Consider the following 106,208-nt stretch of genomic DNA (forward strand, 5'->3'; position numbering starts at 1 on the left):
TACAATACACACTAAAGGGAAAGGCAGAGGCCCAAACTGGTAGAAAATAATTTTATGTTTAAATTTTTCTTGTCTTGCCATAAAATATAAATTTTATTTCATCCAGGTAATCCAATGGAGACCCAGTGATCTAGGTCTAGAGATTTTGGCAGTGCTCTTGCATCCACAGAGCATGAACTCCAAGCTCCCTATGAACCCAGAAATTCTTTTTTTTTTGTAATCACTTTTTAGTAATTAAGCTTTGTAATTAAATGATTAATTATTTGAGAGACTGGAGAAAATGGAGGATGCTATGTGGTAGCCATTAAAGAGCTATTTTTAAAACTTTTTACTGTAGAAATTTTCAAACACACACAAGCGTACAGAGAATAGCATACCCACCACCCAGACTCAACAATTGTTAACATATCTACTAATCCTATGTTATTCTTACCCCCTTTGGTGCTCTTAAGGGCATTGAATTGGATGCCTTCATTATTTTCTCAAAATATTAATTTTCCTTAAAACACCATTTAAAAGTTGGTGATTTTCAAAGTGTAACTTTGGCTTATGTTCTAAGATGCAATCTTTAGGAACGTAACGTACAATTTCTAAAAGGGTGTTTGCCCACTACCTCGAGTTGAATTCTTAGTCCTATGATGTTACCAAATCAACTTTCTCTTTGCATATTGAATAGTTTCAAATTTATTTGCGATACATGTATTTTCAATATATTCCAACATTTATTAGAAGCTGAAGAGTAGTTGTAGAGTGCTTGAATGATATTTTAAAATTCAGTGGTATAGAAATTTTTGCCGCATTATTCACTATCCAGTTTAAAGGATGGGCAGCACAAGGATTTGCTCCTCCAAGAAGAGAGAAAGGAGGCAGATCGGGGGTGTTACCTAGAGTCTCTGCCCAGCCCCAACCACCTACAGGAGCATCCGTGTGGATGTCCTCAACTGCCTGGTGTTTGAGCATCTACATGGGTCAGTCCAATTGTTACCAAGTCCAAGCTTGTACTGCTTGCCGCAGGACAGACCAATAAATGGAGAGACAAGTTGTTGGGGCCAGGAATAGCGCCTTTTTTCAGAAAGCCAGCAGACTGAGTAGGTGGTGGACTAGCGTCCTAAAGAACCATCTTGCCCAGGTTTGGATGCTAGTTTCTTTTATAGAACAAAGATGGGGAGGTGAGGAGGTAAAGTAAAAAAGGTGATAAGGTGTTGCAAATAGTTCCTGGTTCTTCTTTCCTGCAGCCATTCACAGGTCAGGGCCTGGTCAGGATGTTTCCTGTGAGCTTAAACAAAGGTATTTTAGCTTAACACTCAGACGTGGGAGGCAGGGTTCCCGGAGATGGGCCATTATGTCCACTTTAAGCTATAGGCAACATCTCTTTAGTGATTACTTTGAAGCAAAAGCAATAGAATACAAAGGTTAAAGGAAAAGAAACACATCCAATATGGAGTCAGATTTGTTCTTCCCTATTACAGAATGCCTTGGACGTCTTTCAAGGCTCTTTTGTTGTATTCTGTAAGCTTCCATGCACTTTTCCATTTCCATGCACATTTACAAATACCTGGCCTCTTAAATAATTTTTCCCCCAGATTCGGTTTGTTTAAGCAGTTTACTAAATGTGTGCATCCCCTGTCTTAGTATACATCATCTACTGGACAAAATTCCCCGAAGTGCTCACATGTAAGAATCAGTGCAGTCTGGGACTCTGTCCATCCAGCAATCATTGTTTTCTTTTTAATTAATTAATTTATTTAAATTTTATTTATTTTTGGCTGCATTGGGTCTTCGTTGCTGCATGTGGGCTTTCTCTAGTTGCGGCGAGCGGGGGCTACTCTTCGTTGCGGTGCGTGGGCTTCTCACTGCGGTGGCTTCTCTTGTTGCGGAGCACAGGCTCTAGGCATGCGAGCTTCAGTAGTTGTGGCACGTGGGCTCAGTAGTTGTGGCACACGGGCTTAGTTGCTTTGCAGCATGTGGGATCCTCCCGGACCAGGGATAGAACCTGTGTCCCCTGCATTGGCAGGTGGATTTTAAACCACTGCACCACCAGGGAAGTCCCTGTGTAGTTTCTAAAATATGTTCATAACAAATTATTAAATATTCTCTTTTATGAGGAACAAAGCTCTAAATTAGAGGCAAGAGGTAAATATTTTGAATCAACTTAATATAAGCAATGCTTAGTTGATTAGCTTTGAAATAAAAGATGATATGAAATGGTAGAGAATCATAATATCATGAAAATAAAGAGTATTTTCCTAAATTTTATTGTGAGAAATTTAAGGTGCAAAAGTGTTGAAAATTAGTTCAAAGATGATGCATATACCTATCATCTAGATCAAAAGTACAGTTGACCCTTGAACAACATGGATTTGAACTGTGCAGGTCCACTTATACTTGGATTTTTTTCAAAATTTATTGGAAAAAATTTTGGAGATTTGCAACAGTTTGAAAAAACTCACAGATGAACTATGTAGCCTAGAAATATTGAAAAAAAATTAAAGTTAGGTATGTCATGGATGCACAAGTATATGTAGATACTAGTCTATCCTTACATAGGCATAAGGTGAGTGATATTATAAAATCAATAATGTGTTAGTTTTCTCACTGTTTTATAACTTTGCTTTCAAAGAATTACAGTATTGTACAGTATGCCTCTCTCTCTTATAACTGGGGAAATTGTGTATCAGCCTATCATCATAGGTAAGTGTTTTTTTTTTAAAGTAACAATGTTCTCAATACTGTATTATGAATATGACTATAACACTATATGCCATAAAAATTTTATAATGATTCATTCATTAGCACATAGGCTAGGCTACCATAAAGCAATTGTATCAATTACTATAGGCTACCATAAAGCAATAATATTGCTGCTTCTTTGTGGTCAATGCGTGATAATGTTATACCTGTAAATAAATATGAATTTCTTTTTCACATTATCTTTTTATTTTTGATGTCTAGTGTAATACATATAACATCTACAGTGCTTTGTATCATATAAGACAATATTGATGTAGGTACTGACAGACAGACTACTCATCTTGTAAACTGACAAGTAAACTTATGGTACCGATAAATATAGTACCATACTGTAAATGTATTTTCTCTTCCTTATGATTTTCTTAATAACATTTTCTTTTCTCCAGCGTACTTTATTGTAAGAATACAGTATAATACATATAACGTACAAAATACCTGTTAATTGAATGTTTGTTATTGGTAAGGCATCTGGTCAACAGTAGGTTATTAGTAGTTAAGTTTGGGGGGAGTCAAAAGTTATACGTGGATTTTCGACTGTGTGTGGGGTTGGCATCCCAACCCCTGCATCGTTCAAGGGTCAACTATATTAACATTTGCCATATTTGCTTATTCTGTCTATGTTTCTGCATCAGTTAGCTTCTGCTGCGTAACAAACAACAAACAAAAAGGGTTAACAACAAGCCCTTTATTTATCTCCTGATTCTCTGTGTCTCCTGGGTTGTTCTTCTGGTATGGGCTGACTTGACCAATCTCTCTTGGGCTCTCTTATGTTTCTATGGTCAGCTGATGGGTTGGATGATCTAGGATGGTCTCACTCACAAGACTGGTAGTTGGCTGGTTATCAGTCAGGCCTCAGTTCTCCTCCATATGGCCTCTCATCTTCCAGCAGGCTAGACTGGACATTTTTCACATGGAAATGACATGTTTCCAAAGGGCAGAGAGAAAGGGCAACCTCCAATAAGGAAGTGCTTTTCATGCCTCTGCTCAAGTTATGTTTGCTGATGTCACTGGCCAGCAAGTCACAAGGCTTGCCCAGAATCAGTGTGGAAGGGCATTAACCGTGTGGATAGGAGGGGAATAATTTGTGGTTACTTTTGTTCTATTTAACTATCACTGTTGAACCAATAAAAGCAAGTGGAAGATATCATTTTGCTTCACTTCTAAATATAAATCATGTAGTAAGCAAAGGATCTTTCCCTAATGTGACTCTCCTCTTCCCTCTCGGCAGGCTAATTTTTAAAAAATTGAAGTAGAGTTGATTTACAATGTTGTGTTAGTTTCGGGTATACATTAAAGTGATTCAAATATATATAATCTTTTATGGATTCTTTTCCATTATAGGTTATTACAAGATATTGAATATAGTTCCCCATGCTATACAGTAAGTCCTTGCTGTCTATCTGTTTTATGCATAGTAGTGTACATCTGTTAATCCCAATCTCCTAATTTATCCCTCCCTCCCCCTGCCTTTTCCCCTTTGGTAACCATAAGTTTGTTTTCTATGTGAGTCTATTTCTGTTTTGTAAATAAGTTAATTTGCATCATTTTTTTAGATTCCACATGTAAGTGATGTCATATGATATTTGTCTTCCTCTGTCTGACTTATTTCATTTAGTATGATAATCTCTAGGTCCATCCATATTGCTACAAATGGCATTATTTCATTCTTTTTTATGACTGAGTAATATTCCATTGTATATATACCACATCTTTATCCGTCTTCATCTGTTGATGGACACTTAGGTTCTGCAGGCTATTTTTAAAGGGCTAAATGATTTGAAACTTGGTCATTCATCTCCCATTCACAAAATAACTGCAACAATAACGAAGAACATAGGAAGACCCACAGGGCCAACTAAGAGAAATATTTACAAACATGAACTTTTACCCACAAAGAAGTTACAGGTTTGAGCCACAGCATCTATTAAAACCCTTTGGAGAATCTATTTTATTTGTGTGATCAAGATAAAAGCACAACCAGACGGGCCTAGGTGGCTTGAGGCAAGAAGTGCCCAGTGCCGGCATGAGGTCAGGCATGAGGTCAGGCACGGGGTTGTGCCCATGTGGAATTGGCCAGAGTTCATGCAGGGATGGTTGCCGTACCAGTGAATCAAGAGAAACAAGTTTCCCAAGGCCCCAGGCACAGGTGAGGCTGAGAGGATATGAATGAGATAGCAGGTAAGATGTGTCTGAACCCTTCCCTAATTAAATTCTTCTACACAATTATCTGAGCCTAGTTATGATTAGAGTTTAGAGCCTAAACTACTGATACTATATCATTAATGGTTAATTGCCTATTAAAAGTTTCTATTTCTTCTTCTTTTTAAAAATATTTATTTATTTATTTGGCTGCGCCAGGTCTTAGTTGCGGCATGCATGCGGGATCTAGTTCCTTGACCAGGGATCGAACCTGGCCCCCTGCATTGGGAGCGCGGAGTCTTAGCCACTGGACCACCAGGGAAATCCCTCTATTTCTTCTTGTCAATTCTAAGTTGTATCTTTCTAGGAAATTGGTTATGTCATCTATTTTGTTGTTGTTGTTGGCCATGCTGTGCAGCTTGAGGGATCTTAGTTCCTGATCAGGGATGGAACCCTGGCCCCTAGCAGTGAGAGTGCTGAGTCCTAACCAATGGACCACCAGGGAATTACCATCTGTTTTCAAATTTATTCTAATTAAAAAGTCTTCTACTTTGTGTAGTCTTTTCCCTTCTTAGTATTATTTATTTGTGCCTTTTCTCTGTTTTATTAATTAATCATCTCAGAAGTGCATCACTTCAAATACTCACTTTAAATAAGCAGTGATTGGTGTTTAGCCTCTCTGTTCCATCAATGTTTTCTACTTCATTAATTTATGCTTATCATTTGCTTTGACCCATTTTCTGTTATTCATTCTGTTATTGTTTTCTAACTTCCCAAGTTAGACAAAGCCTATAATTTTCATCCTTTTTAGTTTCCTCTTCCTTTGAACTTATGTCGTAAGTACCCAATAAATTTCATACCTTTATCTGTACCCAATAAATTTCATACCTTAATTTCTTGGTGTTCTATTTATGTTGTTCGTTGTTTTTGCTACTGTAATACATGGTGGCTTGTTTCCTTATGTTAACTTTGGGTTTATCTGTAAAAACTCTTCAAGGCATGAATGGAAGTTACAATCCTCCAGAGAATTTCCTTGATTTCTCCAAGCACCCTGGTACTCCAAGCCCAGGATCAATTTTATACTAATTTCTCAGCCTGAGTTTCCCAGAACATGCTGGCAGTATAAATCAAGGTACTAACAAAATATTAAAAGAGGTAGACAGCAACTTACAAAAAAGATCTTACGTCACGCCCTAGTTGGTTTCTTCCAAAAATGTAAGGTTGGTTTAACATTTTAAAAAATCTATGTATTCTACCATGTACCAAAAACATGTATTCTACCGTGTTATCAAAATAAAGAGGAAAAATTTTATGGTCATATTCGTAGATACAGAAAAGACATTTGATAAAAAATCAACAGAAATTCATAATAATAATGAAAACTCAGCAAACTAATAATTGAAATGAACTTATTTCTTTGGATTAAGAGTGTGTGTGTTTTTGTTTTCTTTCTTTCTTTCTTTTTTAATAAATTTATTCATTTATTTATTTGTTTTTGGCTGCGTTGGGTCTTTGTTGCTGCGCGCAGGCTTTCTCTAGTTGCGGCGAGCGGGGGCTACTCTTCGTTGTGGTGCACGGGCTTCTCATTGCGGTGGCTTCTCTTGTTGCAGAGCACAGGCTCCAGGCGTGCGGGCTTCACTAGTTGTGGCACGTGGGCTCAGTAGTTGTGGCTCGCGGGCTCTAGAGCGCAGGCTCAGTAGTTGTGGCACACAGGCTTAGTTGCTCCGCGGCATGTGGGATCTTCCTGGACCAGGGCTCGAACCCGTGTCCCCTGCATTGGCAGGCGGATTCTTAACCACTGCGCCACCAAGGAAGTCCCAGAGTGTGTGTTTTTTTAAAAAGAAAGAGCAAACATCATACTAAAGAACCCACTCAAAAAACAACCCACCCAACAAACATACACAATGCTTGTCACACATAGTGACAGAAATATATGCTGACGTGTCACACGCATAGATGGTCATACATACAGACGTATCACACAATCACTGATACACCCCAGACCTGTCACAACCACACAACACATTCACACCCTCGCCCTATCATGATACACGCAAAAACACACTTCCACCACAGTCACAGATTCATCCTGATCCTGTCATACACAAACTGCAATCTCTCTTCTCTCTGGTGTCCACACACGTATGGTCTGTCACACGGCCGCGGAGAAACGCTCCGGCTCCGTCATGGTCACCAGATAAACTCATACAACGTATTTTACATGCAGTCACAGACACACACTGGCCATTTCGAGTGCACAGATGCCCACTTACACACACACACACACACCATTCCATCTGTCACAGGATATCTCAGCCCCGTCATGTGCACAGTCATGCAAATGCAATATCACCTTTCACACAGCGTGACGTATCCTTGGCTCTACCACGCGCACAATGTTCACACGCCACCCCTACACCACGTCTGTCCCTCACCGTCACTGAAGCACACTCCAGCCCTGTCGCATACTTGACTGTCCATCACACGCAGCCTGGAGACACCCTCACCTGTTTTAACGACCCCTCCCCTCTTGTCTGTCACACCATCACCTCCGTCACCGCTCGCGTTCACCTGGAGCGTTTCCCTCCGTCCATCCCCACCGCCGGCTGGGGTCGGAGTTCGCAAAACCCTCCCCTCCACGCTGCGCAACGATTTCTCTTTCCACCGAACCTGCTCACACGCGCAGCCCAAGAACCACGAGGAAGCTCTAGGGGGACTTCCGAGACCCACGGTTATTGGGGCCCAGTGGCCTGTGGGAAATGTAGTCCAGAGCCAGAAAAGCAGGAGACATCGGAAACCCAAGGGCCCTGGGGCGTCCCCGCCCCCGGAGGTTTCTGGGAGTTGTAGTCTGTGCTCGCAGTGCGCAGGCGCCGGCTCGCGCCAGCCTTGTGTGAGTGACGTCTTGGGCGTGGGATTCTAGAGTGAGTCCCCAGGGGTAGTACGTGCCTGAACATCTTTGCGCTCCGGAAGGCCCAGTGTAAGCTGATGGTCACTGAGGTGCGTCAGCTCCTGGAGCCGCACTGGGGACACAGCAGGTGGGGGGGTGTGTGAGTGTGTGTGTGACTCTGTGTTACTGTGACAGTCGTGGGACAGACTGAATGGCTGTAGATGGATGTAGCAGTGTTCCGGAGCCGGTCCCTACGGTCAGATTCTCAGAAAAATTGAGACGTGTTAACACAACCATTACAGTAGTCCCCCAGTATCTGCTGCTGTTTGCTTCCAGGACTCACTGTGGATAGTGCTGAGGATGCCGGAGTCCCTTTTATAAAATGCCATAGTATTTGCATGTGACCTATGCATTTCCTTCTCTATATATTAAGTCATCTGTAGATTACTTGTATTAGGTATTACGTACCTAATACCTAATACTATGTAAATAGTTGCTGTCATGCAGCAAATTCAAGTTTTGCTTTTTGGAACTTCTTGGGTTTTTTTTTTTTTTAGTATTTTTGATTAACGGTTGAATCCACGGATGCTGAACCCATGATATGGAGGGCTGATTGTATTTAAAAGTTATGTAGACTTACGATAAATGCATTTAGAAAACTAAGGTAATAAATACCCAACACATCACTTCCTATTATCTGTGCTATTGAGATTATGTCAATTGTGTCTGTAGGGCGGAAATAATTATATCGTGGTGTATCACTTCACATCTCTTCCCAACTCCACCTTCAGTGATACCACATTGGCAGCTAGAAACAGGACTGTTTACACCATGGGAATTGGCAGTTACTACAAATGAGGGCCTGATTTATTGTTTTGTTGATCTGGGGATGGGGAAGCTTCCCAAAGTCCTACCTCCTCCTCCTGCAATGTCCCTCCAGCGCCGTCTTTTGGTTAAGCTTATCATTGTGAGCTGAGGCAATTAATTGATAATGGAAACTTATGACTTACCATGTTTTCACTTAACAAATATCAAAAACAAATGTTGATAGTATACAATATTGTTGAGAACGTGGGGGAATGAGAACGCTCATAGGTAGCTGTTGGTAATGACTACAGTCTTTTTACAATTGAGTTGGGTAGTATCTATCACAATGTCTGAAAGGAAACCCTTAATCGACCAGCATTTTTACATATAAGATTCTAGCTTACAAAAATGCTGACTTGAAAGAAAAAGATGCGGATACAGTAATGCTTACTGAAGCCATGTCTGTAATACTGAAGAACTGAAATTAACCTCAGTGTTTATCCTTTGAGGAATTGTTAGTCTATGCTGAACAACATGGTAGCTATTTGTGGCTATTTAAAATCATTACAATTAAATAAAATTTTAATATGTAGTTCCTTAGTCAAACTAGTCACATTTCAAATGCTTGTTAGCCAATGTGACTAGTGGACAGTTAGATAATAATTCAACATTAAAAAGAAGGAGTTAAATCTCTATAGCTGACAGAAAATGAAGTAGAGGAATTGTGTTCAAGTGAAAAGGGGAAATAGCAGAACAATATGTATAGCATGATCTCATTTCTATACAAAATAGATGATCTTGGGGCTTCCCTGGTGGCACAGTGGTTGAGAATCCACATGCCAATGCAGGAGACACGGGTTCGATCCCTGGTCCGGGAAGATCCCACATGCCATGGAGCAACTAAGCCCGTGCGCCACAACTACTGAGCCTGTGCGCTGCAACTACTGAAGCCCATGCACCTAGAGCCCTGCTCTGCAACAAGAGAAACCACTGCAATGAGAAGCCCACGCACCGCAATGAAGAGTAGCCCCCACTCACCACAACTGGAGAAAGCCCAAGTGCAGCAACGAAGACTCAACACAGCCAAAAATAAATAAATTAAATAAATAAATTTATTTTAAGAAGTCAAAAAAATAGATGATCTTTATACATACATTCAGTGTACAGAAAAATCTGGAAGAACACCTAAAAATGGCAACTTTGGTCACTTCAGTAGAGAAGGAATGAGTAGGGAAAGTCTCTTTTCTGATTTATATACTTTCTGTTGTTTGAATATTTAAAAACTACAACAATTAACTCAATATTGCTAAATCCAAATAAATATTTTTATTACTTATTTTGAAAGATTTTCTGCTGCTTTCTACTCTCTCATAAACTTACTCTTTCTTGAAATACTCAACCACTTTTAACTAAAAGACTTCACTCCTTACTGTTTTATCTCCTCACTGAAAAGCATTAGAAAAAGGAATTGACTAAAAAGCCAGTGAGGAATTGTGACATCAGAAAATGTGAAGTCAGTTGGATCAATTTAAAATTCCAACATAAGTATTTTTGTAAAATGTATTTCTTTTTATTTTGTAGTTACAAAAACAATGTCTGTTTATTACACAAAAAGAGATAATAAAACAAGTAAAATTACAGAAAAAATACCCGTTATTCCACTGAGCCAGGCACCAACAATGTCATCACTTTGCAGTACAGATTCCCAGATCATATGTGATGCACACTGGACAGGCTTGACCCCATCATTCAAACATTTCGTACTGCAGTACTTTATTAGGCAACATATCATTGTTCGGGTGCTAAAATTGTACCAACGAATTCCTTAATGTCGGACATTTAAGTTGTTCCTGCTTTGCCTCATAACCACTTCCAGAGGACAGAGATGAAGACTACATTGAAATAAAGAAATAAAAGACCTGAAAAATGGTGCTCTGAATTACCACTTCTTAAAAACCTGGACCAAATCCATTATTTTTTAAAATCATTCAAAGCAAGTTTATTTAGAGATAACCAAGCAAACTTTTCTTTCTGCTTAAGAGAACATGTTAATGGCATAGAAATCAAAAAGCCTGATAGCAAAAAATACTCTAGTGAACAAACCAACAATTAAAATGACTTAGAATTTGATCAAGTAAAAGAGTATTGGTTAAAACCTTAACTGAACTAAAAGCACAATTATCCATTTACCTAAGAACAATTTATTAATCTAAAGATGACACAAAGCTGTCTGACAAGATGCTTGGATGGCAATTCAGCATCATCTAATAAATGGAGATTGCCAAGTCCCAAAGGAAGAAAAAACTGGTTGGAAACTGCCGTGTATGTAGGGAACAGGTTGAACACTATTAGATACAAAGTCCAGGGGTCTGAAGCTGCTGGACTCATAACCTAGAGGTTGACGGTCATAGGAGAGATATTTCAAAGGGTGGCAGGTGATGGACGCAAAGTTCAGTGGTCGATACCCACAAGAGATGACGTTCTGCAGCTTGCAGCCGTAAGTCAGGTGTTTCTGGGGGAGGCAACCACTGGACATAAAGTTCTGAGGTCTATTATAGATTGACGGTTGACAGAACTGGAGGGATGAGAACTGATGGGGAAACAACCAGTTGCTCTTCAGGGCCTGGAGACACAGTAAGTAGTGGAAGGGTAGCCCGAAATTTCATAGGTTTTGGGCACACAGCTGGATGGTTGGTAGCTGGAAGGTTTACCACATGTCTCTGGGAAGTTGACCAGAAGCCAAGTTCTGTTTTGGCTGGGCAAAGAAGAGCATCACCACAGTTCACACCAGTAGAGTAGAGAGTAGTGGATAAGGTCAAATAAATTATTTTGACAAGACTATGTTATGGAATGATTTCCCCAGAGATAGCTCCAGGATTCACCCAGCGGTGCCCATCTTTAGAAGCAGTCCCAGAGGGCTTCCCTGGTGGCTCAGTGGTTAAGAATCCGCCTGCCAATACAGGGGACACGGGTTCAAGCCCTGGTCTGCGAAGATCCCACATGCCGTGGAGCAACTAAGCGCGTGCGCCACAACTACTGAGCCTGTGCTCTAGAGCCCACGAGCCACAACTACTGTGCCCGGGTACCACAACTACTGAAGCCCGCGCACCTAGAGCCCGTGCTTTGCAACAAGAGAAGCCACCGCAATGAGAAGACGACGCACCGCAACGAAGAGTAGCCCCCGCTCGCTGCAACTAGAGAAAGCCTGTGCACAGCAATGAAGACCCAATGCAGCCAAAAATAAATAAATAAAATAAAATAAAAATAAATTAGAAGCAGACCCAGAGGAACCAGTGCACGAGGAGTGATGGGTGGGTACAGTAGCTCCAGGGAACATCAATCCATCCAGCCCTCCTGCAACACAAGGATCCCAGTCCAAACTTCTATCCAATATGGCAGCTTCCTCAGTCTTTTTTTCTGGGTCGGGAATGCTAGCATACAGAGGGGATGTACGGACAATCGTATACCTGAGAGAAAGTGTTTTTGATATATAGAAAACCACCCCAAAACTTAATGACTTAAAACAACAAGTCTGGGGAATTCCCTGGCAGTCCAGTGGTTAGGACTCTGTGCTTTCACTGCTGAGGGTGCGGGTTCAATCCCTGGTTGGGGAACTAAGATCCTGCAAGCCATGGGGCATGGCCAATAACAACAACAAAACAAGTCTTCATGACTTCTCATGATTTTGTAAGTTGGCTGATGGTTCTTCTGGTCTGGACCAGCTTGGCTGGGTTTGGATGATCTAGGATGGCTTCTCTCACCTCCCCAGCAGTTGTTAGAATGATTGGTGTAGAGAAGTGCCTTAGCTGATATCACTCATCTCTACTCAATGAGATACCACTTCACATCCACTAGGATAGCTATAATAATAATAATAAAAAGACACAGTAATAACTGTTAAAATGTGGAGAACTTGAAACCTTCATACACTGCTTATAGGAATGTAAAATGGTGCAGTCACTGTGGAAAACAGTCTGGTAGTTCCTCAAAAGAGTTACTATGTGATCCAACAATCCCACTCCTAAGTATATACCCAAAAGAAATGAAAACATATGTCCACATAAAAACTTGTACACGAATTTCATAGCAGTATTATTAATAATAGCCAAAAAGTGGAAACATCAAAATGTCCACCAACCAAAGAATGAATTAAAAATATGATACATCTGTACAATGGAATATTATTTGTCAGTAAAAAGGAACAAAATGGGCTTCCCTGGTGGCGCAGTGGTTGAGAGTCTGCCTGCCAATGCAGGGCATGCGGGTTCGAGCCCTGGTCTGGGAAGATCCCACATGCCGCGGAGCGGCTGGGCCCGTGAGCCACAACTACTGAGCCTGCGCGTCTGGAGCCTGTGCTCTGCAACAAGAGAGGCCGCGATAGTGAGAGGCCCGCGCACCGCGATGAAGAGTGGCCCCCGCTCGCCGCAACTAGAGAAAGCCCTCGCACAGAAACGAAGACCCAACACAGCCATAAATGAATAAATAAATAAATAAATAAAATTAAAAAAGAAAAAAAAGACATGACTTGAAACACTAAAAAGAGTATGTCTTTAAAAAAAAAAAAAGGAACAAAATACTGATGCATATTGTAACATGAACAAACCTGGAAAACATTATGCTAAGTAAAAGAAGCCAGTTGCAAAAAGCCACATGTTGTATGATTTTATTTATATGACATGTTCAGAGTAGGCAAATCTATAGAGACAGAACATAAATTAGTGGTTGCCTAGGACTTAAGGTGGGTGGGGTGTGGCCGGAAATGGGGAGTGACCGCTAATGGGTGCAGGGTTTCTTTTTTTTTTTTTAATATTTATTTATTTACTTGGCTGCGCCAGGTCTTAGTTGCGGCAGACGGGATCTTCGTTGCAGCGTGCGGGCTCTTTAGTTGCTTTAGTTGTGGCATGTGGGATCTAGTTCCCTGACCAGGGATGGAACCTGGGCCCCTTGCATTGGAAGCGTGGAGTCTTAACCACTGGACCACCAGGGAAGTCCCAGGGTTTCTTTTTGAGGTGATGAAACTGTTACCAAATTGATTGTGGTGATGACTGCACGACGCTGCAGGTAGTCTAAAAACTATTGAATTGTACACTTGATGGGTGAATTGTATGTGAATGATATCTCGATAGTTACAGAAAAATCATCGTGTGTGTTAACCAGTTAACCTTCTGGATAAATAAGGTAACATCCATTCCTCACATGAAACAAATAGTTCACAATATTTATAACTTAAAAATAGGTGATTAGAGTACTTATCTAAATACACATTTTTTTTAAATTAATTAACTTATTTATTTTTGGCTGCGTTGGGTCTTTGTTGCTGCGCGGGCCTTCTCTAGCTGTGGCGAGCGGGGTCTACTCTTCGTTGCAGTGTGCGGGCTTCTCATTGCGGTGGTTTCTCCTGTTGCGGAACACAGGCTCTAGGCACGCGGTTTTAGTAGTTGTGGCACGTGGGCTCTAGAGTGCAGGCTCAGTAGTTGTGGTGCACAGGCTTAGTTGCTCTGCAGCATGTGGGATCTTCCCGGACCAGGGCTTGAACCCATGTCCTCTGCATTGGCAGGTGGATTCTTAGCCACTGTGTCACCAGGGAAGTACCTATACCAACATTTAAGACAAGCATCTCTTTTATCCAGTAATCTATTTCTAGAAATATTTTTCATGAAAATTACTGAAACAGTGAAAAATGCATAAAATATTCTCTATAGGAATATTTACATTAGTTAAAATTGCAAAAAATCTAAAGATAAAGCAAAAATTTACAGATAAATTAAGTGTGATAGTCCATAAAATAAATAACCATTAAACTGATAATGTAGAATTACCCTGCCCAATATGGAAGGATATGCATAAGATATTAAGAAATGAAAAATACAGGGTACATGAGAGTATGCAAGGTATGACTATAAGTTTTGAAAAAAAAGATACACAGGATAATCATTGAAGATTTAAGTATTTTAAAAGTTATATTCTAATACTAAACTCTGGCTAATTTTAGCACATCAATAATCATCTTTCAACTCAGTTTCCTCACTGTTAAATAGAATAATAACTACTATAATCAAGAGTTTTTAATAGAATAGTGATCAAGCCCTGAGACACTGAAACACAATCATCTCAGGTCAAATCCTTGTCTCACCATTTTAATAGCTGGGAGACCATGGGCAAGTTTTTAAAAATTTGTGTATGCTTCCTTTATTTTCATTGGTATAATCCTGTAGAATAATATTATCACATGCAGGTTTTTTTTTTGCTTGAATTAAATAATTCATACTAATTATGTGTCAATAGATCTGACACACGGTAAGCACTCATCTAAATTTCTTAACTACCTACTGTATAGCACAGAGAACTATATTCAATATTCTATGATAAACCATAATGGAAAAGAATATTGAAAAAAGAATGTGTATATGTATAACTGAATCTCTTTGCTGTACAGCAGAAATTAACACATTAGAAATCAACTGTACTTCATTTTTAAAAAATCTAAATAAATAAAAATAGAGCAAAAAAAAAAGTTCAAAACTCAATGAAAAGGGAGTTCCCTGATGGTCCAGTGGTTAGGACTCTGTGCTTTCACTGCTGAGGACCCAGGTTTGATCCCTGGTCAGGGAACTAAGATCCCACAAGTCGCGTGACGTGGCCAAAAAAACCCAAAACAAAACAAAACAAAACAAAAAACTGAATGAAAAAAAATTTCTTAGACTAGTCATGATTCACCCCCCAGACTGTTGGATCAAAACTGCAATTCTGTCATCAAAGAAGGAGATGGCTGCTGGGGGGGACACCACCAGTGACTGCCACATTGGGCAAAATATCCTTCACGTGTAAAGGAAAAAGAAAGATAATCTTAGACATGCAGGAGCTCTGCAATCGTGCCAACCGCCTAAACTGTCTGAGGGAACTCTTCAGGGAGGGGATCCAGCCAAATGACACTTACATCAGAACTAAGCTTTCATGGAAGGGGAGATGAGGTGCCCACCCAGCAGTGGTGTCCCCCACACCTCCGACCTTTCAGTTCCTCTCAAAATCTCGAAACCCTTCCCCTGTCAAAGACTTTGCAATGCCAGCAATTCTCTTCTCCCCGTCGTTGCCTGAAACACTCATTCTCATCTTTCAAAGGGCAGCTTAATTATTAATTTCTCTTAACAGGCCTTCCCTACACTCATATATAAATCATGATCACCCATCACTGGTTCTCAAAAATCCTTTCCTTTTTGTTCTTACAGATCATCACAATGTGTAATTTTATGTTTTTTATATTCTGATTATTCTATGTCTGTGTTCTTTGGTCAAATAAAATGTCCATTAGGGCAAGCATTTTGATCCTTTGATTATTCGTTGATAGCAGGGGTCAAACAACTATGGTGCCAGGCCAAATCTGGCCCACCACCTGTTTTGTACAACTAATGAGCTAAGAATAAAAGTGGTTATCCCATTTTTAAATGCTTGAAAAAAAGAGAGATAAACAGTGTTTATGGACAGCTGAAAATTATAAGATTCGAACTCACTGTCCATAGATAAAGTGTGATGGAAACACAGCTCCTCTGGATTGTTTAGACCTTGTCATGGCTGCTGTCCCACTGCAAGGGCAGAGATGAGTAGTTGCAACAGAGACCCTGTCTAGAATACTTACTATCTGGCCTTTTACAGGAAAAGTGTGCCAACTTCTGCTCTATGGTCAGTACAGAGACAAATGCCTTGCAGATCGTGGAACCTGTTGGTCCAAATTCAGTGTATTGCTTGGACATCAGGCATTAACCTCAACAGCTGGATTTTTATTTTTAGTAAAAAAAAAATTTTATTGGCATATAGTTGATTTACAATTGGACTTTTATAATTTTTTAAAATTTAATTAATTAATTAATTTATTTGGTTGCACCAGGTCTTAGTTGCGGCACACGGGCTCCTCAGTTGTGGCATGCAAACTCTTAGTTGTGGCATGCATGTCGGATCTAGTTCCCCAACCAGGGATTGAACCCGGGCCCCCTGCATTGGGAGCATGGAATCCCAACCACTGCACCACCAGGGAAGTCCCACAACTGGACTTGTAAAAGCAATCACTTTCTCCCAACAATGGGCAAACAAGAGGCTCCAATAGGCAAAGGGGATTCCTGGCTGCTAAAAAGTCAAGTTAGCCTCACTGACTGCTCAGGCAGTGAACCTAGACCAGCTCAGTTGGAGGGCTGAGGGGAGTAGATTGTGGAGTCAGATGCGGAGACAAGCAATGGTAGATGAAAATGTCAGCATGGGGACTTCCCTGGTGGCGCAGTGGTTGGGAATCGGCCTGCCAATGCAGGGGACACGGGTTCAAGCCCTGGTCCGGGAAGATCCCACATGCTGTGGAGCAACTAAGCCCGTGCACCACAACTACTGAGCCTGCGCTCTAAAGCCTGCGAGCCACAACTACTGAGCCTGCGTGCCACAACTACTGAAGCCCGCGTGCCTAGAGCCTGTGCTCTGCAACAAAGAGAAGCCACCGCAGTGAGAAGCCCGCCCACCACAACAAAGAGTAGCCCCCGCTCACCGCAGCTAGAGAAAGCCCGTGCACAGCAACGAACACCCAACGCAGCCAAAAAATAAATTAATTAATTAATTTAAAAAAAAAAAAAGAAAATATCAGCATGGGGACCTGGGAGTTTGTCGTTGATTCCGTCCCTGCACAGATTCTGCACTCAAGTCATGCAAGTTCCCTCTGCTCCACCCTCAGGACATGTCTGTTTCCTCATATCATGGGAAAGTTTCTCTGCAAGTTACGCTGGTCTCTCTGGATTTTTCTCATCAAGTGTTAGTGATTGATCATGTCATTATTATTAGTTTTTTAACCGAGGCCAACAGTTTCTCAGAGATATTATCATTCCCCTGGCAGACAATGTCATTGCCACGAGTGACATTCTCAAGGTTGCACTGGTGGGAAATGAGATCATGGCTTCTCTAACCTGTAACTCGGGGTCAGGTGCTTTCTCACACCCTCAGACATGACCCCTGGCGGTGGCAGGCTCGCCATGCAGGTATCAGAGGTCTGCTCGGTGAGTATGTTTTTCTTGTTTCTCCTTTTTGAAGATGTCCCCAAAAGTGACTTTCGGTGTTGGAACTTGATCTTGGCATCCTAACGTGCTTTCTTACTTGGGAAGAGGTGGTGTGCCATATTAAATCTGAAGATTACAGAGAAATCTATGACCCTCATGAGGGCTCTAATGGCTCTTGCATTTTTACTGTATTTAGCGTTATCCTCTTTCTCTTCCTTTCTTTTTTGTTTTTGGCTTCCTGAGACCTCTTATCCATCCTTCCTTGCTATTAGACTTTCCAGAATTCTCCTTTCCTTCCAACCTTTTAAAAATTTTCTTTAAAACTGGGGACCATAGTACCTCCATTGTAGGAATATTATGAGGAATAAATACAATTATATAGATGTCTGGCTTTGACATAGAAAATGTGGGTTCATTTTTTCTAGTTTTCTCTGGGGTCAAGATCGGCTTTAGAAAAATATCCATAAAGAGCTATCCCTTTGGGCGGTGTGAGGAAAGGCATAAACCCTATTCTTTTCAGGTTCTTCTTAGACCACAGGAAAGAGATGTAGTTGTTGACTCTGAGTCTTTTAAGGAGAGATGGATTCCTGAATTTATTTCCCAGAACCAATCATGGATATAAAGCCACCCATGGACCACATCATCAGCACTGAGCCTGAGTCATAAAATGGCCCACGGCATTAGGACAGGAAACCCCGAATTTGGGGCTCTAATGACCCCGCCCTGCCCTTGGTGCTGGAGAGGAAATGAAACACGCCAGGGCAGGGCACAGCAAAGAGCCCATTGAATGTGGGGTTATTATTATTATTATTTTTTTGGCTTAAACAAAGTGGATCTATTATCACACAAAACAAGTCCAGAAGGTAGGGAGGCTACATGCCTCGTTAATTCAGTGGGTCCATGATGTTATCAGGCAGGACCCAGATTTTTTGAATCTTTGTGTTCTGTCATTCTCAATATATGGATCTTGTTCTTCACCTGGTTTCCATGCAGTACCTCAAACTCTCACAATATCAAGGTGAAATAAAAAAGAAAAACAAAAACCAAACAGACTTCTTTTTTTAAGGTTTTTATAACACTTTATTTATTTTCCTGCATTTGACTTACTTTTTATTGGAGTATAGTTGATTTATAATGTGGTAGTTTCAGGTGTACAGCAAAGTGAATCAGTTACACATACACATATATCCACTCTTTTTAAGATTCAAACGTGAGGTTATGTTTAACATTAGTTATTGGTACATGCAGGGACCACATGAAGATTACCACCTTGCTTCTCCCCAGCTGGCTGAAGGCCAATGCCTAAAGAAGGGAAAACTTAAATTGATTACCTGCCTTACCTCAGGGTTGCCTTTTCTGTCTGAGTATCTGATTTCCTGCTTGAACTCGCTTCTCCTTTCTTGCCCTTATATGTAGTGCTGTTGTTTGACAAAGGAAAGCTGGCTCCAAAATATCTGGATGTCTGTATTCTTATTCCACATTTTTAGTTCTCGTTCTCTCATACCTAGTTTTCTCTCTCCACACTGTACTTGTTTCTAATGACTTGTGTTTATTCACCATAACACATGGGACTCTGTGGGTTTATCACAGAGTCTGCCCTGGTGTTCATGACTGCACTTCTCGAAGGCGGACTGAAGTGGGGGAATCCCTTAAACCTGGCTGGTGCACCCATCCCCCAGCTGCTGTGCGTGTTGGCTACTAAAGCCTCCCACCTGTACATCTCTCAGAAGCTCTGCCCTTCGTTAAAGGGCAGCCTGACCTACAAGGCTATCACCTGAATGGCTAGAGGTCTATGACTGATACCCAGCCTATGGTCTCAGCGAGGGACTAACTCTGTGCTGCAGTCTGTGCACCAGGGCCCCCTGTGGGATCGGGCTTCCTTAGCCCCCCTCCCTCCCTCCTCTCTCCTGAGAGTTCTCCCTCAATAAAGCACCTTGACAGTTTCCCCATCACAGGCTCTGCTCCAGGGAACCTGACCAAAAAGCCGATTGTCCTATTTCATAATGAACATGAGGCTCAGCTTAAGGCCATAAGACCCCAAATCGGAGCGGTTAAGAATTGATATTCCTGTTATCAAAGACGTCTCTGAGATAAGAGTGTGGGGTCCCTTCAGCATCATGTGCTTGGAGCTGGAAACAGGAAATGGGGTGGAGGCCTTCCCATGTGCCATTATTCCTGGACATTTGGAAATTCATAAATGTGATCCCCATTGAAAATGACACCAGGCCTCCCTCCCTCCCAACCTCCCTCCCTCCCCTCCTTCCTCCCTTCCTTCCTCTCTTCCTTCCTTCTTCTCTCTCTCCCTGCCTCCCTTCCTTCCTTTTTTTTTTTTTACCATAACGTAGTAAAAATGGACTTTAAGGTGATATTGCTAATCTATGATCCCCTCTCCCTTCAAATATCACAGCTCCTTCCTCAGAATTACAAAGGGCATGTATATACACACCCACAAAGAAAAGTAAGGTGTCTGCTGACTTCTGAGATTCTGGAGTGAGAATTTGTAGATAAGTTGCTGTTTAATTCTTCCTTTTCTGAGAAGGCTTTGTGCTTAGCTGTAACGTAGAGGTTGAGAGTAGGAGATATGGAGACACCATGCTTGGATTCAAAGGTTCCTACATTACTGTCATGTAATTTTAGGTAATTTATTAAATTTTTCTCATCTGTAATGGGTGATGATAATAACGTATTTTTATTTTTATTTTTATTTATTTTGGCCCCAACGCACAGCTTGTGGGATCTTAGTTCCCTGGCCAGGGATCAAACCCAGGCCCCCTGGGCTTCCCTGGTGGTGCAGTGGTTAAGAATCCACCTGCCAATTCAGGGGACACGGGTTCGAGCCCTGGTCTGGAAAGATCCCACATGCCGCGGAGCAACTAAGTCCATGAGCCACAACTACTGAGCTTGCGTTCTAGAGCCCATGAGCCAGAACTACTGAGCTCACGCACCTAGAGCCCATGCTCTGCAACAAGAGAAGCCACCACAGTGAGAAGCCCGTGCACCGCAATGAAGAGTAGCCCCTGCTCGCTGCAACTAGAGAAAGCCCGCGTGCAGCAATGAAGACCCAATGCAGCCAAAAATAATAATAATAATTAATTTAATTAATTAAAAAACCAAAACAAACACACAAAAAAACCAGGCCCTCTGCAGTGGAAGCAAGCACGGAGTCTTAACCACTGGACCACCAGGGAAGTCCCAACATCTCTTATTTTGAAAGACAAATTAGTAAGTTAAAATATGTAAAGTACTATACTTAGAACATTGCTTTCCTCCCTGATTTTATGTATTTGACACACATGGTTGAGCCAGTGATACCTCCCCCACCCCCTGACTGCCAGAGTTTATGCTTAGCATGAACAAATAATTTATTTTCCAAACCAGGACCTTTAGAGTGAAAAGGTGTTCTAAATCAAACTCCATGGCGTACATTTTTGCCTTTCTTCATTCAATATTTCTATTGAGTTTCTACTGAATATGTCTTTTCCTCCTCAGTGAGAACACTGGCTCCCAACATCCACACATTTATTCATTTTTCTCAGTGCAGCAAAACATAGTTTCAGAAGTGCTTCACCCACACTACCACAGAAAACAAACCTACTAGAAAGAGTTCTGGATTTGTTTGCAGTTAGTTCGCTGTTCTATTCCACCATCTACCTCACCCAAGACTGAGGGTATATATTCAAATATTGTCTTCTTAGTTTTCTTTTCTTTTTGTTCTTTCTTCATTGCGGTTATGGCAGTCATTGAAGTACAATTGGGTTCATCTGTTTCAGTTTTATTTTTTAACCCTTCCCATCCTTGTTGATTTTATTTTATTCTTGGAAAATGTAGAACATTAACATGGTTCAAAAAAATCAAAAGTATATAAAATTTTATTATTACAGAAGTGTCACTCCCTCCTTTAACTCTTTTAGCCTGTGAGCATCTGTTTTCCATTCCTGATTGGGAAGCTCTCTTGTGGAAAGGTCATAACAAGGCTCTAGTTTGTGCCCTTGTTGAGTGTAAGCAGAGGAGAGGGGAAGGGCTATAAACTGGAAAGCCCCAAGTTCCACGGAACCATTATGGATCATCCTATTTATTGCTAATTCCCTGGCCAGGGACTCCACTTTATTTTTTTATTTTTTATTTTATTTATTTATTTATTTATTTTTTAGGGACTCCACTTTAAATACTAAAGAAGCAGAACTTGGTGGGGAGATTTCTTCTATCATCTGCCACCCTGGGGTTTGGTGGAGAAAAAGAGGAGTGAGTATCTGGGGAGAGTTGGTAATCCTACATCTGTTTTCATCATTTTCTCAACTCAGCAAGGCTTTTAATTTTCCTGGATCACTCCCTCCAAAGTCATGTCACCTGGGATATTATTATCTAATGCTGTGGATATTGGGCCAATAAATATCCTCTAAATACAGCACGGGAGAGCAACAAGTGTAGAATATCAAAGGTCTCACTCCAAAATTATCATCTTTCTTCTGCACCCATCAACACATTTCTTTTTTTAAAAAAGATTTATTTATTTATTTATATTTATTTTTGGCTGCGTTGGGTCTTTGTTGCTGTGTGCGGGTTTTCTCTAGTTGTGGCGAGTGGGGGCTACTCTTCATTGCGGTGCGCGGGCTTCTCATCGCCGCGGCTTTTCTTGTTGCGGAGCACGGGCTCTAGGCGTGCGGGCTTCAGTAGTTGCGGCTTGCGGGCTCTAGAGCACAGGCTCAGTAGTTGTGGCGCACGGGCTCAGTTGCTCCGCGGCATGTGGGATCTTCCTGGACCAGGGCTTGAACCCGTGTTCCCTGCACTGGCAGGCGGATTCTTAACCACGGCGCCACCAGGGAAGTCACAACACATGTTTCTTAAGCTTGTGAACATAATGTCCTCTTATAATGTTTCAAGTCAATTTATGTCTATAGTAGTATTCTTTTGCCATTATAAAGTTGTTCATTTTTTCCCTTTTGTCGTGACCATATTTACCAATATGTCTCATTTACATCTTTTCTGTTTTTATTAAGTATAGTTACTTTTATTACTATTTCATTAATTTATTCTTTTATCTTCAATGCTATGTTCCTTCTTTTCTTTTTTTAATTAATTAAGTAATTTTTGGCTGCGTTGGGTCTTCGTTGCTGCGCGCGGGCTTTCTCTAGTTGCGGCGAGCGGGTTTACTCTTCTTTGCAGTGGCGGGCTTCTCATTGCGGAGGCTTCTCTTGTTGCAGAGTGCGGGCTCTAGGCGCACGGGCTTCAGTAGTTGTGGCACGTGGGCTCAGTAGTTGTGGCTCACGGGCTCTAGAGCACAGGCTTAGTAGTTGTGGCGCCCACACTTAGTTGCTCCGTGGCATGTGGGATCTTCCCGGACCAGGGCTCGAACCCGTGTCCCCTGCATTGGCAGGCGGATTCTTAACCACTGCACCACCAGGGAAGTTCAATGCTATGTTCCTTCTATTGTCCTAAGCAAAATCTAGCAAAATGCATAGGTTAATTATAAAATGTTTTTTTTCACAGTTTAAAATTATTCCCTCAAACTTATCAAATCAGGCAGGCTGATTATGTTATTCAAATTCTCTATATTTTATTTATTTTTGGAACTGAGTGACATTTTCAGGTAGGTATCTGTTAAATTCCATCTTGTGCCCTTCTATTTTCTAAAGCTTTTTATTATAGAGAGGAAATTGTCGATTCAAAATCCTACAGGGTTAAATTAAGCCATTAACGTGAATAAATAAAGCTGGTTTCATGGAGACTACGATGAATTAGAGGATGCCTGCCCAGTCAATAGAGTTGACATTACCTAGCTCCATTAACCATTTTTCATGGGAAAACACTGGCCATGACCATAGCATTTTCTAATTTTAATTATTTTTACTTTTTAAAATTTATTTATTTATTAAAAAAAAAATTTCTTGACCGTGCCGCACGGCATGTGGTGGATCTTAGTTCCCCGACCGGGGATCGAACCCACGCCCCTTGCATTGGAAGTGCAGAGTCTTAACCACTGGGCAGCCAGGGAAGTCTGCATTTTCTAATTTTTAAAGAGAAACAAAAAATCTAGATTGTTTAAAAGTTGGCATTTAAAATTTTTATACAACAGAGTGGGAAAAAGAAGAGAAATATTGGGGCCATAACTGCCCATTTTCTGCCATTGTGTAGCTTATGTTTAGACAAACATCACATCCACATACCCTACATAAAATGCTAGCAATCATATACAACTTGGAAAAGAACTAGTTTATTCTTTCAAGATAGTTTGAATCAATATGTGTGTCCCAATAACCTGAAGTAGGATTTTACAAATATGAATCAAGGTGAAATTTGTTAATACCACATTTGCCACACTGAGGAAAATAATACATATCTTCTTTTTCCCTCTAGATCATCTGGCTTTGAATAAAATAAACTGCTGGGTGTTGACATTATGGCTTCTGATGAGTTGGTAATGAGGATTCTCTTCCTCTTCCAGACTGGAGTTGGGCTCCTGAGGAATTCCTCACTCCTTTATCTTTATATGCTGACTTCGTTCACTAAACACACTCAGAGGCCCACAGATCTAATTCTGAACAAATTGAACTTAGCCAACTTCCTGGTCCTTTTCTCTAGGGGAATCCCTCAGACACTGGATGCTTTTGGTTTGAAATATTTCCTGGGAGAAGTTGAGAGTAAGGTTAGCTTTTATACTCACAGAGTGGCCCGGGGGTTTCCCTCTGCACCACCTGCCTCTTGAGTGGCTTCCAGGCTATCACAATCAGCCCTAGTAATTCCAGGTGTAATTCCAGGTGTAATTCCAGTAATTCCAAAACTCAAACTTAAAGCGCCTACATTTGTTCAACCTGCCTGTTCCCTCTGTTGGATTCTTCATCTCCTGATAAATATTGTTGTGCCGATGAAATTGACTCACCCAGGGAATGCTATAAACATGACAGAAAAGTATTTTGGATTGTGTTCTTCAAAAAGACCTGATTCGTTTTTGACCTCACTCTATGCATTCCTGTTATCCTTCCTCGATATTTTGTGTTTGGTACCCATAGGTTGGGCCAGTGGTTCCATAGTGCTCTTCCTGCAAAGCCATAAGCAGAGAGTCCGGTATATTTACCACACCAGCCTCTCTCCCAGAGCCTCCCCAGAGACTTCTGCCACTCATACTGTCCTACTTCAGGTGGGCTCATTTGTTTCCTTTTATTCTTTCTCCTCCATCTTATCACTTTATATGATGTGCTTTGTCAACCCAAGCTTGCAGCTAGTGAACATCAGTGCATTCCTGGTTGCTTGTTTTCCAGCTTTCAATCCCTTTGTGCTCATCAGCCGTGATACTCAAATCCTCAGAACCTACTTTTGTTACTTGTGGTAAAACAAAAATCTCCACATAGTCCTTTTACAAATATCTACCGTTCATTCAACAATTTTTCAGCACTCAATATTTGACAAATGAGTTTAACTGTAGACTCATCTAAAATGTATTATTTTTCAATGTGAGATTTGTGATTTAATTTTCTATATGCATTTGTTATTTTCTCTTTGAATATTGTCTTTCAGTGCAGCAAATATGAGTTTTCCTCTCTGCAGATAAAGGGCCTACTTATATCAACACTTGGCATTACCCTAATGAAATGGCAGGGGGCTATTAATAACCCTAGTGGAAGACCCACTTGATACTATTCCTGCCCTACCACGCATGATTTGATTTAGCTTTTTAAGGCCTCATCCTAAAAATGGATCAGCTAAGGTCCAGCAGGCAGCTGAAGAAACATTCTACCCTGAAACAAAAATACAAACAGATAGGAAAAAAAAGTAACATGGAGGGAAAAGCATATTAAAGAAGTAGAATAAAATTTTACAATTTGTAAGTAATATTGTTGGTGAGATATGAAACTCTATTGCATGCATAAGGCAAGGGTAGGATGCTATCAAAATGAATGACAGAAGACTAAAAAGACCTATTGGGAATTAGAAACATGACAGAAGAGATAAAGTATTCAGTAGAGCAGTTGGAAAATAATATGGAGGAACCTATAGGAATTTGGAAGAAGGGATAAGAACATTAGAAACATTAGAAAAGTAGCAAAACTTTCCTGGAGGTGAATATCTTAATAATAGATATCCCAAGAAGAAAGAAATATAAACATGGAGAGGACAACATAGCAAAGAAATTATACAAGATAATTGGTCAGAGCTGAAACACATCTATTTACAGACTGAAAGGGCCCATTTGTCTAATGGGAAATGAATTAAAATAAGCCCATGTCTAAATTTTGGAATACTGGGGAGAAAGAACAGATTCCTGATGATTCCAGAAAGCAAACAAGGGGTAATATCCAAAGGGAGAAAAATCAAAATGTTTTCAAATTTCTAAAAAGCACTATGGAACACTGTAAGGCAAATGGAGTGATACCACCAAACTTCTGATACAATGTTTTCCAGAATAAAAAAATGACCCCCCTCAGAATGAGCATGGGTACATGAAGGAAAACCTGTGCGTGAATCCTAATATTTATGTAGCAGTTCCACATTACACGTTGTAAAGGAATATCAGGCCACAACATAATGAGGGAAATGCAAACATGTTTATTATGACTCATTATAATTTCTATCTAAGTCATCATTCTTTCACATAGCATAAACTTATTCCCTGACACTTTGAGGGTAAGCTCATCTCACTCAGTGTTTCATCAGGCACTTTGGTGCCTCTGTTTGCAGGGTGGAGTTTAAGTCCAATCTGTCGTGTATATTCCCATTGCTTTGTAGAGAGGAAGTTTCACATTATAAAATCCCCTCTTCCCTCTGCAAAACTAGGCAATCTGAACTAGTCTGGAGGAGCACAAAATCCTTCAAAAACGTTTGCTAACTTGCATCTAAAATCTGATTTTGAATCTCCAAAATAGAGAGTTTTGGTTTTGTTTCCTTCTTTCTCCTTTCTTGATCACAGGGTGATAGATGCCTCTTGGCCTAATGTTGGAATGGGGGAGGATCACTGAATAACAGAAAAAGCAGGAGGGAAAACCTACATTGATTAATATATCAAAACATAAGCCTAAGGGACTTCCCTGGTGGTCCAGTGGCTAAGACTTCACGCTCCCAATTCAGGGGGCCCTGGTTCGATCCCTGGTCAAGGAACTAGATCCCACATGCCGCAACTAAGAGTTCACATGCTGTAACTAAAAAAGATCCCACATGCCGCAACTAAGACCAGCACAGCCAAATAAATAACTATTTTAAAAAAACAAAACAAAACAACATAAGCCTAAGATACATGGGAGTAATCAATCATTGTTATGAAGAAAGTGGAGATATCTATGCAAAGTGTAAAGAAATATGGCGGGGGGGGGAGTGTCTTCATTGAGGAGGAAGAGGCAAGAGTATTGTGAAAGTAGAGAGAGTGCTAGGATTATTGAGGAGCAATGAATCCAAAAATTATTTTAAGGAAGTAATGAGTGATCGAAAAGTTCATAGGTTGCACATTACAGAAGGCAGGATGAAATCCCAAAACACAAAGTGACTGACTTCTTTTCCTCTTTGGGTATGGACTATTAACAATACTGAGTGAAGCAGGCACATTGTGTTAAAATTATCATCTGTTTATCAATCATATACATTAAACTTTCTGTCCCAATTCAATTTTTAAAAATATAACTATTACCATTCAGGCATTTTTTTTTTTTTTTTTGGATATTTACAAATAATTATCAAGTCAAACCTCTCAGTATTTTAGTGTTTTTATCTTTGGTGTTATGCTTAGAAAATCCATGCCTATATCAGAATTTAAGTATATATTTACCTGATTTTCACTGAGTCATTTAATTATTCCATGCATCGTAAATGTGTGCACACGTGTGTGTATATATATATAAAATAAAATTGGTATATAATTACTCCCACACACATACTGTTAGTCCATTTACCTAACTCTGTTTATTGAATAAACCATCTTTCTCCTACTATATTAAATAATGTACTTCCCAGATATTAGTTTTCCATTATATTTGGGCCTTTCACTTAACGATTTATTTTGATCCTTTGATAGATCTATTAATTTGTTAACCTCTTCAGCTCTATTTTGTTTACCTTTTGTATGGTATATCTTTTTCTGTCCTCTTAATTTCAACCTATTTGTGTCTTCTTTGCAGCAGTGTTGAATGATAAAGAAGTAGACTGGCCTTTGTGCCTGGTTCCTGGGAGGGAGACTCCAAATCCTTGGAATTTCCTGAGTAATAAGAATGTCTTTGTTATTCATAAGCCCCTTAGATCACACTGGAGTTTATGCTAATAAGGTGATTCACAGGGAACCCCTCAATAGCTTCAGAATAGGGGCTGGTCATGCTGGAAAGACCAACTGTGTGATTACAGGGTTGGGGATTTGAACCATGCAATATCGATTCTACCTTGGCGGGGGTGGGGAGGCTACAGATCAAATTCAATCACATGGCCAATAATTAAAGCTAATACAACTCAACAACAAAAAAACCCCTAAACAATCCAATTTAAAAATGGGCAGAGGAGCTGAATAGACATTTTTCCAAAGAAGACATACAGATGGCCAACAGGCACATGAAAAGATGTTCAACATCACTAATTATTAGGGAAATGCAAATGAAAACCACAATGAGACATCATCTCACACCTGTTAGAAAGGCTATTATCAAAAAGACAAGAAATAACAAGTGTTGGAGAAAAGGGAACCCTCCTACACTGCTGGTGAGAATGTAAATTGGTGCAGCCACTTGGGAAAAAAGGATGGAGATTCCTCAAAAAATTAAGAATAGAGCTACCATATGATCCAGCTATTCCACTTCTGGGTATTTATCCAAAGAACATAAAAACACTAATTGAAGATGATATATGCACCCCTATGTTCATCTTAGTATTATTATTAATAGCCAAGATATGGAAACAACCTAAGTGCCCATCAACAGATGAATGGATAAAGAATATGTGGGAGATACACAAACACACAGGAATATTATTCAGCCATAAAAGGTGAAATCCTGCCATTTGCAACAACATGGATGGACCTTGAGGGTATTATGCTAAATGAAATAAATCAGACAGAGAAAAACAAATAATATATGGTTTCGCTCATATGTGGGATATAGAAAAAGAAACAAAAAACAAAATGAATGAACAAACCAAATCAAACCAAATGTGTAGATATAGAGAATAGAGTGGTGGTTGCCAGAGGGGAAGGAGTAGGGGGTGGATGCGGGAAGGTGAAATGGTTAAAGGGAGTGTGTGGCTTCACCACACTGACTCCATTTTGTCAACTCCATCTCAGGCCCACAGTCCTACCCTCTCCCTTTTCTGAGTGACTGAACTTTAGCCTACTCACAAGGAATGCACCCAAGCCAGATAAGTTCCCTATCAGTTTTTACCCTTGCCTTCATCTGATATGAAAACTGGAAGAATGCCTTTGCTGGTGCAGATGGTCAATGGTAATGAGACCCCCAGAGAGAGGAAAAATCCCCAGTTCTTGTCAGTGTGGGTAGGCTTCTCACTTGGTAGTCAGATTCTATTTTTAGCTTCGGCCCCTTTAAACTCCCCTGTACCCTTTTCGATGACATGGAGTGCAGCTGCGAATGCTTCTGGATCATCCATCCACCAGCTCTTTCCCGCCTGTATGTAAGTTACCCATAATAAACGTCATAATTGCACTTTGTGGAGTGGCCTGCTTCATATTTCAGTCTCAAAGTTCCTTCTCAGTTCAGAGGATATTACTCGATATCTTGGCTTCCCAAGAGGGGGGTCAACTGTAGAGTCATGGATGGAAGCTAAATTTTTGGTGGCAGGCATGCCTTAGTATATACAGAAGTAGAAATATAATGTTGTACACATGAAACATATAATGTTATAAACCAATGTTACCTCGATTTAAAAAAAAAGAAAGAAAAGAAATAATGGCCCCAAACTTCCCTAATCTGGGAAAATGTATGACATCCAGATTCATGGTGGGGCAGTGGTTAAGAATCTGCCTGCCAATGCAGGGGACACGGGTTGAGCCCTGGTCCGGGAGGATCCCACATGCTGCAGAGCACCTAAGCCCCTGTGCCACAACTACTGAAGCCCGCATGCCTAGAGCCCGTGCTCCACAACAAGAGAAACCACTGCAATCAGAAGTCTGCACACCGCAATGAAGACCCAACACAGCCAAAAATAAATAAATAAATTTATATTAAAAAATGAAGCCATATAGAGTCAAAATAGGATGAATCCAAAGTAATCCACAGTGAGACACATCGTAATCCAATTGTCAAAAGTCAAAGACAAAGAGAGAATTTTGAAAGCAACAAGAGAAAAGCAATTCGTCATGTACAAGGGGACCCCTATAAGACTCTCAGCAGATTTCTCAGCAGACGTCTTGCAGGCCAGAGGGAGTGGGATAATACGCTGAGGGAGTTCATCACCACTAGACCTGCCCTACAAGAAATGCTAAAGGAAGTTCTTCAAGTGGAAATGATGCTAAACAGCAACATGAAAGAATATGAAAGTAAAAAGCTCACTAGAAAAGGTAAATGTATAGACAAATACAGAATTCTGTGATATTATAATGGTGGTGCATAAATCACATTTAATTCTGGAATAGAGATTAAAATACAGAAGTAAAAATAATTATAACTACAAAAATATGTTAGTAGATACACAATATGAAGACATAATTTGTGACATCAATAACATAAAATATGTGTGAGGGGAGAAATAAAAGTGTTGAGCATTTGTATATGATTGAAGTTAAGTTGTTATCAGCTTAATATAGCTTCTTTTAAGATGTTTTGTTTAAGTCCCATGTTAACCACAAAGAAAATGCCTATAGAAGGTACACAAAAGAAAATGAGAAAGGAATTAAAGCACATCACCACACACACACACACAGAAAAAAAATCAATGAAACAGAAAGGAAGACAGCAAGAAGGGAAAAGAGTGACAAAAAAGCTATAAGACAAACAGAAAACAATTAACAAATGACAATAGTAAGTCCTTCCCTGTTAATTATTACTTTAGATGTAAATGGATTAAACTTCTCCATCAAAAGACAGAATGGCTGAATGAATAAAAAAAAACAAGATCCAACTACATTTTGTCTACAAGAGACTCACTTCAGATTTAAAGACACACAGAGGCTGAAAGTGAAAGTGTGGAAAAAGACATACCATGCAAATTGTAAATGAAAACAAGGGTGGCCATACTTATATTATACAAAATAGACTTTGTCAAAAGTTCAAGCAAGGCATAAAAATACCAAGTGAAAACACCTAAAAAAAAGTTTACTACCTTGTTATAATGATTCTTAGTATTTCTTAGTATCTTCTAACACATATACATGTAAATAACAGAGATGTATGTATGTATTTTACACTTTTAACAGGCATTTTTTTTCACATCACTTACCTGTAAGTTTCTCCTCTGCACATACCTTCACAAGCTCCCACACTCCCCTTGTGTAGAGCATTGTTTAAAATCTGGCATACATATCCCATAACTTTCTCCATGTTCATACGGTCATACATACACAAATACACACAGTTGCCTTCAATTTCTATATAAAAAACTTTAAAATTTCATCACAGATAAATTCTTTATAACTAATAAATATATTTTTAAAGTATACAGTTGTGTAAATACAATCCAGCTTAAGAAACAGAATACACAAAAAACTTTGAATCTTTTTGCCAACTTATCTCTTCATCTTCCTGCCTTCCTGTAGCTACCACATTCCTGAATTTCATCATATCCTTTTTTTTTAAATTAAATAATTTATTTATTTTTGGCTGCATTGGGTCTTCGTTGCTGCACACGGGCTTTCTCTAGTTGCGGCGAGCGGGGGCTACTCTTCGTTACAGTGCGCAGGCTTCTCATTGTGGTGGCTTCTCTTGTTGCAGAGCATGGGCTCTAGGCACACAGGCTTCAGTAGTTGTGGCTCGTGGGCTCTATAGCGCAGGCTCAGTAGTTGTGGTGCACAGGCTTAGTTGCTCCGCAGCATGAAGGATCTTCCTGAACCAGGGCTCGAACCTGTGTCCCCTGCATTGGCAGGCAGATTCTTAACCACTGAGCCACCAGGGAAGTCCCTTGTTTTTTATTATGTACCACTTACACACAAAATATCATTTGTTTTGCCTCTTTTTAAAGTTTTATGAATGGAATTATACTGTATGTATATATCTATAACTCTTTATCATATTTGTTAAATTCAGTCATTTTCACTGCTGTGCACTATCCCACTGTATAGGTACTCCACACCTAATTAAACATCCTACTTCTGATGGGCATGTTTCATTTCCAGATTTGTTACTGCAATGATATTAGTGAAAGCAATGCTACTGATTTTTTTTCTCATGTGTCAGTACTTCTAATGTTGTGCACGTCAAACTATAGGAAAAAGACAACTCTAAACAAGATGCAACCCATCTATTTCCATGAACATCACACTATATTACAGTAAACCGAGTTTATATTCAACCATCAAATGTGGTTCTCCCATTAGTTCACTTTGTGATGGGTTATTAAGAATACCTTCAAATCCAGTAGTTTCATCATTACCCCTCAAAATATCCAATGAAAGGTTTGAGCTTGGAAGAAATGGAAGACGCTGAACCTGCTGCACTGCCTTGAATTCCATTTGTAGTTTTAGTGGAGCAAATAGACCCTGGATGTTTCTCAGTGTGGAAAAGTTCATTTTATCTTGGTCGAGCTGGAATTTTTTTCCTGATAATTCAAGAGGATGACTGGGCAAAAGTTCATTTTTCACACAAGAAAAAACTTTTTGAAGAAGATCATGACTTTCAAAAGGTCCACTTGCTGAAAGTTCAGCAACTGGAATACTGTCCTTTAGCTGAGATCCAAGTCCTCTGGTATTCATCTTCAACTAGCTCTGCAAACAGCCTCTCAGCCTGTTACCAATGCTATTGATTTTGACGACAGAGAAATTGTTTTAAGGATTTTTAGCTGTGATGAAGCCAATTAGGGTGAAGCAAAAGAGAGACTTTTGGAAAAAAGGTTAGAAAAGAAAATCCTTTTTTGACACATATATACAATGGAATATTACTCAGCCATAAAAAGAAACAAGATTGAGTTATTTGTAGTGAGATGGATGGACCTAGAGTCTGTCATACAGAGTGAAGTAAGTCAGAAAGAGAAAAACAAATACCGTATGCTAATGCACATATATGGAATCTAAAAAAGCGGTACTGATGAACCTAGTGGCAGGGCAGGGATAAAGACACAGACGTAGAGAATGGACTTGAGGACACAGTGGGGGGAAGGGGAAGCTGGGATGAAGTAAGAGAGTAGCATTGACATATATACACTACCAAATGTAAAATGGATGGCTAGTGGGAAGCTGCTGCATAGCACAGGGAGATCAGCTCAGTGCTTTGTGACAACCTAGAGGGGTGGGATAGGGAGGATGGGAGGGAGGCTCGAGAGGGAGGGGTTATGGGGATATATGTATTCTTATAGCTGATTCACTTTGTTGTACAACAGAAACTAACACAACATTGTAAAGCAATTATACTCCAATAAAGATATTTTAAAAATCCTTTTTTTTCAGGAACACTTGGGACTTTATTCTGAACTTGTAATAGGAAAGGAATTTTATCTTCTTCCCTAATACTATATCCATTAACTGTTCATCTATTTTTACCTACCATTTCAGATCAGAAAAAAAGTCTGTCAGAAGAAACTACAGATATTTGGGTTCGAAACTGCCAACTGTAACAGGCCCTGCCTAGGAAATGGAAACCTGGTTTTGTATATTTAGAATATTTTAAAACACAATGATCACTCTTAAAAATAAAACAAGTAGTTTTCTGATTGACTATAATTATGTAGTCTCAAACAGGTTCCTTGCCTTGTCTGACCTATAAGCTAGGACAGCTGATTACCTAATTCTGGGCTCTGCTCTAATCTATCTGCCTCTACCCGTGGGAAGTTATTTCTTTAATCCAGGGTTTTCAAAGTTATTTGCTCAAGTTCTCTTAACATCATGAAGATTGGAAGCCTACCTCAGCCACTCCAAGACTGGCTGTTACTTTGATTTATTCTTTCTTTTTCAAAGTTATGCTGATTTTCAGTCTTTCCCAGAAAACATCTTTGATTCATCATAAAACGTCCAAATCTTTTGGCAGATAAATTGCAAGTCTTTTTCTGCATATTAAATTTGATTCTCCAAGAAGATGTAATAACACTATTCTATTTTATAGGTAATGAAACTGGATTATTGTCACTCACTATCAAAACACACAGTCACAATTTCCAGGCACATATAGTGGTTGGTAGTCAGATAATCAAACTAACATGCCAAGCTAGATAACACTGTACTGTTTTTCAATCCCAGCTGGACAGTGTTCCACTTTCACAATTACCATGGTATGCACACAAAAGAAATGCCTATCAGAAAAAACATCTTACAAATATTGTCATCTTCGGTTACTGACATTAACAGAAATACACAAAGACACAGACCTCCTCAAGTCTCTCAGTCTTACAGAGACCTTCTCACAAGTCTCCATGGTCACAATATCCATTCACGACCACTTATTGTTGCTTTCCAACAGTAGCATATAACCTCTGACACAAACCGCCTTACACCTAAGGAAACAAAGGTTCACATTTGCAGAAACTATCCCATGAAAATAAACAAGTCTACACAGGGTTCCAGACACCGAATCGGACCCACAAGCGCACCCAAAGCAAGACACATTCATCTTTTCAACTGCCAGACCCTGCTCCAGTCTCTCGTGCCCAGGTAAGCTCGTGACCCCGCTCAGGGTCATTCTCACGGACTTTACCCAGGATGCCCCCACTCACTGAGGCCTAAGTCCCTGGTCACGCGCCCCTCCCTCTCCCCCCCTCCCCCCGCTCTGGACTCCAGAATGCGTTCCTCAGCCTTCGCTGTGAACCTCTTAATTCGCCTACAGCCATGCTAAAGACTACTGAGCCACTAGGCTCGACCAAGACTTGAACTACTCCGTCCAGCTAAGACCAGAGATTCGGGTGGGCTTTGGAAAAGGCGCCTCTGATAGGCGGAGCCGAGTTGCATGCTGGGAGCATTCTGAAGGTCCACGGTCCCAGCTTCTGGGGATTCGCTTGCCGCGGACTACATTTCCCAGAAGTCTCAGGGCACAGGACCTCTCGGGGCAGGGCGAGATTGCCTGCGGAGAGTGCCTGGAAGCGCCTGGCTCCGAGCAACAGAGGATGTTCCGGCTCTTATTTCCCATGAGCCTCTGGGTCCAAACTAATCTCCGTTTCTGGGTCCCTTTCCGGTGTCTTCGAGATTTTTGGACTCTGCGCGGTGAGTTGGTCGCGTCCGAGGAAGTGATCAGCGCCGGGTGAGGGTGGGAGGGCTCAGCGGACTTCGCCAGAGCCTTGTCGGAACCGGCAGTGCGTGTGGGGGTGACGCTGGGAGGCGCTCGAGGTGAGAAGGCCCGGGCAGCGGATAGGGCGAGTCGTGTCCGGAGCTTCAAGCCTGTGTGTGAACGAGAGGCTGAGAAGGATGGTGTGTGACAGACGGCGTGACAGGGCCGGGGTGTGTCTCCCTAACGGTGTGTGCGATTGGGAATGTGTGACGGGGTCATGAAGTGCGTGGCCTTGTTTGTAGGTGTGGTTTGCTTGGGCGGGATGCTCTAGTTTTCTTCTAGACTCTCTTAGGGGCTGCCAGAGTTAAGTGACCGCAAGAAAAGAATTCTAGGACTAAGCCCTAGAATGTACGTTTCCAGTAAGAAGGTACAGATCTAGTCTTGGGATGAAAATTTGACATTTGGACGTGTCCTCGTTACAGGCTCCTGGAAAGACACGATTGGGGAGGTCCCACAGGTAGGATTCCTAGAAAAGTCATCTCCTTGGGGGACCAGCTACCTGTTTCAGCTCCACTACAAACAGACCTCTGTCCCCAAGAATTGCTGTCAACTCAAGTCCAGTTTCCCTTTGAATTCCGTTTGTGTATGTGTGGATGAAGGCAGATGTGGCCCTGGAGCGTGTTTTGTTTTGTTTTTAGTTAGGTTTGTCTGTGTTCCAAGAAATACTGGTGTCTCGTGATTTCTCCCCACCCACTCCTGCTGCCCCTAACGCCCACCCCCCCCCAACCCTAGTTGCTGCTGGGTTTCTAAGAAGGACCCTGAGAAGGACAGAATTGTTGCATATTTAGAAATCAAGGTTCAGGTGAATTTGTGTTTCTTTTTTATTCATAGTTACTTTTGTTTTTAGATCATGACACTATTTGCTTTCCTTGACCAGAAATATCTTGACTATTTGTCAAGATACTTGACTAGTAGTGTCTATCTTGGGTCTTCCTTCTGGTGAATGACCCATCATGCTGGTGTCTCCCTCTTCCCAGAGGCCCCCTATTGTCCTTTTCCTCAGTCAGTAGCCATCTGTTCATATGGCAGATTGTTCAAATCCTCCAGTACATTTTACCTTTCTAAGAAATTTTTTTTTTTTTTTTTTTTGGCCCTACCGCGTGGCACGCAGGATCCTAGTTCGCCGACCAGGGATGGAACCCGCCCCTCCCCCGTGCAGTGGAAGGGCGGAGCCTTAACACTGGACCGCCAGGGAAGTCCCTAAGCATTCTGATGGTATAGAAGCACACCTCCTCCAGGAGGTGGGCTGGAGGTGGGATGTTAGGCCTTTATTTTAGACTATGATTACTTGAGGAGATTAGCATTTAGGTGGTATCGAATACAAATTATTTTTTATCTGCTCCACAGTCATGGTTTTCAAAGCAAGGCAAGGTAGGAGGGGATTGGTTATCTCAGGTAGTAAGTTACAATGTTGTGAGGCTTTCAGGGGTGGGAATGTGACTGAGCTTTGAGCATGGTGTTGCCGAGTCCAAGCTCAAACTGCTTGCCCCAGGACAGGCCGATAAATCGAGAGACGAGTTGTTGGGGCAAGGAATAGCAACTTTATTCAGAAAGCCAGCAGACGGAGAAGACGGTGGGCTCATGTCCCAAAGAAGCATCTGGCCTGAATTAGAGTTCAGGCGTCTTTTATACTGAAAGGGGAGGGAGTGAAGCCAGACATTTCCTGGTTCCTGTCAGCCTCTGGAGGGGATGTGTTAATTTTTTCCTCCCTGTAGGCATTCATAGGTGGATCTGGTCAGGATGTTTCCTGTGAGCTAAACAAAGGTATTTTAGCTTAATGCTCATTACCTGGGGGGTTTAGGCAGGGTTCCCAGAGATGGGCCATTATGTATAATTTAAGCTTATAGGCAACATCCCTTTAGTGATTAACTTGTAATAGAACATAAAGGTTCTTCCCTATTACAGTAGTGGTTTGCAGTTTGTACCCACAAGGGCAGAGACTTTCAGATAATATTTAGGTAGAAATCTGTAGCATTGCTAAACATGAGTTATTTCAGGTCCAGTTCTGTGCGGGTTGTGAGAGGTAGTACTGTGCTGTGGTTAAGAGTAAGGCTCTGGACCTAGAGCATCTGGATCCAGCTCTACCTGTTACTTGCTGTGTGAGTGTAGATAAACGACTCAGGGTCTCTGTGCCATGTCTACACAATTGGAACAAAGTAATACCTACCTAATGGAGTTATAATGATGTAAGTTGAGTTGATATGTGTAAAGCTCCATAGAACAGTGCCTGCCCCATGATACAGGCTTAGTAAATATTAAGATTTGCTGTTATGTAGTGATTCTGGATCATTCCACATCAACTTTTTATAGATCAAAATATGAAGAGAAATAAAATGATTGTGGTGGGTGCTTGCAAGTTTGAAAAAGTTACCAGGGGCTCGAATGGTCTAGAACAGGAAATCTTAACCTGAGGTCTTCTTATTCCATTTATAAGCATCCAGGTGATCACAGATCCCTTGAAATAGAGACAGAATTTTTGTAAATATTTGGAAATTAATTTTCTAAGTGGGCAGAGTGTCTCTAATTTCATGAGATTACCGAGTACGCGTGACCCCAAAAAGATCTAGCTCCATTTGTCTGGAATAAAATTATAATAGCTTGGAAGGAGCGTTTACAAATTTAGCATCCAAGGACATGGAAACAGTTAAGTAAATGCAGTATACCATTTGATGGAATAATATGCACCTAATAAACATTATGTTTATAAAGAATCAAAAGAAGGGAAAATGTAAATGATAAAATATCAAGCAATAGTTATAGTTATGAACAAAAGTACTTAAGAATATTATGAGTTATATATGGATCCCATCCAATAAGAGAGAGTTTTGAAAGACATTTTTCAAGGATTGTATCCAAATGTTTTAAATTGACCATTCAGTGAAGAATTAGAGAGGTGTAGCCACACTTGTTAAGTATCTACTCTGTACCAAATATTGTTCTGTTTATATGCATATATTTCCTTGCTGCGACTTTGAAGGGGACTTACATAATTTGTGTTCATTCACAGGAGGATCTTGACAGTGAAAGTGTCTCGCTGTAGTGAGGAGCTACAGCTACAAGATGTTGAAGACCTGGTAGGTGTCATTTGTTTCAGACCCACCGATTTTCAGTGTTGGGCCTGTTTGTTCAGTTTTCCTAATGACTGAATTCCCTGTCACTCAGTTTTTTACATTTGGAAATATCTTTATTTTTCTGATTATGGAGTTAATGCAGGTTTGTTGCAAAAAATTCAGCAATCCAGGGAATGTATAGAGAAGGAAGTTAAAATTATATCCTGTAGAGTTAATCATCCCTAATATTTTCATGTATTTTTATTCAGTTGCTTAAGGCAGGACAGGATCACTTAAGCACACCTGATCTAAAGCTGCTTTTTCCTTCTGCAGCTCTGGCTTTTCTGGACTCTGTGCTTCACCAGTAGAGGAACCCTATGGAACATTAATTAGTTCCTGCAATTCTAGAACCATGACTGATGTAAGTTGGTATTTCTCTCTCCTTGAAGTGTTGTGATTTTTAGGTCACTTGAATCTTTTCCTGAATTACCCTAAAGCTTTCTACTTAACAGAACCCCATCCCTGAACCTGCTTCTCAGTTCCTTCTGTTCCAGTAAAGGATGATGCCAAATAGCCCAGCGTCCTCCCTCTGTGCCTTTTCCAATCAGTGCCATCATATTCATTGAGCACATTACTCAACATCTCCTGTGGTTCAGTCTTCCATCAAGAGCAGTGAAAGAATGGAGTCCTTTAAGGGAAATATTTGAGTGTCTGTCAAAGAGTAATGTAAAGAAATACAGAGAACAATCAGCTCGCTTTTATTTGTGTACAAGGAAAACCAACAGATTGAGTTCATCTTTCAAAGGCACAAAGAGGATTCATAGAAGAAGGAAAGAGAGAATGAAAGACTGCAGACATTTGGAAAGCAACAGTTTCCCTCATTCAAGCTAAGATGCTGATTAGCTCATGTGCTGTCTAGAAAAAGATGGCTGAAGTTCCCCCAATAGTCTTTCTTTTTCAGGCTAAGATACAGCTAGCAAAGAAGTCAGTCAGGATACTCTGCCCTTAGCCAACTGGATGGCCACCCACGAGAACAGTTTCAGTAGTCTGTGTATTCTCTGGAAGAGCTTTGGTGCTTAACTGGGACATATCCATGGCAGGCTGTCTTGGGTCTTGCCTTTTGTTATCACTTCCATGTTTGTTCGGCCAGGGCTGCCCCATTTCCCTTATCAGAATTTCTCATTCCCAAGACAGGTCTGCAGTGTGATGAGTTAGTGATGAGGGTCCCTTTGGACCACACAGGAAAACGTGGAACTTCTTCACAGACCTGAGTTTTCCAGAAAGACAAGATGGAATTTGGGATTTCTTCGTCTTAGCCTCAGTTTGTATGAGATCACATGCTTTGCAAGCTTTTAGGATTAGAGCGGGGAGTGAGTGGTTCTTTCCAGGGACTCCCTTATCAGTAAACACCAGTGTCAAAGTCTGTTGAGTTATTGACCAGGATGTGACATCTGTGTTGTGTCTGATATCCTCTATCAATATCCTCCAACTCAGGAACAAGGAATGTGTTAAGCAACAGGTGGTTGATGTTACCATGTAAAAAGATGATCCAGATTCTTAAGTACTGGCTGATAATAGACTCCTAGAATTAAGAAAATCTTGGAAGTTTTGTTCAACCTAAATGTATAATAGTTATTAATCCCATATATCCATATGATGAACTGAATTGCAGCTAATAAAAACATTTTACATATTCGACTCATCATTATAAGAAAAAATGCTGATGATATAATCTCACAGCATGGTTCACTTGAGGCTTAATGATAATCCTTAATTTAATTGAAATCATTTTTCTAAAATAAGAGATTTTATAGTACATTTGGAAAAAAGGTTTTCATGTTTTTTTGGTATTTCTTAAAGGGAAGAGATGGTGTAGCAGTTCACATTTATAAAGAATTTATGAGACTTCCCTGGTGACGCACTGGTTAAGAATCCGCCTGCCAATGCAGGGGACATGGGTTCGGGCCCTGGTCCAGGAAGATCCCACATGCCGTGGAGCAACTAAGCCCGTGTGCCACAACTACTGAGCCTGCACTCTAGAGCCCACGAGCCACAACTGCTGAAGCCCGCACGCCTAGAGCCCTTGCTCCGCAACAGGAGAAGTCACTGCAATGAGAAGCCCATGCACCACAACGAAGAGTAGCCCCCGCTTGCCACAACTAGAGAAAGCCCGCGCAGCAACGAAGACCCAACGCAGCCATAAATAAATAAATAAATAAATAAATAAGAATTTATGAAGCAGGCACTTAGCAGGTTGTATGTATGTATACACACCCGTAAACGCCCCCATCCCCTTCCCCCAACACTATTTTTATTTAATAGAAGAGAAACATTATTTTATGCATTATCAGACAGGTCTGGATAGCTGAGTTACCTCACAGTATCCAGGAAGTTCTTTCTGCTGTAATAGGTTTCTTCTAGAACATGTAGACACTGCTTTAGTCATACTAATTTCTTTACTTTTCCCTACCCATACGTCTCATAGGCTTCCAGCCGACTTGATTGTTATATTTTCCTCTTCTTATAGTTTATGCTTCATACTCCTCTTTTTTCCTCTTGGAAATAGTTTCTAAATTTCTTTAATTTCACAAGTAATGTGTGGGTTTTTGGTTTTAGGGCTTGGTGACATTCAGGGATGTGGCCGTCGACTTCTCTCAGGAGGAGTGGGAATTCCTGGATCCTGCTCAGAGGGACTTGTACGTGGATGTGATGTTGGAGAACTATAGCAACTTGGTCTCACTGGGTAAGTTCATCTGCCTGAAATAGTTTAGAATCTCCTCTCTGGAACATCAGCTTTCTGCACTAGGAATTACAGGGCTGTCTTTGAAGAAACCAGGTGAATTTCTCCTCTGTGTTCTCAAAGGAATGTTTTGGTATTTGTTGGCTTAGAAATGGGTTCATTGAGCACCTCGATCGTCCCATCCCTCAGTGAGCTTCAACCTTCCTCTGGCCCTTCCTGTAATGGCCTCTCTTCTTTAATGACCAAGGAGCTGGATTTGCATTATGGAGTGTTCATTTCATAACCACTGTCAAAGAAACCAGATTTCATACTGTGTTTAGCTTCAACATTTCTATAGGTGATCTGTGTCCTTGCTACTCAAAGTGTGGTTCTTTTGTATTAGGAACCATAGAAAGGCCAGAGCAGAGTTAGTGAAGGAGAGAATACCAAGAAGTGAGTCAGGGAGACAGGCAGGGCCCAGGTGACAGGCAGCATTGTTGGTTTTGGGGAAGAATGTGGAATGTTCTCTTAGTGGTTAGAAGCCATGATTTGCTTTATGTGGGGTTTTAATTTTTTTATTGTTAAGTATTGCACAAATACCTATCATCAGCTTCTTCCAGGGCTTGTTAGAGGAACTTTTTTTTTTTAAATTAATTAATTAATTAATTTATTTTTGACTGCATTGGGTCTTCGTTGCTATGTGTGGGCTTTCTCTAGTTGCATCAAGAGGAGGCTACTCTTCGTTGCGGTGCGCGGGCTTCTCCTTGCAGTGGCTTCTCTTGTTGCAGAGCCCGGGCTCTAGGCGCGCGGGCTTCAGTAGTTGTGGCATGTGGGCTCGGTAGTTGTGGCTTGCGGGCTCTAGAGCGCAGGCTCAGTAGTTGTGGCGCACGGGCTTAGTTGCTCCGCAGCATGTGGGATCTTCCTGAACCAGAGATCGAACCTGTGTCCCCTGCACTGGCAGGCCGATTCTTTTTTTTTTTTTCATATCTTTATTGGAGTATGATTGCTTTACAATGTTGCATTAGTTTCTGTTATACAACAAAGTGAATCAGCTATAAGTATACATATCCCCTCCCTCTTGAGCCTCCCTCCCATCCTCCCTGTCCCACCCCTCTAGGTGGTCACAAAGCACGGAGCTGATCTCCCTGTGCTGTGCAGCAGCTTCCCACTAGCCATCCATTTTACATTTGGTAGTGTGTATATGTCAGTGCTACTCTCTCACTTCATCCCAGCCCCCACCCCCCTACCCCCTCCCCGGCCCCGTGTCCTCAAGTCTGTTCTCTAAGTCTGCGTCTTTATTCAGCAGGTCGATTCTTAACCACTGCACCACCAGGGAAGTCCCCGGGGCTTGTTAGAAATGCAGCTCGTCGAGTCCTACCCCAGAGCTGCAGAACAGAATCTACATTTACACAAGATCCCCAGGTGATTTTTATGCATACTAAAGAATCGCTGCCCTTTGTATATTCTGACCCATGTATGGGGAGTACAGCTAGAAACAGGATCCTGACATACTCTGGCTTTCAAAAGAGCCTCTCCACTTTATGTAGCAGTGGACTGAATGAACAGAAATTCATACTAAGTGAATACGTTCCTTTACTTCCAGCATATTTGAAGTTGAAAGTTACAATCCGTGAACTTTTCACTTTACAAAGTTAAATCCTACACTAAGTTAAATCCTAGAAGTGTCTCACAAAACTTGTTTCCTCTTAAGCAAAATAACAACAGTAACAATAATAATGGTAATAGTTAACATTGTGCTTACTATAAACCAGGCCCTGTTCTAAGCAGAGCAAATACATGAACTTATTTAACTTTTACAACATCCCCATGAGGTAGGTACTATTTTTAACCCTTTTTATAGATGAGATTACTGAGGCACATACAGTTTAAGTGCCCTCCCAAGGTCACACTGCTGGTGGGGATGCAGTGGCAACAACTGAACCTAGGAAGTCTGGCTCCAGAATCAGTGTTCTTAACCACTGTGTTCTGTTTGCTCTAAAGAGATAGAACCTGAATGAGTCTAAAACAAGATTATTTTCCTACTTATATGATCTCATGTTCTTCATTCCCACCATCCTTCTCTTCTCTGAAGTCTTCATCAATATTATTTTCACCTTCACTTTATTGCAAATTTAACCAAATGTTTTGCCCTTATAATTAAAAAAAAAACACAACAAAACCCTTACACCATTTGGCATTTCTTTTCTTGCAAGCAGACACTCCATTTCTAAGCCAGATATGATGACATTATTGGAGCAAGGAGAAGAGCCCTGGGTAGTTGAGGGGTGGGTGGGGTACAAGAAGTCGGATCCCAGGAAGGCAAAGGCAGAAGGGAACCATCAGTGCAGGAACAACCTCACAGGTCACAGAGGAGGAGAAGGGGGAACAGCTGGGATGGTGTTTGGAAACTCCTTATGAAGGACCAAGACCTGTGGAGTGAAGGCCCAACACCTGGGAGGAGATAGAGATCTCAGTTTGAGCTACAAAAGGAACTTCATCTTCATCTCATTTCCCAGGCTCCTTGTTTTTCTTCTTATAATTCCCTCCCATTTCAGTGAGGAAAGTGTTCTTTTTTGTTCCCAATGGAACCATTTTACTTACATGTTGGATGCAGCTGCTTTCCAGCTCTTTTGCATTTGTGTGTGTATGTGAATGAATATACATATTCATTCATCAATTCTTCAAACATTTGGAGTGCCTACTCCTAGCCAGGCATTGTACTGGGCACTATTAATACAATCAGGAACAAGATTGATAACTTGCTCATTCTCATGCACTTTATGTAGTTGAGGAGAAACATAAAATAAGTAAACAAGTAGATAAATAGTATCATGTAATGAAACATGTTGTTCAGGAGAGGCAAACAGCATAAGAGAATAGAAAATGATGAGAATTGATAGGGCCAATTCAGATAAGATGGTCAGGGAAGGCTTTCTTGAATAGAGACATGAAACCTGGGATCAAGTTATATGAATACCTGGGGGAGGAATATATCAATCACAGTGAACGGCAAAGGCCCTAAGGTTGGTAAGGAACTTTACTGGAAGAACTCTAAGAAGGCCAGGGTAGAGTTAGTAAAGGAGCATGTGCTAAGAATTTGGGTCACAGAGATAGGCAAGGGCTAGATAGTATACAGTTTTGGGGTTTTTGTCTTAAGAATATATATATTTTTAGATTATATTCCATTATAGGTTATTACAAGATACTGAATATAGTTCCCTATGCTGTACAGTAAATCCTTATTGTTTATTCTGTGTATAGTAGTTTGTATCTGTTAATCCAATACTCCTAATTTATCCTCCCCCCCCCACTTTCCCCTTTGGTAACCATAAGTTTGTTTTCTATGTCTGTGAGTCTGCTTCTGTTTTGTATATAGATGCATTTGTACTATTTCTTAGATTCCACATATAAGTGATATCATATAATATTTGTCTTCCTCTGACTTACTTCACTTAGTATGATATTCTCTAGGTCCATCCATGTTGCTGCAAATGGCAATATTTCATTCTTTTTTATGGCTGAGTAATATTCCATTGTGTATATACAGCACATCTTTTAAAATGAATTGTCTATTGATGGGCACTTGGGTTGTTTCCATGCCTTGGCTATTGTAAATAGTGCCACTATAAACACTGGGGTGCATGTATCTTTCCGAATTGGAGTTTTCATCTTTTTGGAATATATGCCCAGGAATGAGATTGCTGGATCATATGGTAGCTCTATTTTTAGTTTCTTAAGAAACCTCCATACTGTTTTCCATAGTGAGTGCACCAATTTATATTCCTACCAACACTGTATGAGGGTTCCCTTTTCGCCACACCCTCTCCAGCATTTATTATTTGTAGACTTTTTGTTGGTGGCCATTCTGACCGGTGTGAGGTGATACCTCATTGCAGTTTTGATTTGCATTTCTCTAGTACTTACCGATGTTGAGCATCCTTTCATGTGCCTGTTGGCCATCTGTATGTCTTCTTTGGAAAAATGTCTATTTAGGTCTTCTGCCTATTTTTTGATTGGGTTGTTTGTTTTTTTGATACTGATTTGTATGAGCTGTTTGTGTATTTTGGAAATTAACCCCTGTTGGTCGCATCATTTGCAAATATTTTCTCCCACTCTGTATGTTGTCTTTTCATTTTGTTGATGATTTCTTTTGTTATGCAAAAGCTTTTAAGTTTGATTAGGTCCCATTTGTTTATTTTTGCTTTTATTTCTCTTGCCTTGGGAGACTGGTCTAAGAAAATACTTCCACGATTTATGTCCAAGAATGTTTTGCCTGTTTCTCTTCTAGGAATTTTATGGTGTCATGTCTTAATATTTACGTCTTTAAACCATTTTGTATATGGTGTGAGGGAGTGTTCTGATTTCATTGATTTACATGTAGCTGTTCTGCTTTCCCAACACCACTTGTTGAAGAGACTGTCTTTTTTTCATTGTATGTCTTGCCTCCTTTGTCATAGATTAATTGACCATAGATGTATGGGTTTATTTCTGGGCTCTCTATTCTGTTGCATTGATCAATATGTCTGTTTTTGTGCTAATACCGTGCTGTTTTGATTATTGTAGCTTTGTAATATTGTCTGAAGTCTGGAAGAGTTATGCCTCCAGCTTTTTTTCCTCTCAGGATTACTTTTTCAATTCTGGGTCTTTTGTGGTTCTATATAAATTTTAGGATTATTTGTTCTAGTTCTGTGAAAAATGAGACAAACAACAATGAAAACACAACGTTACAAATCTATGGGATGCACCAAAGCAGTTCTAAGAAGTTCACAGTGATGCAGGTCTTCCTCAAGATATAAGAAAAATTTCAAATAAACAACCTAACCCACCACCTAAAAGAATTAGAAAAAGAAGAACAAACAAAACCCAAAGTCAGCAGAAGAAAGGACATAATAAAGATCAGAGAAGAAATAAATAAAAAAGAGATCAAAACAACAACAGAAAAGGTCAGTAAAACCAGGAGCTGGTTTTTTGAAAAGATAAACAAAATCGACAAACCTCTAGCCAGGGTTACCAAGAAGAAAAGAGATAGAACCCAAATAAATGAAATAAGAAATGAAAGAGGAGAAATAACAACCAATACCATGAAAATACAAAAAATCATAAGAGAATACTATGAACAGTTATATGCCAACAAATTGGACAACCTAGAAGAAATGGACAGGTTTCTAGAAACATACAGCCTGCCAAAACTGAATCAAGAAGAAACATAATTTGAAGAGACCGATCACTAGAAATGAAATAGGATCTGTAATTAAAAAAAACTCCATGCAAACAAAAAGTCCAGGACTGGATGGCTTCTCTGGGGGATTATACCAAACATACAAAGAAGAACTTCTACCTATCCTTCTCAAACTACTCCAAAAGATTGAAGAGGGAATGCTTCCAAATTCATTCTATAAAGCCATCATCACCCTGATACCAAAACCAGACAAAGACACTACAAACAAGATTACAGGCCAATATCATTGATGAATATAGATGCAAAAATTCTCAACAAAATATTAGCAAACTGAATCTAACAATACATAAAAATGATCATACTCCATGATCAGTTGGATTCGTTCCAGGGTCACAAGGCTGGTTCAACATATGCAAATCAATCACTGTGATACGTACACCACATTAACAAAAGAAAAGAGAAAAACCACATGATTAATCTGAATAGACACAGAAAAAGCATTTGATAAAATTCAACATCCGTTCGTGATAAAAACTCTCACTAAAGTGGGTATAGAGGGAACATATCTCAACATAATAAAAGCCATTTACAACAAACCCACAGCCAACATATCAATAGTATTCAGTGGTGAAAAGCTGAAAGCCTTCTCACTAACTTCAGGAACAAGACAAGGATGCCCACTCCCACCACTTCTATTCAACGAAGGATTGGAAGTCCTAGCCACAGAATTCAGACAAGAAAAAGAAATAAAAGGTATCCAAATTGGAAAGGAAGAGGTGAAATTGTCACTATTTGCAAATGACATGATACTCCATATAAAGAACCGTAAAGACTTCACACAAAAACTATCAGAACTAAAAAATAAATTCAGCAAGGTAGCAGGATGCAAGATTAGTATACAGAAATCTGTTGCATTTCTTTATACTAACAGTGAAATACCAGAAAGTAAAAAAAAAAAAAAAAATTCCATTTAAAATCATGTCCAAAAAAAAGTACCTAGGAATAAACTTAACCAGGGAGGTGAAAGACCTATATGCTGAAAACTATAAAACATTGATAAAGGAAATTAAAAATGATTCAAAGAAATGGAAAGATATCCCATGTTCTTGGATTACAAGAATTAATATCGTTAACATGACCATACTACCCAAAGCAATCTACAGATTTAATGCATTCCCTATCAAAATACCCATTTCTTGTTAACTTCTGAAGATTCCAGCCCTGTTATTTTGTACAGTGTTCTTCAGTTTGGGTTTGTCTGCTCTTTCCTCATGATTAGATTTGGATTATGCATCTTTGGCAGGAGTATCACAGAACTGATGGTGTGTTCTCCTTGCATTCTGTCAGGTGGAGCAAATGATTTGTCATTACTGATGATGCTTACTTTGAGCAGGTGATTATGGTAGTGTCCACCGGCCTCCTCCCTGTAAAGTTAATCTTTTTTCCTTTAATGAGCCTTTTGTGAGGAGGAACTTTGAGACTATTAAGTATTGTATTCCTCTTCAAACTTTCAACTTATTCATATGTTGGATTTCTAGTCCATGGGTTGTAATCTGTTCTTCCCATTATTTATTTTGAAGCTGGTCCTGGATTTGACCAGTGGGAATTCTCTCAACAGTGGTTTCTGTGTCCTTTGGCATGTCTCCATCACACTTAGAGCACCTCCTTATTTTCTGCCCAACACCATGTTCCAGGCTCATCTTGCACTTTCCCTGCTCCAGCCCTAAAGTCAGCCATTTCTTCACGGTGCCCTGGTTCCTTTTAGTTGAGAATGCTATTTAGAAGCCAAAATCTGGGTACTAGATTTGCTCACTGCTGCTGGGGGATGGCTGTCCCTTGGCCCTCTCAGTGGACAGAGTAGGGAATATGTTTATATGCATAAATATGTATACATGCACACACATTTACATCTATAGATTGAAACCATGAGTTCATACAGATATCTCCAATTCCATTTCAACACTACAGGTTTCATTTCAGCTTATTCACTTTCCATATTTCTAACTCCCTTTTCTGACAGTGAAAAACCTGGGTTCCATTATCCTTAATGTATTTATTGTCAACCCTTGAACAACATGGGTTTGAACTATTCAGGTCCACTTCTATGCAGATTATTTTTCAATAAATATACAGTTGACCCTTCATTTCCATGCGTTCTGCATCTGTGGAAAAGGAGGGCCGATTACGGGACTTAGCATCCTCAGGTATCCTAGGTGGGTTCTGGAACCAATCCCCCAAGGATCCCGAGGGACAACTGTACTTATTTGATCAAACTCTGTATGTGTAACCAGTCTTCTGTTATCACCACCACCACCACCTTGATCATGTGATTGCCTGTCTCATCCCACTTGGGCTGTGACAACCCATGCCAGGTCACTCACACACAGACACTTGTCCTTACCCTGCTTGCATTCTGACTCCTGACATAGGACAACCCTTTTATACTGAAACCCTCCTCATGCTGGTTGACCTTTAGTACCCTGCTCTGGGGCTTCATTTTATTAAATCTTGACCCTTGAGGATGCATTTTTAGAATATTCTGTGTGATGAAATGGGAAGTCTCCATTAAGCTCTTTTGTTATATACTAAGGTGCAGTGGTTGCCTTGAGGGAAACCACCTGTGCCGATGTTTGAATTGTGAGTTAAACTAGCTGCTTTTTTCATGGAACACAGTTTTGTTTTTTTTTCCCTTGGAAGAATGAGACAGACTATGGTTCTTTAGGCTTGGGTATTTGGAAAACATTTTCTTGTAAATGAGCCTGTCACTTTAAGAACAACTAAAAGTATTTGTTGCCAGTGATAAAATTCAAACTTTTAAGTAAAAATTAGAATTGTGTGAAGCTTATATCTATTATTTTGAGCTTTACAGCTTCCCAATAAATAAAAAAATTTCTGGTGAGGTGATATTATTAATGTGATTTTTTGATATCGTGTAATGAAATATGTCAACATTTCAAAGATCTGCATAACTCAGTGAACTACCGTTTTTCAGATAACCAGTACATAGTACAAAATTATGCATGGATAAAAAATCATCCAAAGTGCAATGGATTATAATGTAACATAGTATGAAAAGTTCACCAGTATGGTTGCATATTCCACATTGGAACTAATCTTTAAGAAACTACCACGTCTCAATTTTTACTGTAGTATCAAAGAATAACACCCACAATTACCTGAGAAGGTTCATAGGCTATTCTGCTATTTTACAATTACACATCTGTGGGAGGCTGGATTTTCTTCATATCCTTCAACCAAAATAGTATTGCTACAGATTGAATGCAAAAGCAGATGTGAGAATCCAGTTGTCTTCTGTTAAACCAGATATTAAAGAGATTTGCAGAAGATTAAAACAATAATTCATTAATTTTTTTGTTTGGGAAAATTTAATTATTTAATGTTATTATTTTTTTAATAGGAACCATATTCTTTAAATTTTTATTTATTTATTTATTTATTTGTGGCTGTGTTGGGTCTTCGTTTCTGTGTGAGGGCTTTCTCTAGTTGCAGCAAGCGGGGGCCACTCTTCATCGTGGTGCGTGGGCCTCTCACTATCGCGACCTCTCGTTGCGGAGCACAGGCTCCAGACGCGCAGGCTCAGTAATTGTGGCTCACGGGCCCAGCTGCTCTGCGGCATGTGGGATCCTCCCAGACCAGGGCTCGAACCCGTGTCCCCTGCATCAGCAGGCAGATTCTCAACCACTGCGCCACCAGGGAAGCCCTAATGTTATTTGTTAACATTTAATGATTTATTGTCACTTTAAAATGAATTAATAAATCTTTAAATTTCTATTTTAATTTCTAATATGGTAAATGTCAAAAGATATAACCCACATAAACAAAACCTCTTTTGAGTCCTCAGTGCTTTTTTTTTTTAAACATCTAAAAAGAAGTTAAACCTGTATTCATTTACTAGCACTGTTAAGCATTACACAGAAACATTCAAGTCCAAGTAATTATAATACAAGCCCAATTCAAATTTATTGAACTATTTGTTGATGCTAAGTTGTACAAAACTGTACTCCTTTTAGTTGACATTTGGTCATCTCAAAGTAGTTGTAATATTAGGTTAGTCAATTGAAATACTGTGACTTCCTTTTGGATATACACACAGTCTTTACACCCAAATGTAAATGTATACAAAGCAATAAGACATTGTTCAATAAAATAGCAATAGTTAGTGCAGTTTAGTCCTGTGCAGTTTTATTCATGATTAAAATTACTTCCCACAATCACATCCACAGTACTCATCCACCATTTAATAGCTCAACCAAAATATTATACAATCACCAATAGGCAAAAATACTAGATTTGTATATTTTGTATTTCAAATATACTTATGCATGTGCAAGCAAGGGATTTACCAATGTTTAAGAGTATAAGAGATGCTGAGACCAGAAATTTTGAGAAGTACTGCTCCAGTGTGTGGTTCTTACTTTCAATATATGTCCTTTGAGAGGCCTCAAATAAATGCTTGGGGGTGTTCACTGAGGTCTTTCCATTCAGGTTGGGTTGGCACTCCAGTGTACAACCTCTAGAATCTCTGAGAGTACCCCAGTCACATTGTGGAGAGGCACCTTGTGGATGCATAACGACATTCGGTTACAGATCCAAGGGAGAATCCCTGTATAGATTCCCGGAACTTCTTTGCATGACCTCTTTCTCTGATAAATCTTGAACCACAAATTCCAGTCACCTTAGCAGCCCTGAACTCAGATCCTAATATCCTTTGCCCAGTGACTTGACTAGTGGAAGGGCACATTTGGTTTAAGAGACCATTTACACAGGAAGATGAGGGACTTGTTAAAGTGATCTTTGTGGAATCCTTCAGAAAACTGTCATATCAGAACATTAATATCACAAGAACTGAAACATCAAAGCTGAGTTTGTTGTTGGACAGGGGAGAGGCTTGTGCTTAGGAATTCAGTAAGTCTCCTGATTGAGTTCACTTATGGGTATTCTTTTCAATTTGTCTTTATTTCTACTATAAAGAGCTTTTTTTCTGGTAAAGGCAATAAAATGTGTGGTTTTCTTGTTTTCTTTCAGATTTGGAGTCAACATATGAGACCAAAAATACATTTGCAAAAAAGGACATTTTTGAAATAAATTTTCCCCAACAGGAGATAAAGGAAAGAAGTAAAACCCTTGGCTTTGAGGCATTCCTTTTCAAAAATAATTGGAAGTGTAAGAGAAGATTTGAGGGCCTTCAGGGACATCAAGAGGGATACTTCAGTCAAATGATAATCAACTATGAAAAAGTGCCCACTTACAGAAAATGTAAATCTCTTACTGCACATCAAAAAATTCATAATCAAGAGAAACCCTACGTTTGTAAGGAATGTGGGAAGGCTTGTAGTCATGACTCAAAACTTGTTCAACATGAGAGAATTCATATGGCTGAAAAACATTTTGAATGTAAAGAATGTGGGAAAGACTTTTTAAGTGCCTATCAACTCACTGTGCATCAGAGATTTCATACTGGTGAGAAACCTTATGAATGTAAGGAATGTGGGAAGACCTTTAGTTGGGGATCAAGCCTTGTTAAACATGAGAGAATTCATACTGGCGAGAAGCCCTATGAATGTAAAGAATGTGGGAAGGCCTTCAGTCGTGGCTATCACCTTACTCAACATCAGAAAATTCATATTGGTGTGAAATCTTATGAATGTAAAGAATGTGGAAAGGCCTTTTTTTGGGGCTCAAGCCTTGCTAAACATGAAATAATTCATACAGGTGAGAAACCTTATAAATGTAAAGAATGTGGGAAGGCCTTCAGTCGTGGCTATCAACTTACTCAGCATCATAAAATCCACACTGGTAAGAAACCTTATGTATGTAAAATATGTGGAAAGGCTTTTTGTTGGGGCTATCAACTTACCCGACATCAGTTATTTCATACTGGCAAGAAACCCTATGAATGTAAGGAATGTGGGAAGACTTTTAATTGTGGCTCAAGTCTGGTTCAACATGAGAGAATCCATACTGGTGAGAAACCCTATGAATGTAAAGAATGTGGAAAGGCCTTTAGTCGAGGCTATCACCTTACTCAACATCAGAAAATCCATACTGGTGAGAAACCCTTTGAATGTAAAGAATGTGGGAAGGCCTTTAGTTGGGGTTCAAGCCTTGTTAAACATGAGAGAATCCATACTGGTGAGAAATCCTATGAATGTAAAGAATGTGGAAAAGCCTTTGGTAGTGGCTATCAACTTACTCGACATCAGATATTTCATACTGGCAAGAAACCCTATGAATGTAAGGAATGTGGGAAGACTTTTAATTGTGGCTCAAGTCTGGTTCAACATGAGAGAATCCATACTGGTGAGAAACCCTATGAATGTAAAGAATGTGGAAAGGCCTTTAGTCGTGGCTATCACCTTACTCAACATCAGAAAATCCATACTGGTGAGAAACCTTTTAAATGTAAGGAATGTGGGAAGGCCTTTAGTTGGGGTTCAAGCCTTGTTAAACATGAGAGAGTTCATACTGGTGAGAAATCCTATGAATGTAAAGACTGTGGGAAGGCCTTTGGTAGTGGCTATCAACTTCGTGTTCATCAGAGATTTCATACTGGCAAGAAACCTTATCAATGTAAGGAATTTGGAAAGACATTTACTTGTGGCTCAAGCCATGTTCAACATGAAAGAACTAATAATAATGATAAACCCTACAAATATAAAGAATGTGGGGAAGCCTTTATATGGACAGCTTACTCAAATAAGACAGTTGATGCTGGTGAAACTTTATGATCGAAGAGATGTGAAAGAACATATTTTTGTGTGTGTACAGACAACATGAGGAGAAGTCTTACTCTTGAGAAACCTTATGAATGTAGGGAATGTGCAAAAGCCTTACCTGTGTATGGACAATTCACTTGATACCAGAAAATTCATACTAGTGAGAAATATTTTGAAAATGAGGAATATGAAAAGGCCTTTAGACTTCTGTATGATCTTATTGAACATCTGTACTGATGTGAAGCCATTTAAATGTAGGGAATGTGTAAAGATCTTTATTTAATTCATGGTACAAAGTCTCATAAACATTGGAAAAATTATGCTTATTACTCTTTAAGGGAAGGATGTAAATTTAATTTGGTTCTTGCCCTGCATATCAGAGAATTCATACTACTGTGAAATCCTGTGAATTTAAGGAATGTGGGAAGACTTGTAGACATGGTAAACATCTTAGAATACATCAGGGAATTCATCCAAATGAGAAATCCTTTGAATTAGAATTGTAGGAAGGCTTTTAGACAAGTGCTACTCAAACTATTGGCCAGAAACTCTTTGCCAGTCCACAGAATTGTTACCTGTCAGTCATGAGATAAATGCAGAAAGTGAGAGTGTCTGGAAAATTTTATAGCAATTTGATTTTGCCATAACATCATTATACAAAAGTATAAGTCGATGAATGATTGGAAATTAAAAACAAAAAGTTTGTCCTTTCCTAGATAATTTGAGAGACAGCATTCACACTTTTTAAAACATGAGACAAGTCACAATGTGACTTAATTAGAAGAAGAAATCCCTCCCTTGTTACCTCCCTAATTAAAGTAGCAGAATATTCATTCTATAGGAAGATTTGGCTAATGTGGGAATCACAATTTCCTTCTGCCCATAAGAGCATAGAGAATTTATACCAGATATGTTGATTTAGTGAATGTATAGAAGCTTTCCAACACTATTCAATCTTTGTTAAACTTCAGCAAACTCTTCCTAGAGAATAACCCTGTTAATATCACAAATGTAGGAAACACCTTATCCATGGCAGAAACCATACTTATTTTTATCACCATTCTACCTCCTTATTACTTGTGGGATGTTGGGCAAACTGCTTATCCCCTCTGGGCATCATGTTTAAAATGCTGGTGATGGTAGCTCTGTAATAGTGCTGTTGTGGAGATTGGATGGATGTAGTATGGGTCAAATCCTTGGAAGAGTATCTAGTATGTAGCCTGTGCTCAATACATACTATTGTTCTTATTATCATCATCATAAATATTACTATTGGCGAAGTCTTAGGAGAGGAATGCCCATTTCGTATAATGAATTTGGAAAAGCTTCCCATAACCACTCATCCATTTGAATTTCAGGTGGTTCATTCTGGATAAAAGATCTAGTAAAATGTAAAGAATTTGAGAGGATTTTTATTCATAATTTATCCCTTAAGCTGCATCAAAAAATAAGACTAAAAAGAAACATTTTGGATTTAGTAAGTGTTAAGATGTTGGGATTATACCTGGAGAAGAATCAGAGAGAGATGTGAAGCAATTTGCTGTAATGAATCCCAACAGACAAGTAGTAATTAAAATTCTCCACTCACTTTTTGAGGTAAATTAGAAATTAAAGAGAACAAAAAGAAAACTGTCCATTTTGGAATTCTTTACCAAAACTTTATTATGATCATTTTTTAGACATTCAGAAAAATTTAAGGAACAGTATAATGAACATCCATCTACTCTCTACATAGAATCAAAAATTCTAAACATTTGGGCATTTTTGCTTTCTGAATATATATTCACACATGGCATTTGGTTGTCATGTCTCTAGATTTTAGTCTTGAACAGACTTTTTGAAGATTTCAGGAAAGCTATTTTATAGAATGCCATACATTCTAGATTTTGTTTGTTCTCTCATAGTGAAATTTAATTTGTACCTCTATCCTTCATATCTCTCATAAAATCAAGTTAGAGCTAGAGGATTAAACATTTTGCACCAGAACAATTCATAGGAGGTGACATGTACTTTTTATTGAAAGACATCATAAGCAATTAATATCCATTTTCCCCACTATCACCAATGCTACGTTTGATCATTTGATTAAGATCGTGACTGCTGGACTTCCCTGGTGGTGCAGTGGTTAAGAATCTGCCTGCCAATGCAGGGGACATGGGTTCGATCCCTGGTCCAGGAAGATCCCACATGCAGCAGAGCAACTAAGCCCGTGCGCCACAACTACTGAGCCTGCACTCTAGAGACCGCAAGCCACAACTACTGAGCCCATGCGCCGCAAGTGCTGAAGTCCATGTGCCTAGAGCCCATGCTTCGCAACAAGAGAAGCCACTGCAATGAGAAGCCTGCACACCATAACGAAGAGTAGCCCTTGTTCACTGCAACTAAAGAAAGCCTGCATGCAGCAACGAAGACCCAATGCAGCCAAAAATAAATTAAAAATAAAAATTAATAATAATTAAAAAAAAAAAGATGGTGACTGCTAGAGTTCTCCATTATAAAGATCCATTATACAACTAGTAGGATTAGTGAACCTTGGTCAGCTACTTTTGGGAATGTATAATCATATGTATGTATAAGTTCTGAATCAACAAGAAAATTGAAACAATTAGAGATTTTGCAGAAAACAATGATAATGAAATGATTATATATTGGAGCTTGTAGGATGTCCCTGAAGCTCTACTCAGTGGGAAAGTAATACCATTGTTAATATGTCTTGGAGGAACCAAGATGCATCTGGCCCAGATGGAGGGCCAGAACTATACCTTGTTTCCCCCAGTATCTATGTGGTTCCTGTCACACTGAACTAAGAAGCTAGAAAAATAACACATCCTAAACCAAAATACAGAAGCAATCAATATAGCTAAAATTTGAGATTAATGATTAGGAATTAAAGCAATAGTCTTCGATCATTATTCCTCTGTGAAAAGTCCACTAACCTCAACTAGACTTTGATAAATCTGAACAAGGAAAAATCAAGAAAATTGGCAACACTGTAGAATCATGAATAAGAAAGGAGATATAATTATAGATATGGAGTTTTTTTTTAATTTAAGGCAATACAATGTATTTAAACCTATTTGGACCAATAAACAAAGGAAAAGGCTGAAAAAATTGGTCCAGGATCTCCCTTTTAGAAACAACACTTGGAAATTGTCATCTCCTTAGGTAAAAATTTCAAGATGAAAATAGCTAAAAATTTTACTAACTCATCTTACCTGGATAACATATATCTAGTAACAAAACTAAATGGAGATAGCCTCTAAAAAGCAAAAGCTAGATTAACTGAATTTAGGTAAATGTAAAAATTCTAATTAAATATCAGCAAGCAGAATCCAAATGTATGATGTAAGACTGTGCAATAGAAAATATATGGGATATCCAGGCCCAAAATTTTCTGGTTTAAATGGAAATATAAGCTAACTGACCAAAAATTGAATCAGCACAAGTGTAATTTATTCTGATAGTTTATCTTAGACCTGTATGACTTTTAGAGTAGGAAATCACACACAGCAACTTAATTCTAAGATGAATTTTAATATCTGGAAATCAGAATGCATCTCAAAGTTGATGGTGTCTCACATTCATTTTCATCTGGGTGGCTGTCATGATTTAGTGCTAGCATCAAAGCATATTAGTTATGATGAAATAAAAGTGTTTATATACTCAACAGAATTCAACCCTTTAAAAATTACTGATTTCCAAATATCAGTTACATCAAAACTGCATTGACAAATGTCTGTGGTTCATCTTGGTCATTGTTTTAATCTGCACCCTACCTCTATGTCCATTTTGTGCAGGTAGGCCATCCGTGATATCACTGTATAGTCGTTTACCGGCTAGTGGTTGACAGCATTATTCCACATAATTGCAATTTTAATCATCCAATATAACACAAAGAATACTTTTGAGTGTTTTAATAGAGTAAAGCATTACCAGTCAGTATTTTACTCCTCCTGGGTGCCATATTTGCGTGTCAACTAGGAGATGTGGAGATGGTGCCTCGTCCCACCAAGCATTTCTGAAATTGTCTCAAAGATCACCAGTACTTAAAAATACTTGAAAAACAAGGGGAATTCTCTGGTTAAAGAAGCTTATGAAGCAGCATCTTCTAAATCCCCCTTAGGGAACGACCAAAAGCACCTTATCAGCTTATCAAAAGACAAAAGAGTAGTGAAGAAAATTGTTCGACTTTGTTTAAATTGGTATAGCTCAAACTGTACTATGGAAATACCAATTCTCATGACTTATTAACATCTTAGGGATGTGAAACTGCATTGGGAAATGATGCCATAACTAAAAGAGAGTCTGTAAAGTTGGAAATTTCAGTCACCAAGTCTGATTGTTAGCTGACAGGATGACAGTTAGCATCATGCTCTCAAACAGTTGCCTTCTAACGTTTTCTCTTATTTGTGAGTAAAAATCTTTTTGTATCTAAGGCATGGCTCCTGAGTTTTATCAAATGCCATTTCATTATCCCTTTCTGCAGTGGTATAGTATTTAATTTGTTAATGTGATAATTTATACTGACAGACCCTTTGACTTCTTCCCATTCCTGGATATACCCAGGTTAGCCACTGGTGTGTGTGTGCGTGCATGCGTGTCTGTTTTGTATGCACTGCTTGATGTCATTTGCTACTATTTTATTTAGAATTTTTACATCTCATGAGTGAGACTGATAATTGTCTTTTAAAATGTATTTTTGTATGTTTTGTATTGTGATTACCTGTTCTTTAAAATTGCAGGACTGTATTGGGTTGTTTTGTTTTGAATTGGAGACCCTTAATCACTTTTCTAGTTTCATCTGTTGATTTGCTTGTTTTCAAATTTCTACTTAGGACACAACAATTTCTCTGCCCAGCACAGTTCCTCTAAGGAAACTTCATAGCCGAGATCCACATAAAAGCAGCATTCCAACACTGCCTCTCATTGAAAATCCTTCATTATGTGTTCTTGGGTATGCTGTGTTGGGAAGTCAGAGCTCCCTATGACCATACTTGTCCATATCTTTCAGAGCATACATGTACACATTTCTTTCTCTATATACTGGAAGTGAAATTGCTTGGGTTTGGTTATGAGTATGCCTGTGTTCAGCTTTAGTAAGTTTAGTTCTCCTAAATAGATTTCCAAACAGATATACCAACTGGCACTCCCACCAGCAGTGTGTGTTTGTATCCTTGACAATACTTGGCATCATCAGTTTAAAATATATATATATTTTCTGCTACTCTGGTAGGTATATAGTGGCATCTGATTGTGATGATTGTGGTTCACATTTCCAATTTTCTGATTGTTTATTGGCTATTTGAATATTTTTGCAATATCTCTTCGCTCCTTGCTCATACATCATTGGATGCATTAGGTTTGTCTAGTTTCACAAAGTATCTGTACAATTTGTAGGACAGCATTTAACACCTAGGCCATTCTGTGTGTGTGTTCATCCCCCACCAGACAGTGAGCTGGTTGATGGCTGTGATGGAATCAGCTTTGTCTCTGCATCTCCAGCTCCCAGTATGAACCATGTCCTTTAGTTGTTTGTTACAGTTAGGATATACTCATCAGAAATTAAAATACCAACCTGGCTGAAGCAATGAGGAAGTATGTTGAGTCATATAACAGGCTTTAAAAGGGAGAACCAGCTCCAGAGATTTTTGATTCATTAGCAAAATGAAATATTCAGAGACTCAGATTCTCTTTCGTTTTCCACTCTGTATTCCCCAGTGTTGGCTGCTACCATGATGGCTGACAGGTTTTTGGACATTCTACACAGCCATGACAACATCCAGATGTAAAAATAGGAGAGATCATTTTCTGTTCTCTCTCTTAGCAAGGAAACATTTCCCATTAGCCAACAGTGTACGTCTGCTCTTAATTGCTAAAATGGGTCATGGGTAGTTTTTGAATAATCACTAATGTTACTTTAAATTGGTCACAGACTCTTGAATGTTTTATTTAAATAAGAAATCTAGCAGACCCATACATTTCATTAACTTTTCATGCACGTATATATAATGAAAGAAAAACCACAATAAGCCAGATCCTTTATTTTAACAAAAATTTTACGTATATGTGTACATTTCATAAAACATGACAATTTAAATTAAAGGTATGTATGATTAAGACCACCAGACATAATTACAGACTCTTGAGAAGTTAATGTTTATTTCAAAAAGACAGCAAAAAGTCTGAAGTATTAAAGTCTATTTTATTAGTGAGAACATTTACTAGGAGCTTTTTATTATCTGATATTTTGTAGCTGTTGGGGACAGGGGAAATATTATTGGTCCATCTTTGTAAGGTATTTTTTCTCCCAGAGTCAGAGGAGGCTTTTAAATTTAACTCCTGGAATTCTGTTAGCCTCAAGACTAAAGAAGGCCAAATTTTATAATGTGGAAATAAAACAAAGGTGTAACTGGAATTTGGGGGACATATTCACCCAGTTCATTTTTATAACACACAGTGCTAAATTCAAAAGAAACAAAAGTCTTATTCTTTCCCCTTTCCCCAAGCTACGCAATGATGCTCTTTAGAGACAACCTCATTTTTCAGCTTCTGTATTCTTGGGGAGATATTCTATATAAATAGACTGTATTGCCTCAGAGTAGACATTAAGATTTGAAAATATTTCTTTAATACCTCATAATTCAGTGTCAGTCATATACCATTATTACGGATTTCACCAGTCATTTTTAATTCAATTTACTTTCGGTATACCTGAGTGTTTCCTGTGGAGGAAAGGGTCTGCATCATCTTTGGCCACAATTTTAAAATATGATCCACTCTGGGCTGGTTGCCGTCTGTGCCTGGTACACAAGAGATACTGTAGTCTCCTCCACCACCATCACTATAGAGATTCTTTTCACTTCTCTCCTATATTGAATTTCTAGTTTTCTACTCTTTCACCTGGTGGAAAACTTCCAGTTGCTTTCTTAGAAGGGGTGATTTTTGAAATAACTCATGCGGTTAAAAAGGTTATTCTCCCCTCCTGTTTCTGATGTCTCATTTTGGCCAGCAGGTTCTTGGGCATGTTCTTTTCATGGTGCACGGCAGAAGCACAAAAGGCTGAGCCAAAGCATCTTTAAAGTCTATACACCCATCCTGATCAGCCCACATTCTGTTGATTAGACAAGTCAAATGGACGAGTCCAATATTAACAGCAGGGGTGAGCCATGACAAGGGCACCTAGTAAAGGAAGAATTGTGGAAAAACGCTATAAGCTACCAGACTCTTAACAACATAGCTGGCATCCCTGTGCATCAGCACAACCCATTACGGGGTAACTGAGCAGTAGTTAATAATTTCAAAGATGATAATTTACGTCCATGACATCAGTCAATAGAAAAATATAAACCTTTCCTATAACCATGTTTATAGTTGCTATATGAATTTATAAATTTACATTTATTTCTTACTTTTAAAAATAGTGAAAAATTCAGCAAATTATTCTATATTAATATGGTTTAAAGTGAGTCTTATTATGACGTGGCTGAATGATTAAAGTCAACAGTATGTCAGTTTATGAATAATTGTGGAGAAAATTACAGGAAAAAAAGGAGAAAATGTGACAGAACTCTACATTAAGATGCTTTTCAATATCCAAAGTTAAGGAGATTTCTTCTTCATACAGACTTCCTGAAGATGTGACCCCCACCATGTGAGCACAATTTGACAAAGAAATAAAAGGTATGGGCAGACAAATGGGTATTCTTACTTCGTGGGGTTGTCTCGAAACAGGGAACTCCTTTGAATGACTATTATCTGGACCACAATGCTGGACTGGGAGGTGCTCTAACAAAAGGCTGTACAGAATCCCAACAGCCTTTTAAAAGATGGAGGCTGTTGGAAGAGGTCATCAGGAGGAAGTGACCGCTGGTTGACCTGCAAACTGGATCCTGGCAATTGGAGACTCCTCCCTACTCCCTTCCTTGGAATGTACATTCTGCCCAGTGTTCTCACACTAGGAGTCATTCCAAGCATGCATCCTTGAGGTGCTAATGTGTTGTTGAGACCATCTGGACAGTATATGTGACTGAACCCAGATACAGCCTCTATATAAACTTTTAAGGTTCTGGCAGGGGGGTGTAGAGATTTACTCACTTGCAGCTGCTCAAGACAAGCCTCCTATGTAAGTTCCCTTGCTTATTAACACTGCCACCTACCAATCCGGACTGGTCTGCTTCTTCTGTTGGTCTCTCCTTGCCCTCCATGTACGGGGGCCAGTTTTGAATTTAACCTGGGGACTCCTCTGAGTTTTCAAACCAACACCAAGAAGGGAAAGTGCTTGGAGACTTTGAGAGGAACTGGAAGAGGGTCAGAGGTGCAGAAGCATCATTTCTGGGTGTGCACTTCATCTCCCCTTCCCTTAAAGCTTAGTTCTGATTTAAATGTCATTTGCCTGGGTCCCCTCCCTTAAGAGTTCCCTCAGATAACTTCTGTAGGTCACATACAGTGGATGTCTGAGCCCCAGCATAGCTGAGATTTCTTTCTTTTGCTCTTCTATTAGTCTGGGTTCTGCAGAGAAATGGAACCAATAGGTGATATAGATATAGATAATATATACATACATATATGTATCTACCTATATATAGACCATATATATCCATATAGATATATACATAGTTATTGGGTTGTCCAAAAAGTTTGTTCATTTTTTCCTTACACCTGAATGAACATTTTGGCCAAACCAATGTTATAAATTATGGAGGCCGAGAAGTCCCAAGTTCTGCAGCTGACAAACTGGAGACCCAGGATAGCATAGTCCCAGTCTAAGTTTGAAGGCCTGAAGACCAGGAGAGCCGATGGTGTATGTTCCAGTTGGAGTGTGAGTGTGAAAGCAGCAGAAGACTGATGTTGCAGCTCAAAGACAGAGAGGAAGAATTCTCTTTGCTTAGTCTTTTTATTCTATTCAGGCCTTCAACGGATTGGGCGAGACCCACATCAGGGAGGACAATCTGCTTTACTCAGTCCACTGATTTCAAATGTTAATGTCATCCAAAACACCCTCAGAGACACACGAGATAGAGTTTAACCAAATATCTGGGCACCCATGGCCCAGTCACGTTGACCCATAAAATTACCCATCACAGCTTTCATATAATAGGAGCTACAGCAGAACATTCTGTTGGTGTCCCACCCAACAATCCCTGCCTGTTTTACTCCAGCAAAAACATGCCTATCCCAAGGAGGGCGACTGAAAAAATTATGTTTATGCTTTTCATGTGTCAGGCATAGAACTAAAAGATGCATATAATTATCTAATTTAAATCTAGAAACAAAACCCTATGTGTGTAGTAGTAAGTAATATTGCCATTATACCAATAAAGAAAAATAAAGCTTATGCAAGTTAAACAACTTGTCCAGGATTCCCCAACTTCTAAGTGGGATGACATGGATTTGATCTGAGAAGGTTGTGTTTCAGTGCCTTCAGGGCTTAATTACACTGTATTATATAAATATTGAAGAAGAAATTATTATCTACTTAAGAGCAAAGATGCCTGAATTTCAAAAGTTTTATAAACCAGTCAGAATTAGTGTCTAATATCAAATGTACCTTTACAAATACTGTGTTTATATTAGACATTGTTATTTTAGGGCATATCTATAATTTTTACAAAATTGCAGAGACATTGCATTTTTGTATGTAATCTGTTTATTTTCTCAAAATCGTGTGAATATCAGGAGAGAAGACAGTCTCTTCAATATTGGTGCTGGGAAAAGTGGACAGCTACATGTAAAAGAATGAAATCAGAACATTATCTAACACCAGCTACAAAAACTAACTCAAAATGGATTAAAGGGGCTTCCCTGGTGGTGCAGTGGTTAAGAATCCACCTGCCAATGCAGGGGACACAGGTTCAAGCCCTTGTCCGGGAAGATCCCACATGCTGCGGAGCAACTAAGCCCATGTGCCACAACTACTGAGCCTGCACTCTAGAGCCCATGAGCCACAACTACTGAAGCCTGCACGCCTAGAGCCCGTGCTCCACAACAAGAGAAGCCACCGCAGTGAGAAGCCCGTGCACCGCAACGAAGAGTAACCCCCGCTCACCGCAACTAGAGAAAGCCTGCACTCAGCCAAAAAATCCAATGCAGCCAAAAATAAATATAAATAAAAATAAAAATAAATAAATTAAAATAAAATGGATTAAAGACCTAAATGCAAGACTGGATACTATAAAACCCCTAGAGGAAAACAGAGGCAGAACACTCTTTGACATAAATTGCTGCATAATTTTTTTTTGGATCCGTCTCCTAAAGCAAAGGAAATGAAAGCAAAAATAAACAAATGGGACCTAATTACTTAAAAGCTTTTGCACAGCAAAGGAAACCATTGACAAAACGAAAAGACAACCTACTGAATGGGTCATATTTGCAAATGATATGACCAATAAAGGGTTAATATGTAACATATACATAACAGCTCATATAAATCATCATTTAAAAAAAAATGATTAAAAAATAGGCAGAAGAACTGAATAGACATTTTTCCAAACAGAAAATGCAGATGGCAAACTGGCACATGAGAAGATGCTCATCATCACTAATCATTAGGAAAATGCAAATGAAAACCACAATGATGTATTACCTCACACTGGTCAGAATGGCTATCATCAAAAAAAACCACAACATGATGGTGAGGATGTGGAGAAAAGGGAACCCTCATACACTGTTGATGGAAATATAAATTGGTGCAGCCACTGTGGAAAACAGTATGGAAATTTCTCAAAAAACTAAAAATAGGATTACCATATGACCCAGCAATTTCATTCCTGGGTATATATCCAAAACATAAAACAACGAAAACACTAATTTGGAAAGATACATGCACCTCAAAGTGCATAGCAGCATTATTTACAATTGCCAAGGTATGGAAGCAACCTAAGTGTCCATCAACAGATGAATGGTTAAAGAAGATGTGATATATGTATACATACATATATATGTATATATATACATACATACATATATATATATATATATATATATATGTATATAATGGAATACTACTCAGCCATAGAAAAGAATGAAATTTTGCCATTTGCAGCAACATGGATGGACTTGGAGGGCATTATGCTAAGTGAAATAGTCATACAGAGAAAGCATATACTGTATGATGTCACTTATATGGGGAATCTAAAAAATACAGCAAATTAGTGAGCAAAACAAAAATGAAGCAGACTCACAGATAAGGAGAACAAACTAGTGGTTATCAGTGAGGAGAGGGAAGGGGGGAGGGGCAATATAGGGGTAGGGGAAAAAAAGGGTTATTATGGGATTGCATGAAAATATGTATGTGAAACTTTTGAAAATTGTAAAGCACTATAGAATTTAAAGAACCATTCAATAAAAAAACAATTAAAAAAATCTTGTTGACTATCAGTCATTATATCTGTACATAATTATTAATGCCTACCAAGTTTTCCATTTTTTGAAACACAATACTTTATCTACCTATACATAATTGTTATTGTTGATCATTTCCAAACTTTGTTAATATAAATAATCCTATAGAAATGCACTTTTTTCTCTCTTAAGTTTAACGATTAACATGAGATATATTCCTATAGATGGATTGCTGGATTTAAAAACATGCTTATTTTTAACAAAAAGAATAAAATACCTAGGAATAAACCTACCTAAGGAGGTAAAAGACCTGTACTCAGAAAACTATAAGACACTGATGAAAGAAATCAAAGATGACACAAACAGATGGAGAGATATACCATGTTCTTGGATTGGAAGAATCAATATTGTGAAAATGACTACACTACCCAAAGCAATCTACAGATTCATTGCAATCCCTATCAAATTACCAGTGGTATTTTTTACAGAACTGGAACAAAAAATCTTAAAGTTTGTATGGAGACACAAAAGACCCCAAATAGCCAAAGCAGTCTTGAGGGAAAAGAATGGAGCTGGAGGAATCAGACTCCCTGACTTCAGACTATACTACAAAGCTACAGTTTCAAGACAATGTGGTACTGGCACAAAAACAGAAATATATATCTCAATGGAACAGGATAGAAACCCCAGAGATAAACCCACGCACCTATGGTCAACTAATCTATGACAAAGGCAAGGATATACAATGGAGAAAAGACAGTCTCTTCAGTAAGTGGTGCTGGGAAAACTGGACAGCTACATGTAAAAGAATGAAATTAGAACACTCCCTAACACCATACACAAAAATAAACTCAAAATGGATTAGAGACCTAATGTAAGATTAGGTAAGATGTAAGATCGGACACTATAAAACTCTGATAGGAAAACATAGGAAGAACACTCTTTTATATAAATCACAGCAAGATCTTTTTTGATCCACCTCCTAAAGTAATGGAAATAAAAACAAAAATAAACAAATGGGATCTAATGAAACTTAAAAGCTTTTGCAAAGCAAAGGAAACTACAATCAAGACGAAAAAACAACCCTCAGAATGGGAGAAAATATCTGCAAACGAATCAATGGACAAAGGATTAATCTCCAAAATATATAAAGAGCTCATGCAGCTCAATATTAAAAAAACAACCCAATGAAAAAATGGGCAGAAGACCTAAATAGACATTTCTCCAAAGAAGACATACAGATGGCCAAGAAGCACATGAAAAGATGCTCAACACATTAAAGAAATGCAAGTCAAAACTACAGTGAGGTATCACCTCACACCAGTTAGAATGGGCATCATCAGAAAACCTACAAACAGCAAATACTGGAGAGGGTGTGGAGAAAAGGGAACCCTCTTGCACTGTTGGTGGGAATGTAAATTGATACAGCCACTATGGAGAACAGTATGGAGTTTCCTTAAAAAACTAAAAATAGAATTACCATATGACCCAGCAATCCCACTACTGGGCATATACCCAGAGAAAACCATAATTCAAAAAGACACATGCACCCCAATGTTCATTGCAGCACTATTTACAATAGCCAGGACATGGAAGCAACCTAAATGCCCATCGACAGACAAATGGATAAAGAAGTTGTGGTACATATATACAATGGAATATTACTCAGCCATAAAAAGGAACAAAATTGGGTCATTTGTAGAGACATGGATGGATCTAGAGACTGTCATACAGAGTGCAGTAAGTCAGAAAGAAAAACAAATATTGTATATTAATGTATATATGTGGAGCCTAGAAAAATGGTACAGATGAACCGGTTTGCAGGGCAGAAATAGAGACACAGATGTAGAGAACAAACGTACAGACACCAAGGGGGGAAAGTGGCAGGGGTGGTGGTGGTGGTGGAATGAATTGGGAGATTGGGATTGACATATATACACTAATATGTATAAAATAGATAACGAATAAGAATCTGCTGTATAAGTAAATAAAATTCAAAAAAAAAACCCAAAACATGCTTATTTTAAATAAGGATATAAAGTACTCTCTAGAAAAGTTGTATATGAATTATTTACCACCAAAATTAATTAGGAACTAATAGTACATCAAAATTAAGGTACAGTGAACATTATTTTTATAAAAACTTGCTGGTTTTAAGGCCAATATGGCATATCTTATAACGTTTCTATTTATTTGTCACAAGTTATGTATGTTTTCATGTACATTTTAAAATTCCTCTTTTATTAAATCTCCATTTCTATCCTTCGCTCATTCTTTTTCACATTGGTGTATTCATCTGTATATTGTTATATAAAAACTTTATTCAGTCCAATAGTTTGTTTCTCATATTTGGAACAAAAATTTTCCACTTAATCTGCTTTAACTTTGCTCAAGGGGATATTAAAACAGGAGCTTTACTATTTTCGTAGATAAGTTTGTTTATTATTTACTTTATGTTTTCTACTTGGATGTTATGCACCCACACCCAGGATTCTGAAAGCTTTCATTTATATTTTATAAATATATTGGTAGTCTATGTTTCATTATTTTCTTGTGGTAAAATATGTATCATAACGTTTACCATTTTAACCATTTTTTTTAAATTTATTTATTATTTATTTATTATTTTTTTAATTTTTTTTTGGCTGTGTTGGGTCTTCGTTTCTGTGCGAGGGCTTTCTCTAGTTGCGGCAAGCGGGGGCCACTCTTCATCGCGGTGCGCGGGCCTCTCACTATCGCAGCCTCTCTTGTTGTGGAGCACAGGCTCCAGACGCGCAGGCTCAGTAGTTGTGGCTCATGGGCCTAGTTGCTCCGCGGCATGTGGGATCTTCCCAGACCAGGGCTCGAACCCGTGTCCCTTGCATTGGCAGGCAGATTCTCAACCACTGCACCACCAGGGAAGCCCCCTTAACCATTTTTAAGTGTACAACTCAGTAGCACTAAGCACATTCACACTACCACTATCCACCCCCAGAACTTTTGCATCATCCCAAACGGAAACTCTGTACCTATTAAACTATAACTCCCCATCACTCCAGCCTCTGTTCCCCCAAACCTCTGGTAACCACTATTCTACTTTCTGTCTCTGAATCTGACTGGTTAAGGTACCTCATGTAAGTGGAATCATACAATATTTGACATTTTGTGTCTGGTTTATTTCACTTAGCATAATGCTTTCAAGGTTTCCATGTTGTAGTGTGTATCAAAATGTTATTTCTTTTTTAGGGCTAAATAATATTTTATAATATGTATAAACCACAGTTTGTTTATGCACTCATCTTTTGTATACATTTGGGTTTTTTCCACCTTTGGCTATTGTGATATAATGTTGCTATGAACATTGGAGTGCAAATATCTGTTCAAGTCCCTGCTTTCAGTTGTTTTGGGTATATACCTAGAAGTGTAATTGTTGGATTACCTGGTAATTCTATGTTTAACGTTTTGAGGAATCACCATATTGTTTTCCACAGCAGCTGCACCATTTTGCATTCCTATCAGCAATGCACAAGGGTTCTAAGTTCTCCACGTCCTCACCAATGCTTGTTATCTTCTCATTTATTTTTTAATTATAGTCATCATAATGGGTGTGAAGTGGTACCTAATTGTGGGTTTTTAAAAAATTTTTATTTATTTATTTATTTATTTTCTTCGTTTCTGTGCAAGGGCTTTCTCCAGTTGCGGCAAGTGGGGGCCACTCTTCATCGTGGTGCACAGGCCTCTCACTATCGTGGCCTCTCCTGTTGCGGAGCACAGGCTCCAGACGCGCAGGCTCAGTAGTCGTGGCTCACGGGCCTAGCTGCTCCGCAGCATGTGGGATCCTCCCAGACCAGGGCTTGAACCCGTGTCCCCTGCATTAGCAGGCAGATTCTCAACCACTGCACCACCAGGGAAGCCCCTAATTGTGGTTTTGATTTGCATTTCCCCAGTGATTAATGATGTTGATCATCTTTTCATGTTCTTATTGGCCGCTTGTATATCTTCGTGGAAGAAATGTCTATTCATTTGATCATTTTAAAATTGGGTTGTTTTGTTGTTGTTGAAGTGTAGAAATTGTTTTTATATTTTGGATGTTAATCTCTTGCCGGATAAATAATTTGAAATTTTTCTCCCTTTTTGAGGGTTGCCGTTTTACTATGCTTATAGTTACCTTTGATGTACAAAGGTATTTAATTTTGAAGTCCAATTGATCTATTTTTGTCTTTTGTTTCCTGTGCTTTTGGTGTCATGTCCAAGAAATCATTGCCAAATCCAATGTCATGAAGCTTTCCCCTTGTGTTTTCTTCTAAGAGTGTTATAGTATTAACTCTTACTTTTAGGTCTTTGATCCATTTTGAGTTAATTTTTGAATATGATCTGAGGTAAGGGTCCAACTTCATTCTTTTGCATATAGATATCCAGTTTTCCCAGCACTATTTGTTGAAGAGACTCTTCTTTCCCCATTGAATGGTCTTAGCCCCTTGTCAAAATCAATTGACAATAAATGTCTGAGTTTATTTATGGACTCTCAATTCTGTTCCATGACCTGTATGTCAGTAACACAGTTTTGATTACGATACCTTTGCAGTGTAAGTTTTGAAATCAGGATGTTTCAAAACTTTGTCCATTAAAAAAAAAATAACCCACGTGAGTTTCAGCTTGTATTCAGTGCATGTTAAGTGCATGGCTTTTACAATATGCTCGTTAGATCAATATGTTTAGCTTGCAATTTTTGTCTGCTTGGGCTATCACTTACTGAGAGATATGTTAAATCGCCCACTATGTGTATGAATTTGTCTCTCCTTGTGCTTCTGGCATCACTTTCCTCTCCAGGTCCATTCATTTTGTAACATCTCATTGGAGCTGACTTTTCAGTTTCCTTTTTCAGTTTTCCCCAGTGCAGATTTCTTTAATATTCTTAGATACTCAGCTATCTAAGCATTTGATAGACTATCTATCAGCATTTGAAATAATAATTTCTCTGTTTTACTGAGTGAGCATTTCTAGGTATTTTGTAAGATTTTTCAGGTTACCTAGTTTGCCCCAAATAGAAGTCTCCATATGATTTCATGAAGTCCTGCTAGACTCTGCTTTGGTGCCTACCTGCCTCAGCCCCCTTTCATTAGCTCTTAGTTGCAATACGTTATGAGTATCTTTTTATTGGTCTACATTTCTAAACCAACAGGCAGATCTTTGAAAGTAGATACATTTCAGATTTGTCTGTGTGGCCCCAGAGAAGGGCTATCTGTAGGATAAAAGAAGGTCCTTGGTCCCCACATGCTGATGGGAAGTGAAATCACAGTGTCAGAGGGTGTGATTGGAACTTATGCAAATTTAGTAGATGGTAGGCTGGTGGAGGAAGGAATTGAAATATTTATTTCTGGGCTGGGTGGGAGAAGGGCCAATCACATGTCTACAGGGGTTAATTTGGGTCTGGAAGTTCACAGGAGTATTTATCCCAGGCCTTAGAGCAGAAGCCTTCATCCTTACAGTGCCAGGGATATAAGTCTTATATCTGGTTTTTATGTCAGGAATTCAGCTCACAACAGGTCAAGGATGGACATCTTAGGCTAGACCTCAATCCTCAAACTTCTCTGTCAGTCTAGTTTCAATTCTACCTTTTGTAAGAAAAGCTGTAAGCCCCCTCTGTGAACTGAATGAATCAGAATATGGCATCTAATAGGCTAGAGTTCTATCTTCACTCTTGAAAGAACCTAGAGTTCCCAAGATTGGAAGTAGGAGTCCAAACTTAATAAGTCCAAATTTCAGAATGGAATTATTGTAAATTGGTCAGTTAGGAGATACAAAACAAGACTGTTCACTCATGGATGTAACTCCCCTTTCTCTACCTGCCTTAAAGCACTGCTCTATTTCAGTTTCCCAAAGACAGGCATGGGGAAACAATCAGTTACTTCAGTTTTAAAAGCCAAGGATAGTGTGGTTTGATAATTCGACTTCTGCTAATGCTTATTGTTTATGTTTCTCAAGCTTAGGAGCATTTATCTTACTAAGGCTCCTATCTTACAATGTTCTGTAAATTAATTTGGCTGCTCTTCCCCCAGGGATAATCTCAAATAGCATCCCCTAATACCCTTTTTTCTAAAGTTCATGCTACCTTTCAAAATGTCATTTAGCATTTTTCTCATCCTACCAGAAAAACATGTCCTAGAAGGAAAATATAAGTATCTCCCTCTTGCAGGTACTCTGAATTTTTGATGAGGTGGGGATGAGTACTTAGGGAACACTCACGGGAAATCTTTGCTCTGCTTTTGATTGAGATGAGATAGGGGGATTTGATGACTATTTTAGTGTATAGCAACCTGGGTGCATAAGCAAAGATTATGTTTGGCTGTGAGTAAGACAGATAGACCCGGAAGGACAGTGGTTCAACCAGGAAAAATGTTCTATGTCACATAAAATTCTGGAGGTTGGAAGTTTAACCCTGGCTTTATGGCTCTGCTCCAAAGCCCTCCAGTGCATCTTATTCAAATCCAGGCAGCAGAATGGAGGCATGGAGGAAGAAAGCAAAGGGGATGAACCAGGCACATTTAAGGAAGGTTCCCCAAACTGCCACACAATTCCAGTTATCTCCAATTGGCCATAACTGAAAATCCATGAACCAATAAAGTGGAGAAAGACAATCATGATCCTAAGTGGCTCTACTGAGCAAATAAAAAAGAGATGGTTCTTTTATTATTGGAAGAAAGGGAGATGAATATTGGGAATAATTAGCAGACTTGGCCCCTAATTAAAATACCAATGATGGAACCCAACTTCCTGGACACCTGGTACAAAAGTGGTACAAAAGTACTGGTACAAAAGATCTAGCAGGCTGGAATTAGATAATTGAAACGTGGGCTTACAGGTATACCTTACAGTGTTTAAGATCTTTCTGGAATTTTTGGTCTCTCCCATCCTATTGATCACTATGTCCTGCTGATTCTACTTAACATATGAAAAATATTTGACATTTTCCTACCATCACAGCTGTAGTGGATCTTCCTTATGTCCAATCTGGATTATTGCAATAACGAATAATACTGCAGATACCTTGCATTCAGTTTTTTTCTCTCATTCCCACACTATGTCTAATATATTCTGTATTACCACCAGATTGAACTTTGTAAGACACAAGGTTAGTGTGACTGAAGAACTGACTTTTAAATTTTAATTTTAATTAATTTAAATCTAAATTTAAAAACTGAAGCAGTGTCAAATATTTTCCCATCACTGACAACTTTGTTTTGGTAAGACTGCATTTCACTTTAGTCACCGCACTGCATAGATATTTGTATTATACTGTGCATGTTGTATGTATATGTTGTGTCTAACATCACACATAAACACATCACTGATCTAGTTGGTGTCAAGAAATTGATGTGTTTATTTGAATACTTTATGAAGACAACATGAGTTACACTGATATGAAGGAACTAGTTGGTAACTAAGTTACTTTAATTATCATTAAATTAGCATTCTAGGTTTAAAAAATAAGTATGTACATTTTAAAAATTTAAAATGAAAGCATACTACTGATGCAGAATCAAGTGGAGATAAGTACTATGGCCAGAATAGTTAAAGATAAGAGACTGGAAGAAGATATACTGTGAATTTCATGATGAATGACAATTGCAATTTGCTGTGACATAGCAAATCAAAAAAGCTGTTTGATTATGGAAAAAACATTTAAGTTAATGAAGTGGAAAATATTGTGAGACATTTTCAGCAAATACTAGTAAATTCGATGAGAAGTTTCCTCCTGATAAGCAAATAGGAACAGATGAAATTAGTTGCCTAAAATCTGAATTAAATGTGCAATTAAAACTTTAAATAAATTTTAAACATAATCTGAGTTTATAACTCTGTCTAGCTATAAAATGGCTTTGGGTCTTGCACAAAAAAGGAATCAAACTTTAGATGGAGAGATAGCAAGATAAATGATTAGTTTAATTGTGGAAATTTTATTATGATTTTATGAGCAAAATATTTTATAAAAAGTGAAAAGAATCTTCAGTTAAGCCACCCAACAACTGCCCTTAGAATACAAGGTCTTTCTAACAATATCAAAAATCAATTAACTTGGGCTTCCCTGGTGGCGCAGTGGTTGAGAATCTGCCTGCCAATGCAGGGGACACGGGTTCGAGCCCTGGTCTGGGAAGATCCCACATGCCGCAGAGCAACTAGGCCCGTGAGCCACAACTACTGAGCCTGCGCGTCTGGAGCTTGTGCTCTGCAACAAGAGAGGCCGCGACAGTGAGAGGCCCGCACACTGCGATGAAGAGTGGCCCCCGCTTGCCGCAACTAGAGAAAGCCCTCACACAGAAACGAAGACCCAACACAGCCTAAATAAATAAATAAATAAATGGCGTTCCCTTTAAAAAAAAAAAATCAATTAACTTAAAATTTGTAAAGCTACACATACTCTTCTTTAGTTTCAGATGAGTTGTACAATATGAGATACTGCCCATTTAATACTCTGGGTATATTGTATCACAAAAGGCTTCCAAATCAAAAGGAAATTTTGTCAGTTTGCAGCCTACAAAATCAGATTCATAGCACAGATATTTTTGAATTTTTTATATATGTCAAAAAACAGTTTCCACTAGGTATGAAAAAAAATAATTTCTATCACAATGGATAGTGCTCCGACAGTGTTACACTAAAAATGTGGATTCCTTGGAATTTTAAGGCAAGAGACTAATGTCCTCCTAATTGCTTTGCTTCACAGTATGAAAAGTATCATGGTTTAGAATATACACATAAATATTATGAATCATTATTACTTTATGGAACTGTTGAAAGAGGAAACAATGAATTTATTTATCTTACGTTTTTTGCCAATGCTCATTGGTTGAATGATGACAGAGTTTTACAAAGATTTACCATACTTTGAACTTTGAGACTTAAAAAAAATACTTGCCAAGTATTTCATAATCAAAACCCCCCCAAATGACAATGTGATTTATGTTTTCTTACCATATCACGCTGCATAGGAACAAACAAAACCTGAAACTCCAAGGAAAGGAAAAGCTTTTCTTGTGACCTAGCTAAAAGGGTAGGAACATTTGTTGAAACTTAAACTTTTAATAAGTTAATAAAAATAATTTTACATATTTTCTATATGAATCAACATAGAAAAAATTCACTGTAATCAAAAGCACTGTAAAAATATGCTTGCAATGAAGAAGTAGGAAATCTTAGTAAAGAAAACTATAAAAAAGTACTAAAGAAAAATTCAAGAATTGAAAAATGCAATATCTCAAAATAAACATTTGATAGATAAGCTTAACAGCAGAATTGAGAGGACAGAAAAAAGAATCAGTGAGCAATAGAAATTATCCAATCTGAAAAACTGAAAAAAAAAGGTTGAAGATAAATAACAGAGCCAGTGACCTGAAGGACAATATCAAAAGATTTAACATATGACTACTTGGAACCCCAGAAGGAGAAGTAAGGGCAGAAAAAATATCTGAAGATACAATGGCCAAAGTTTTCTGAAATTTAGTGAAAGGCATGAGTGTACAGATTTCAGAGGCTCAGAGAATCCCAAAAAGAATTAACACAAAGGAAACTATACCAAGGCACATCATACTCAAACAGCTGAAAACTAAAGGTAATAAGAAAATCTTGAAAGCACAAAGAGGGAAATGACACATTACACACAGAGGAAAAATAATTCAAATGACTTCTCATAACCTATAGAGGCCAGCAGTCAGTGATATAATATCTTTTTAAAAAATATATAAAACAAAACCCAGGATTCTATAGCAAGAAAAAAAAATCCTTGAGGAACAAAGCATTTCAGTAAAAGAAACAATGAAAATTCACCACCAGCAGACATATACTCCAAGAAGTGCTAAATTAAGCTCTTCAAGCTGAACGGAAATGATACCAGATAGAAATTTAGATCATTGGGAAGGAATGAAGATCATGTGAAAAGGTAAATATATGGGTAAATATGAAAGATGATGGTGTTTTTTTGGTCTTAATTTCTTTTAAAATACACAAGACTGTTTAAATTTCCAAGTGGAATGGTGATGTGACTTTCTGTGGACTACATCTTAATTGCAAAAAACAAAAAAACCCCCCCAAAAAACCAGTACTGATACAATGGAGAGAGCTGGTGGTCAATACATGAATCAAGAGATCAAACATAGCTTCACTATGTGCCATCTGTTATTTTACAATATTGAGCACACAATATTATCTATGAAGTTATCATGTCAAAAATGTTTAATCTGAAACCTAGTCAAGCCTCTAGACATAACATCCAGTTCAGAATAAATGCGAGGGATAGAGAAACAACTTAAGCCCACTCAGAGAAAAATTAGTACAAATACGGAATGTGCAACATTATATGGGTTACTTCTCCTGAGTCTTCAAAAAGTTTGTCACAAAACAGGAAGAGGATAAGTGTTTGACCAAAAGAGACTCAATAGCCATAATCATGTAAAATATGTGAACTTAGTTTGGTTTTAGGCTTTTTTAAAAAAAGCCAGCACTTTCAAAAGACATTCTTTAAAAAATTGGAGAAGTCTGTAAATGGGATGAATATTACAGAACATTATAGGTCTACTGTTAATGTTTTTTAGGTGACAATGGCTTAGTGGTCATATAGAAGATAATCTTTAAATCTAGCAGTTGTATTTTTGAGTTGTATGTTGATTTTTTTTAGAGGTGAAGTGATACCTAAAACATACACTCAGAAAGCACAGCAAAATTATATATACCATATATATATATATATATATATATAATGTATGATATATGTGAATCTGTATATATACATTTTCATGAGAGAGAGAGAGATACTAAATATACGTGGAGGGTAAATAAACCTTCATTGTACCATTGTTGTACCTTTTATGTAAATTTGACATTTTTCAAATACTTGAGGAAACCTTCTCCAAGTCAACATCTGTCTTTTGGCTACCCATTGTTAATCTCTAATTTCCATGAATTGTAGGGAATGTGGATTGTATGTTATCTGTATTATAGAAATTATTATAAAAAAATTTCTTCAAACCACTTTCCAAGTTTTCAACAGCTATACTCTCAATATTCAGCAAAAGCATAGGGTTTCTTACCATTATTAATCTTTAGGGGGATGAGCTTTGAATAAAAAAGTTTCTTGTTTAAAACATTCTGTGGGATTTTGTCCAGAATTATCTGAAATGAAATATGGAAGAGTGATGATAGATTTTTAAAATATGCTCACAGGGTCTTCCTTCCACATGAATTTATTTATAGTAATACTAGTAATTACCATTAAAGAATGATACAATATTTAGTAAGCAAATACTCTGTGCCAGATGCCCTTCCAAACAATCATATTTTATGTTAAATAATTTAATCTTTACCATATCGTTAGGTGGTAGAAGAGTGATAATGTTAAAGGATGTGTCATGGCTAAAGGCTTTCTGACTCTCATTACATTAAGACTTTCTCGCCAATGTGAAATCTTTGATGTTGAGTAAGTTGATAGCAATGAGTAAAGGCTTTCCCACATTCCTTACATTTATGTGGCTTCACACCAGTATGAATTCTCTGATGCTGAGCAAGTCGATCGCTACGATTAAAGGCCTTACCACATTCTTTACATTCATAAGGTTTTTCACCAGTATGAATTCTCTTATGTTGAGAAAGACCTGAGATAGAACGGAAGGCCTTCTTACATTCTTTACATATATATGGTTTCAAACCAGTATGGATTGTCTGATGATAAATTAGTTGAGAATTAAGTCTAAAGGTTTTTCCACATTCCTTACATTCATAAGGTTTCTCCCCGGCATGAATTGACTGATGTGTTTTAAGGTCTCCGACACGACTGAAGGCTTTCCCACATTGTTTACATTCATATGGTTTCAAATCACTGTGAATGATCTGATGTTGAATAAGGTAAGAATGGAGCTTAAAAGTCTTCCCACATTCTTTGCATTCATGGGGCTTCTCGCCAGTATGAATTCTCTGATGTTGTGTAAGTTGAGAGCCTCTACAGAAGGCCTTCCCACATTCCTTACAATCATAGAGTTTCTCGCTACTATGAATTCTCTTATGTTTAAGAAGGCTTGAGCCCCTACTAAAGGCTTTTCCACATTCCTTACATTCATGAGGCCTCTCACCAGTATGACTTCTCTGATGTTCAATAAGTAGATAGCTGCGAACAAAGGCCTTTCCACATTGTTTACATTTATATGGTTTCTCACCAGAATGGATTTTCTTATGCTGATAGAGACTTGAACGATGACCAAAGGCCCTTCCACATTCCTTACAAATATAGGGTTTCACACCATGATGAATTTTCTGATGGAGACACATATGTCGGTACAACCTAAAAGTTTCCCCACATTCCTTACATTTGTAGGGTTTCAAACCAATATGAATTTTCTGATGTTCAGTAAGGTGAGAATGACGTCTAAAGGCCTTCCCACATTGCTTACATTCATAGGGTTTCACACCGGTATGAATTATCTGATGTTGAATAAGCTGTGAATAAAACCTAAAGGCCTTCTCACATCCATTACATTCAAAGGGTTTCAAATCAGTGTGACTTTTTTTATGTCTAATAAAATGCTGGAGAACTATAAAGACCTTTCCACATTCCTTACATTCATAGGGTCTTACACCACTATGGTCTCTCAGATGTTCAGTAAGGTGTGAATATTTCCTAAAGCCCTTTCTACATTCCTTACGTTCATATGACTTCTCTTTAGTGTGAAGTCTTTGATGTAGAGGAAAGGATATATGTTTTCTGAATATCATTTGATTAAAATATCCCACTTTAGGTGCCTGTTGTCTTTCAAATTTAGTTCTGTTCTGTGAGTCATTTCTGAAAATAAACGCCATAAAGTTGAAGGTTTTACTTCTATTCATTGTCTCCCGATGGTATGAATTTACTTCATAACTGCTTTTTTCTGAAGATAATTTGTTGCTCTCACTTGTGAAATCAATGTCTGAAAGGAAATGAGAAAATAAATGCTATTTTTCTTGTACAAGGGGAAATATAGTAAGAATAATAACATTTACATTTATGTAAATGTAAAATATTACATTTACATTTACATTATTTACATTTGTGACCCTTTTACTTCTAATTTACATTAGAAGTAAAAGGGTCATAAAATTCTAAAATACTGTGATGAAATTTTTTAAAGGCAAGAAGGGCTCAGAAAATTATTAAAGCTAACATGAGAATGTAAAGTTTGTGAATAGGCAAAGAGAAAAATCAGTAGTTCTCATATTTAGTTGTGGATCAGTATTACCACAGGAATTTCTTACATATACAACCCTTTTTTTTTTTGAGGGAGGTGAAGCAGAAAAGAATAGCTTTATTGCTTTGCCAGCCAAAGGGGGCCACAGCAGGTTAATGTCCTCAAAACTGTGTGTGCCAACCTGGAGGGGGGTAGTGAGAAGTTTTATAATAATGGTTCAAAGAGGGCGTGATCAGCTCATGTATATACTACCCTTTAGATATCCACTGAGACTGAGTGAATCAGAATCTGTGAGTAGGTCCTGGTCATCTACATTTTTAATATTCTCTACCAGATGGCTCTCTATGTAATTTTTTCAATGGTCTGTCTTTATCTTAGAATGAAACCCAAGCACATAACCATGAATAAGAAGACTCTGTCTTACTTCTACAAATTCATTTCAAGCCCTTGACATCTTTTTCCCTATATCTGACCACACTGCATCTTTTCAGCTACTAGAACATACTGCAACTTTCCCCATTGCCTGTGGCTTCACACAGATGCTTTACCTTGCAGGAATCCTCTTAGGTGGCTTCTCTAAATGACTATCTCCAGGTGTTGCAGGTTACAAATCACTTTCTCAGAAAGGCTGGCTCTGCTAACTGTAAGTAAATTCATATCCTTTACTCTATATTCCAACACCTAATTCTTTGTCTTCAGGATGCTTTTCTCTCGTACATATTTATTGTCTCATTTGTTTTACTACTTATTTTCTTACTCTAAAACTCAAGTATGGATTCAAAATTTCTTTCAACTACCACTGAAAAACAAGTTCTACCACAAGTTAAGTATTAAATAATTAACTGTAGAATAAAATAGTGAATTAAAAAAGATAACTTGGATGAAAATCAAGGTAAGTAAGGATCAAAATCAAGGTCAGTGGAGAAGGCAACTGAGTAAAATAACGATCTATTTTCTGAAAATTATGCAACAGTTACCAACTATCTCTCTCTGACTCTAATCTCTCACACCTTATTGCCTCAGTAGCGGGGCCAAATTAACCCTAGACTTAAAGCTGTTCTGGACCCAGCTTAACAGAGCTTAAAAGCAAACCATGAAAGGATCAACAGGTCCCATTTACTGAATCCCAGAACAAAGTCCCCCAGTCCAGCATTCCAACACAGTAAACGTCGCAATGTCTGGCACCTAATACAAAAATTATCAGGCGTGCAAAATAGTAGAAAAATATAACCCTTCCTAGGAGAAAAATCAATAAAAAGAAACAGAGCAAGGAGTGACACAGATAATAGAATTAGTAGACAAGGATATTTAGAGAGCTATTATAAATATACTCTGTATTTTCAAGTAGCTATTTTCTAGTCATCTCTTACTTTTCTGTAGCTTATCCTTTGTCAGAATCCACATATAAGAGGTCATGGGAAAAATTTCCCCCAAATTCTTACATGTTCAAACTTTTGCACTTTAATGACAAACCATCCAGGCCTGAATCTTCCAATTTGTGGGAAGGCTCTTGATGACTGATGCAGTTTCTTTAGTGCTTGTGAGAGTTTTCATATTTTCTCTTTTTTCCTTGAGTGTTGGTTTTGGAGATTAAAATTTTCTAATAATTTATTTCATTTGATTTTTCAGTTTTTGGCATAATGTTTATCAAAATTAGCATCATATTTTCAAGGTTTCATTATTTGTAATGAGGCCCCCTTTTTTCCTTACATAGATTCATGTTGAGAGAGTTGCACCAATTTTATTAATTCTTCGAAATAACCAAATTTATAGTTTTGACTTGCTTTTTTATATGTTCAGTTTTTATTTCATTAATTTCTGTTCTTGCCTTTGTTATTTCCTTTCTTCCACTTTCTTTAAGTCTACTGTGCTCTTCCTAACTTACCAAATGGATGGTTAGCTTATTAATTGTCAGCATTTCTTCTAGAAATAAAAGATCCATTGGGAGAGTAAATTTAAAATCCAAACAGATAAGAGCCATTAAAGGAGTGGTGAATTGGCCCTGAAGATCTACCACCGCTTTTCCCCTAGAGAAACTCACTGATTCTGAGCACAGTGATAAAAAAGAGGTGGCTGAGTATTACCAAACTGAAAACCAGCACTGACCCAGCTTAATATCTGCTATTCTATCAGACCCAGAGAGGAAAATGTTAAGTTCTCTCTGGTGGAAGATACCATTATCTAGAACCTCTTCTGTTCTTTTGTACACAATGTCCAGCACACAGTCATTATTACTAGTAACTTGGAGAGGCATTACCATATGACAAATAACAAGAGGAAAAAACAGAAACAATAGAAGTAGACCCACAGATGATACCAAACAATGAAGGCATACAAGAATTCCAAAATAACTATTGATGGAAGTGTTTAAAAAACAGATGAGGGACTTCCCTGGTGGTCCAATGGTAAAGAATCTGCCTTCCAATGCAGAGGATGTGGGTTCGATACCTGGTTGGGGAACTAAGATCCCACATGCCGCGGGGCAACTAAGCCTGCACGCCACAACTACTGAGCTTGCACGCCTCAACGAGAGAGCCCACATGCCGCAAACTACAGAGCCCATGTGCTCTGGAGCCCATGCAACACAACTAGAGAAGAGAAAACCTGCACACCATAACTAGAGAGAAGCCCACATGTCACAACAAAGAGCCTGCACGCAACTAAGACCCGACGCAGTCAAAAAAAGAAAATGAAAATAAATTAAATTAAATTTTAAAAAAACAGGGACTTCTCTGGTGGTCCAGTGGTTAAGAATCTGCCTTCCAATGCAGGGGACGCAGGTTTGATCCCTGGTCGGGGATCTAAGATCCCACATGCCGAGGGGCAACTAAGCCCGCATGCTGCAACTACTGAGCCTGCTCACTCTGGAGCCCACACACCACAACTAGAGTGAAGCCTGCGTGCCTCAACAAAGAGCCCACATGCGATGAAAGATCCCACATGCCGAAACTAAGACCCAACACAGGCAAAAACAAAATAAATAAGAATAAATAAATTAATTAAAACAGATAAAAATTAGTAATAAAAAGACAGTAAATAAAGGAAGAATTGCAACAGGTAACTGGAAGTTATAAAAGACAATCAAAGTGAATTTCTAGAGAGATAAGTTCTCAAAAGATCTAACGTAGGTATAACTGGAATCCCAGAAGAGAGGAGAGAATGGTCAAGTATTGTCCAAAAGCTGAACAAAGACACTTCTGAGTGGAATCTATCAAATCACTGAAAGCCAACATTTTCACTGCTATAACAGAAAATACTCAAAAAGATAATGATCTTGACTCATTCTACCACTGTAAAAATTCCAAAGGCTCATCTGTAATAAAGAGAAAACCAGGACTCTATGTTACCTGTTCTCCATGTAGGTGGACTGGCAATTAAAATAGAATATTTATTGACATTATGAAAATACACATAATTTGACATTTGTTTTCTTTGCCAGTAGTTATGCAGAAAATGCCCAGAATTCAATCCTTTGGTCATTTAGAAAAAGCAACTGCAGGATGGATCAGAAGGAGGTAGGAAGGTAAATGAAGGACAGAGAAGATTTAGGTGCTGTCATGCTGCAGAGCAACTAAGCCCACGCACCACAACTACTGAGCCTGTGCTCTAGAGCCCGCGAGCCACAACTACTGAGCCCACGTGCGACAACTACTGAAGCCCGTGCACCTAGAGCCCGTGCTCCACAACAAGAGAAGCCACCGCAATGAGAAGCCTGCGCACTGCAACAAAGAGTAGCCCCCGCTTGCCACAACTAGAGAAAGCCCGCGTGCAGCAACGAAGACCCAATGCAGCCATAAATAAATAAATTAATTAATTAATTTTTAAAAAAAAGATTTAGGTGCTGAATGAAGGTGCTTATTTCAATCTAACAAAGCCCAAAATGGTCCTTTGAGAATATGAAGCAGAAATTTCGCTAGTTTCTTGGCACAGAGCGTAAAATATACAGTAGAAAAAGTGGATATTCCAGATAGCAGATTCTACATTACTTCAGGCAGATGTCCTTACCCAGTGATACCAAGTTAGTATAATTCTCCAACATCACATCTCTGTACAGATTCCTCTGATCTGAGTTTAGGCATTCCCACTCCTCCTGAGAGAAGTCTATGGCAACATCACTGAATGTCAGTGGCACCTGAAATGACAAATTCATGTATTATTTGTAAAAGTAGAAAAAAAATTTCAAGATGGAATATTGAGTTGCAGTAGGGGGTGATATATAAAAACAAGTAGGCTGAAGTTAAAGATCATGACATGGGTAGATGAGAATAAATAATAAATAAATTAGCATATCTGAAGTAGATTCCCTACCCAATCTTGAAGAATCCTGTTGGAGCACAAAAAATTTCTTTAATTTTAATTTTCAAAATTTTCTGTAACCTCTTCCCCACAGTTCAGTATTATCCGCCAGATGTGGTTCTCATCTTCCCTTTCTACAATCCCTTACTGAACTTCTGGTTCTTGAGTTAGAACACACTAATGTAGGATGATCCGGAACAACACTGAATGACTCAAGCCAAGCAATCTCTCTTCCCCTACAAAATGGACCTCAGAACCCTATTCACTTCTCAGTGATTCCTTAGCCAGAGCCCCTCCTCTCTCTAGGCAGGCACCAATCCCATTTCAACCCAAACCTAAAAGCTTTTCAAAGCTGAGGTCTCATCTCACACTGAGACTGAGACCATTCAAAACCAAATTCTCCCTTATCTACCTGGAAAACTATGGAGAAAGTTCTCCCTCTTCTGGTCAAATAGGACCACCATTTCTATACAATGAAACTACGAACCTAACAAGGGAAGCTAAAATACTTCCTTCAAGATACTTCACCCCTTTACTGCTCTAACACTGCTCTCGAGAGAAGACTGAACATATAGAAGAGGAATAAATCATTTGATGAAAAACTGAAAAATCAGTTTGAAAAAAGGGAGCAAATAGGGAGGACACCATCCTTCTCTGTAAAGGCAGCAACTGTGAAACAGGCTGAGATACAGCTTTCCTAGGAAGGAGGTTTTGGGATAAAGAATGAAAATATTATCTGAATTTAAAATTGTAATATTACAGGAAGGAGAGACATCCACTTACCCGGCCCATGGTTTTAGAACTGCCAATCATCCTCAGTAGCTGAGTCCAGAGAAGCCAGAGCTGAGGGAGGAAAAAGAAGCCTTGAGACCCAATGTAGCTCAGAACTCCCAACATTAAGGTAAGAGAGCCTTTCTTTTTTCTTCTTTATTCCTGTTTCTCGCCATCCTTGCCCACTCTCTGCCCTCCCAAACACATAAACACATGACAGGGAATATGAGACAGAGTCCAGACAAACTCAAACCCTTTCCTGTGTCTGGGAAACAAGCCTCACAAGCGTGGATACAGAGCAGAGGCTCTCTTCAACCAAAGCCAGATCCAGACATGCCCCACTGGCCTATTTCTCATTCTGATCATGCCAAATGTACCCAGCTTGGGTTGTCCAGTCACACTAAGTAGATCCTCCCCAATTCAGCCCTACCTTCCAGGGTTGAGACCAGGCCATACAACAAACTTCAACAACCTTCATGGCCTCAAGGTGGACCTGGACTCTGCCAGACAAAAGGCAGAAAACAGGGACTTCCCTGGTGGTGCAGTGGTTAAGAATCCACCTGCCAGTGCAGGAGACACGGATTTGAGCCCTGATTTGGGAAGATCCCACATGCCATGGAGTAACTAAGCCCGTGAGCCACAACTACTGAGCCTGAGTTCTAGAGCCGTTGAGCCACAACTACTGAGCCCACGTGCCACAACTACTGAAGCCCATGTGCCTAGAGCCTGTGCTCTGCAACAAAGAGAAGCCACCACAAGGAGAAGCCTGCGCATTGCAACGAAGAGTAGCCCCTGCTCGTTGCAGCTAGAGAAAGCCTGCATGCAGCAACGAAGACCCAACGCAGCCAAAAAAAAAAAAAAAAAAAAAGCAGAAAAGAGTAGGGACCAACCTGGAAAACTTGACCACCGTAAAACTGTCTGCCCATGTGAAGTCTGAACTTGACTCCAAGGTCCTCTGGGCTGACCAACCTGGATTTCCCTATCAGGATCCATTTTGCTTGCTGGCATGAATCACTGCCACCCAGTACCCACAAGGGAGGTGTGAATTCATGCTCACTAAAGCCATACAGTAATACATAGATATTTGTAACCTTCTATGTGATAGCTGTGCTATACACATTAACATTTAATCCTGAAATGTACTTATTAACTCAATTCAACAGATGAGGAAATAAAAGCTCAAAGAAGTAAAGGTATTTTCCCATATCACAAACTATAAGTAGAAGTGATGTTTTGAATCACATTTCTATAATTATAAAGTCAACTTTTTTTTTGAACTGTTGTCTCTGACACCCAGATTTTTTGTTTCATTATATGAAACCTGAACATAAATAAAGACAGCACCTGTCAAAAGATTTACTAAAGAGATGTTTTAAAGCAACAAAGATAGTACAATTTTACAGGTATTCAACTGTCAGATTTTAAAAGTTGATGATACACCACATATTAGTAAGGCTGTAAGGAAAAGAGCATTCTCATGCTGTCCTATAGACCTGTGAAAACCTAGTGCAATTAAGACATGTACGAAAAATTATGCATAAGAATAATTTAACGATGAAAGGCCGTTTCTGAGACTTCACCTAAAAGAAATAACTGTAAAATGTGCCTAGAGATGTATAAAGGAATATGATAGACACTAGTTAAAATGAAAAAAAAAGCTGGAGAAAAATCTAAATGTACTTAGATGGGTAGTTAATTCAATAAAGTGTATTCATTCATATAATGGAAAATGAAATAGATACTGAAAATGATTGTGCAGATCACTGGTTCTCAATAGGGGGTGATCCTGCCCCCCAGGGCACATTTGGCAATGTCTGGAGACATATTTGGTTGTCAAAATGTGTGGAGGGGTGCTACTATAACTAGTGGGTGGAGATCAGGGATGGCACTGACCATCCTACAAGGCATAGGAAAGCCCCCCACCACAGCTAAGAATTATCTAGTCAAAAATATCAACAGTGCTAAGGTTGAGAAACCCTGACATAGACTTATTAAAGGAAGATAACGTAATCCAGAGTCTCTATAATATATTATCGACAATGCCAGTATATGATAAAACTTACGAAAATGCAAAGAAACAGGAAAAAGTTACTGATAATCAAGAGAAAAATCTCAATAGAAATAAACCCAAAGATGATCCAGACAATGGAGCTAGTAGACAAGGACTTGAAGATATTATAATTAACATGCTAAAGAAAATAGAGGAAAAGATGGACAAAATGGAATGCAAAATGAAGTATATCAATAGAGATTTAGTAGAATCATAAAAAAGAGACCCACCTGAACATTTTATAGTTATAAAAATATAATATCAAAAATTTTAAATGTACTGGATGGATTTAACAGCAAAAATGGTATTAATTAACATAAAGTCAAATTAACAACAATCTTATGCAGAGAGAAAAAAGAAAGAACAGAGCTGAATGTAAGAGAAATACAAGAAACAGACAAAATGTGGAATTGAACACCTAAAAGAAAATAGAACGGAAAATTGATTTGAAGAAATAATGGACAAAAACATTCCAAATCTCATGAAATACCTTGATATATAAATCAAAAAGCTCAGCAAACCTAACCAGATAAAATAAGGAAATTCTTACCCAGGCACATCATGGCCAAATTGTTGAAAAACAAAGTTGAAAAACATATCTTGAAAGTATGTAGTTTAAAAAAGACATCAGTTATAAATAAACAACAAAAAAAATAGTTCTTATCTCAACAGAAACTTCAGCGGCCTGAAAAATGGAATCGTATCTTCAAAGTGCTGAAAGAAAAAACCCTGACCACTCTGAATCTTATGCCTGGAGAATATATCTTTCAGAAATGAAGGTAAAATAAAGATTTTTTTGAACAGAAGCTGAGAGAATTTCTGATCAACAGACCCACAATACAAGAAATACTAAAGGACAGCAGTCAGGCTAAAGGAAAATAATCCTAGATGGAAGCATGAATGTGCCAAAAAGCAAAGAACAGCTGTGGACAAGTAAATATATGACTAATATGACTAAACAAATGGACTGTTTAAAGGAACCAAAACTAGAATGCTTTGTGAGGATTGTATTACTGGAAGAAGGAATGACAATAACAGCATAAATGGAGTTAAACTATTGAAATGTTCTTATGTTATTTGGCATGTGGTTAAAAACCCTATATTTTTTTTTTTTTTTCTCGGCCGTGCCATGCGGCATGAAGGATCTTAGTTCCCCAATCAGGGATCGAACCCGTGCCCCCTGCGTTTCGAGTGCAGAGTCTTAACCACTGGACCGCCAGGGAAGTCCCCTAAAAACCCTATTTTAAAGAAGACTGTATTAAAGATGCATCCTATATGGGGAAATATGTATACATATAGCTGATTCACTTTGTTATACAGCAGAAACTAACACAACATTGTAAAGCAATTACATTCCAATAAAGATGTTAAAAAAAAAGATGCATCCTATAATAGCTCAGGTAACTACTAAAAGAATTATACAAAGATGCACAACTAAAAAAGCTAATAGAGGAGATTAAATGGAATAATGAAAAATACCTGATTAATTCAAAAGAAGGCAGGAAAGGAGGAATAAAGAAATGAAGAATAAATGGGATAAACAGAAAACATATAGCAAGATGGCAGATTTAAACCAAACTATATCAGTAATTGTAATAAAATGTGAATGGACTAAACATTGCAATTAAAAACTAAGATTTTCAGATTAAATTAAAAACAGGATCAATTACACTGCTTATAAGAAACATACTTTAAAGACACAGATATGTTAAAAGCAAGACTGGAAAAGTATATTAGACAGTGATTAGAAGCACACTGGTATATTAACAACAGATAAGTAGACTTAAATGCAAGAAGTATTATAAGTAATAAAGAGAGATATTTCCTACAATTCAACAAGAATATAACAGTTATCCTACATTCCTTATACTCCTAATAACATAGCTTCAAAAGCAAAAGTCAACAGAATTAAAGGACAAGTTTATAATTAAATTTAGAGATTTTTTATACCCTCCATTGGTAACTGATAACAGGAAGAGAAAAAAAATCAACAAGGCCATAGAAGGTTGAACAGGAATAACCAAAATGACCCAACTGAACATTATACTCCCAAACTACAGACTACACATTCTTTGCATATTTTTCAGAATATTCTGGGCCATAAAACAAGTATCTATAAACTTCAAAGGATTAATATCAAAGAATGTATATTTTGGAACTCAAAAACAGGTATTTCTCAAATGTTTCCAAATATAAAAACTCACTTTAAATAAGTACAGGTCAAAGAGTAAATCATAATGGAAACTAGAAAATATTTGGAGCTAAATGATAATAAAAGTATGGCATAACAAAGCTTGTGAGATGCAGTCAAACCAATGCTTACAATGACATTTTTAGCTTTAAATATATACTTTTTTGTTTTGTTTTGTTTTTACAAATTCTGCAGATAAATGCCATTCATTATCTAATCACCACTGGTAATTACTAGGTGTACTAAAGACATATTGACATACTAAATCAATTAGTAGTGAAATTATTATGAAAATCCTTTGTCAAATTACTACAATGCCAAATAAACCCATAATTTATTTTCTCCCAGTAGATAGCATGAGCATTTATAATGATTGCCCACTAATTATTTTCCTTCCTTATTACTCTTTGATCCCCTTCACCCAAACATAAATTTATGTTTTATAAAAGTAGTATGGTTTAAAATCAATGATCTACCTTTGGAAGCTAGAAAAGGAAAAGCAAATTAAGCCTACAGAAAGTAAAACATACTAAAACCAATGGCATAAAAAACCCAGATCTATAACAGAGAAAAATCAATAAATCCAAAGGCTATTTCATTGAAGAGATAAGATTAATAAACCTCTAGCTATACTGTTCAAGAAAAAAATTGCCAATATCAGGACTATAAAAGGAGATATCACTACGTACATTATAGACATTATTAAATTGATAACAGAATTTTTTGAACAACTATGACAATAAACTTGAAAATGTAGATGAAATTTTAAAATTTCTTGAAAACACAATTCAATGAAACTGATATAAGAAGTGGAAAATCTGAATATTGTTATATTTATTAAAGAAATTATATTAATTAAGGACCTTCCCATAAAATGTCAGGCCCAGAGGCTTCAGTGACAAATTCTCCAAACATTTAAGGAATTATAAATGCCAATCAAACTCAATATCTTCTAGAAAACAAATAAAAATGGACTATGTCATGAGGCCCTCATAATTGTGATATCAAAACCTGACAATGACATTACAAGAAAGGAAAACTACAATATATCTCTCTCATGAACACAGATGCAAGTATATTAAATAAAATATTAGCAAGGAGAGGCCAGTGATATATATGACCAAGAGATTTATTCTCAAAATGCAAAGTCACTTTATTTTTCAAAAGCAATCAATGTAATCTTCAAACTTTAAATAATAAAGGAGAAAAACCATTCAATCATTTCATTACATGCAGAAAAACCATTTGATAATATTCAACATCAGTTCATGATAAAAATTCTCAGCAAACTAGGAACAGAACTTCTTTAGTTTGATAAAGGGGATCTACAGAATAAAACTGAGAGGTAAAATATGGACTACTGTCTTGAGTTCAGGAATAAGGCAAGGGTGTCCACTTTTACCACTTCCATTTAACTTTGTATTTGAAGACCTATCCAATACCATAAGAGAAAAAAGTGAAATGAAAGGTATGAAGATTGGAAGGAAAGAGGTAAATCCATATTTATTTGCAGATAACATGATTTTGTACATAGAAAAAAATTTTCAATCCTACAGACTATTAGAATACATGAATTTATTAGAAAGTTTGTTGAATAAAAGGTCACAGTATAAAACAAACAATTATATTAAAGCAAAGCTATTGAAAAATGAGATTTTAAAAATCCCAGAAGTTCATAAAAAACATGAAAAATATAAAACACTTTGGAATGAATCTAACAAAAGAGGTGCAAGACTTTTAGACTGAGAACAACAAAACATTAAGGAAAGAAGTTAAAGAAGAATTAAATAAATGGAAACCTATTTCATGTTCATGAATTGGAAGAATCTATTTTAAGATGACCAACTCTCTCTAAATTGATCTACTGATTCAATGTATCTCTAAACAATATCAGAAGCTTTTTTTTAGAACATTAAGAAAATCACTCTAAAATTATATGGAAATGCTAAGAATCCAGAACAGTCAGGGCAATTTTGAAGAACAAAGTTGTCGAATGTACATCACCAGGTATCAAGACATAATATAAAGCTACTGTAATTAAAACAGTAGGACTGACACAGGATTGACAAACAGACCAACAGAATAGACAGTCTAGAAAGAGACCTGTACGTATATAGTCACATTTTTTTAACAATAAAAGTCTGACTTAGAGCAGAAAGGATAGTCTTTTCAACAAATTGTGCCTGAGCAATTGGCAATCTGTGTGGAAAAAATGGTTTTGACCCTGATCGCACCACATATACAGATGTAAGTTCAAGACGGATCATAAGCCTAAATGTGAAAGCTAAAGCAATAAATTTTCTGTAAGAAGAAACAGGAAAATATCTTCATGATCTTGGGGTAGGCAAAATTTTCTCTCTTTTTTTGGTTTAATTTTTATTTCCACTTATTTTAGACTTAGAGAAAAGTTGCAAGAGTAGTACAGTTTCCTATATACCGCTCAAACTAATGTGAACATCTTACATAGGACAATGGTCAAAACCAGGACATTAACATTGGTACAGTACTACAAATGACATATCTTATTCAAATATCACCATTTTTTCCCACTAATGTCATTTTTCTTTTCCAGGATCCTATACATGATCCCACACTGCATTCAGCTGTTATTTCTCCTCAGTCTCTTCCAATCTCCACAGTCTTTCTTATGGTAATAGTTTTCAATTGCTCCCATAACAAATTACCACAAATTTAGCTTAAAACAACACACATTTATTATCTCACAGTTTCTGTGAACTTGGAGTCTGGACACAGTTTCGATGGATGGTCTCCTCATGCTGGTCTTATAAGCTGCAAACAGGGTATCAGCTGGGCTGTGTTCTCATTCAGAGGCTCAAGTGGGGAAGAATCCACTTTCAATTTCATTCAGATTGTTGGCAGAATTCATATCCTTGCGGCTGGATGACTGAGGGCCTCAACTTTTTGCTGGCTGTCAGCTGGAGAATGACCTCAGGTCCTAGAGGCTGCCTGCAGTTTCTTGCAAGGGCTTGTCCAACACCACCTTACTTCATCAAGCCCACAAGTAGAGTCTCTAGCTCCAGTCTGCTATGACGGAGTCTTTTTTTGTTTTGTTTTTGGTTTTTTTTGGCCGTGCCTCGCAGCACGTGGGATCTTAGTTCCCTGACCAGGGATCAAACCCACGTCCCCTGCAGTGTAAGTGCAGAGTCTTAACCACTGGACCACCAGGAAAGTCCCTATGATGGAGTCTTACATGATATAATGTAACCATAGTAGCGACATCCCATTACTTTTGCCATATAAAGTAACCTAATCACAGGACTGACATCCCCTCACCAATTTTCTGTTGGTTAGAAACAAGTCACAGGTCCTGCCTGCACTCCAATGGAGGGGGATTATACAATGGCATAGACACCAGCAGGCAGGAATCATGGCGGTCACCCTAAAGTCTGTCTATCACACCTAATTCATGACCTCTTCACTTCGGAGGAGTACCAATCATTTAAATTATCAAACGTCCCTCCACTTGGTTTGTCTGATGTTTCACAATTGGAATGAGGCTCTGCATTTTTGGCAGTACCATTTTTGGCAGTGATGCTCTGTCCTTCTCATTGCATGATATGAAAGGGCTCATGATGTCAATACTTTATCACTGATGATGTTAACCGTGATCACTTGGTGAAACTGCTTTCTGATGAGTTTCCCCACTAGAAAGGTACTACCTTTCCCTCTGTTGTTAATAAATATCATGGGTGATGGGGAATCCTTTGACACTATGCAAACCCTTTTTCTCTTCAAACTTTCACCCTCTAGTTTTAGCATCTACCAGTGGATCTCGTCTGAAACAACTATTACTGTGGTGTTTGCCTAATGGCCATTTTCCATGTCCCTCTTACCTTCTACATTTAAAAACTGGAATTCTACCATAAGGAAATCTGTCCCTTCTTCCCCAGGAAAAGATGTTTTAAACAGAACAAAAATGTAATAGCCATAAAAGAAAAAGATTGTTAAATGAGCTCAGTTAAAATTAAGAATATCTGTTCATTATAAGACATCATTAAGAAAGTGAATAAGAAGTTACAGGCTAATAGGAGATATTCCCTTTCTCTGTCTCTCTGTCTCTGTCTTTCTACACACACACACACAGGTTTATATACACACACAAAGGACTTGTATTCAAAATATATCTAAAATTCCAACAAATCAATAGGAAAAGGAACAAAAGCCAGGCTAAAAAATGGACAAAAGATTTGAATAGACAGTTCACCAGAGTATGTCAAAATGGGCAGTATCATATGAAAAGATGCTCACAACATTACTTATCAGAAAAATACAAATTAAAATCACAATGAGATACTCCTACACATGCATCAGAATGGTTAAATTTAAAATGATTGACGATATCAAGTGTTGGCCAGTTTGAGAAGTAACTAGACCTTGCATACATTGCAGTCGGAGTGTAAATTAAGTTAACCACTTCCACCCCCAGGTATATTCCCAGGAAAAACAAGAACGTGTCCACAAAAAGACTTGTACAAGAATTTTCATAGAAGGTTTATTCAAAATAGTCAAATACTGGAAACAACTCATCATTATAAGAATGAATAAACAAATTGTGGTAAGGTCATACAATGGAATACTACACAACACTTGGGTTGGGGGTAACCTACTGATTCACAAAACAACACGTATGAATCTCAAAAGTTTAGTTTTGGACAAAAAGCAGCAGAGACAAGAGATTCCATTTATATGAAGTTCAAGAACAGGCAAATCTCATCTTGAGTGATAGAAGTCAGTATAATGTTTACGTCTTGTGGGGGAGGGTTCGTTCTAACTGGGACAGGACACAAGCACATCTTCCAAGAGGGGATAGAAATACTCTATTTCTTGATTTGGGTGGTGTTTTCAAATGTAAAGATTCATTAAGCTATATGCACAGCTAAGATATGTATACTTTATTATATATATTTCCATGAAAAAATGATAGAGACCTTTATTTGATGATAATGGGTAAAACCATTATATTTCAAAATGTTACCCTGTTATGACAAGTAAAATAACATGTATGAATATATGCATGTGCATTGAGGAATGGATAAAAAAATTTGGAGTAAAACATTTACAGTAGTCTCTTCATTTTGAGCTTTTCTGTACTTTCTGAATTATTGTATGAGAATGTATTACTTCTATAATAAAAATTATAATAGAGCTAATCACTCTCTTTGAGATTGGAGGGTGAAATAAAAGATGAATATGGTGATATCTGGGGTATGATGATGAGGCCTTTTTTTTCTCCAAGGGCTTAAAGTCTTTGATTTGATTGTCTCATACTGGAATATCAAGGTTCTGTGTCATCAGTCAAGAACTTTGATATTCCACAGTTTTCCCTTTTCTGGATTCCCCTGACTCACCTGGACAAATCCTCTTGTCACTACACTCTCCACCTACTAGGCCTGGACTCCTTGTTCCAATTCAGGAATTACACCTGGCTTGGAAACAGAAAAACCTGTACATAAAAGAAATGGAACTTAGGCATGCTGCAGCTCTCAACAAATCCAGATACAGTCCTGTGGTGAAGGGGCAGGGAAGTCCAGCATAAGAAAGGCCAAAGGAAAGCCATTCAAGGAACCAGGATGATGATGCCTCAAGGAAAACAGAGTAGAACAGTCATTTAAATCTCAAATCCCTCGGAAATTCAAACACTTCAACCTCCCTAGAGGGTCACATTAAGGGAAGAAAAAAGCCCCAGAGATCACATTTTGAATTTAAAGATTTGATCATAAAGACTCTGCTTCTATGATTTTTCAGTATCACATCCTTATACAAGTTCTTCTGAGACAGTACAGTTATCAGTAGAGGCTGTTGCCACATTCCCAAACGTCACTACCCCTGAAATTACAAAGACCTAAGTTCCCATATGGCCTGAGAAATTGGAAGAAGTGAAGTTGATCAAGATACAGAAGTGGTACAGCATGGAGAGCAGGCGTGTTCAGCATTCTAAACTCAGCAACAGCTGATGTGTCCATGTAATGAAATATTAAACAGTCATTAAATGCTAAGTTTGAGAAACTGTTAAGGGAATGAAAATATTCAAAATATCATGTCAGTAAAAAAATTAGGTTACAAAGACCAAAAGCGCAATTAAAAAGTGGGCAAAGAATCTGAACTGACGTTTCTCCAAAGAAGACATACAAATGGCCAGTAAGTATGTGAAAAGACCCTCAATATCATAAGCCAACAGGGAAATGCAAATCAAAACCACAAGACCCACGTCATACCCACTAGGATGGCTATAATAAAAAGGACAGATAATAACAGGCGTTGGTGAAAATGTGGAGAAATTGGAACCCTCACACATGGCTGTTGGGAATGTAAAATGGTACAGACGTTTTGGAAAACAATCTGACAGTTCCTCAAAAGAGTTACCATATGACCCAGCAAGTCCACTCCTAAGTGTATACCTAAGAGAAACAAAAATATATGTCTACACAAAAACCTGTACACAAATGCTCCTGTCAGCATTATTCATAATAGCTGAGAAGTAGAAACAACTCAAATGTCCATCAACTGATGAATGGATAAATAAAACATGGTACATCCATACAATGGAATATTATTTAGCCTTAAAAAAGAAGAAAGTTCCGACACATGCTACAACATGGATGAATCTATGTGAATCACAGTGAAAACACTATGGTAATTCAAAGAAGCTGGTCACAGAAGACCACATATTGTGTGATTCTAGTTCTACAAAATGTCCAGAGGGGCAAATTAATAGAGACAGAAGGTAGGTAAGTGGTTGACCATGGCTGGGGAGGTTGCAGGAAATGGGGAGTGACTGCTGATGGGAATAGGGTTTCTCTTTAGGGTGATGAAAATGTTCTAAAGTTGACTGTGGTGATGGTTTCACAAGCCTGTGAATATATTAAATGTATAAAATTGTACACTTCAAGTAGCTGAATGGTGTGGTATGTGAATTGTATCTCAATAACGCTGTTAAAAAATTAGGTTATGAATGCACAAAATCATACAAATACAAAATATGATTATATTTATAAAAATATATGTACTTATCAATATATATAGAAAAAGTGACAGACATCAATAGATAGAAAAAAATATATAAATGTATGTACCTATTTATTAACATTGCTTATTTGTGTGTCATAGCCCTGGTTTTCTTCCTTTTCCTAAATGTATATTTCAGAAAATTTTAAATAGCCATTCCTTAATTTCACACACATACACACACACACACACACAGATATGTTTTTTATTTTTTAAAGGAGCAACCTCTTCTCCAAACAAGTGGAAAAAAATCTCACCTTTTCCTCCCCCCCTTTAATATCCCTGAACCTGAGAATAAAGCCTAGTACACTCTATAACAAAGGTTCTCAAAATTTTATCTCTGGGAACTTATCAGAAATGCAGATTCTCAGCTCCATCCCAGACCCACTGAATTAGAAATTCTGAGGCTGGGGCCCAGCAAACTGTATTTGACCAAGCCCTGCAGGTGATTCTGATGCAGCTTACATTTGAGAACCAATGCTGTTCTAAAAACAGTTCCTGTGTTTTTACTGAAAGGTTTTACTTCATTTCCATCAGTTCCCAGGACCTGAACCAACCCTAATTTGTCTATAGAAATGTGTGTCTGTGTAAACTGGAGGCTATGATGTCTTGTATACATTAATGGTAGTCTCAATGCTGCTTCCTATTATATATTCCTGATTGACAGATTTATTTTGCTTTTGAACCTGTCCTCCTAGCTAAGATGTCCTGCAAACAGCTGTTGAGACATCTTGTCGCATTTACTGGCACTATGCATTTAACATCACTAGAATAAAAACTCTAAGGTATAAAATCCATTTTTCTTCACAGAGTTCTCATAATTTGATCATATTCTGGCAGTGCTGCTATAAACAGAATGATGTCTCTTCCTATCAACTCCGGAGGCAGGTCACCTGAATTTCTCTAGTGGCATTTCAGATCCTCTATCTTACTTATTCCTATCCTGATTTCATTTTTTTTTTTGAATTTTATTTATTTTTTATATAGCAGGTTCTTATTAATTATCTGTTTTATACATATTAGTGTATATATGTCAATCCCAATCTCCCAATTCATCCCACCCCCCTTTCCCCCCTTGGTGTCCATACATTTGTTCTCTACATCTGTGTCTCTATTTCTGCCTTGCAAACCGGTTCATCTGTACCATTTTTCTTGATTCCACATATATGCATTCATATATGATACTTGTTTTTCTTTCTGACTTACTTCACTCTGTATGACAGTCTCTAGGTCCACTGATTTCATTTCTTTACTGGATAACAAGTCATTTGAGGATAGCAACTATATCTTCTTGTCATTGTGTTCCAATGAGTACAAGCATAAATATCTGGTATTTGACTCAAATTTCAAAACCAGAAATTTATCCTTAGGTTATGACTATAATAGGACATAAAGATCTATGCATAATGATGTTCATTATAGACTAGTTTAATTTTTAGTCAAAAATAGAAATATAATAGCTAACAGTAGACCACAGGTTAAATAAATTATGGAGAGAAGGGCTTGGGGACCCTGACGGGGTGATTCCTCTGCATGGCCCTATGATTTACAGATATGTCAGTACCAGGCAGGACGTTTCAGCTGAAGGAAAAGAAGGATTACATGCCTTTAAAATTAAAGTGTGTTTTATGAATAATGAGGAAATACCAACTCACCTGAACTTAAACTTTTAGTTGTGTAACAAAAATTCTTTCCTCTCTCAGGATCCTTTTTTTTTCCGAGACAGGCAGCACTGGGAAAAGAGAAGGAAATCGTGAGACATCAGGATTTTCTTGGAGAGCACATTCACTTACAAAATACCCTCCCTCCATGACCATGCCCCTTCACCCAGTCCACCACAAACAACCACATGGGAGTAGGAAGGAGACTGGGACAGCGTTGACCTTTCCCAGTATGAGAGAGGCCCCGTCACTGATGTCTAGGGTGGAATCTGTCTAATTCACAGCAGGTTCCTGGGGCCAGAGTTTTGGAAATGCTGTGGTTGTGAAACATATAGATGGCCTCTCGGAACTTTCTAAGGGGACCCTCCCAGGAGGGAATCCTACTCCTGGGACCTTATCAGGTCTTCCCAGAAGCCTATCTTGGGGCCGCATCCAGCTTCAGAAAATCTCATCTCATGATCGAGTCTGTGTCTTCTTGCTGGGATCCTCCAATCTTCCATTCTAAAGCTCAGAATCTGGCTTCCCTCCTTTATCTGCGCCAGACCCCAAGTGGCTGTGAGGGGAGAGGGCTGAGGAATCAGCGAAGTCTAGAGCCAAGAGTTCCAGTGACAACCCACATGGCCACACAACTCTCACTCATCCATAAGCCACGCAGTTAAATAAGCACAAAAATAATGACACACAAACGCACACATTGTCACGGAGACACGTCTACACCTACACACACACACACACACACACACACACAAATATCTCAATAGGCATACAAATCTCCTCTGCTGCTCACGCAGACACAAGCCTGAGACTCGAGGCCCGACAAGCCGCGTCCGCGCCCGGAGCGTCCTTGCCTTGAGCGCCTGTCACCCCCACCGCGGGTTCCAGTCCAGCTGCAGTGAGAGACTATGGAAGCTTCCGCCGAGTTTTATCTTCGGATACGATCTACTCACCACGTAGGGACCACAGCTGCTCGGCCACCGGAAGAGGACCCAGGGACCGAGGCTGATGCGAGCCCGGTGGCTTCTGGGAAATGCAGTCCATCCGGAACTGTCCTGGCGCCGGCAGCGCGCGGTGTTCCGAGTGCGCAGGCGCAGGCGTGTGTCGGTGCGCGGCGGAGGTTGACCCGACCTCGGGAGGACTGTGGCTTCAGGTAGACCTGCGTACGTGGAAAAGGCGAGTGGAATATGAGTCCAGGCTGTAGCAGGCCGAGCAGGCGCTTGGGGACTTCAGAGCCTCAAACCTGCGTGCAGCAGGAGGAGGAGTAGGTGGTGGGCTCTTGGGTACGGTGGTTACCTAGGTGTGAGCTGTGAGGACAGGACTTTGGTCTTTCACCCTCCGCCCAGGTAGCATCATCACCTGGAGTAGCGCCAGGAGCACAGCTGGCATTAAGTATGCATTTGTTTTAAAGAAAGTACGCCTGGGCGTGTGTAGGTGTGTTCGCGTTTTCATGCTGTATGATGTTGTGGGACCCATTGTGTGTCTGTAACCATGTATGGGATTGTTTCTGTTTGTTTGTTTCGTAAAGTGTGGATGTGAAAGTGGTTTGTGTTTCAGATTTTGAGATATTATAAAGCTTGTTAAGCACACTTCCTCCCCACTCCTCCATCCCCACCCCGAAATTCCTCCTGCCCAGTAACTTGCCTTTCTTTCCATAAAAAGCCGAGTCTGGCTGCCTTTTGCCGAAGACACATACTAGCAGGGCCGACTCATCCATTAGACACAGAAGGCAAAATGCCTAGGGCCCACAATACTTTTAGGGGCCTACAAAAATGTCTTTTAAAATCAGAAATAAACATTAATTTTTGTTCAAAAAAAGTTTAATTCAAAGAAACTCAATTTATTATTATTACTATACCTAAACAATCGTAAAATACTATTATTTTTATTTTCTGTTTTTTGGAAGAAGGGGCCCACAAAGGTCATAATGCTGCCCTGCACCTTAGCCAAATCAAATCAGATTTCAATCCAGCCTTATTCCTCTCCCAACTCCCCAGTGGGACTTGTGAAAACAGCACTGTACCTGCTGACCTTAGGTGAAACTGCGGTGAACTCTGACCTTCCCTCATGTGAGCCCTCCATGGCCCCAGTGGAGAGTGGAACATTTCCTTTCCCAGCTCTCTGGGCAGCTTGAAAGGAAGTTTGAACGTGTTTTAGTCTCCTAATAAAACTTTATTTCCCAGACTCTTCTTGAATAAACATTAAAAAGTTTAAGTGCTTTTGTGACTGTGTGTGGAATTATATAATATGATGCACTATTTGAGGCCTGTGAGATTATGACTTTAATTATGATATTGTATGTTTTTATCTGTGAGTATGACTTAAAATTTATTTGACTTTTTTGCTTTTCTTATGTGTGCATTCTGTGGCTGTTGTGAATGTGGATCACTGTGAACAGCCTTATTGAGTGAGAAACTACATGACTCTGAGATGGATTTGTGGGGTTTATGATTATATGAGTATAGAACCCTGTGATATTATGACTGTATATGTTTGTGAGTGACTAGGCCGCCTTACTCTTCTCAACAATGAAAGAAATGTTGCACCTTTTTGCAGCAATAACTTTAAGATTTGGGTAAAAGGATTTGCTATTTATTTGGCAAATCATTTGGATATTTTATGTTCAGTCAGACAGATTTTTTTTTTAAGAAGAATCCAAATCAACGTATGTTTTCAAATAAGAAAGAATTCAGAGTCATATGCTGTATATGCAAAGGGTTGCCACTTTTGTGTCCATGTTAGACTCCCAGAGGTAAGCTTTCATTCTTCTGTGCTGTGAAGGAATTTTTAGTGGATAAGTTTGGAAAGCCCTAGACTAAAAACCTAATTATTTACACTTGGAGAGTCAGAGAAGAAGGACCAGGGAGTCATGACCTGAATTGTACATCAAGCAACATTGTTACTTCGGTCTCTGAAGAGAAAACTGTGACTCAGAGAAGACACACTTAAGACCATTCAATTTGTCCACCAGAGAGCTACTTGCCAAACTTCAAATTATAGGTAATTAATACATTGTTTTATAAACATATATATTTGAATGAAATGCAAAATTAGAGTATTATTTCCTATGTAAGACCTTATTGCTGTTAAAATATGGCAACTATGAATGGGAGAGTGGTCATTCTCAGTGATAATAGTTATATCTTTGGTGTTCCCATTCATCACATTGATTATTTATTTATTTATTTTAAAAATAAATTTATTTTATTTTATTTTATTTTTGGCTGTGTTGGGTCTTCGTTGCTGCACGCAGGCTTTTCTCTGGTTGCGGCGAGTGGGGGCTACTCTTCATTGTGGTGCGCAGGCTTCTCATTGTGGTGGCTTCTCTTGTTGGGAGCACAGGCTCTAGGTGCGCGGGCTTCAGTAGTTGTGGCACACAGGCTCAGTAGTTGTGGCTCGCAGGCTCTAGAGTGCAGGCTCAGTAGTTGTGGCGCATGGGCTTAGTTGCTCCGTGGCATGTGGGATCTTCCCGGATCAGGGCTCGAACCCATGTCTCCTGCATTGGCAGGCTGATTCTTAACCACTGTGCCACCAGGGAAGCCCCTCATTGATTTTTTAAAATTATATTTCCTTCCACTTTTAATAAAATACTAAATACTTCAGTATGCATCTCCTAAAAATAAGGGTATATGTACTTTTAAATAAATTCCTAATGGAATTCCAGGACAGAGGTTATATACATTTTTTAGAATCCTTCCACAAGAGAACTTTGCAAGAACAGTTGAGTAATATAAGCAGAGAAACGGAAACCCTAGGAAAGATTCCAGAGGAAATGCTAGACACCCATGTTCATAGCCACATTATTCACAGTAGCCAAAAAGTGGAAGCAACCCAAGCGTTCATTGATGGATGAACATGAAAACAAAATGGGACATATACATATGATGGATTATATTATTTAGCCTTAAAAAGAGGAAATTCTGACACATGGTATAACATGGATGAATCTAGAGGACACTATACTAAGTGAAACAAGCCCATCACAAAAAGATGAATACTGTATGATTCCACTTATATGAGGTATCTAGAGTAGTCACATATATAGAGACACAAAGTAGAGTGGTGGTTTCCAGGTCTGTGGGAAGGAGGAATGAGAAGTTATTATTAAATGGTCATATTCTCAGTTTTGCAACATAAAAAGGGTTCTGGAGATGGACGGTGTTGATGGTTGCATAACAGTGTGAATGTACATAACACTACTGAACTGTACACTTAAAAATGGTAAAATGAGGGCTTTCCTGGTGGCACAGTGGTTGAGAATCCGCCTGCCAATGCAGGGGACACGGGTTCAAGCCCTGGTCCGGGAAGATACCCCATGCCGCGGAGCAACTAAGCCCGTGCGCCACAACTACTGAGCCTGCGCTCTAGAGCCCGGGAGCCACAAATACTGAAGCCCGCGCGCCTAGAGCCCGTGCTCCGCAACAAGAGAAGCCACCGCAGTGAGAAGCCCATGCACCGCAACAAAGAGTAGCCCCTGCGCACTGCAACTGGAGAAAAGCCTGCGTGCAGCAATGAAGAACCAATGCAGCCAAAAATAAATAAATAAATTTATTTTAAAAAATAAATAGAAAATAAAAATGGTAAATTTTGTGTAATGTGTATTTTACCACAACTTAGAAAAATAATAATAAAAACAGAAATGCCTGAAATGAAAAACACTGTGACAGAAATGAAGAATGCTTTTGATGGGATCACCAGTAGACTGGACATGGCCAAGGAAAGAATCAATGAGCTTCAAGATAAGTCAGTAGTAACTTTCTAAACTGGAATGTAAAGAAAAAGAATGAAAAAAAGATAAGTGGAACAGAATATTAAAAAAAAAAACTTGAGGATAAATATAAAAGGTGTAACATATGTAAATGAGAACACAGGGAGAAGAGACAGAGAAAGGAGAAAAAATATTGAATTAATAGTGGCTAGGAATTTTCCACAATTAATGATAGACACAAAACCACAGATCCAGAAAGCTTAGGATAAATACCAAAAACGACACCTAAGCATACCATGTTCAAGCTTCAGAAAACCAAAGACAAGGAGAAAGTCTTGGAAAAGAAGCTATAGGGTGGGGAGAGCAACTGACCTATGGAGATACAAGTATAAAAATTAAATCAGACTTCAGAAAACATGCAAGAAGAAAATGAAGTATTTAAAGTGTTGAAAGAGGGACTTTCCTGGTGGTCCAGTGGTTAAGACTCTGCACTCCCAGTGCAGGGGGCCTGGGTTCAATCTCTGGTGAGGGAACTAAGGTCCCACATGCCACATGGTGTGGCCAAAATAAATAAATAAATAAAATAAGGTGTTGAAGGAAAAAAACTACCAACCTAGAGTCCTATATCCAGTGAAATTATCCTTCAAAAGTTAAAGAGAAATAAAGACTTCCTCAGACAAGCAAAAACTGAGGGACTTTGTTGCCAGTAAATCTGCCTTCAAGAAATGTTAAAAGAAGTTGTTCATAGAGAAATAGAATGATATAGATCAGAAATTCAGATCTACATGAAGAAAAGAAGATCACTAGTAAAGGAATAAATGAAGACAAAATAAAATCTTGTATTTTTTCTTATGATCTAATTTATATATAAAAATTATATTCAAAGTAATAATAACAATAATGTAATTATGGCATACCAATAAGTGAAATGAATGACAGCATCGTTATAAGGGATGAGAAGGAGGAATTGGGAATACTCTATTATAAAGTACCTATACTGCCTGCTATTAGGTATGATATTCAGGCTTCTGGATACAAATGTTCAGCAATATTCATAATAGCCAAAGTGGAGACAACCCAGATATGCATCAACTGATGTGGTATATCCACACAGTGGAATATTATTCAATACTAAAAGAGAAATGAAGTATTGATACATGCTATAACATGGACAAACCTTGAAAACATTATGCTAAGTGAAAGAAGCCAATCACAGAAAAATCACATATTATGTGATTCCATTTATATGAAACCTCTAGAATGTGTAAATCTACAGAGATAGTACATAGATTACTGGTTGCTTGGGCCAGGAATTGTGGTTGTGGGGTGGGGTGGGAAGATAGGTAATGAGTTTGGGACTTTGAGGGGGATGAAGATGTTCTAAAGTTAGATTGTTGTGATGGATGCACAGTTCTGTAAATATATTAAAAACTGTTGTACACTTTAAATGGGTGAATTGTATGGTATGTTAATAATATTACAATCAAACTGTTTTAAAATGAAATTTATTAAATAGAAAAACAGAATCAATGAAACCAAAACCTGGTTCTTTGATAAGATCAATACAATTGACAAACTTATCAGACTAAAAAGGAAAAATAGGAGAAGACACAAATTACCAGTATCAAGAATGATAGGGACTCCCCTGGTGGTGCAGTGGTTAAGACTCCGCCTGCCAGTGCAGGGGACACAGGTTCGAGCCCTGGTCTGGGAAGATCCCACATGCCGAGGAGCCTGTGCGCCACAACTACTGAGCCTGTGCTCTAGAGCCCGCGAGTCACAACTACTGAGCCGGCGCGCCACAACTACTGAAGCCCGCATGCCTAGAGCCTGTGCTCCACAATGAGAGAAGCCACTGCAATGAGAAGCCCACGCACTGCCACGAAGAGTAGCCCCTGCTCACCACAACTAGAGAAAGCCTGCGCACAGCAACAAAGACCTGACGCAGCCAAAAATAAATAAATATATTTTAAAAATGGAGTTATTACAATAGAGAGTTCACCAAATAATATGCAAATGGCTAACAGACACATAAAAGGTGTTCATTAACCACCAGAAAAATCCAAATTAAAATTGCAATGAGATACCCTTACACACCCATCAGAATGGCTAAAGTTATAAAGACTGACAACACCATATGTTGTCTGGAGCGCTTATAAATCTCACATGTTTTTGGTGGAGTGTCAAATGTTGCAATTATTTTGGAAAAGGGTCTGGCATGTTCTTATGAAACTAACCCTGTTAACATTTACCATGCAGACATACCCTTACCAAGCAATTCAAGTCAAATATTTGTTTAAGTGAAAAGTAAACATGTTCTCCCAAAGATCTGTACAAGATCGCTGAATCACTGCTTTATTTCTAATAGCCCAAACCTGGAAACAGCACAGCTGTCCATCCTTAAGAGAATGGATAAACTGGTTTATTCATTCAATGGGCTGCTATTCATCAGTAAAAAGAAATGAACTTAGAATATATATACAACAACATGGATGAATCTAAAATATATTGAGTGAAAGATACATTAATCAAAAGAGTATATGCACTTTGATTCAATTTCTATGATGTTCTAAAACAGGCAAAAGTAATCTGTGGTGGAAAATGAGAGCAGTAGTTGCTTCCTGTGGAGGTGGAGTGAGGATTGATTAGAAGGGCATGAGAGAACTTTGTGGGCTGGTAGTAATGTTCTATATCCTGATAGAGATTTGGCTTATACCACTGAATGCATTAGTCAGAACTTAGCAAATGTTTACTTTAGATTTGTGCATTTCATTGTATGTAAGTTTTACCTCAAAAGAAAATTATTATAAGTAAATATTGAATTCTGGTTAATAATATGAATGTAGAAGTACACGACGTACTCAGAATAGTCAAATACATTGATACAGAAGTAGAACAGCAGTTACCAGAGGTTAGGGGAGGGAAAATGGAAAGTTATTGTTTAATGGGTACAGTTTCAGTATGGGATGATGAAAAAGTTGGAGATGGGTAGTCGTTGTGGTTACACAACAGTGTGAATATACTTAACACTACTGAATGGTACACTTAAAAATGGGTAAAATAGTAAATTTTATGTTACATAAATTTTATCACAATAAAAAAGAAAAATATAACTGATGTGGTTACATTAATATCAGACAATCTTAGACTTTAGATCAAGGAAAATCACTAGGGATAAAGTGGGATATTACACAATTATAGAGGACCTATTCACTAAGAAGACATATCAGTCCTAAATGTGTATGCACCTAGCAACAGAGCTCCAAGATACATGAAGCAAAAATTGAAAGGAGAAATAAACACACAATCAGAAATTGAAAGTAAAAAACACTGTTTATACTAGCATTAAAATTATGAAATATTCCTAAATAATTTATGTAGCTACTCTGCCCTCAAGGAGGTGGACCATAACTCCCCATTTCCTCAGTGTGGGCTATGCATAGTAACTTTTTCCCAAAAAGCACAATATGGAAACGGGGAAAAAGGGAAATTTTATAATAGAGAAACCTGACAAACCCTACCTCATCTAGATGGTCAAGGTCAACATCTACAGTGATACATCCTGTTGATTGTACATCCTTGATATGATGTGATAGAGAGGCACTTTACCTCTGTGAAAGGCTGAGAGAAAAAAGCTGCAAACCAAGGATACTCTGACAATGTTAACTTTCAGAAATGAAGGAGAAATACTTTCCCAAACAAAAATGGAGGTAATTCATCACCACTAGACCTGCTTCACAAAATGCTGAAAGGAGTTCTTCAAGCTGAAATGAAATAATGCTAATTAGTAACATGAAAATATGAAAGTATACAACACACTGGCAAAGATAAATGTACAAATTCAGAATCTCTAGTACTGTAGTATGGTAGTGTGTTAACCACTTAACTATAGTATAAAGGTTAAAGGACAGGAGTATTAAAAATAACTATAGGGGGGCTTCCCTGGTGGCACAGTGGTTGAGAATCTGCCTGCCAATGCAGGGGACACAGGTTCGAGCCCTGGTCTGGGAAGATCCCACATGCCGCGGAGCAACTAGGCCCGTGGGCCACAATTACTGAGCCTGCGCGTCTGGAGCCTGTGCTCCGCAACAAGAGAGGCCGCGATAATGAGAGGCCCGCGCATCTCAATGAAGAGTGGCCCCCACTCGCCGCAACTAGAGAAAGCCCTCGCACAGAAACGAAGACCCAACACAGCCATAAATAAATAAATAAATAAATAAATAAATAAATAAATAAATAAATAAAATAACTATAGGGACTTCCCTGGTGGCACAGTGGTTAAGAATCTGCCTGCCAATGCAGGGCACACAGGTTCGAGCCCTGGTCCGGGAAGATCCCACATGCCGTGGAGCAACTAAGCCTGTGCGCCACAAATACTGAGCCTGCATTCTAGAGCCCGTGAGTCACAACTACTGAAGCCCGTGTGCCTAGAGCCTGTGCTCTGCAACAAGAGAAGCCACCGCAATGAGAAGAGAAGCGCGCGCACTGCAATGAAGAGTAGCCCCTGCTCACCGCAACTAGAGAAAGCCTGCATACAGCAACAAAGACCCGGCGCAGCCAATAAATAAATAAATAAATAAATAAAAATTTTTAAAAATAAAAGTTTTTAAAAATATATATATATACTGAAAGAAAGACCCCTGCATGTGTGGTCTCCTCCTCAGACATATAGACTGAAGGGAAAAATAAAGACCCAATTAAAAAAAAAAACTATAGCTACTATAATTTGTTTTGTTTTGTTTTTTTTATAATTTGTTAATGAATGATTTCACTCTTCTGAGATTTTCTAAGATTTATTTTGTGGCCTATTATATGATCTATCTTGGAGACTGTTCTGTGTGCTCTTGAGAATAATGTGTATTCTGTTACTGTTGGGTGGAATGTTCTATATATGTATGTTGGGTTCATTTGGTCTAATGTATGATTCAAGTTCAACATTTCCTTGTTGATTTTCTATTTGAATGAATAGTTCAACAAGGAAATGTTGAACTTGAATCATACGAGTGAAATTATATCAAGTATCTCTTCCAACCACAATGGTATGAAACTAGACATCAGTAACAGGAGGAAAGATGGAAAATCTACAAATATGTGGAAATTAAACAGCACACTTTCGAACAACCGCTGGATCAAAGAAGAAATTAAAAAGGAAATAAAAAAATATCTTGAAATGAATGAAAATGGAAACACAATATGCCAAAACCTAAAGGGATGCTGCAAACGCAATTCTTTGAGGGAAGTTATTAGTAATAAACACCTATATCAAGAAAATAAAAAGATCTCAAATAAATAACTGAACTTTACAGCAGGAGAAACTAGAAAAAGAAGAACAAACTAAGCCCAAAGTTAGCAAAAGGAAGGAAAAAACAAAGATAGAGCAGAAATAAATGAAATACAGACTAGAAAAAACAATAGAAAAGATCAATGAAGCTAAGAGCTGTTTTTAAAAGATAAACAAAATTGATAAACTTTTGCTAGATGAAGAAAAAAGAAGTACTCAAAATCAGAAATGAAAGAGGAGACCTTACAACTGGTACCACAGAAATACATAGAATCATAAAAGACTAGTATGAATAATTACACGCAAACAAATTGGATAACCCAGAAGAAAAGGATAGATTTCTAGAAACATACAACCTACAAAGACCAAGTCAGAAAGGAATAGAAAATCTAATTAGACTCCTAACAAGTAAGGAGGTTGAATCAGTAATCAAAAACCTCCCCACACAGAAAAGCTCAGGACCAGATGGTTTCACTAGTGAATTCTACCAAACATTTAATGAAGAATGAACACCAATATTTCTCAAACTCTTCCAAAAATTAAAAAGGAAGGATCACTCCCAAACTCATTTTACAAGCCTAGAAATACCCTGATACCAAAGCCAGATAAGGACGCTACAAGAAAAGAAAACTACAGACCAATATCCTTGATGAACATAGATGCAAAAATTCTCAACAAAATATCAGCAAACTGAATTCAATGGCATATTAAAAGGATCATACACTATGACCAAGTGGGATTTATCCCTGGGATACAAGGATGGTTGAACATACACAATGTGGGGACTTCCCTGGTGGTCCAATGGGTAAGACTCTGCGCTCCCAATGCAGGGGGCCCGAGTTCAATCTCTGGTCAGGGAACTAGATCCTGCATGCATGCCTCAAGTAAGAAGTCTGCATACCACAACGAAGATCCCGTGTGCCACAACTAAGACCCAGCACAGCCAAAATAAATAAATATTTTTTAAAAATATGCAATGTGTACCACATTACATCACATTAACAGTATGAAAGATAAAAATCATAGGACCACCTAAAGAGATGCAGAAAAAGCATTTGACAATACAACATCCTTTCATGATAAAAACTCT

General features: G+C 38.5%; 4 protein-coding genes across 10 annotated transcripts; 1 reads left to right on the forward strand and 3 right to left on the reverse strand.

The window, feature by feature from the left end:
- Positions 1-10,844: 10,844 nt before the first annotated feature.
- On the reverse strand, positions 10,845-29,171 carry LOC133077701 (keratin-associated protein 25-1). Its single transcript, XM_061172474.1, has 2 exons — positions 29,076-29,171; positions 10,845-11,207 (listed from the first exon to the last, which is right to left on the reverse strand). Exons 1-2 carry the CDS (start codon positions 29,169-29,171, stop codon positions 10,845-10,847), a joined length of 459 nt encoding a protein of 152 aa, XP_061028457.1.
- A 2,834-nt stretch (positions 29,172-32,005) lies between these two features.
- On the reverse strand, positions 32,006-32,440 carry LOC133078575 (proteasome maturation protein-like). The gene has a single exon (XM_061173666.1). The coding sequence runs from the start codon at positions 32,429-32,431 to the stop codon at positions 32,006-32,008; it is 426 nt and encodes a 141-aa protein (XP_061029649.1). The 5' UTR covers positions 32,432-32,440.
- A 2,360-nt stretch (positions 32,441-34,800) lies between these two features.
- ZNF283 (zinc finger protein 283) lies at positions 34,801-52,719 on the forward strand. 6 transcript variants are annotated; one of them, XM_061173712.1, is made up of 6 exons: positions 34,805-34,864; positions 35,351-35,385; positions 37,936-38,002; positions 38,312-38,399; positions 40,595-40,721; positions 50,923-52,719. In XM_061173712.1, exons 3-6 carry the CDS (start codon positions 37,989-37,991, stop codon positions 52,623-52,625), a joined length of 1,932 nt encoding a protein of 643 aa, XP_061029695.1. In that variant the 5' UTR covers positions 34,805-34,864; positions 35,351-35,385; positions 37,936-37,988; the 3' UTR covers positions 52,626-52,719. The 6 variants fall into 6 exon arrangements, with proteins under 6 accessions (XP_061029693.1, XP_061029695.1, XP_061029694.1 ...); XM_061173710.1 differs by lacking the exon at positions 35,351-35,385 and having other exon boundaries at positions 34,801-34,864; XM_061173711.1 differs by lacking the exons at positions 34,805-34,864; positions 35,351-35,385 and adding an exon at positions 34,875-34,987.
- Positions 52,720-75,359: 22,640 nt separating this feature from the next.
- On the reverse strand, positions 75,360-95,207 carry ZNF404 (zinc finger protein 404). Of its 2 annotated transcripts, none has more exons than XM_061173716.1 (4): positions 95,130-95,207; positions 82,220-82,279; positions 81,146-81,272; positions 75,360-76,882 (listed from the first exon to the last, which is right to left on the reverse strand). In XM_061173716.1, exons 2-4 carry the CDS (start codon positions 82,247-82,249, stop codon positions 75,360-75,362), a joined length of 1,680 nt encoding a protein of 559 aa, XP_061029699.1. In that variant the 5' UTR covers positions 82,250-82,279; positions 95,130-95,207. The 2 variants fall into 2 exon arrangements, with proteins under 2 accessions (XP_061029699.1, XP_061029700.1); XM_061173717.1 differs by lacking the exon at positions 95,130-95,207 and adding an exon at positions 91,818-91,933.
- Between the last annotated feature and the right edge of the window lie 11,001 nt (positions 95,208-106,208).

This window comes from Eubalaena glacialis, chromosome 18, assembly GCF_028564815.1.
Source record: "Eubalaena glacialis isolate mEubGla1 chromosome 18, mEubGla1.1.hap2.+ XY, whole genome shotgun sequence".
In the NCBI taxonomy this organism is placed as follows: domain Eukaryota; kingdom Metazoa; phylum Chordata; class Mammalia; order Artiodactyla; family Balaenidae; genus Eubalaena; species Eubalaena glacialis.

Excerpts from the sequence above, each read along its gene's own strand:
- LOC133077701 (XM_061172474.1), bottom strand. The coding sequence starts at position 29,171 with ATGATCCAGAAGCATTCGCAGCTGCACTCCATGTCATCGAAAAGGGTA. Across the intron at positions 11,208-29,075 it reads AAATAGAATCTGACTACCAA|GCCCTGAAGAGCAACTGGTT; the intron begins GTGAGAAGCCTA and ends CTGTGTCTCCAG.
- LOC133078575 (XM_061173666.1), bottom strand. The coding sequence starts at position 32,431 with ATGAATACCAGAGGACTTGGATCTCAGCTAAAGGACAGTATTCCAGTT.
- ZNF283 (XM_061173710.1), top strand. Across the intron at positions 38,400-40,594 it reads ATTCTAGAACCATGACTGAT|GGCTTGGTGACATTCAGGGA; the intron begins GTAAGTTGGTAT and ends TTTTGGTTTTAG. Across the intron at positions 40,722-50,922 it reads TAGCAACTTGGTCTCACTGG|ATTTGGAGTCAACATATGAG; the intron begins GTAAGTTCATCT and ends GTTTTCTTTCAG.
- ZNF404 (XM_061173716.1), bottom strand. The coding sequence starts at position 82,249 with ATGATTGGCAGTTCTAAAACCATGGGCCGG. Across the intron at positions 81,273-82,219 it reads GTTCTAAAACCATGGGCCGG|GTGCCACTGACATTCAGTGA; the intron begins GTAAGTGGATGT and ends TTGTCATTTCAG. Across the intron at positions 76,883-81,145 it reads TACTAACTTGGTATCACTGG|ACATTGATTTCACAAGTGAG; the intron begins GTAAGGACATCT and ends ATTTCCTTTCAG.